This window comes from Pipistrellus kuhlii, unplaced genomic scaffold, assembly GCF_014108245.1.
Source record: "Pipistrellus kuhlii isolate mPipKuh1 unplaced genomic scaffold, mPipKuh1.p scaffold_m20_p_2, whole genome shotgun sequence".
Lineage (NCBI taxonomy): Eukaryota > Metazoa > Chordata > Mammalia > Chiroptera > Vespertilionidae > Pipistrellus > Pipistrellus kuhlii.
The window spans coordinates 104086382-104230560 of NW_023425515.1; the positions used below are offsets into that span (position 1 = coordinate 104086382).

Consider the following 144179-nt stretch of genomic DNA (forward strand, 5'->3'; position numbering starts at 1 on the left):
ACAAAAGACTGAAGGACAGTCTGACTTGGATCTACTAGGAAGGAGCCTGAAAGAATGGCTACAGATGGTGACAACATTGCTGTCTAAGACCCTCATATCCTTGGAAACAAACTAATCACTAAGTGGGGATTGTAATCTCTGCTTTGTTTGACAATCTATGTAGGTAAACTATGAAGAGGGGAAAAGGAGACTAGACTTCGGGTGGTGAACACATGATACAATGTACAGAAGATATAGAATTATGCACTTGAAACCTATATAATTTTATTAACCAATGAAACCCCAATAAAATCAATAAAAACTACAATTCCATAAACTGGAAGCACAATCTGAATGTAGGTATTATTACAAACAGCAGGTGTTACAGAACTTCAGTACAGCCAATCATCTTGTCAACATGAGATGCTCAGCAGGCCACCCCACTGTTTTACACATTTTCATGACTTTTCACTGATCTTAGGTTAAAACTAGCAACCCCAGCATGACTCACAGGCCAATATCTTCAAATAGTTAGCTCTGTGATTTACAGAAAATGCTCTGGATTTTTGAGGAGGTTGATTCCAGAAACTTATTTGAAAGTTTCCTAAATGACATACACAGCTAAGATCAAGTCACCTAAAGACTCTTGAAAGTTTTTTCTCTACAGAGTATTTACCTGGTCAACCAAAGATAATCAAGAGAACAAATTCTCCTACCAGAGTATTAAACTTCAGCTCCTGTGGAGCAAGGTGAACAGTGACAACAAAATAACCCAGTGCATCCCCATTAAAATACCAATAGAATATTTCCCAGACCTAGAAAGAACTCTCCAAAAATCCATCTGGAACAAAAAAAAGACCTCAAATAGCCACAGCAAACCTGAGCAAGAAGAATAAAGTAGGTGGGATCTCAATAGCAGATTTCAAGCTGTATTACAAAGCCACTGTTCTCAAAACAGCTTGGTACTGGCACAAGAATGGACATATAGATCAATGGAATAGAATAGAGAATTTAGATATCAACCCAAACCACTATGCTCAATTAATATTTGACAAAGGAGTCATGAACATACAATGGAGTCAAGACAGTCTCTTTAATAAATGGTGTTGGGAAAATTGGACAGATATATGCAAAGAAATGAAACTAGATCACCAATTTACACCATAATAAAAAAACTCAAAATGGATACAGGACTTAAACATAAGACGGGAAACCATAAAAATACTAGAGGCATCCACAGGCAGCAAAATCTCAGACATATGCTGAAAGAACTTCTTCACTGATACTGCCCCTAGGGCAATGGAAGCTAAAGAGAAAATAAACAAATGGGACTACATCAAAATTAAAAGCTTTTTTACAGCAAAAGAAACCATCAACAAAACAACAAGAAAGCCAACTGTATGGGAGAACATATTTGCAAAAGTTATCACTGATAAAGGTTTAATCTCCAACATCTACAAACAGCTTAGTCAACTTAATAAAAGGAAGATAAATGACCCAATTAAAAAATGGGCAATGGACCTAAATAGAATCTTTTCAAAAGAAGATAGAAGGAAGGCCAAGAGACATGAAAATACACTCAAAGTCACTAATTATCTGAGAGACGCAAATCAAAACGACAATGTGGTACTATCCCACACCTGTCAGAATGGCTATCATCAACAAATCAACAAATGACAAGTGCTGGCAAGGATGTGGAGAAAAAGGAACACACTGCTGGTGGGGATGCACACTGGTGCAATTACTGTGGAGAACAGTATGGAGTTTTCTAAAAAAAAAAAAAAAAAAAAAAAAAAAAAAAGAAAAAAAAAGAAAAAGAAAAAGGAACTCCCATTTAACCTAGTAATCCCACTTCTAGGAATATATCCTAAGAAACTAGAAACACCAATCAAAAAGGATATATGCACTCCTATGTTCATAGCAGCACAATTTACAATAGCTAGGATTTGGAAAATAGCCTAGGTGCCCATCAGCAGATGATTGGATTAGAAAACTATGGTACATCTACACAATGGAATACTATGCTGCCATAAAAAGGCAGGAATTCTTACCATTTGCAGCAACCTGGATGAAATTGGAGAACATTATGCTGAGTGAAAGAAGCCAGTCAATAAAAGAAAAATACCACATGATCTCACTCATTTATGGATAATGAACATTATAAACTGATGAACAAAAAGATAGTTGCAGAGACAGTAAAGCATTAAACAGACTGTCAAATTACAGTGGGAAAGTTAGGGAGAGGTGGGGGAGATAAGAGATCAACTGAAGGACTTGTATGTATGCATATAAGCATAACCAATGGAAGCAAAACATTGGTGGGTAAGGGCATGTATGGAAGTGGAGTGGAGGGGGCAGGCAATGGTAAGATATGTACACATATAATACCTTAATAAAAATATGAAAAAATTAAAAAAAAATAATCCAGTGCAGGTATGTGAGAGAAAAGAGGTGCAGAAGAATCCAGACTGAGATTCTCTGACAAGTCTTCCTCATTTGAGAAACACCTGGTAGGCTGCCTGGCTCTGGGAAGCACTCCTGCCTGCTAGCAGCTGTGATATTAGCTGTGACACTAATTCTTTAGGCAGATGTTGCTACTTGCCCTCAGGCATGAATGGTGATGTTTCTGAAAAGAGGAGCGTGAGGAAGGTGGATCCTGTGTGTGCAGAGTAGGCTGACACGGGATTAACTGAATAGATGAGGCCTTGCTGCATGCTTGCACAGTTCAGCTGTGGATATAAATCATACACACACGAAAATACAGCCACATAAGAAGATAAATAGGTTCCAGGAAGACCCCCTGAGAGGATGATGAAATGAAGAAAAGGGTCATAAAGGGGGAGAGGAGTAAGTGAGATCTGGGATTGGTTTGATTGTTGACCTGGACCTGGTTTTGGATAAACATAAATCCATTTATTTAATTGGAGATGGGTTCTGGGAAAAGCCTCATGTGAGATAGTGGGAAAGTAGCCAAAGGCTTCCTTCTCCCAGCATTATGCTGTCCTCCTTGAGGAAATATGATTTTCCTTGTCTCTGCCTATTAAGTCTTCTCGGAGATGACGCCAGCTTTTCTGATGATTTGTCCAAAGCTGGTAAAAGATGTGCATCATTCTGATTCTCAAGGTATGACTCTGAATGTAGCGAGCTGTCAGATGTTCTGTTAGGGCATAGAAAGAAGGTGATGGAGCATTTATTCCATGCATACAGAAGGATGTGGTAAAATATCTCTTGAAAGTTATAATATCACTTTCTTGGTGAGAGAGTAAAAACAATAAAACTAAAGACAGACTATGCAGGTGTGTCTTAGCAGAAAGGGCAGGCCTATGAATGCCCAGTTTTCCATGGAGAGGCCCCCACCTCGTCTACCCCACAGGACACTGTGACACTGATGACAGTAGTCTTTGATTTCACCTGACCTAGGTGCTTCTCCTTCCCACTGCCTGAGAGTTTCTATGGAGCTAATTGTACACTATATTAAAGAAGCATAATTTGTTTGTGTACCTGAACACATGCATACTTGTCACCTGACCCGAATAGCACTGGTCTGAACTTCAGCCTCTCCTATAGCTGGAGGGATGTGTCACCTTTCTACGCCTTCCTAGTTCTACTTCTTCTTCCCCTCTCCCTTCTTTTCTTTTCCCTTCCCCCTCTGCCTCCTCTTCCTCTTCTTCCCATGTTTTTCTTTCTTCTTTCATTCTTCTTTCTTTCTTCTTTCTTTCTTCTTTCTTTCTTTCTTTCTTTCTCTCAATATATTTTTATTGATTTCAGAGAGGAAGGGAGAGATAAATAGAAACATCAATGATGAGAGAAAATCATTGATTAGCTGCCTCTTGCACACCCCACAATGGGAACTGAGCTTGCAACCCTGGCATGTGCCCTTGACTGGAATTGAACCCGGGACCCTTTAGACCTCAGACCAATGCTCTATCCAACAACTAGGGCCCATTCTTTTCTTTTCCCTTGATTTTTCAGGTGGAATTAAAATCTCCCACAGAGGAATTACTTCATAATTGGACAACTGAACCACAGGCTGTGTGAGGCTATGAGGCTGGCAGGGGGGTTAGTGAGGAACAACCAAATGACTGAACAAGCAGGTGTGTGGGGCAACCAGGCTGGTGGGAGGGCCATGAAGGGAAGTTGGGAGTTACCAGACTGGCAGACATGGGGCAGTGAGGAGGTGATTAGGCTGGCAGAGGGGGGAAGTTGGGGGCAACCTGGTTGGCATGGGGGTAGTTAGGGGCAACCAGGCTGGCAGGGGTGCAGTTAGGGATGATCAGGCCAATGGGCAGAGGCGGTTGGGGCAATCAGGCAGGCAGGCAGGCAAGAAGTAGGAGCCAGTAGCCCCAGATTGTGAGAGGGATGTCCGACTGCTGGTTTAGGCCTGATCCTAGGGCCTAAACCAGCAGTTGGACATCCCCTGAGGGGTCCTGGATTGGAGAGGGTGAAGGTTGGGCTGAGGGGACACCCCACCCCCATGCATGAATTTTGTGCACTGGGCCTCTAGTTTTTATAATAATACAATGGAACAGTTATAACAATATTTACACCTATAAAAGAGAAAGATGCAAATTGACTGTACATTTGTGATGTCCACCAACCAATCAGGAGTGAGTATGCAAATCAACCCAACAAAGATGGTGAGTTAATTTGCATATGCAGGCGCTGAGTGGCCAGGGGCAGGGCAGGACACTTGCACTGTGCCATGGCAACGATGTAGGCATTCCTCACCGCCCCAGGTGTTTTGGGCCTCTGGGCAGCGTGGGAAGGGGGAAAGGCAGCTCCTTGAGCAACTACCTCTAGTACAAGGGTGGCTATTAGGACAATAACCTCAGGACTGTGGGTCACCCCAGGATTATAGTTTTAATATTGGAGCATTTGTTTTAGCTTGAACTAATACTCAGAACCATACTATCTATCCAGAAGTGTTTCAAAGGAAATGAAAATACAATGGCAAATGCTTTAGGTAGGATATGCCAGTAAATGTAGTCCCCACCACTCCCTATGGCATTGTACCTATGGCTCCTATCATTTGGGTTCTGCAGTATCTTGACTTTGTGAGCACTGATGTGAAGGGTGAGAATGTGTGCATGGTAAGCCAGGTGAGGGAATTTAGACTTGACTCAATAATTGACATTGGAAGCCGTGATAAAAGTGGAACATAGTGGGAGCACATGGAAGTTCATCAGCTGCTCATTCCGGAGAGACAATTCATGTCTGAATTCCACTTTTACTTGGATGTGTGGATCTGCTTGCCATTTCATTTGGGGCTACAGGGTCCTCATCTATAAAAAGCATAGGCTTGTTGAGATGTTTTGAAGGACTCTTCTAACTAAAAACATTACTAGTTATAGTCTGTGGACATAAACAGCATAGGGAATAGGCAAGAATTCTAGTTGGGAAACAGTAAGTACATTTAAAAGTTTTCAAATATATGTGCAATAATGCCACTTATGACAATTTCAAATATATGTGCAAAAATGCCATTTATGGAATGACTTATTGGTTTATTAAATCCTGCCCACAACTTTATGCTATAAGAGACATTGATATGTGGTAAATTTCCTCCCATTTATTTATTCACACACATTTTTTTTTTTTTTTTTTACTTTGTCCAGCTAAGATAGGATTTAAGGTGACATTTCTTCCACTCTCCCTATTTATAACTATTTTTAAATTTATATGGAGAGCACTAGGTGGCAGTGTTGTATTTTTAGAAGATACCAATGATGGCTGAGATACTTTAAAATAATAATGTTTTCAATTTTAACTCATTTTTGAGTCTCATTTCTTCAGTGCTCAAAATGTGACAAGAGGCATTGGGATTTTGTTGTTGCTGTGGTTCAAGACAATAATTTCAGTAGCTTAGTAAAATAAAATGAAATAAAATAAAATAAATGTATCTTAGGGTATAAAAGAAATTTGAATTTTCCTTAAAAGGGAGTTTAGAATTCACCCTCAAAGTATTTAGAGAATTGACAGATTTTTTATTCTTTACAGAGGAGAGTGCCAAACCCATTATTAATCAGCCCTCTTTTTTCATTATATCTGTTTTTAGAGAAAAAAAATGAAAAGATTATACTAAACAGCAAAAACCAGTTTTACTCTTTACAACCATATAATTTGGGGAGAATAGAGAAGCTAATGTATTTGAGAGATAACTCTTTACAATAAGGAAAACCATCCAGGACATTGCTTTCTAGAGTGAGAGCAACTGTCAGAAAGAAAGAGAAGTACATTAGACAAGAATTTTATCTGGATGACAGTGAGAAGTGCAGACTCAGCTCTTCCACAGACACTGGTTCTAGAAATTGTCAATTTAGTGGAAAGTTGTTTGCTCATTGATCTAGGTTGTTTTTTGTCACTACATACTGTTCTATTGACATCAGGCAAATGGAGGCAGAAAAGGGGATGGATGATATGGTGCTAGTCTTATTTGTTCAGTAATTTATGTCACAAGTCATCACCTGCTGAGAAATTCACACCCTGCCAAAGCTGCAGACTGCCTGGGAGGTAGTTCAATGTCTCTGTTGGGTCCCAGGCTCTGCGAGGGCACCCGATTTCCAGGGCTTTGACTTGTGCATCTGTTAAATGGCGTCTCCAGTATTTCAAGATTGTTTTGAGGACCCAGTTAGTAAAGATTAAAACAAGTAAAGTACAGTGATTGGAACAGTAACTATTATCATGGTTCTCCCTCGTTTCTTTTTTTCCTTGTTTAAAGTATTACATATAGTAATACATGTATCTCTTTTTTTTACTTGAAACAACCCTGTCACCCCACCTGAATGACTAACCAGTTAGTAGTTTAGATGCAAAAGTCAACTCAGACCTCTAAAATACTCATAATTATATTTTAATTAATGAACACATATATCTTTTTCTGTTTATAATTATTTTAATAGCAAATTCACAACTTTTTCTCACTCAGAATAAGTCACCATCCTTTTATAAAGCCATGTGAGCCTCTTCTTCACAAATGAAAAAAGCAGAACAAATAAATTAAAACCCCAACATGTGAAGCAACAGATTCCACAAATGACTTAATTTTGTAATAAATGCTCTTAAATGCTCAGGCTTAGATGTTCAAATATTCTTATAAGATAAGAATATAAATATAGAAATTTAGTTTTGATTTGACTTCCCAGATATTAAATTTTTAGATGTAAATCCTAGGTAAGCATAAATAACTTTCATTTACTTTGTCTAATTGAACAGGTAAAGTTTGAAGTGACACCATAGAGTCTACTGTGCTAGAAACTATTTACGAAATATGTTTTGTAAATAGTGTCTATTGTATTTACAACTTTATTGTTTCATATATACAAATTTGTATTTTTGCTAGATTTGTTAGCTTTTGTTTAGATATCATATTAAATTGTGACAAGAATCCTTAATTCTTAATGTCAGAAGCATTGGGTTTTGTTGTTGTTCAAGATAATAATTCCAATAGATTTCATATATACTTTCCTCTAAATGGATAGCTCCTTGTTCCTAGCACCAGTTTCTGTGAAAGGGGTAAGGCCCTTCACCGTCACACAAGAGAACACACACTCTTAAGTTTTTGGTCTCATCTACTTCTCCTCCTTTCAATTTAGTGGAAAGTTGTTTGTTCATTGATCAAGGTACTCACGTTTACTCTAGAAAGCAATGCCTTGGGTGTTTTCCCCTTGAGTTCAGAAGGTGTTTGCTTGTAAGTGTCACAAAAATGCTGGGAAGATACTCAGCTCAAGCAGCTGGGATGGGAAGACAGGACCCTTTGTTACGGAAGAGACTGGGAGCAATGCTACTGTGGTGAGGAGAAATGACGATGATGATGAATGCCAACTACTCTCCTGAAAGCCCTTCTAAATCAAAGGCTTACCGAGTACCTAGCGTGTGCTGGACATCAGGTCTACATCAATGTTCCTGGGTCAGAGCAGTGGTTCTCTACAGGGAATAGTTTTTTGATGTTTTTATTTTTAAATTTTATTTTTTTTTTAAATTTACCTTTATTGTTGAAAGTAATACAGATGTACACTCCCCCCCCACCTGCCCCCCATTAATTCTTCTTGCCTACCCTTCTTCCCTGGGCCCTTCATCACACTATTATCTGTGTCCATGGGTTTGCATCTATGCATATAAATTCTTTGGTAAATCTCTTCCCACCCACCCATCCCCACCTTACCTCTGAGATTCATCAGTCGTTCCATGCTTCTATGTCTCTGGATATATTTTGTTCACTAGTTTATCTTGTTCTTTAGATTTCACATATGAGTGAGATCATGTGATACTTGTCTTTCAGACTAGCTTATTTCACTTAGCATGATACTCTCCATGTCCCTCCATGCTATCTCAAAGGGTAAAAGATCCTTCTTTTATATTGCTGCATAGCTTTTTATGGCATAAATGTACCAGAGCTTTTTTTTAATCCACTCATCTTTCTAATGGGCCCTTTGGGTATTTCCAGATCTCAGCTATTGTAATTTGTGCTACCATGAACATAGAGAGTGCATATATTCTTTCTGATTGGTATTTTGGGTTTCTTAGGATATATTCCTAAAAGTGGGATCACTGGGTCAAATGTATAATAAGTTCCATTGTTAATTTTTTGAGGAGTGACTGCACCAGTCTGCATTCCCACCAGCAGTGTATTAGTGTTTCCTTTTCTCCACATCCTTGCCAGCACTTGTCATCTGTTGATTTGTTGATATTCATTCTAACAGGTGTGAGGTAAAACCTCATTATTTTAATTTGCATTTCTCTGATGATTAGTGACTTTGAGCATCTTTTCATATGTCAATTAGCCACCTGCATGTCTACTTTGGAGAAGTGTCTATTTAGGTCCTTTGCCCATTTTTAAGAGGATTATTTGTCTTCCTTTTGTTAAATTGTATGGATATTATCCTTATATATTTTGGATATCTTTTATATGTCATAAGTTGATGGTCTAGTTTCATTTTTTTTTTGCATGTACTTGTCCAATTTTCTCAACACTATTTATTGAAGGACTATCTTGACTCTCCATTGTATGCTCTTGCCTCCTTTGTCAAATATTAATTGAGTGTAATGGTTTGGATCAATTTCTGGTGCCTCTGTTCCATTGCTGGATATTCCCATTTTTGTGCCAGTATCGGGCTGTTTTGATTACAGTGACTTTGTAATATAATTTGGCAATTATATTACAGTGACTTTATAATATAATTTGACTTATGTTATTGTGATCCCTCCAATTTTGTTCTTATTGCTCAAGATTGCCTAGGCTATTCAGGGACTTTTTGGTTTAATATACATTTTTGGAGTATTTATTCTAATCTGTACAGTATGCTATTGATATTTTAATAGGGGTTGCATTAAATCTATAGATCGTTTTGGGTAGTATGAACATTTTAATTCTACCAATTTATGAACATGGTATATTCTTCCACTTATATCTTCTATCTCTTTTTCCCTGTAGTTTTCTGAGTACAGGTCTTTTACCTCCTTTGTTAAGTTTATTATTATTTATCTTGACTTTTTGTTGCAATGGTAAATTATATTGCTTTTTAAGTTTCTCTTTCTGAGAGTTTATTATTGGTGGATAAAATGCCATGAATATATGAATGTTAATTTTATATTCTGCTACATTGTTGATTTTATTTATTAAGTACAGTAGTTTTTTGTTAAAGTCTTTAGGATTTTCTATGTAGAATATTGTGTCATCTACTAATAATGGCAGTTTTACTTTCTTCTTTCAAATTTGGATGCCTTTTATATTTTTTTCTTATCTGATTGCTGTGGCCAAGACTTAAAGTGCTATCTACGTATATAAAAGCCCAATATGCAAAGTGTCCCCTCGGGAGTTTGATTACTTGCTATGATATGTGCTGACCACCAGGAGTGGTGCAGAATAAAGGGAGGCTCCAGCTGGCAGCCAGCAGCTGCTAGGGACCCTACCTGTGCATGAATTTCATGCACTGGGCCTCTATTGTTGAATAAGAGTGGTGAAAGTGCATATTCCTTTCTTGTTCCTATTCTTAGAAGAAATGGTTTTAGCCTTTTCTCATTGAGTATGTTGTTGGCTATAGGTTTTAAACTGGAGCAATTTTGTCTTTCCTCTCCTCGACCTTGTGGGACATTTGACAATGTCTGGAACCTTTTCAGTTGAGTTATTCTGTGGGAAGAGGAACTATTGACATCTAATACATACAGGTTAGGAATGATGCTAAACACCCTACAATGCACAGAGCAGTTTCCACAACAAAGAATTATATAGCCTCAAATGTCAATAATGTTGTGGTAGAAAAACACTGGCTTAGAATGAGCAACACCACTGTGGATTCCAGACCCTGTTGTATGGGTTAAGACTGTGAAATGATAATAATATACCTGGGCCTCAGGTAAGCACTTAAGAATGCTTATCTAAAAAATACACTTTTTTTTTTTTTACTTTTTTGCTCTTTTTATCATTGTATGTATAAAAAAAATGAAAGCTCAGAACTTTTTAAGGCTTTTTAAAGGGCTATTTTGGAAGACTTCAATTATCTTCTAAAGAAAATTATACAGATGAAATGTTGTGTACTATTACCATTACATAATTACTCTAACATGGTCTGAGCTGTCATTCTGAATGAGCCTGTGAGAAATAATTGTGTTTTGTTAACATATAAAAAAAGAGAGAATGGTTTTCTAAAACCATTGTTCAGCTCTAGTTGGTTTGGGTCAGTAGATAGAGCATCGACCTGCAGACTGAAGGGTCCTGGGTTTGAATCCAGTCAAGAGCACATGTCCAGATTGTAGGCTTGATCCCTAGTAGGGGGCATGCAGGAGGCAGCCCACTAATGATTCTGTCTCATCATTGATGAATTTATTTATCTTTCCCTCTCCCTTCCTGTATATGAAATCAATACAAATATATTAAAAATATTTTAAAACCAGCGTGCAATTGTGGATGTACTGCTAGGAATGCACTGCGGATATGCTGGTGAGGACAAAGCTAGAAGCAGTTGAATCAAATCATAATTTGAATCCGTGAAAAACTTGAGTGGGCTAAGCTCTGTGAGGAGTGCAGCCTGGTTTCTAGGAGCAGAAGGTAGAGAGGTAGAGATGGGCATGAGTCAGGTCAAGGAGGTCAAGAAGGCCCCTGTGGCTGGGGGGCCCATAGGAGGAGATACTGAAAGGTACAGATGGGGAGGCAGGTGGGACCAGCCATGTTATAAATTTAGATCTTTATCATAAGGGCACTAAGAATCATTAAATTAATCAGAAGCATAAGGTACAGTTTTTCTGTTTTTTACATAATCACTCTGGTTGCAGAATGGAAAGTAGATTGGGGGAGGGGAGTAATTTTGTTGTTCTTATTCCCATTATATAAATGATAGCCCATGACTCCACAAACAGGTTTTTAAGATGAAGGAGAGGCCTGTCTATAGCATCCTGGGGTGTGAGGCAGGCTTCTTAATCAGATTGATGAAACCAATGTGAAAATTCTAATAGTGGTGTCCTGAGGATACAGTGAAGTCTGAATTGGGAAAAGTAGGCCAAACTCCCAAATCCATGGAATTAGATAAAAAGCATAAAAAGCACTAAAGCAGGGAATTCAGTGATGGAGAAATACGCACAGGGCAGGAAGAAGGGCCTGGCACACTTTCTGGGACTCTCCATGGACACCCTTCTTGCAGTGCAAGCACCCTTCCCGCAGATGCCTTCTCTCTAAGGCATCAGAGTCTTCTTGGGTTTGATCAACAAATTCTCTTAACTAGTTCTTGCAGATTTCCAGTGTGGGATGTGAATTTCCCAAATACCATTCTAGTTGGCATCATCCCCAATGTACCATTGCAGTTTCTGGCCATGGTGTCACCAGGATCCCAGTATTTATTGTTTAAGATTCTCTAGATTTCCTGCTAAGGTAGGTTGCTGGGATACCTGCTGGAATATGGGGTATCAGTGTTGGGAGAAGTAGGCAGTTGGAAAGACAAGCTGAGTACCTATGGAAGGGACAGCGGAATAGAAATGCCAGAGGGCTGACGATCTCATTACCCCAGAGGTATTTACTGAAACAAGAATGAATTTTCCCACAACTGTGATTCAGCTTCACCCATGTTCCTCTGTTTCAGGGTTTCTTCTTCTATGCCATTCTGTCTGTCCAATAATCCTGGCCTCACACTCTGGTTTTGTTTGTTTTGAAGGAGGGCATTTAGAGTCCTCGGATATCAGTATGGGTGTCCTCACAAGCAGGGGCAGCATGCAAGATGCACAGGAAGCATCATGCCCCCATGACGTCTACATGAATGATGCTCCTGGGTGGTTCAGGCACAATCTACACAGCCACACACAGCAGCTCAATCCTGAGGCCTTCTGAGGGCTCTCAGTTCAACCGGAAGCACATCCAGGATCCTGCTGAATGGCCCACAGGGGTGTGCAGGCATATGTTGCTAGCAGGCATCCCTCCTGCAGTGATAGGAAGAGTAGGGTCTGCATTTGAGTGATAACCTCAATGTAGGTGGAGAGCTGACTGGCTTGCCTGGGCGTGGTTTACTTCTGCCTCCTGGCGAGTGAGGTCAGGTAGCCTATCAGTGCTGGCTCCCATCTCTATCTGCTCCCCTAAGAGCTGTGTGCTTATTCCAGGCCCTAACATCTGCCCACGTGGTGCCCTCTCACCTGCTCCCTTACACAGCCTCATCTCTTCTTCCTGGGAGGGGAGCTCCTGCTTCACCCTCTACCCATTGACTGATTTTGTGCACCTAGACTCTATTCCTCCTCTTTACCCTTTAATCATTTTTTATTATCACACCCTATGTCCCTTGATCAAGATTCATATTTGGAAATTTAAAAGCAGAACAATAACTGAATCTCACTCTCTGCATTCCTCCTGTAATGCAGTGGTCTAGCTGATGAAGCAAATAGTCAGGAACAGGAAAGAACCAAAAGTAAAAAAATGAATGTGCCAGGAGGTTATCTGTCATCTAAATGTGTTCTTTGGCTCTCCTCCCCCCACCGTGAGCTCCTGAGGGTGGCAGCTGATCTACCTGTTCTCTGCAGTGTATATGGCTCCTGGCACAGTTTCCAACACAAATAGATACAGAGTAAATCTTTGTGGGATGAATGAAGACTTTTCATTTTTGTGGACATTGCTTATATCACTTAGGATTACTCTCAGCTGCTTGTAACAGAACAGTTCCTCAGAGGCTTAGTTATCCTCTGACTCTGAACAGTCCCTAGGCACCAGCCAAGTCCCAGGTGGCCAGGTCCCAGGTGCTTCACACCTGCACAGCTGCATTTGTGCAATGACCTTGTTGAAGTGCAACAGGCGCTGGAGCACAGCAGTGCTCCAATCAGGTCTGAGCTCTCATGGAGCTGGCATTCTGGTGGCAGGTGGCAGAAAATAAACAAACACACAGTAGGAAAATAACACATTTTAAAGAGGAAAAGGTGCCTGAAAGAAAGAAAACAAGGCAATGGGTTAGCATACAGGGAGCCCTTTAGAATCGGTGTTCAGGGAAGCCTTCCTGAGCTCAAGGGAGAAGAAGGAGCTGGCAGTGGGGAGAGGAGTGGGGAGGGCCTGAGGCAGAGAGGACAGCCAAGAGAAAACACTGACGTACAACACAGTAACTTAGTGGTCTGAGGAGAGGACACAGCCAGTGTGCTGAGACAGGAAGGGACTGTGGTACAAGATCACGAGGGATCAGACCATGTGGGGCCTGCAGGCCAGTAGAGTTTAGACTTCATCCTAAGTAAAAGGAGAGGTCACTGGAGTTTGATTGATGATATACAACCTCTCATGATTGCTGTACATATACCCTTAAGGCAGGAGCGGTGGTGTAGGTGAGGGCCTTGGTGTGCAGGTACAGTGACAGTGGTGGGATTGGTTTGGAAGGCAGAGCCATGGGATTTGCTATAATGCTACCTGGGATGGAACAGGGAAAAAGAATTAAGGGTCACTCCTATGTGGGGGGAATGAGAAATAGGCACCACATTGTACCTGTAGTAGGCAGCCAGGCTGCCCTAGCCAAGGGCCACGAACTGGCAGGCTTGAACACCAGAGATTTATTTCTCTGAAGGCTGGAAGTCCAAGGTCAAGGTGTCAGCAGGTTTGGTGTCTCCTGGGGCCTCTCTCTCTCCTGGGTTTGAAGATGGCCACCTTCTTGCTGTGTCCTCTTTGGTCTTCCCTCTGTGCATAGGCATACTTTATGTCTCTCTCTGTGTGTTTAAATTCCCTCTTCTTATAAGCACAGGAGTCAGATTGGATTAGGACACAAGGGCCCCTACCACCTCCATTTAACTTAATCACCTCTGTGACAATCTTGTTTCCAGATGCAGTCACATTCTGAGGTACAGGGGTTAGGACTACAACATGAATTCTGAGGGGGCATGACTTAGCTGGTAACATTGCCTGAGGAGCAGATCCCCAGGTAACCCAGCAAAAGAGCTGATTGTAGAACATTGAGGTGTGCCAGAAAAGTTCAAGATGCCATCAAAGTAAAGACTGCATCCTCTCTAATAAAAGAGAAACATGCAAATTACCGCACCTTCGCTACACCCGCAAACCACGCCACCAGCCAATCAGGGCTAGTATGCAAATTAAGCCAACCAAGATGGTGGTTAATTTGCATATCCAGGCCAGAGAGAAGACTGAAGACAGTAGAAAGGAGCCAAGCACTGCAGAAGGGAGTGAAGCTGCAGAGAAGCAAGCAAGTGGGGTGGCGGAGAAGGGAAGCAGGCAGGGCAGCAGAGACGGCTGCAGGAAGCCCTATTGCAGGAATCTTCCTGCAAGGGGCATATAGTTACAAATAAAACCAGAGTCTGAGATACTCTGTTGGTCAGAACAGTGTCACCAGGGTTAACAATACCAGCAAAAATATTAAAAGGAGAAGGGTGAAGGGTGGGGAGAGGAGGAAGGAAGAGAATAGAAACGTTTTGAAATGACTCTGATTCTTTTGCTGAGTGAGAAACATTATCATGAGCAATTATATTTACTCAGACATGAACTTTTGCTCCAGAATATAAGAAGTTTTATGATTACAGATGAGCTTTGATGATTATAATTGCTCACTGTCTAGAGAGGGAGTTGGAAAGAGATGACTTGTGATCTGAGACTGTGCGGGGAGCTGGTGAAGAAGAAAGACCCGGCTCAATGTCACAACTGGCAGCTACTTCCTTAGCACTTCAAAATAATGGCAATTCCAGTACAAGACCTCTCACAACGAAAAGACTCCATTGTTTCACCTGATAACATAAATGCTGTGTGATTATTCAGATATCATTTGTTTAGGATTAAATGTCCAAACAATGCAGGGGATATAAAAGAAAGTGAAATAATCTGAAATCTGGAGAGGCCCTGGCCTGTGGCAGAGCCCGCAGAAGTCTTGTGCTGGAGTTCACCCTTATAATATCTTACCCCAGGTGCCCAACCCTCATGGGCCCTTGCTTTGGGAGCTCACCTTGAGGGACAGTGACCTGGGTGTCCGACACATGCTGAGAGCTGGTCTCCTGCAGAGTTCCACACCTCCTTGCTCCCAGTGAGCCACAGGCAGGTGGACATGCAGCACTTCGTGCGCTTGCTCTTTGCTAAGTCTCATCTGGAAAAAGGGGGCTGAGGCCACAAGACTGTCTCTGGCAGTGCACCCTTTCCCAGGGCCATAATTATTGCAGAAGTTGCCACTTTATTTGGGGCCTAATTGCCTGTTATGGACCTTTGGTGTTCTCTGCCTTCTTGTTTGGATTGGTGTCTAAATATTGCCTACTGCAGATTATAAAACTGAGCTAATGCTTAAAAGTAATAAAATAAAACCAAAATTGGAATATATTCCCTTCATAACAGAAATGTTATAAAAGCTTGTTGGGTTCCAGAGAAGCTAATTAAGCTGTCATGTTTTGGGGACTAAAGACTCATTAAACCACGGGCCAGAATTAAGAGTTTTAACAAATCAAATTGCCCAGAAGTTGATCTCTGTTGACACAGTTTCTCTCTTCTCCTGGAAATCCTTGTGGGGTGGATTATTTGCTTTGGAAGAATGTAATAGGATGTTTTCAACACTGAAGCTCTGGCAGCGGGACTAAGAAGGAAGTCCATCTCTGGGTACATGTGGTAATTTCTCACTAGATGAGTGACCAAGTGCAAAAAAAGCCGTTATGAGAATAAGGAACAGTGGAGGAATTGAAATGCAGGAAAATGATCTAAAACATGAAGAATAAAGAGTAAGACATTGAGGGGATTTCAGAAGCACCTATTTGTTTAGCCAGGAGGTGAAAAGATGCAGTTACTGAGGAAATAAGGTGTTTGGTCTCAGTCAGAAGTCTTTCCAACAGAACATGGGAGCCACATGACTGTTTATATATTTTTTTGTTTTGTTTTGTTAATTCTCACCCAGGAATATTTTATCCTTTGTTTTTCAGAGAAAGTGGAAGGAAGGGAGGGAATGAAGAAAAAGAGAGAGAGAGAGAGAGAGAGAGAGAGAGAGAGAGAGAGAGAGAGAGAGAGACATCAATATGAGAGACACATACATTGGTTGTCTCCTGCAAGCACCCCGACTGACAGGGTGGGGTGTGATCCGGCAACCCAGGTACATGCCCTTGATGGGAAAATAACCCAGACCCTCTGTGTGTGGACCGAGGCTCTAACCACTGGGAACACCAGCCAGGGCTCATTTCTATGTTTGAATCCATGACTGGTAGAGTCATCAAATCTTATTAGATCAGTCTAAGACTATTGGGAGAAACAATTGTCAGTTTTTATGTACTGTGAAGTTTTTTAAAAAAATATATATATTTTATTGATTTTTTTTTACAGAGAGGAAGAGAGAGGGACAGAGAGTTAGAAACTTCGATGAGAGAGAATCATCGATCAGCTGCCTCTCACACAGCCCCCACTGAAGATTTGCCCGCAGCCAAGGGACTCGAACCCGGGACCTTTCAGTCTGCAGGCCGATGCTCTATCCACTGAGCCAAACTGGTTTCAGTGTGTGTGAAGTCTTAACAAACCATAGTGTTTTTTGTCTCTAAATGCATTTGAGACACTTTCTTCCAGAGCCTACAATTACCAACACCAAGGTGCTTGGAGACTCCACTTCTTTTATCTTTGGTTGTAGAGGACCTACTATATGATTGATTTGACCCTCCAACAAAGTAATGAAATGAGTTGATTTTTGGATGGTTCAAACCTTTTAAGCCGAAATCAGTTTGGCTCAGTGGATAGAATGTCGGCCTGCAGACTGAAAGATCCCGGGTTCGATTCTGTGCAAGGGCATGTACCTTAGTTGCGGGCATATCCCCAGTAGGTGTTGTGCAAGAGGCAGCTGATTGATGATTCTCTCTCATCGATGTTTCTAACTCTCTATCCCTCTCTCTTCCTCTCTGTAAAAAATCAATAAAATATATATTAAAAAAACACACAAAAACCTTGTAAGAAGCCATCTACACTAATAAAAGAGAAACATGCAAATTGACTGTACCTCCGCTATGCCCACAAGCCACACCCACCCATCAATCAGGAATGAGTATGAAATTAACCTAACCAAGATGGCGGCAGCTATGGAGGTGGAGAGAGCAGGAGGCTTGGATTTCCCCAGTGATGGAGGAAGACAAGCTTCTGGCCCACCCTCGCTGGCCCTGGCCTCTGTTCAAGGCTATAAAATTTCAATTATAAAAGATAAATAAATCCCAGATACGTGCTTCCAGCTGGCCCTGGCTTCTGCTCAAGGAGGCACTGAAAAAAAAAAAAAAGGAAAAAAAAAAGGAGGGGCTGGGAGCTTGGGTCACTGTGGGATGATCAGGCCAGGATGTTACAGCAGTTGTAGGTGATCAGGCTGTGTGACCAGGTGGGGCTGTTAAGGGTAAGCAGACCAGCAGGGGCACCAGTTGGGGGTAAGCAGGCCATCAGTGGGGGTCAGTTGGAGGTGATCAGGACACGGGGGGAGGGGAGTTTGGGGTGAGCAGGCCAGCAGGGAAACAGTTCAGGGTGAGCAGGCCTGTGGGGAGGAAGGGTGGGGTAAGCAGGCCAGCAGGAGGTCAGTTGGGGGTTATCAGGCTGGCGGGGGGACATTTGGAGGCAAGCAGGCTGGCACCAGGGGGCAGTTGGGAGCTGAGCAGGCTGACAGGAAGAGTGGTTAGGGGGAATCAGATAGTCAGGCAGGCAGGTGAGCGGCTGGAGCCAGCTGTCCCGGATTGTGAGAATGATGTCTGACTGCAGGTTTAGGCCCGATCCCTGTAAACCAGCAGTACGACATCCTTTGAGGGGTCCTAGATTGGAGAGGGTGCAGGCCAGGGTGCAGGACACCCCCATGTATGAATTTTGTGCACCAGGCCACTAGTATGTATATGTGCTTCTGTATGGATACAGATGAACAAAATGGGGAAAATCAAATGCTTTGTTATGAGATTGGAATGTTGGGTTTATGTTATCCTGATTCTTCAGCAAGCAAGAGACTGTGGATTGAACAGCTGCTGATCAGCTTAGGTAATAAGCATTGTAACTACTTATCTTACATCTCATGCTTCCAAAACAGAAGTAAACAGCAGTGCTGCACAGGATTGTAATCAAGAGCCCAAGACTCTGGTAAAAAAGAAAATAAATGACTAAATCTAACAACAACATAATTTTATATCCTCAGCTGATATTTGGAGAAGGCTGTGAAGCAAATTTCTTCACACTCTTCTAGAATTGTAGAAATGTTATTGACACTTGGCCAATCATGTTTTTATAAACATTGGCTATTTGATGACATAAACACAGGTTTTGCTGTATGATTTTTGGGAGTTGGATGGGGAATTGGTTAAAACTTAGTGGTCTTTAAGATATTGAAACAAAATGGAATCCCTGTTATATTTTGTGCTCTTTTTTTTCTTGAGACATAGTTGACATATATAGTTGACATTGTATAGGTTTAAGATGTATAGTGTGTTAATTTGATATACTTATCCAATATATAAAGAGGTAATATGCAAATTGACTATCATGCCCTCACAAGATGGCTGCCTATGACTAGGCCAGCAGGAGGCTTAGTGAGGGATGACCAATGCTGACATGCTGCTTGGGGCAACCAGGCCAGTGGGGGGCGGCGGGGGGGTGGAGGACAATACACGCACTAGAGGCCTGAAGCTGCCCAGATCCACAAACCCCTGTGGCACGGGCAGGAGGACATCAATCTGGCCTCCACGATGGCACCTTCTGGGCCAAGAGGAGGGACTTGGGCTGCCAGTCCTTGGCACTGATGACCTGCAGGCGCTACTTGGGCTCTGCCGGCAGGCTCCACTTGGCGCGCTCATTGCTGCTTGCCACTGCCACTATGCAGGGAGTACAGGTCGCCCTCTGCCAGCCCGCCTCTCCAGCCCCGAGGCTCTCCCCGAGCGCTGCCCACAGGCCCAAAGGGTGCTGCCCAAGCCTGGAGCGCACTGCCCGAAGCCACAAAAGCTGGCCTCTCGCCCCTTCCCACCCACCGGCCTCTCTGTGCCTCTGCACGCTGCCCACCCGCCTGGAGCCTGCTGCCTGACTTCTTTGCCTGGGGCAGTGTGCTCCAGCAGGTGGACAGACGTCCTGATCCGCGGAGGCAGCCCAGCTGCCCACTGGCCCAGAGCAGTTGGGGCGGGGCGAATGCCTGCCTTCGTTGCCTTGGTGACGAACCCAGATGTCCCCCCCACCCCACCCCAGCTGCTTGTGCCCTGTGCCTATAAGCCTGGGGGCATTCTGGGACCCCTGCTGCTCAGGGCCTATGCGGCCATGCTTACCTCCAGAGTCCCCCAGTCCCCTCAGGCCCCCAGCTGCCTTGATTCTTGCATTCTTTTAGTCTGCTGTTGGTTCTCTGTATAATATTTTTTTTTTATTTCAGTCAGTGTATGTTTAATTTCTAGTTGGTTTAATTTCTTTTTCGTATCCTCGAGGGTCTCGTTAAATTTATTGGCCTTTTCTAGGAAATTCTTGAAAAACCTTTTAACCGTGGTTTTGGACTCTATATCCAGTCTTTTGTTCTCCTCTATTTCTTTTGTTTGAGATCTCCTTCCTTTTCTTGGCATTTTCACTGCTTATGCAAAAGCAGCTGTGTGGAGCCTGGGTGGGTTTGTAGAATGTGTGGGTCAGGGCCTCAGGGCAGGGCGAGGTCTCAGGACATCACTAGACTGGGGCATGGCAAACAGTGATGGCTGCCATCAGCCGTCTCTGCCTTTCAGTGTTTCCAAGTTCCCGCGCCCCAGTGCAGTCAGTAAACAATGATTGCTGCTCACACCTTTGCAAAAAAGTCACCTTCACTTTCGGACCCAATGACCAACAGATGAGCTTCTCCCTGTAGGCATCTGGGTCCCCCACAGGACCCCAGAAACTGGATTTCAAAGTGATCAGAAGCTTGTTTCCCTTCAGGTTGAAAAAAAGCCCTGTGCCCAGTCCCCCTCCACCAGCCTGATTCGCGTGCCTCCGTACCTAGGCTTTTCAGCTTTCCAGCACTTGTGCTCCTTTCTCTTTCAGCCAGCTTTCCCGTGGTTTTGGGTGATACATGTTTTGTCTTTTAGTTGTAGTTTTGAAATTGTTGTGCGAGGTGGCAGATAAGTTGCTCACCTATGCTATCTTGGTTTTCCATAGAATATATGTACATTATTTTTGTGCACATTAAATATTTCCCAGAATAGACCACATATCAATATATATAAAAAGCCAGCGACCAGAATGCCATGACACCCACTATAGCCAGCGAACCAGCCTGATCAGGGGGTGGGGCTGGCTGGCCAATCTCCCATGGCCCCTTCCCCTGGCTGACCGCACCCCCATTGGCCATACCACCCCAAACGGCCCATAGCCCCTCCTGCTGGCTGGCCTCACCTCTGATCGCCCCCACTACCTCAAAAGAGGACAGGGCTGGCTCACCAACCTCCTGAAGCTCCCCCCACAGCCTGCCCCACCCCAGATGGGCCCCTACCACCTTTATCAGGGGCAGGGCCAACCAGTCAACCACGTGCTCCACTCCTAATGAACCCCAACACCTTAATTGGCCCTTGGACCCTCCCCCCAGCCAGCTCCACCTCTGATCATCCCCCTACTTCTATCAGGGGAAGGGTTAACCGTCCAACCACCCATGGCCCCTCCCCCAGGCTGCTGGCCCCTGATGACCTCCCCTACCTCATTTAGGGGTAGGGCCAGCTTGCTCACCACCCACAGCCCCTCCTGATGGCTAGCCCCACCCACAATCTGCCACCCCACCCCACCCCAATCAGGGGCGATGCCTGCAGGCCACAAATTCATGCACTGAGCCTCTAGTTAGGTCATAAAACAATACTCAATAAATTTAAGAAAGTTGAAATCATATCAAGCATGTTCTCCAACCATAATGATATGAAACTAAAAATCAATTATGAGAAAAAGTAACCACAGACAATAGAAGCTAAATAATGTAGTACTAAACTATAAATTAGTTAACAATGAGATCAAAGAAATGAAAATATACCTTGAGACAAATGAAAGTGAAAACAGAACAACCAAAAATTTATGGGACACAGCAAAAACAGTCCTAAGAGGGAAATTCATAGCCTAACTCAAGAAACAAGAAAAATCTCAAATAAAAAATCAAATCTTACACATAAAAGAACTAGAAAAATAACAACAAACAAAGCCCAAAGGAGTATAAGAAAGGAAATAATAATTATCAGAGTGAAAAGAAAAAAAGTGTGGTTTTAAGAGCTCTCCAAGAAGCCACTTCATTCTCAGGCACTTCTGGGAAGCTCCTGACACCTATCTCCACTGATAGGACAAACAAACAGAAACAGACTTATAGATGCAGAGAACAAACTGATGGTTGCCAGATGGGAGGGCAATTGGGGACTGGGTAAAAATGACCCATTGAAGCAGGTAGATCTCAAGAGCTTACTGAGAAGCTGTGATGAATCACAGATATGTTCCAATTGCCTCCAATTGCCTTCAGAAACCAATGCCCCTGCATTCTCTTTCACCTTTGCTATCACTCCTTATGCTCTCTGATTGACACAGTCTATTCAGAAACACATGGGGAAAGAATTTAGGGAAATGGAATGCACGGCTTCTCTTATTATTGTAGTTTGTGATAGCCCATGTAGACACTCTTGTGCAAGAATACCTCCTAGTTTTTCTCATAGAGGATAACCTTGGATTCAAATTTGGACAAATTTATGGGACAATAAAAACAGTGATTTGGACAAGGAGTTGTAGAATAATAGAGGGCTTATAATCAAGTCTAGTAAGTTTTTAATAGCCACAAGTTTTTCCCATTCCAAAAGCATATCTTTTTGCAAGTGGCACATTTCCATTCATCCAATCAAGAGTTGTAGCCCATTTACCACCCTCTTGTTTATTTATTTTTAGTCTGAATGCACCTTTATTTATTTATTTATTTGCAGTTGACATTTTATATTATTTTATATTAGTTTCAGGTAATTATCATAGTGGTTAGACATTTAGATAATTTATGAAGTGATTCTCACTCAGCACCATATGTAGTTATTACAACACTAAAGGTCCAGTGCATAAAATTCATGCACTTGGTGGGAGGGATGGGGGTCCCTCAGCCTGGCCTGTGCCTTCTTGCAGTCCAGAAGTCCTTAGGAGATGTCGACTTAGGCCTATGCTGTCAATTGGACATCCTCAGTGCTGCTGCAGCAGTGGCTCCCAGCATGAGCCCAGCTTCTGGCTGAGTGGTGCTCCCCCTGTGGGAGTGCACTGACCACCAGGGGGAAGCTTTTGCATCTGAGTATCTGCCCCCTGGTGGTCAGTTCACATCATAGCGACCAGTTGTTCTGCTGTTTGGTTGATTTGCATATTAGCCTTTTATTATATAGGATTGTTGACTACAATTTCTATGTTGGACTTAACATTCCCCATACTATCTTGTAACTATAAATTTGTATTTAATCCCTTCACCATTTTTACTCAGTCCTCAGCTGCCCTCCCATCTGGCAACCATCAGTTTGTACTCTGCATCTATAAGTCTGTTTCTGTTTGTTTGTTTACATATTTATTAGATTCTATGTATAAGTTAAATGGTATAGTAATAGTCTTTATTTTACAGACTTCTTTCACTTAGCATAACACTGTATAAGTCAATCCATGTTATCCCAAGTAGTAAGTTTTCAGTATTTTTTTTTTATGGCTGAGTAATAATTCATTGTATAAATCTTCTTTATCCAGATATCTATTGATAGACATTTAGGTTGCTTCCATGACTTGGCTATCCTATATAATAAAAGGCTAATATGCAAATAGACCAAACGGTGGAACAACTGAACAACCAGTCACTATGATGAGCACTGACCACCAGGGGGCACATGTGGAACACGGTGGTTGTTGGCTGTGGAGGATAGTGGGGCAGGTGAGTGGGGATGCCAGACCAAGGTGGGGCACCAGTTTCTGTCATTGGGACAACCCTCTGGTGGTTACCAAAAATTCTTTGCTTCTGCATGCTGATTCAACCTGGTGCTTGCACCTGCTGCTGGTCCTGGCCCTGCTCACACCTGCTGCCAGTGTTGGAGCTGCTCCTTGCACCCACTGCCAGCAGCTGGCACAGGTTTTGACCACTTGGCACTGTCAGTGGGTATGAGAAGCAGCTGCCAGCCCTGATCACTCCTGAGGGCTTCTCCACCTCCCCCTGCTCCTGAGGGGCAATCAGAGCAGCAGCAGCTGCTTGCACCCACTGATGGTGGTGCAATTGCTCCAAACTTTCAGCAGGTGCAGTGGCAGTGGGAGCAGGGCTGCCAGCAGAAAGGAGACTGGGGGCTGTGGTGGGAAGGGCCAGGCGAGAGTGAGGAGGATGGGCTGAGATCTGCCCTTGTGCCCACTGCAGCCTTGCAGCCCTCAGTTCCTTTCAAGGTGCATGAATTTGTGCACTAGGCCTCTAGTTGTAAATAATGCTGTCCTAAATATATGGATACACATTGTTCCAAATTAGTATTTCAGGTTTCTTTGGATATATACCCAGGTGTGGAATTGCTGGGTCATAAAGCAGTTTTATTTTTTGAGGAACCTCCATACTGTTTTCCATAGTGATTCACCAATTTACATTCCCATCAACAGTGCATGAGGGTTCCCTTTTCTCCACATCCTTTCTCCAATACTTGTTGTTCATTGATTTATTGATGATAGCCATTTTGATAGATGAATGGATAAAGACAATATTTATATATATACAATGGAACAGTACTCATTCATAAAAAGAATAAAATCTTGCCATTTGCAACAACATGAAGGACCTAGAAGGTAGTATTTTGATATGTAAGATAAGCCAGACAAGAAAGACAAATACTTTCATGTGGAATCCAAAAAGCAAAATGAATGAACATACAAAACAGAAACAGGCTCATAGATATAGAGAACAAAGTGATGATTTTCAGATGGGAGGGAGTTGAGGAAATGGGTGAAAAGGTGAAGGTTTAAAAAGTACAAATTGGGCCCCAGCTGTTTGGCTCAGTGGATAGAGTATCAGACCACGGGCTGAACAGTCCTGGTTTGGATTCTGGTCAAGGGCACGTACCTCGACTACAGGCTTAATCCTGGCTCTGGTTGGGGAGTGCGTGCAGAGGCTAACAATCGATTGTCTCTCTCACTTCGATGTTTATCTCTCTTTGTATCTCCCTCTCTCTTCCACTCTCTCTAAAATAATCAATGATTGAAAATATGCTCAGGTGAAGAATAACCAACCAACCAAACAAACAAACAAACAAATAAAAAACTACAAATTTGCAGTTACAAAAATAGTCATGGGGACAACATAGGAAGTATAGTCAATAATATTGCATTTACTATGTAAGGTGGCAGGTGGATATTAGATCTATTGAGTTGATCACTTTGTAAGTTAAATAAATGTCCAATCATATACCTGAAACTAATATTGTATGTGAACTTTAATTGGAAAATTTAAAAGTTATTTAAAAAAATAAAAATCAATAATAGAATTTTAAGGGAATATGCTCCATGGTAGTCTGTGCCCTTTCATGTGATTCAGCTTAAAAAAGAACACTAATAATGGAAATTTAATTCAAGTGTTACTTATTTGTATTGAATTAAAAAAAACGGTTTTGTTGAATAGTTGTATGAAAGCTGTAACCATGCAGAGCTTTTAGCTGGTAGTATATTGGAGCACATCACAGTGGAACATGGTGGTTGTTGGTTGTGGCGGGATATAAATCTCCTTATATTATTAAGGAGATTTTGAGTTAGCAGTGGGGTCCAGAACATTTTTCTTTGAAAGTGCTCTGTACCTTTCTCCATATGGAAGATTCCAGGCATATTGCCCATAGGACCTCATGCCTCTGGTGCTGCTCAGTTTGGCAGTCACTCATTGACCTCCATGTGGTTAGTGCATGCTAGCTGAGCCCCCAATGTCAGGGCACAGGATCTCTTCCTCGCGTATTTCCCTGAGCTCTCCATTTGACCCAGAACTTCTTCATTGCTGGTTATTTCACTTGGCTCCTTAAGCCCATTGCATCTTCATAGTTTCTTTTCTGTCTGCTCTGCTTGGTCCTTTGGGTATAGTAAACTAAAATTATGATCCTCAAAAAACTGGTTGCCCAATTTAAATGAATTGCTGTGGAGGAAGAGAGATTATGATGCCTCTCTTCTCCGGCTGGCACACAGTGAGGCCACGTTTCCAGGCCCCTGTGATTTGGCAAGGACACATGATGGCTTCAGATGCTGGGGCTGTGGGCAGAAGTAACAGACAACATCTTGAAAAATGGCCCCTAAAATGCCCCATGTAATCCTGCAAGCCCTGTCCTCTCTCCCTGTGGGCACCAGAAAGTTGGTGGGAGGTTCTGAAACCCACAGAGAGCAGAAGGACCTCAAGTCGGCAGAGCCCTGACTATTTTTACAATGTGGAAGGCCATCAGCTAAACCTTGCGGAGTTAATCTGATATTTGTGAGTGGTTTCAGCAACAACCTGTTTTACTAATATCACAATCATTCCCTAATTTGCAAGGGAAACTGTGTTTATTGATAGACTTCTCTAAATGTAAAATGTGTCATCTCCATTTTTCTTTTAAACCTTTAGCACTGCGTATTGCTTGTCTGCTAATGATACAGCAAATGACAAAAGTAGCATAGGAAGGTAAATTGCAAACCTAAAAGGAATAAATTCTTGTTCTTAGCCCAGCAATTTGTTTTACTGTTCTTGAAGTATGCATACAGTTATAATTTTACATTGAATGCATATGAAAGGCAGAAAGAAAAAAAATTTTAAGAATATGAGATGATATTACCATATCATTATTTTAAAGTTTCACAAAAACCTTCAGATATGGAAGAACCATTAAATTAAAGCACAATGTAGATAAAGAGCAAGTGCCTAAACCATGAGTTTCTGATTTGCTTCTTGCTCACAACTTGGCCAATTTGGTATGTGGTACGGATGCGAAGAAATTGTAATTTAAGGTTCTCCTCCCCATAATCCCTAATGCTCTTGGCTCTTTCCTCAGTTTAGGGAATTCAGACAAATTACCAACACTCCTTAGAGAAAGAATCCTATATAATAAAAGGCTAATATGCAAATTGATTGAACAGCAGAATGACTGGTCGCTATGATGCACACTGACCACCATGGGGCAGATGCTCAATACAGGAGACATCCCCGGTGGTCAGCGTGCTCCCACAGGGGGAGCGCTGCTCTGCCAGAAGCTGGGCTCATGGCTGGCAAGTGCAGCAGCAATGGTGGGAGCCTCTCCTGCCTCTACAGCAGCACTAAGGATATCTAACTGGTGGCTTAGGTCCACTCTCCAGGGCCTCAGTCGTCAGTCAGACATCCTCTGAGGGCTCTGGACTGTGAGAGGGGGCAGGTTGGGCTGAGGGACCCCTGAAGTTCACAAATTTTGTGCACTGGACCTCTAGTATAACTACAAAACACAAAGGTGGGCTTTCATTGCCCACAGTTCAGTTTTAAGACAAATATTTGGAAGACTATGTGACTATGTTATCTCCAAGATGGGGGTGAGAGAAAGCTGGAGAGGAATCAAGAGTTAGATGCTGGTGGACCCAGAACCACAAGCTCAGAACCACTTTGGGCTAAGTCCAAGGTCAGGGCAGTGAGAGAACTCCCAGGTGGGTTTGAAGACCTTCAGAGAGAATGCACAACTTGCTTGTCCTGGGGAGCTGCAGGGGGCAGTGGGTGTCATCAGTGCCCACCACCAGGGGCACAGGCAGCAACCATGACTCCAAGCACCCAGCCAGGAGCCTGGGTCCCAGTGCCCCAGCAACACAGCCAGGGATGAGGAAGCAGTTTGTGGGAGAACCGCACCCAAAGCCTCAAGACTGCAGGAAGCAAGGAAGCAGTGGATCTTCTGGATTGGCCTTAAGTTGGATCCTAATTGGCAACGAGGACATTTCAACCTGAATGGGCGATGGCTGAGGACCAGAGACCTCATCCTGGGGCCTCATACACCATAATCAGCCGTTCCTCTCATAGCCAAAGATTTTAATAACACTTTGGTTGCATTTGTTAGTATCAATACATTTGAGTATAATTTTTAGAAATAAAATTGAGTATGTTTATTTATACTTTGTTGAGCTGTGATTCACATACCACACAATTCATCCTTTAAGTGTACAATTCATTGGTTTTGAATATTCACAGGCAAATTCACTGTGCAACCGTTGCCACTATCTAATTCCAGAACATCTCCATCATCCAAGAAGGAATCCCATACCTATGTGGCTAGTCCCTATTTCTTCTCACCCCAGCCTCTAGGACCATTAATCTTCTTTCTGTCTATGGATTTGCCTAATTCTGGATATTTCATATACATGAAAAAATACAATATTTACTATTCTGTGACTGATTTCTTTTACTTAACACATTGTTTTTAAGGTTCATCCATGTTGTAACATATATTATTTCATTCTTTTTTTGTGGCAAAAAATTTCCATTGTGTGAATCTACAACATTTTCTTCATTAATTTATCAGTATGAGTATTTGAATTATTTCTACTCTTTGGATGTTGTGAATAAGGTTGCTATGGTCATTCATGTACAAATTTTTGTGTAGATATATGTTTATAGTTATTTGGGGTGTTGCATTAGTTTTCTATGGCTGCTACAACAAATTACCATAACTAGTGACTTAAAGATGTATTGCCTTACAGTTCTGTAGTTTAGAAGTCTGAAATGGATCTCACTGGACCAAAATCAAGGTGTTTAGAGCTTTATTCCTCACTGGACACCCCACACCTGGGCCTGTCTAGCTTTAGAGGCTTCCCAGGCTCTCTGGCTCTTGGCTCTCTTCTTTCACCATCAAAGACAGAAACTTTGGACAGAGCTTTGCACATGGCCTCTCTCTGGTTCCCCTTGTTCATACCTTCCTCTAAGTTACACATGTCAAACACAAGGCCCGCGGGCCAAATCCGGCCCGCCAGGCCTTGCAATGTGGCCCGCACTGCGCTGTCATCACTGCACTCTGCTGCGTTCCATCACAATGACACGCAGTGACATAGGAGGCTTGTGATCTCGCTGGCTGCCTTGCTGGCCGCCGTACTTGCTATCTATTACGCATGCGCATAGATAACAAGTCACGCGAGATTCAAGAGGCGTGACCTATAGTCCGGCATCCGATGTGGTTGTGCAGGTGGCAGAGCAGAGGAGAGAGTGAGTGTGCGGGCATAAAAATTACACAGCAGAAGCTGCCAGTTCCTGGCATAAAGTGCAGGCATAAAAATCGCAACAGAATCTGCTATCTGTACCCAGCCAGGCATTTATTGACTGACTTTTTTTTTCCTCCACTCCATCTGCCAAATCAAGCTATCCCTGTGCAGTTTTCAACTTTTTCCTTCTAACGCAGATTTCCAATAAACTACATCTTTTACTGCCAATATTGATCCCAAAATGTCCAGGAAAAGAGAAGTTGACAGTGAAGGCAGACAATTTAATGACAAATGGGAAAATGAATACATGTTTGTGCTTAGAGAGGGCAAACCAGTGTGTATATTGTGTTATGAGACAGTGTCGGTGATGAAAGAGTACAATATACGTCGTCATTTTGACACCAAACATAATGTTAAGTATGGCAAATATATTGTACTTTGGAAGAAAAGCATAAAATTGTTAAAGAACTAAAAGGCAAACTACAATCACAGCAGCAAATGTTTACAAAGGCTACAGCGAAAAATGATGCTGCAGTGAAAGCAAGCTTTATAGTGGCTGAAGAAATTGCCCGTACTTCAGGGTGTTTTTCAGAGGGTGCCTTTTTGAAGCAATGCATGCTAAAAGTGTGTGAGCAAGTATGCCCAGACCAGATACAGAGTTTTCAAAATGTCAGTTTGTCAAGAAACACCATTGCATATAGAGTTCAAGAACTCTCAGGAAATCTATCATCACAGCTGGCTGAACAGGCATGCAGTTATCTCGCTTTTTCACTTGCTATCGATGAAAGCACAGACAACACTGATACAGCGCAACTGTCCATCTTTATACGTGCTACGAAGACCGACCTCTCTGTCACTGAGGAACTTTTGGATGTAGCTGCCATGCATGGGACGACGACTGGTAGAGATATATTTGAGGCTGTGGGGAAATCTATAAATAATTTTAAATTACCCTGGGAAAAGTTGGTGGGGCTAACTACCGATGGCGCACCTTCAATGTGCGGAGAAAAGAAAGGCTTGGTTGGACTAATGAAGGAAAGAATGCAAAAAAGTCACTGCCACACACCCTTGATTACTTATCATTGCATTATCCACCAAGAGGCTATGTGTGGAAAAGTTCTGGACATGAATGACATAATGACTACAGTCATTAAAACTATTAACTTTATACGGGCACGTGGCCTGAATCATCGCCAGTTCCAGCAGTTTTTACAGGAGATGGGTGCAGAGCATGGAGACGTGCCATACCACACAGAAGTAAGATGGCTGAGCAAGAGCGCAGTCCTCAAAAGATTTTTTGAGCTCAGAGAACAAATTGCTCTTTTCATGGAAAGTAAAGGAAAGCCCTTGCCTGAACTGTCGGATCCCGCCTGGCTATGTGATTTTGCTATGATGTGTGACATATGCGAGCATCTCGCCCAACTGAATCTGAAGCTGAAGGGACGCAAACAAGTCATCACGAAGATGTCTGATATGATCACAGCATTCCAGCGTAAACTTCAACTATGGAAGTCCCAACTGGAACAGGACAATCTTGCCCACTTTCCCGTTTGTTTGAGTATCTCAACCACTATTTCTGGTACTTTTCCTTGCAGTCGGCTGGCTACCAAAGTTAGCTGTTTACTAAGTGAATTTGAGCGGTGCTTCTCTGACTTTAGAACACAGCACTCAGGCTTTGACATCTTTGCCAATCCTTTTACAGTTGATGTCAACAATGTGCCCCATCACCTTCAGATGGAGATAATCGAGCTTCAGTCTGACAGTGGCCTGAAATCAAGGTTTCAGGATGTTGAAATTGAGGACTTCTACCCTCTACTGCCCCTGACTCAATGCCAGAGCTCCGAGTTCATGCTGCCCGTATTCTCTCCATGTTCGGGAGCACCTATCTTTGTGAACAGATGTTTTCAATAATGAATCTGAACAAAAACAAGCACAGATCACGCATTACCCATGACAACCTCCATGCTGTTTTGCGGGTTGCTACAGCCCAAGAAATAAAACCGAACATTGACTCATTGATCCGGGGAAAACGGTGTCAGACATCTAGCCAGAAAACAAAACAATGAGCATTTTAGGTACATTCCAATATTACTGTTTTGCTTGATACCAATATTACTGTGTTGCTTGATAGCATGTGAGTTGGTTAACAGCACTGTTAAGGAAAAGATTGTTCCACTCATTTTAAATTCACATTTCTGGTTAACATTGTCAGTTTATGACTGTTCAGTAAACCATTCGGCCCGCAATTTAGGCTGGATTTTAGATTTTGGCCCCTTCTCTGATTGAGTTCGACACCCCTACTCTAGTGTGTCCAGGGCCCCCTGCGCTCTCTCAAACAGCTCTTCTAAATGAGAATAAGAGCAGTTGGGAGAAAGCTTCACAACCTTGTGTCAGCATTGTTTTCAAAATAGCCCTGGGGCAAGCTGCTGTTCTAATTCAATCTTGTGAATATTGGAAGTAAGCAATGACAAGGAGAAGATACATTTTCGAAAGGTACTGATTTTTCTCTTACCTTAACTTTTGAGATCAGTTTCTCAGCTTGTGCTGCATTTTTCAACTTCAGCACTGTATTTTTCCTCCAGCATAATACCTTAGTGAGGACAGCAGCTGGGAGAGAGCTGATCAATATCCAAGGAGCCATGCCTGCTTTCTCTAAGCCATCTCAGCAGTACTGTACATCGGGCTGTGGCAAACAGTGACTGGCTTCCAGTAACAAAATAAAAATTGTACTTACCTGACACATGTAGTTCAGATACATTTTATGTTCTTGGAATGTAGAAAACTTGAAAATCCCTAGTCCTCTTTTAATTTCCATAAACTTCAGAACTTAAAAATATAAACGTATGATTATCCTCCAAAACTGAGCTGGAGTATGGGATTTTTGAATATTGGAGTACCTCAGGGAGGGGCTGTTTTTCAAAAGCCTAGTTTACTGGTTTCAAGAGTGAGTGCTGAAGGCAGTCGAGAACTGCAAGGTTGGCCCTGTCATTTCCCAGATGTGTGACCAACTGCAGGCTGATGATTAACTAACTTCTCTGAACCAACTTCCCTGGAGCTAAGATAGTTATTCACCAGGACAGAGGTTTGTGAGGTCTACATGCACTACCTTAAAGCTTGCCTAAGTGGCACTCAGCATTGGCACACCTTTTCTGTGAAGGGCCAGATAAATAAATATTTTAAGCTTGGCGGGCTCTAAGGTCTATGTCACCACAGCTGGACCATGCCTTTTATGTGGTAGTCATAGACAACATGGAAACAAATGAGTATGTACCAAAACAGGCTATGGGCTCTGATTTGCTGCCCCTGCAACAGGCAAAGAGGAGCCAGCAAAGGGTTAGTGCAATGTAAGACTCACATTACAGTTCATTTAGAGCAGTTTTCTCGGTAATGACATAAAAAGAAGGGTGCATCTTATACCCGCCAGGTCTGCGTACCAGGGTTTATTGAACACATACTTCAGTGTATAGAGCTGGGTAACAGATGAGACTTTAGTATGAGGCAATTTGGTTTCTGAATTAATGAATTTGACATGTAAATGGCACTCATTTCTTACTTTTTCTCACTGCAGCCTTCCTTTTCTGTATCCCTTTTGAGAGGGCAGGGCGGGGTGAGAACAAACTCCTTATCCACTGTGGGGCAGGGCGGAGTTATCTTCCATTTTATAACTGAACCCTAGCCTTCACCCAACCAATCAGGGTTAGCCAAGGCAGTGACATCACCACCGACCACAGTAAAACCCCTGGGCTGGGCGAAATTCGCTCTCTCTTCCGCCATGCTGCCGGCGTGAGTTGGACAGAGCCCATGCTAGCATGGAAGAGGCTCTTTTGTTTATTGCATCGGACTCGGCTCCCTGGTGGTCCTTGAGGATCACGAAGTCTGGGCGTAATAGATGGGGGCTCGTCCGGGATCCCAGGACCATGAGGGAAGCCGATCCGAAGAGCCTGACTGGCCACGGTAGGTGTGTGTTTGTCTGTGTCCTTGTGTGAGCATTCTGGAGGGAACCTCCAGTAAAACCCCTCATGGAGTTGGTGCCTGAATATGTCTGGCAGATGTGCCATTAAGGCCACAGGCAGGAGGATTCAGAAGATGTTCTGACCTCCCAGGAGGGCCCCTAAGTCAGGAGAGATGTGGAACCCTCTCCTAGAGGGATCCTCATATGGGGAGAGGGATGGAAGCCTCTCCCAGGACGAGGTGAGCTGCGTGAGCCATTGCCTCACCTGCGAAAAGTGACAGGAACCTTTCCCAAGTCTGAGTTTGGTATCTGCGGGCGACATGGCACCCCAGGATGGAGCCAGCGAAGTGTGGCCGGCGTGGCAGTGCAGGGCCCCCTGGCAGTGTTGGGTCAGAGGGGGACTCCCGCAGGGCTCAGTCTGCGCGTTGGAGCGCGGCTGGGCAGTGGCAGCCTCGCTCGGGGAGCACGCACCTGGGTTAATTTGCTGGCTGCCTGGAGAAGGGGAGGCGGAGCTGGGAAGCCGCTGGTGCAACCCGCGCTTCCTCCTCGGGGGCCGCCCGAGCAGCACGGCTGGGGTAGCGGCAGCAGCAGCTTTGCTCTGGGGCCTGGGCCTGCCTGGCGGCATCAGGTCTGGGAGAAGTGGCCTCGTGGGTGAATTTCTGTGCTCTTGTAAGGGCGAGAGAGAAGTGGACCTCTCTCAAGTCCTGTTTTAAGTTGAAATGTTGATGTTGGGCGCCCTCTTGTTGGTTGTTCTGATTTTCTAGGTTGTGGAGGTCCGGAATGGCCAATGGCAGACTCCTTCTAGTGGGTGGCCAGCTTTCAATGTTGGAGGGCCACCGGTTGGCATGAGGCCGTTTAGTTTGGCTTCCACAGAGTTGGAAGACTGTTCTCAGGAGCCCTCTGTTTCTGTGTTCTTTGTAAATTTGCTACTCTCTACCCTCAAAGCAGGCAGGAGGTGGGGGAGGGGAGACACTTGGCCAAGCCACTCCTCAAGAAAGTTTTTATGCATCTCGAATTTCTGTGCTCATGTAAAGGGAAAAGGCCAGTTCAAAATGAGTGCTCATAGTTTTGGGCTGTGCTTAAACTCTTTTCTGTGTACAGAATGAGTTTTAAAAATGGTGGAGATTTACAGGAAGATAAATTAAAACTGGTTTCCCTAGGCATTGTAAGCAGCTTTTGAAATTTCCCGTCCTGAGGCAGGAACTAGATGGTAATGCTGGGAGTCTTCAGCTAAAGAATGTGTTCATTTGCATTTGAATGGCTCCCTTTGTCCAATCCCTCCCCCAGTGATCTACAGGGAATGACCAGATCTGTTGCTGAAACTCCTCCCTAAAAAGCAGGATGTAAAAGAAAAAAAAAAAAAAAAAGACATAGGAAAGTAAAGTTTAGATTTGCCTCATCAAAAATCTAGAGAACAGAATTGAGGCTCTTAATTATTATGTCTTGTATTTTTCTTAGAAATGTAATGTTATTAATCTAAAAAATGCCTAGAATATGGCAGGCTGAACTGTATTACATGTGTTAAAAATATTCTCATTTGTCAGATGAGAAAGTATGTGATGCTTACACTTAAAAAAGTTATTTTAAGTCAGTGATGCAGTATTTTTTTGAAGTCAGTTTTTCTGAAGTAATGTTTTAATGTAACATATGAAACTTTTATATTTGATCTGTTTTGTTTTGTTTTGTTTTATATGCCATTGTTGTCTTTTGTAATCACATTGTAAGCTTGAATTTGGGATTGTACCTGCATCTTATATTTTGTAAACTTTGGGAGTCATTTTTGGTTTCAGTCATGTGTGTCTACTTTATAGATTTAAGTAGACTTCATCACAAAGGTTTATAATTTATTTAGAATTGTGTTAAAACAATGTGAAAACAATTATTTGTATGATTTAACCCCCTGAGACTGCTTGGACAATTTTCATCGATGTTCTTCCGGAGGTGAGTAGAGGGGGGCTTAGAAATGCAGCCTCCTTGGACATTGAAAAAGGACTGTGGACCTCAGAAGGAACATGTACTGAAGCCTCTGGGACCATGTACTGAAGGAATTCAGCTGCTGAACTGGACAATGGGTCTTTGAGGAGCTAAAGAAGGCTCTCGTCTCAGCACCTGCCCTAGCCTTGCCAGATGTCATGAAGCCCAGCTTCCCCCTCTACATGAGTGGGGTAAGAGGCATTGCCAAAGGGGTTCTCACTCAGACTCTAGGTCCCTGGAAGAGACCTGTTGCCTATCTGTCTAAGAGACTGGACTCTGTGGCAGCAGGGTGGCCAGCATGCCCCTGGGCAGTGGCCACCACAGCATTGCTGGTGAAGAAGGCAGATAAGCAGACTCTGGGACAGGAGCTAAGCTTTTCTCCTGGACCAGCCCTGTGTCTGGATTCATAAGACTCTGGCAATCAACCCTGCCAGCCTGCTTCCAGATGATGATGGAGGAACCCATTCATGACTGCACAGAGGTAACAGACGATGAGGTACAGTTCACGGATGGGAGCAGTTACATTCAGGATGGGACCTGATATGCAGAGGCAGTGGTAGTCACCCTGGACCACACCATTTGGGCACAGTTCCAGAACTTTTGGCCTTAATCCAGGCCCTTTGATGGAGACACTGTGCCATCCACAGAGAAAAGAGGGTTACCAACTGCAACCAGAAGGAATTGGCTGAACAGAAGCAAGCCACCAAAGGACCAGATAATTGGTGAACCCTCCATATGCAAGACTGTTGATCCCAGAGGCTCTAGGTCAGAGTTGCCCAGTGACACCAGGTTACCCACTTAAGTGTCACCAAGACTTCTGAACTTCTGTGAGGCAGAGTTGCTAGAAGTACTGTCTGTGCACAGTAAATGCTAAGCAAGGTAAGGGGGTCCCCCTGGGAATTTGGGTCCCAGGGAACTTCCCCAGGAGAGCATTGGTAGGTGGATTTCAGAGATTAAGCCACCAGCAATAAGGTCTAGTTTTTGTAGACACTTCAGATTAGGTTGAAGTATACCCCACTAGGATGGAAACTGCCTCTATAATGGTCAAGAGATTACTCCAGGAGATTATACCTAGATTCGGGTTGCCAGTATCAGATAACAGCCCCACCTTTGTAGCTAAGGTATCTCAAAGTATAGCTCTAGCCTTAGGACAGGTAAAATGAAACTCTGGTAAAGGGATTTAACTAAATATGTCCTAGAATCAGTGAAAATTGGACCAACCCCCGTCCTTTGCCCTCTTAAGGGCCAGGTGTACCCCTTACTGGGACAAGTTTCTCCTTTTTGGGGGGGGGGGATCATGTATGGTAACCATTCCCTTGCTCAAGTCCTTACAGGCTCTGCAGTTTGCTTGTTCCAGATGCACTGCCAGTGCCCACCGCAGACCCTGTAGCCCAGGAACTCAATGTGGGTAAAGAAATTCACTGCCCAAGGACTCAAAGGGACGCTACACTGTTATCCTGAGCACGCCCACTGCTGTTGAAGGAGACGGCACCCAGACCTGACTACATGACTCCCAACTCCTGCATGGCCTGGATCCTGGCAACTAGCGGCCTCACCTGTGAGATCCCCAGCCTGGGATCCACACAGGCCAGGAGGAGAACTGATGCCTGCAGGAGGGGAACTGGACTTCAGTGAGGACAATACTGATGGGAACTGTGGTACTAAGGGTCTTGGTAACTGTATTTGTTGTTTATGCTGAAAGGAAGTAAGCTGAGTCAATGACTTGACTCATGCACATAAGACAAGGGGGGGATGAGAGGGCAGGGCGGGGCGAGGATGGGCTCCTGACTCCACTGTGGGGCAGGGAGGAGTTATCCTTCATTTTGTAACTGAACCCTAACCCTCACCCAACCAATCAGGGTTAGCCAAGGCAGTGACATCACCACCGACCACAGTAAAACCCCTGGGCTGGGCGAAATTCGCTCTCTCTTCTGCCATGCTGCCGGCGTGAGTGGGACAGAGCCCATGCTAGCATGGAAGAGGCTCTTTTGTTTATTGCATCGGACTTGGCTCCCTGGTGGCCCTTGGGGATCACAAAGTCTGGGCGTAACACCTTTCCCCTCCATCTCCTTCCCCTTGCTCCTCCTTCATGTCTTTGAGTGCTGCCTCAGGTACATATTTTGAATGCAGAGTTCTCCCAGTAACTGGCTGGTCTCCGAGTGAGGAGCAGCTTCCTTTGAGAGTTCCACCTTAGGTCCTTCCCTTACCAGCCCAAGGAAGCCTGGGTTTTAATTATGTAAATGCAAGCAGTCATCTTCCAGGAAAAGAAAGATGGCGATAATGAGAAGGTGGGGCAGTCCTCTGTGATTCTCTGAATTGCCAGCTGCTCACATCAGTCTTCACATCAAACATCCACGCTCCCCTTCAAGGATTCCTTCATATTTTAACCAAAAAAGCACAAATGCCAGGAATTTCTTTTTAGGAGCCTAATTAACTGATTTTCCACTCACATGGCAAGTATGAAAATAGCAACGCTATTTTGCAGTGGATGGAGGTGAATTTGCTGCCCCGGGGCTCCCCTTTAATAACTTATTTGAATTTTGATGTAAAGCCCTGTGGAATTGGGAAAGTCCTCCAAGGCAACAAATTAATCACAATGCTGGGCGAAGTCTACATCAGGCTATGATAGTCTGTCCCTGTCTTTTCCGCTTGTGGCTTTTCTGCAACTGCTCCCTGTGCTATGGGGTTAGGCCCAGGATGAAGCCCAGTGTGATTCTCGTGGTTGGAGGCAAGATGTTGTTGGTTCTTCCACAACTTCTAACCGGATTTCGGTTTCCTGCCTTTTGTTTAGGATGACTCATATTTGCCACTCACTCATCTGCATGTGCAACTTCTACAAATGAAAACAGAAATTCCTAGACAATTGAAAAAAATGTTTTATTTACAAGAAAAAGTCTGTACACTGTGTATACATAAAAATATACAAAACCAAAATAGAAAATATCAAAACCTTAAAATGTGTACAAACACCTTTAAAATGCAACCCCTGGAAACCTCAAGCCATAGTTTGAAGAGCACACATTTCATTTAAAAATTGTCATACAAAAGAAAGTCCCAATGCTGTTAAAAAAGTTCACTGGTTTCTACCAGAAAAGTTTTCTAAGTATTTTTTTTTAATCTAGGATAAACAGAATGTGTGATATTATATTATGTCTTAATGCTACCAGTACAGTTAATTTGCTTGAAACGTACCTAATGAGAAGATGCTTTTCTGTAGAACCAATCAATGTTTCTTCCCTGAATCTTGTGAAAGTCATGAGTTGTCAACTTCTCATCAAACTTCAGAGTGACATTAAGCTGTCTTCATGTCATGGGTTCACCTTCACAGTGATGTTTAAATATGTTCACTATACTGAGTGTATGGAAGACTAATTTTTTTAAACAGAAGGACAAATAACATTTGTTTCCTTCTCTTAAAAACTGGTGTTTGTGCTCTAGCCAGTTGCTAAGTGGTAAGAGCATTGGCCCACGAACTGAAGGGTCAAGGGTTTGATTCCAGTCAAGGGCAAATACATTGGTTTCAGGTTCAATCCCAGGCCTCAGTCAGGGCATGTGTGGGAGGCAACCAATTGATGTGTCTCTCTCACATAGATGTTTCTCTCTCTGTCTTTCCCCATCCCTTCCACTCTCTTAAAAAAAAATTAAAAAAAAAAATCAATGGCAAAATATCCTAGGGTGAGGATTAGCAAAAAAACAAAAACCCAACAACAAAAAACCTCCTAGTGTTTGCATAATTAAAATAGGATTATTACAAAGATTTAAGAAATAAAGTTTGATGAAAAAAGACAATTTAAATCCAACCATGTGTGTAGATATGTATATATACAATTATATAACTATATCCATATGCACACTTTTATAACAAGAATGAGAACTAATTCTTTAAATTCCACCGGCCCAAACTTGTAGAGGAATATGCTGTATTATATTTTCTTACTAAAAAGCTTCACCCGTTCAATAAAACAAGAACCAGCACTTACATTTTATCCTTGAATTGACAGAAATACCTTTCATTTCCCAATTTTGTAAAGTCCTAGTGACAGAAAATATGCAGAATATTTTTCACAATGGAAATATCCAGAGTACAAAAAAATTTTAAACTCAGGCACATTTTATGCAAGCAATTCATTTCTAAATGTATCTGCCTTTACAAGCTGTGCAACCACTGGATAGAGTTCTAGACTATCAGAATGTGAGAAGTCACATAGATAGTGTTGTAGAGTATATGCAGAGGCTATTGGCCTATATATTCAGTCATGTATTTCTCCATAATCCTCCCACCTCCTTCTCCCATTTCTTTTCATAGCTAAGCAGAAGTGAGCCAGGTGACTTTGGCCATCAGTCCAAACATGCTCTGTGCCATGTGTTTCCGGAGACCTGAATCTAGTTATCTGTGCAGACATCACATACCATGACGCATGTGAAGCTGACCCCACCTACATCAAAATTCTCCCATCACATACCATGGCACATGTGAGATTGACCCCACCTAAGGTGCCCAATGGGACCTGGTTAATTCAGTGACGGAAGTGCTGCCACCAAAAAGGGTTATTTCTTGAGAAAAGCAGCCCCGTACTGACTGAGGGGAGGGTCACGCTCACAGGGCCAGCACTGCCTTCCATGGGGACAGTGAGAACACTCCACCTGGTACACCTTACCCTCACACCTGGACGGACTGGTGAAAGGAGTTAGGGAGAATCTAGATGAACGTAAGCTGTCATCCTTTGCCAACAGTTATTTCTTTGTGATTACAACAAAACCAAAAAGAAAAAAGAAAAAAGATCAGGAAATATATAGCAGTGTGACCTTGCTCATCCTGAGAGTGAAGCAAGGGGCCAGTGGCCTCAGGCTGCACTATGAGGTCTTGATCAGTGTCCCTTCACAGAGGATGGAGGGTTTAGAAGGGGCAGGGCCTGGAAAAAACACAGTGGGGCTATTCATTATCAACTATGTCATAGAAGGCCTGTGTGTTTTACTGCAGTTCATATGGAGCCTATAAGGACTTAATCAACGTCTGGCCAAATATTGCACTTAAGACCCATTTGGTTAATACTCAAAGCAGTCATCATGCTAACTCTAACTGCCTAATATTTTGAGAGGCAAAACAATTTAAACTTCTAAATTGGAGAACGCCCAGCCCATGCTATATTAGTATGTGTACCACATTTTTTGAATTTTAACAAATCCTGAGTCCCAAGAGTCAAGACCATAATAAATTCAAAGATTTTAATTAAACTCCTATATCCTCCAGTCTTTCTTATCATTTCAGTGACATAGAAAGCACTTTAAAAAAGTATATGAGTTACAACATAATGCAATTTAAAAATCTTTGAAGTGTTTTCTGGGGCTTTGGACCTTGAGTATTTACACTGACCCAATACATTTTCCTCTAACCAATCTTTCCAGTCATCCAGTGGTTGACCTGGTGACGGGATGTGGTAAGGGCTCACGAGGACCACTGGGGAACCTCCATTCCCTGCATTTGAGGGCAGAGCCAGGGCTGGGGCCAGGACTGCAAGAGGACTACTCACTGCACCAGCGCTTTCTCACCCGCATCCAGCATCACTAGACATGGGATGAGACTGAGCTCTTTAGGGAAATAAGGGAGTAAAGCGCTTAACATAAGCTAATGTGCAGGAAAAAATTACCCATCCCTTCTCATACACACAGAAACGAAGCTCTCACAGGGACTTTCATGGACACTGCCATATTAAAATTTCAGTTACTTCACTATTACAGTAAAGATGTCTATAGGATTCTGCTATCCATTTGGATTTCTGCTGAGATGAGCCAAATAGTCGTCAGTTTCTGTAAATCACTTTGCTCAAGAAAGCAATCCTGAGAGGGCTCAGCAAAAAGCAATCTTGAACAAAAAAACTTTCCATAAGCCTTCCTGCCATTCACACACTCTCTAGGGGAAAGGTACTTAACTAAGCTATTGTAGTCATTGCAAAGAAGTGTCAAACAGATCAGTGAAACATGTTTTGGTTGCATATTGAAATAATGCAATGTTTAAGTATTTCAAATGTTTCTGTTTCACTCTGTTCATCTCAAAATCTTTTTTTCCCAATATATGAGTGACCAAAGTTTAGATTAAGTAAAATAAAACTGAATATAGCTATTGCCTTAGGTGACCATTTCCCCTCCAGTTGTCTTTCCCCTGAAGCAGATACATGTTTTCCTTGTTGCTAAAGAACCACACTTTCACACCATCTTATTTAACTATATGGCTTTGTTATGTTGCTGACATAAAACACATCTGTAGAAATGAGGACAGGATTCTTAAACATTCATCTCTCCATTTGTGGGAAGAATTAGTACCAGGTTTCCAACAGCTGATACTAACCTGCAAGAAATCCTCATAAAAGACAAAGATGTGCATCCCGGAAGGAGTTACTGCTCCCAAACCCTTTCTTCTGGGTTGGAAGGAGCCCTTCCCATTAGGGGTGTCCTCATTGTCCTGTGTATGACTAGGAAGGCCATGGGGAGGACTGGCTGGTGAGAAGGTCCAAGACGGAGTGCTGGGGCGGGGAAATGTCCCAGGCAGGGCTACCCTGCAGCCTTGTTACTCTGTGCTACTCACCAGTGCTGCTCCTTCCTTCTGGGGGATGCTCCCCGTTGATAAGAAAATCGTGCAGGAAAACCATGTCTTCTCTGTGTGCAATTATAGGCTGGACTGTTCTTGGCCTGCTTGACTTGATGCTCTATGGTTTCAGAAATGTGTCTTGACATCGAGCAAATCACTTGTGGCCACGGGAAGCACAGATGGCGAATGCAACGGTTTGGAAACACAGGCACCTCACAGGAATCCTAGATTCCTGGTGTTAAAATAAACACAGCCGAGTGGCAAGTCAGATATTTGTCATAAACTCCAGAATCTTTTTGATGAATGCCTGCACAAGTGACGTTCGATGCTCTAAACACTGTACCTCAATGTCCCTGCAGCCTTGTAGACAAAGTCAGATATTTGTCATAAACTCCAGAATCTTTTTGATGAATGCCTGCACAAGTGACGTTCGATGCTGTAAACACTGTACCTCAATGTCCCTGCAGCCTTGAAATGTCTAAACCTTTCTTTAGTGTTTAGTGTGTTGCAGGCATCAGCTCTGTCACTAACACCAGCCCTGATAAGCTGTGCCCACAGCGTGGAAAAAACTTAGCAGTGTTGTTGTACATTTCATTTTCTTCCAGGTATTCTGTTTTGTGCATCTTTCTTGATCTTTTTCCCCTTTGAATTCCATTATAGATTCAAAGCAGCAATAAATACTCAAGGGCTTAGAAAGAGAAGAATTCTCAAGGCCATCACTAAATTGCAGTTTAAAGACTCAAGACCACACCTAAAATACAAGTTCAAGTATTCTTTTGTGACTTAGCGCACAACCGTAGTACTTATTGCACATTGGTTCTCCAGAGACCCTTTTCAAGAGTTAGGGGCGGGGCAGTGCACGGCCCGCAGCCCTGGCAGAACCACTTTGCCCTTGCGGTGCAGGTCCCCTTGGGCACCAGTGTTCAGGCGCTGCACCAGCAGCTTCTCGTAGAGCAGGGGGTGGTAGGCCCCGAGGGTGCAGGCCGCGTCGTAGTACAGCTCGTGGTAGTGGCACAGCTCTGTCTGCCTGACGGATGGGAGGTATTCGTACACGTGCACCTCACTGCACAGGGACATCATGAGGAGGATTCCTGAGGCAGAAAGAAAATGGAACCCGATGACCTCCACGGGGGAAGTTCCTACTGGCAGGGTGGTGGGGAATGAGGGTGAGCAGGAAACCTTGCTCTCCAGGCTTTCCACTTCCAGTGAGTGCGTATACTGGTTCATGGGTATGGGGCATATGAAGATATAATACTAGTCTGGCTTGTGTGGCTCAGTGGTTGAACATCAACCAATGAACCCGGAGATCACACTTTGATTCCTGGTCAGGGCATATGCCCGGGTTGTGGACTCTATTCTCAGTGTGGGGCATGCTGGAGGCAACCGATCAATGATTCTCTCTTATCATTGGTGTTTTTATTTTTCTCTCCCTCTCCCTTCCTCTCTGAAATCATTAATATATATATAATCCCTTATATATAAAGATGTTATACTAGCAGCCCTGGCTGGAGACTCAAGTGGTTGGAGAGTTATTCTCTACATCAAAAAGTTGTGGGTTCAGCCGAAACTGGTTTGGCTCAGTGGTAGAGCGTCAGCCTGCAATATGAAAGGTCCCAGGTTCAATTCTGGTCAAGGGCATGTACCTTGGTTGCGGGCACATCCCCATTGGGGGGCGTGCAAGAGACAGCTGATCGATGATTCTCTCTAATCCATGTTTCTAACTCTCTCTCTTCTCTCTGTAAAAAGTCAATAAAGTAAAATAAAAGTTGTGGGTTCAATTCTCAGTCAGGGCACGTATGGAGGCAATTGATTGATGCTTGTCTCTCACATCAATGATTTCCTCTCTCTAAAATTAAAAAAATACATATCCTTGGGTGAGGATTAAAAAAAAAGATGTATATATATTTATATATATAAATTTGTTCAATTGAGTACTGTGGATTGAAAATAAAACACAAAGTTACTAAATTTAGAGACCGCGATCTAGTGAGTGACAGATCTATATCCCCAAGTTAGACTATCAGGTATCAGATTCTACCCTCAGGTCCCACATGATTTGCAATAGAACTGCTATGTTCCAAAGAAACATGTTATATAAAACTGATTATAAAATAACTGCTTGATTAGAAATTAATATAAAATAGCTGTTTGAATGAGAAGAAATGGAATTTTAAACAGAGTTTCATACTAAAAATTATTTTTTCACTGAAACTGTCAGTATTGGAGTTGCTTTAATTTCTTTGTTTTACTGTTCAAATAGAGAGCTGTAACCCAAAACATCACAGCAAACGGAGTTTGTGGTCTAGGCCAACAGGCTTTCTTTTCCTAGAGCCACCTCGTTAACACCCTTTAAACATTAAAAAAATGTGCACACTCCTTTCATTACAAAGATATGCATTCCCTACCATGGAAAAAGCAAAGTCACAAAGTAAGAGGCCATATTTGTTTGTAGAGGATAACCATACTTCTAATTAATCAGCCCTAATTTGCACCACGAAAATCCCCACAACCAGAGAAAGTCCTGCCTAGGAGGCACCAGGAGAGAAGAGAGGAGGGGCCGGGTTTGCCCAGGAGTTGCAGAAAGCTTGCCCAGGGAGGGGAGGCCCAAACCTAAAAGGGTGGCCTGCAGACAGAGGGCAGGAAGGAAACAGAAGAAGGGGTGCTGCTGCCGGAAGGCCAAAGGTACCTGCTTGGAAGTCTCTGAAGATGTGAGCCGAGAGCCACATCTGAGAGTAAAGCACATTCCTAATGAAGAGAAGGTGAGGCCCTTCAAATTTGATGAAGTAAGTAGTTGTTCCCAAGGGCAAGGTTAAAACCCCCAGTTCCTCTCAGTTCTGGTGGTTTCCTCCTCCTCTTCCTGCTGCCCCTCTGTGGCCCCTTCCCAGGGTTAGCAGGAAGTGACAGGCACTCAGGTAGGGCCCAGAGGGACCCACCAAGGCAAGGACAGCCTCTTCTTCCTGAAGTCTCAGAGGGGAGTGGGCACTATTCTGAGCTTGGGCCACGCAGGCGATGAAGTCCCGCCTCTGAGAAGCAGCTACTGCTCTATGAACATTTTCTATTCCTCACAAAATCATCTATTAAGAACTGACATGGTAAATGAGAATGCCATGTGCCCAGGGAGAATTAAATTCTCCTTTATTCACAGTTATTTTCAACCTGCAACCAACAAGAACCTGTGTGATGTGTATGCTTTCTCTCGATGAGGGAAAGGGCCTGTGTCTGTGGAGAGAGAAGAGCTTTGGCATTTCCTAATCAGAGCTAGGGAACTAATTCTTGGACATGGCCTCTTGGCACTGGCTGACCTCCCTGCCCTGGCTCTGGCCTGTGGTCAGTCCTACACATTATCCATGAGTGCAATATTACAACTTGCCTGCAGGTGGCAATGAAGGGGCTTGGAGGGAGTCTTCTCCAGGCGGTTCTGAGAGGCAATAGCAATGGCACTCATCCATGGGGACTGCAAGCAACTATATCCTAGCTGCTCTTTGCAATTCTGGTTCTATAGTGTCAGTCAGTATGTTGTTCCTCTTCCTAAAGCAGTTCTCACACTTCAGACTGAAGTGAATGGCCTGAACAGCTTGTTAAAATGCAGACTCCTGGACTTGCCCCCATTCTCAGAGATTTGGGTTCCAGAGGCTTATGTTGAAGCTCAGGAAACTGAATTCTTAACAAGCACTCTTAAACTATCTGTGGTGAAAGCCCATTTAGAAAGTCCCAGTAGATGACAGAGCAATACTTTTGAAAACACAGTAACAATGAGTTATTAGACACAAGTATTTGGATGACATTTGGTGTCAAATTTCTATAAAAATATTTAAATACTCTCCATTTCCACAGTAATCTGGTTGTAGACCAATCACAAGCATTCCTGATCCAGTGCTGGCCCACCACCCATGCTGGTCTAAGACATACATTCTCTGAAAAACTCTGCTGTCAGGGAGTCCCCAAGCTATCCAAGCTATCTCACAGTAGCCAGACATTCTACCTGCTGGGCAGCAGACACACCAGGAGATCTTGGGGTAGGTTCCCTAAACATCTTTACTGCTATTGTCTTGGTTTCAAAGAGCTATTAGGTGCTTGAATCTGATGTTTTAAAAAGAAGTTTTTCAGAAAAGATTTTTAATCTTGTTGTGAGTTAACTACATTTTAAATCACATATTTGCTACATATACAATACTAGAGGCCCAGTGCACAAAATTCATGTATTGGTAAGGTCCCTATCGGCTGTTGGCTGCCAGCAGGGGCCTACCTCCCTTTCACCGGCCAGCTCCACCCCCTGGTTGAACTCTGGGACAACTCCCAGTGGAGAGGATAATTTTCATAATACACTTTTAAAAAATATATATTTTATTTTATTGATCTTTTACAGAGAGTTAGAAATAGCGATGAGAGAGAAACATCGATTAGCTGTCTCTTGCACATCCTCTACTGGGGATGTGCCCAAAATCTAGGTACATGCCCTTGACCAGAATTGAACCGGGGATCTTTCAGTCCGCAGGCCGACACTATCCACTGACCAAACGGGTTAAGGCCATACTATACTTTTATTATATAGGATAGACTTGTCATAAAACTAGACAAAATGTTATGGTTTCACTATAAGTAAATAGGTACATTTTAGCATTTTCATAAATATTTTTTATTTTATTTATTTTATTCATCTCAGAGAGGAAGGGAGAGGGAGAGAGAAATAGAAACATCAGTAATGAGAGAGAATCATTGATCAGCTGCCTCCTGCACACCCTATACTGGGGATCGAGCTCACAACCTGGGCATGTAAAGATTTATTTATTTATTTATTTATTTATTTTTAAATAAATCTTTATTGTTCATATTATTATATTACAAAAGTTCCTTCAAAACCCCCCCCACCAGGTTCCCACCCCACCTTCTGCCCTTTCCCCACCCCCCATTGTCCTCATCCATAGGTGCACAATTTATGTTCAGTCTCTTCCTGCACCCCCCACTCCTTTTTTCCCCAAGAATCATCAGTCCACTCCTCTGCCATACCTCTGATTCTATTATATTCAACAGTTAATATTGTTCATCAGGTTTTTTAATTCTCTTGGTTTTTAGATTCACTTGTTGATAGTTATGTATTTGTTGTTCATAATTTTTATCTTTATCTTCTTCCTCTTCCTAAATAACCCCCTTCAGCAATTCATATAATTCTGGTTTGGCAGTGATGAACTCCATTAGCTTTTTTTTTTATTTGTGAAGCTCTTTATCTGGCCTTTGATTCTGAGTGATAGCTTTGCTGGGTAGAGTATTTTTGGCTGTAGGTTCTTGCTATTCATCACCTTGAATATTTCTTGCCATTCCCGTCTGGCCTGCATGGTTTCTGTTGAGAAATCAGCTGACAATTGTACAGGTGATCCTTTATAGGTAACTACCTGCTTTGCTCTTGCTGCTTTTAATATTCTCTCTTTGTCTTTTGCTCTGGGAATTTTAATTATGATGTGTCTTGGTGTGGTCCTCTTTGGATTCCTTTTGTTTGGGGTTCTGTGTGCTTCCTGAACTTGTAAGTCTAATTCTTTCCCCAGGTGGGGGAAGTTTTCTGTCACCATTTCTTTAAATATGTTTTTGGTATCTTGCTCTCTCTCATCTTCTGGGACCCCTATAATTCTGATGTTCGTTCACTTGAAGTTGTCCCAGAGGTTTCTTACATTATATTCAACTTTCTGGATTCTCTTGTCTTCTTGCTTCTGTGAAGGAGTGTCCTCTGGCTCTTTGTGTTCCAAATCTTTGACTTGATTCTTGCAATCTTCCATTCTGTTTTTAGGACTCTGTATAATATTTTTTATTTCAGAGAATGTATTCTTTATTTCTAGTTGATCCTTTATTATTTCTAGTTGACCCCTTTTCATATCTTCATAAGTATCATTTATTTTATCGGCCTTTTCTAGGAAATTCTTGAAAAACCTTATAAGCATGGTTTTAAACTTTATATCCAGTCACTTTCTTCCCTTCATTTCTTTCGTTTGTGATCTGTTTCCTTGGCTCGGCATTTTTGCTGCTTTCCTGAGTTGGTAGGGTGGCTTTGTGTATTAAGGTGTATATGGTTCAGTAGGTCAGCCTCCCATTTATCTTGGTGCACCCCTTTGTAGACTGTGTATACAGCCTTTTGTAGTTAAGTCTTAATTATTGTTGGTATCACTGGGAGGAATTGACTTCCAGGCCAATTGGCTGTGAGGATCAGCTGTGTCTATGCCGGGAGACAGTCTTATTCAAGAGCCTCTGTGCTCAGCTTGGATGGGGCGGAGTTTCAGGGTGGAGCCTACAGCCTTGGCTTTCTGTCAGCCCTGCCCTATGAGGTTCCTGAGTCTTAGTGTTCCTCAGTGTCTTTTAGTACTTGCTGCTTTGGTACTCGCTGCAAGCACCTCTGAGAGAAAGGTGCTCTCAAGTTTCACAGACTACCAGACAGTCTATTTTCACCCCCAATGAGCCTGGAATTGGGGTTCAGTGCAGTTGGAAGTGGGGTTCAGTGCAGTCACAGCTTTTGTCTACTTCCTGCTAGGGCAATCCAGTGGCACAGTCAACAGTCAGTCCTCTGAGCTCAATGTGCGCTCCTCTGGGACTTCCTTTCACCACTCCCCTGAGTTTCTGCTTTACAGCCCAGGCTCCCTCCGTATGAGCTTGGGTCCCCAGGGTTTGGTCTAGAACTGGGATTCAGTGCAGTTGGAACTGGGGCTCTGCAGTTTGGAGCTTTTGTCTCCTTCCCACTAGGGCAATCCAGCAGCACAGTCTAATAGTCCATCCTCTGCGCGCAATGTGTGTGACTACGGGGCTCTGCTTTTTTTCTTTTTTTTTTTTCTTTTCTTTTCTTTTTTTTTTTTTCCTTAAATATATTTTATTGATTTTTTACAGAGAGGAAGGGAGAGAGATAGAGAGCTAGAAACATCGATGAGAGAGAAACATCGACCAGCTGCCTCTTGCACACCCCCTACCGGGGATGTGCCTGCAACCAATGTACATGCCCTTGACTGAAATTGAACCTTGGACCTTTCAGCCCGCAGACCGACGCTCTATCCACTGAGCCAAACCGGTTTCGGCCGGGGCTCTGCTTTTCACTGCTCCCCTGAGTTTCCACCTTACAGCTTAGAATCCCTCTATATGAGCATGGGTCCACAGGGTCTCACCCAGAACTGGGGTTCAGCTCAGTCCGAAGCTTTTATCTCCTTCCTGCTAGGGAACGCCAACCAGGCACTCGGCCGCCCCTCCTTTCCAGCTCTGTCCTCTCCCCACGTGTGTACCGTGTCTCCGCACCTTAGGCTTTTACAGCTCCTCTGATTTTTCTTCTAGTTTTCTCTTTCCTTCTAGTTGTAGAAGTTCCAGTCATTCAACTTTCCTGTAGTTCTGGATGATATCCACTTTATATTTTAGTTGTATATTTTGAAATTGTTGTGTGAGGCTGCAGTTAGGTGTTTACCTATGCCGCCATCTTGGTTTCTCCAGTAAAGAATTTTTTAAAATAATTGCTTAAGGGACCTTTTATGTTAAATAATTTTATTTATAGATTACAAAATAGAAGCTGTTTCATCACTAATAAAATTTTACTGCTTTTGATATGGAACTATAGTTTTTGATAAGTAGATCAATATTTAAAACTCTTTTTCATGTGTTTTAACAAGCCAATCAAATGGGCACATGGTCAGCTTTTTAAAATAATTAACCATGATTAAATTAATGTTAAGTTTCTTTGGCCAGATTTTACAAATAAGTCCATACTAGGGATTCGTTTAAAGAAAAAAAAAAAAAAAAAAAAGCGTAATTTTTCCAGGCAATTATGACTCAAGAGGCATTCATGTGCCAAACTGAATTTTTAAAATACTGTATAATGCAACATAATTATCAAGCCAATTAAAAAGCATTTATACTGGTCTTAATAAAATGTCACATTACATAACTCAGCATAACAAGCAATGTGTATTCATTTGCTTAGTGTGTGGGTAAAAAGCAAACTTCAACTCATGCTCTGATTATCACAAATTCAGAATGAATGAGGCTCCTTCTCTAAAGCTCTACTATGCAGATATCGAAGTATTTGATGTGCTTTCAGAATCTATTTTTATTTGAAATTATTTTTAATTGTTTAGCCATTAGTTGTACTGTAATTACACTAAAATGTTCTTGCTTTTCAACCAGCAATATTTAAAATAACATCCAATATCATTAAAAATAATATACTTTTCTCCTTAATGAACATATTCTTTCAACATGTGGCAAAATAAGCTATGTATAAACAGAACATATTGGTAGTGACAAGAAAAATACTGGTTTATATCACTTTCACTAACTACTGAATGCAATTTTTATGTTAGGTAAATTAGGATTTCTGAGACTGACCAACAGAACACATATTTTTCAATGAGTGATGAGGGTGAAAGGCTGAGTGTATTAAATATGCAGTCTAATGGAAATCTAACAGCTGTTTTGTAGTTTCTCCATAAATCCTATATAATAAAATCCTAATATGCAAATTGTCCTCTTGGGTGGTCATTTAACTGGGAGTTTGACCACTTGCTATGATGTGTGCTGACCACCAGGGGGCGGTGCAGAATCTGGCGGATGTTGGTGATTCAGTGCTGCAGCGGGTAGCAGTGGAGGTGCTACTGGCCCTAATGGACCCCGATGAAAGTGCCACCCACCATGGCACGATGGTGGAGCATGTGATCTGGTGGTACTAGGCCAAGAGGAGTGCGAGCAGGGGCCCTATTTCTCCATAGACAGAGACCAGCGGAGGTGGTGGGGGGCAGGGCTGCAGCTTGGCTCTCAGGCGCTGAGAGAACTGGGCAGGGGCCCAGCCCCTATTGATTGCCCTGAAGGCAGCATGATGGAGCAGGTGAGTGGGCGGCACCAGGCTAACGAGGGGTGCCAGATGGGGCTGTAGGGCTGCAAGGCTGGGGGTGCAAGCTGGGGCCCAATCCCTGCAGGCCATACCTAGGGACCCCACCCATGCATGATATCATGCACCGGGCCTCTAGTTCATTATAAAATAGAAAAGTGTGAGAAGTATACTTAAGATTATTTATGGAACAAAAGTGTTTTTTATTTTAATTTTATTTAAGTTAGATTTCCTGAAAATATTTGTAATTAAAAGATGGTTTGGAAATTTAAACATCTTATAATAATAAAAAAAAAAAATTGAAGAAGCATCTACTATCTTATCTAATAAAAGAATAATATACAAATTGACTGTCACTCCAAGACACAAGATGGCCGCCACAAGATGGCCTGCAGGGGAGGGCAGTTGTGGGCAGTTAGGGGTGACCAGGCCAGCAGAGGAGGGCAGTTGGGGGTGACCAGGCCTGCAGAGGAGGGCAGTTGGGGGTGACTATGCTGGCAGAGGAGGGCAGTTAGGGGTAACCAGGCCTGTAGAGAAGGGCAGTTGAGGGAGACCAGGGTAGTTGGGGGGGACCAGGTAAGCAGGGAGCACAGTTAGGGGTGACTGGGCCGACAGAGGAGGGCAGTTGGGGTGACCAGGACTGAAGGGGAGGGCAGACCTGCAGAGAAGAGCAGTTGGGGGAAGGGGAAGGGCAGCAGAGGAGGGCAGTTAGGGGTGACCAGGCCTGTGGGGGAGGACAGTTAGGGGTGACCAGACTGGAAGGGGAGGGCAGTCAGAGGTGATCAGGACTGACTGGGAGTGAGTAGCAGGGCCAGTATGAGCAGGAATGGCAGGCAGGAGTTGCCAGTTTCTGCCTGATCATTGCAGGCTTCCCTAAGGGATCCCACCCATGCACAAATTCATGTACCAGGCCTCTAGTAGTAAATAAAATCACATAATGTAAAAATAATACTTGAAGGCCACTACTTAGCTCATTTATTTGGTGGTAACTAACACACATTCAGGATTCATTATTTACAGGGAAATGCAAAATTTTCTAATCAACATAATTGCAATGCATTTTTACATAATCATAAATATGGGTATTCTGTGGCTTATGATTTTGTGTTAATATGTCATTATTTTGTGTTAATCATGAGTATGGATGCTATATTGGAAAATCAAAACCCAAATAACAGTATAAACAGAAAAAAGGAAGTTATGAACTGTTAAGCATATTATGCTTGTGTGTATATTAAATAGCCTGAAATGATAGTGTTTGCATTGAAGAATTGCAGAAATATTACTTATAATCAGTAGTGCCTGCCTTTTAAAAGGGTAAGGGGGTGTTGGTGGTTTCTACAATAAAAACGTTGTCAGTTGTGGATTTATGTGAACTCACCTCTGTGCTGCTGGTGCACCCTGTGCTACCAGCCTGTCTGCCGGTGGTGCTCAGCCTCTGAGCCAGGTTGGGTGGACACCAACTTCATATAGGTGGCAAACCAATCCAGCCATGTTTTGTGACCCCAGGTGAGTTCACCAGCCTTCTATAAAAATACGTCTTTATGAGAGCAAAATGGAAGCTGTGAGATTCCAAGTAAATTGCTATTTACCCTCAGTGAGGCTATAAGTATAAAGGGACTTCACAGTGCCAAGTTACAAGGTCAATCTCTAAAACCCAACTAGGGATTAGAGAGAGAACTGCTACTCATATGCGAACAACCAGCTGTTCCAAAGAAACAAGTCTTTATGGACCATCTAAATGAATGTGAGCCATGTTACTTCCTTTTCATTTAGTAAATACATGTGCAGTCCAAGAGGTGCAAGGCCCCCTTCATTGCTTCTCTAGAGAAAAGGATCATACAAGTAATATATTTCCAATGTATCTACTGGGTGCCTTTTTCTCTGAACTGTAAGACAAATATGGGCTCTGATCAGAAATTCAATGAAAAAAGCAGTATATTAGCACTTTCCAATGAGTATCAAAATGTCATACCCTTTGCTCAGCACTAATACTCCTGAAAATATATCTTAAGGGAATGGTTTAAATGAGAAAAATCTATATATTCACATATAGAATAGATTATAGCATATATTAGTATATAGATATAATAATGGTTCATCAATCTGATTGATACTATCAAATAATTTGAAAAGTATTTAAAATTATTCAACTACTAAAGGCAGGCATAAATTATGATACACCTATTTTGATGTAATGATATGGCCTCTACAATATTAAAGAAAGCAAAAGTTTATTTTTACATCTATTTATCTTAATGAAAGAAAGATCTTTATACATTTGGGAATATAGTTTTATTTGACCAGCATAAAGTTTGAGGTGAGGCACATCACAATAATAGTAAACAGAAAATATTAGCTATTGTGCTAGAACATGATACTTCAAAGATAAACGTGCTATTAGTATCTTTATTTTCTAGTTGAAAAAGTCTGAGATTTAGATAAATCCAGTAACTTGCGCATGATCATATATTTAATTGGCTGTTGGAGCCAAGATTTGATTCTGGTCTTTGTAGAATCTAAGATATCAACCATACAGAAGGAGGTGGATATCCTTCTACATGTGAGACTAGTTGAATCATAGGTGAGAGTCTATAAGGTGATATAAGGTACAACTTCCCATTCTTTTGTTCCTTTCTGCATTCATTAAGCTAACATTCATTGTGTCTATTGTGTGGTGCCATGAATCAAAGAACCCCTTTTATTACAACAACATTTAGAATAAGTAAAATCTAGATAAGGTCAAGATTTGGAAGAGTATAGAATAAAATCAAATCAGGATGGCATACTAAAAGTGAGGGGTTATTTGGCATTCTAAAGAATATTTAAATATTTGATTATAATGTATACCTCCCCTTTTTATAAGACCTGTAAAGGAGAATCCTATCTAATAAAAGAGTAATATGCAAATTGACCATACCTCTCCTACACCCACAAGCCATGCCCACCAACCAATCAGGAGTGAATAGGAAATAAACCTAACCAAGACGGCTGCGGCCACAGACAGCAGGAGGGAGGCGTGGGTTTCCCTGCCCTTGCTGGTCCAGGCCTCCACTCCAGGCTACAAAGTTTCAATTATAGAAGATAAATAAATCCCAGATACCAGGGCCTCCGCTTGGGTCACCAGGGGGTGTGGCCGGCCTGCAAACCACCACTGGCTCCTTGCCCAGGCCACCTATGCCCTAAGGGAACCCCCACTCTGATCCAGGACACCCTTCAGGGCAAACCAACTGGTCTCCACCCATGCACCAGGCCTCTATCCTATCTAATAAAATAATGATACGCAAACACACAAGATGGCTGCCCCCATGTGGTCAAAGATGGCTGCCCCAATGTGGACACAGATGGCTACTACAAGATAGCCAGCAGGGGAGGGCAGTTGGGAAAAGCCAGGCCTGCAAGGGAGGGCAGTTGGGGTGATCAAGCTTGCAGGGGAGGGCAGTTAGAGGTGGCCAGGCTGGCAAAGGAGGGAAGCTGGGGATGACCAAACTTGGATGGGAAGGCAATTAGGGGCAATCAGGCTGGCAGGGGAGCAGTTAGGCATCAATAAAGCTGACAGGGGAGTAGTTAGGGGGTTATTAGGCTGGCAGGCAGAAGCAGTTAGGGGCAATCAGGAAGGCAGGCAGGCGAGCAGTTGGGAGTCAGTAGTCCTGGATTGTGAGAGGAAAGCCAGATTGGAGAGGGTGTATGTACCTTGGTTATGAGCACATCCCCATTATGTTCAGGAGGCAGCTGATCGATGTTTCTCTCTCATTGATGTTTCTAACTCTCTATCTCTTTCCCTTCCTCTCTGTAAAAAAAAAAATCAATAAAATATATTAAAAAAACCCATAATAAGTTATTAGCTTTGGTAAGTTCTCTGAGTAAGTGAATTGCACACTTCTGAAGTGTTTTTCAACAATACTAGTAAAATGGTTTCAGTGAAGAGGTCGGAGTGTTCCTCAGACCTACACGAGCTCCTCTTCCTCTGTGAGTAGTTTTTGATTTATAAAAATAAATATTAAACAAGAAGATAAAACAAAAAGAATTTATGTAGTTGAAAAGTATTTGTGCCTAAATTTGATTTAACTGGACATCTTGCCCAAAGAAAACTTCTCCATAAGAACCGCTAATGGGTAAGTTGCACAGAATCCAGGAAAAATACAGCCCTGCGACTGCATTGAGATTCTTGGATACTGCTGATGCAGAAGTATCCCAGTCCACTCTCACTAGGAAACACTCAGAATGGTGCACTGAACAGAAATTTCTTCCAGACTCATCTTCCCTTCAATAGTAATTGAAGGTCTGGAAAAAATGGTGGCCGAATAGGCAGACCTTTCTTGCACCTCCTCCCAGGCCAGACTTATAAAATTAAAGTGGGGAACATACCTGGAATTACCAACTGAGGTCAGGCTGAGGAGGAATATATCAAGGAAGGACAAAATACCTGGAGACTGGTAAGAAGATTGAGGTGATGAGAGGAGCTGGCCCAGCTTCCAGAAGTGGCAGGTAGGGAAGCCAAGAGTGAGGAGTGAGCTGCCAGCTACAGAGGGTCTGTTCTCTCAGAAGATAGAGGCCTGGAACCAAGGCGGGGCTTCACAAACCAGAGCACCAGAGCTGAGAACAGCAATCAACATAACATCCAGCTGGCAGGGCTGTGTGTCGCTATGGAGCCGGTAGATCAGAGCCGGTGGGAGACAAAGCTGCAAATTTTTGTTTGTTTGTTTTTGTTTTTGTTTTTAAACCCAGAGCAGTTTTTATTTGTAGCTACTCACCCTAAGCTTCCATGCAGGCAGGGAGGTGAGTACTTGAGGTGCCTAGGAAAAGCTGGGGTGGGAAGCATTGTGGGGAGATGTGGAAAAGCAGCAGGCAGGAGCCAGCCTTTGGTTGTACACCCCCAAACTGAAACAAACACGTTTCCTGAGAGGAGCTAGCCACTCCCAGTAGCCACAGGGCAGGAAAAGGAAAACCCCCCACACTGGGTAATACAACCTGTCCCAGCCTCAGGAGCCTTGCCTCCCACACCTTGCATTTTGACATTTTCAGAAAAAACGAAAGCAGAGGCCAAGCCTACAGGTTTGAAAAGTTTTGGGGAGCTTCAGTGACTGGACTGGAAGAGGGGCCATCAGCACCACTATCCCAGAAACGTGAATGGTGCTGACCCACATGGGAGTGCTGGTAACTCTTTCCGGCTGATCCCACTGGACCGAGTACAAGGATCACTGCCCAGCCAAGGGCAAAACAGTATTTTGAGCCACAGTATTTGCAGAGTATATCTGGGGCAGGGAAACACACCCACAAACATTCCCTGAAAACTGAATAGTAGTTGCCCCATCTAACGTCCTTTCAGAAACAGACTTTTGAGATTAAGATTGACAGCTGGCTAGCAGGCAAAGGTGGACAGAGATGGAGCCCGGGGAAATAGAAGTTTGCTGACCCATCCCTGAGCCCCATGCTGCTAACAAACCTATTTTAGAGGGCAGATTGGCCCCGCCTGCTTGCAGCCAAGTTCTATGGAGACAGACGCAAACTGTGGAGCTTCAAGCAATTTGATGAAAGCCAAAGGAAGACAGTTAATGACAGTGGTAAGCATCTAAGTACCTCACAAGAAGCTCAGAATTGGCAGACAGAACAGTCAGCCACAGCCATCAGAAGAGAAGGTTCCAAAGGGAGCTCCCATGGGGCACTAAACTCTGATGAAACAAATGCCACTTCACTTCATTCCCTGCCCCCTTTTCTTCTTCTCTTTTCCTTTTTATTATTCTCTTTCCTTTTTAAACTTATCTTCTTCACCTATCTGCTTTATTGATTTGTTATTATTCTAGTCTCTTTTGTTTTGTTCATATATTTCCCTCTTCCCTTTTCCTACTCAACTTTTTTTTCCCACTAATTTTTTTTCCTTTTCTTTCTCTCTTTTCTTTTTCTCCTGCTCTCTCATCTTTTTTTTTTTCTTTCTTTCTTTTCTTATTTTAGGTCTATCTGCTTTTTCCTATATTTTCCTTTTCAAACTTTTTCCCTTTCCTTTCTTTTCTTCCTCCTTTATTTTAAACCATCTTCCTTCCCATATTCCCCTAATTTTTTAATTTCCTTTATTTCATCTCTGCAACTACATATTTCTTCCCCTGCTTTTTGTTTGTTTGTTTGTGCTATTTTTTTTTTGGTTTGTTTTCTTTTCTCCTCATATTTTTCATTCCTTCTTTTCTATCATTCTTGCTCTCATATCTCTTTCCTAATTCTCTCTTTGCTTGTTGCTTTTATTGGTTCTATAGGGGTCTTGTGTATGTTTTTATTTTATTTTGTTTCATGTTTGTTGTGTTGTATTTTGTTCTTCTCAGTTAGCACTTCCACAACAGCAAGTACAATGTGGTCAGAGATGAATCACATACTCAGTGAGCCTGAGAGGAAACTCCATCCACCAACAGGGCAATAATATTCAAAACCCAAGTACAACAGGAGAACCTACATAACTCAAGCAAAGGGCCATTCTAAAGCACCCAGCTCAGGAGATACAAGAGACTGTACAACTGGGTCCCACAGAACACCTACTACATAAAACCACTCCACAAAGTCTGGTAGGCATAGCAGTTTTATCTTAATACAAAGAAATTAAAACAAAAGGAACAGCAAAAATGTGGCAACAAAGAACCCCAAAATGAAAGAAAAGGAGGAAATGCCTTTGCCAAATAAAAAATTCACAGTAATGGTAATAAGGGTGCTCAAAGAACTCAAAGAAAGTACAAGCAACTTAATGAGATTTATAAAGGACTTAATGAGAGCTACACCAACATGAAAAGAGAGGTGGAAACAATAAATAAGAAATAGGTAAGAACAAGGAGTTACACAGTGGAAATAAAGAATACCCTGGAAGTTTCAACAGTAAACCAAAAGAAGGTGATGAGCATTGCAGCAAATTAGAAGACAAGGCAGAAAAAACACTTAATCAGAGCAGCAAATGGAAAAAAAAAATTAAAAAGCAGGAGAGTCTAAGGGATGTTTAGGAAAACATGAAACATAAAATTTGCATCATAGGAGTGCCAGAAGAAAAGAATCTGAAAAAGGAATAAAGAACCTGTTTGAAGAAATAATGGCACAAAAATTCCCTAACTTAGTGAAGGAAAAAGTCATTCAAGTTCAGGAAAAACAGAGATTTCCAATCACTATAAATCCAAAAATATCCACATGTAGGCACATAATAAATAAGATGGAAAACATTAAAGACAAAGGAAGGATCTTAAAGGCTGTAAGAGAAGAATAGAAAGTTACCTACAAGAATGCTCCTATTAGACTGTCAGCTGATTTATCAATAGAAACACTTCAGGCCAAGGGACCGAACCCAAGACTACTCTATCCAGTAAGGCTATCATTCAAAATCAAAGGTGAAATAAAGAGCTTTGAGAGAATTGATAAAAGAAGGCTAAGAGAATTTATTATTACCAAACCAGCACTGCAGAAATGCTGAACTGAGTGTTGTAAGAAGAAGTAGTGAGAAAGAGGAGAACACAGGCATAAAGAATAGAATGGCAATAGATAAGTATCTATTAATGATGATCTTAAATGCTGCAATCAACAGACATAGGATAGTTGAATGGATAAGAAAACATTATATATACATGCTATCTATAAGGGACCCACCTCAGAACAAAAGATTCACACAGGAAAGTGAAGAGAGGAAAATAAAATTCCCATGCAAATGGAAATGAAAAAAATAGCTGGGGTGGTAATACTCAGATATAACAATACAGACTTCAAAGTGAAGTCCATTACAAGAGATAATGAAAGCCACTTCATAATACTAAATAAATCAATACAACAAGAGGATACATCTCTGATAAACATATATGAACCTAATATAGGAGCATCTAAATATATAAAACAGCTTCTGAAGAATTATAAGGAAAAGATGGACAGCAATACAATCATAGCAGAGGACTTTAACACCCTACTAACATAACTGGATAGATCTTATAGAAAAATAAATCAATAGAGAAACAGCTATTCTAAATGACACAGTAGATTAAATGGAATTAAATGACATTTTTTTAAAAGAACATTTCACCCCAAAGCTACAGAATATCCATTCTTCTCAACTGCACATAGGACATTTTCAAAGAGAGATTACATGTTAGAACACAGACTAAGTCTCTATTAGTTCAAGAAGATTGAAATCTTATCAAGCATCTTCTTGGGTCACAATGGTATGAAATTCATAATCAACTACAATAAACATACTCAACAACATTCAAACACATGGAGGTCCAATATCATGTTATTAAACAAACAATGATTTTATCACCAAAGAGATCAAGAAGAAATTAAAAACTTCCTGGGAACAAATGAAAATGAACATACAATAACCTAATATCTGTGGGACACAGTGAAAGCAGTCCTGAAAGGGAAGTTCATAGCATTACAGGCCTACCTCAAAAAACAAGAAAAACTCTTAATAAACCATCTAACCCTACAACTAAAAGAATTACAAAGCGAACAGCAATAAAAGCCAAGAATAAGTAGAAGGAAGGAAATAATGAAGATCAGAGTGGAAATAAATAACATTAAGACTAAAAAAACATACAAAAGATCAATAAAACCAAGAGCTGGTTCTTTTGAAAAGATAAACAAGATTAACCTTTAGACAGACTCTTCAAGAAACAAAGAGAAATACATCACAAACGAGAGTACCGATTAGAGGAGAAACCAAGATGGTGGCATGAGTTGGTTTGCCACTCCCACAACAATTTGAGGATTGAAACTAATATGAAGGACATCTGTCATCCAGGACTGCAGGAAGGAGGTACTGGGTAGTTAGTGGTCAATGGTTAACATGAATGTGGAAGCGATGGGGCTTTTAGAATGTGACCAGCTGGAGAAATGGAAGAATGGCAGGCCTGGAGCATCCAGGCCTGGAGCAGCAGCAGCCAAGCCCGAAGCAGCCAGGCCCGGAGCAGCCAGGCCTGGAGCAGCAGCAGCGAGGCCCAGAGCAGCCAGGCCCGCAGCAGCCAAGCCTCGAGCATCCAGGCCCGAAGTGTTGAGGGGGTCAAACTCTGGGTTAAAAATGAAAGGAAAGAAGGAGCAATGCAGCCAATTCGGGTTCCAGAGTGTTATGTCCGTCATCACAATGGACTCAGAGAAGCTCCTGTGTCCCTTCACCCAAAAGGACTGAGAGTTGCCCAGACAACAGCAAAGTGGGAGAAGAAAACTGAAGGCTACGCAAGGGACTGAGGTGCCAACATGGAGTTATCTGAAGAAATTAAAGACTGAAATGGAAGCTACTTCTTTAATCATGTTCCTGCTCTGTTAGCTTCCAGCCTTCTGCAAAGTCTTGTGCAGCAAGGCCAAGGACTCTGAGTAAATGTACACCAGCAACAAAAGAGACTCATTTAGTAGCTAAAAATATTAATATGTCCATAATTCTGATTTCTCATTTTGTTGTTTTGCATTGGCATTATTGTTATTATTTAATAGCCAGAGTTTTGCTCTTGACATTCAAGTTTTGAAAATAACATGTATGTGGTTTAGTTTTTGCATTGGCATTGTTTGCAATTGTTTTTAATTTTAGAGCCCTATTATTGATATTTAAATTTTATTTTAATTAGTAAGAAAGAGTGAGATGTAGAGAGCTGCCCTAGAAGGCACATGGACATTCTTTTAATTCTTATCAGCTGAGCCCGAGGGCACTGGCAAATCCTCTTAACAGTACCGATTTCTTAATCCATGTGCTTGGAATGAGGAACAAATAGGACCTTGACTCACCTAGGTCTCGATATGCTAAATCTTGTACCAAAAAATAAGGAGCTTACCCAGATTCTGATGAATAGGATCTGGGCACACCCGAAACTCCTTTTGACCTTAAACTCCTCTTTGGAAGCCAATTAAAAAAAACAAAACAAAAACAAAAAAACACCAAGGGAATTAAAAAACCTGATGAACAATATTAACTGTTGAATATAATAGAATCAGAGGTATGGAAGGGGAGTGGACTGATGATTCTGAGAGAAAAGAGAAGTAGGGGGTGTGGGAAGAGACTGAACATAAACTGTGTACCTATGGATGAGGACAATGGTGGATGGGGAAAGGGCAGAGGGTGGGGTAGGAACCTGGTGGAGGGGATAAAAAATGAGGAACTTTTGTAATAATATGAACAATAAAGGTTTATTAAAAAAAAAAAGAAACAAAGAGAGAGGACCCAAATAAAGAAAATCAGAAATGAAAGAAGTGAAGTAAGAATCACAAAAACAAAAAACAAAAAACAAAAACAAAAAAATCAAACTATGAAAAAGTATAGTCCAACAAGTTTGACAAACTGGATGAAATGGATATATTTCTAGAAAAATACAATCTTCCAAAACTCAATCATGAATTATCATAAAACCTCCATAAGCCAATAACTACTGATTAATTGCAACAGAACTACTACTAAGAAAAAAACCCTCCCATATTCCCTTATAAGGACCGAAACTGAGACAAGCCATAATGGTTATGCTGAGAGGCGAATGAATCAGTCTGTAGTCACTACAGTTCCTTTCTGGGCCAACAGTTCTTTTGAGTCCCTATTTCAATGTCAAACAGTTCCTTATGTGTACATATCAGCCATAGTATTTCAGATCTGGTTGGTGTATACTTAGGGAAGAGTTTAGGATGGAAATGGGAGGATGAGGACAATTATGTGACACCATAATCAATAAAGAAATTAAAAAAACAAAAGAAAATACAAACAAACAAGAAAAAACTCCCAGTAAACAAAAGCCCTGGTCTGGATGGCTTCACAGGGAGTTTTACCAAATATTCAAAGAACTAACACCTATCCTCCTCAAACTATTCCAAAAAAATCAAAAAGGAAGGAACACTTACAAGATCTTTCCACGAGGCCAGCATTATCCTAATTCCAAAACATGATAAAGATACTACAAAGAAAGAGAATTATAGGCCAATATCCCCGATGAACATAGATGCTAAAATCCTCAACAAAATATTAACAAATTGGATCCAGTAACATATTAAAAAGATAATATACCATAACCAAGTGAGATTTATTCCAGAAATGCAAGGCTGCTAATATTTGCAAATCAATAAATGTGATAAATCACATAAACAAACTGAAAGATGAAAATCACTTGATCATATTAACTTATGCAGAACAAGCATACAATAAAATCCAACACTCTATTAGATAAAAACTCTCAGCAATGTGGGAATAGAGGAATCATACCTCAACATAACAAAGGCCATATATTACAAACATACAGCCAGCATCATATTCAATGGGCAAAACCTAAAACCATTTTCCCTAATAGGAACAAGACAGGATGTCCGCTTTCACCACTCTTACTCAAATCCTAGAATACTGGAAATCCTAGCCATAGTGATCAGACAAGAAGAAAAAAAATAAAAGGTATCTACATTGTTGAGGAAGTGAAACTGTCATTATTCACAGATGACCTGATATTGTAGATAGAAAATCTTTAAAACTCTACCAAAACACTGTTAGACTTAATAAATGAATTGGGCAAAGCACCAGAATACAAAATTAACACCCAGAAACTGATGGCATTTTTATATACCAGTAATGAACTCTCAGAGAGAGAAAAACTTAAACAAAAAATAATCCCATGTACCACTGCAACAAAAAATTAATATATTTAGGAATAAACTTATCCAAGGAGGTAAAAAACCTGTACTGAAAAACTACAGGATATTGAAAAAATTATAGAGGAAGTATAAACAAATGGAAGAATATACTGTGATCGTGGGTAGATAGAATCAACATCATTTAAATGTTCATACTGTCCAAAGCAATCAATAGATTCAATGCAATCCCTATTAAAATACCAACAGCATATTTCACAGACCTAGAACAAATACAATAAAAATTTATATGGAACCAAAAAAGACCTCAAATAGCAGAAACAATCTTGAGAAAGAAGAAGCAAGTTAGAGGAATCACAATACCAGATATCAAGTTATACTACCAAGCCACTGTACTCAAAACAACCTGGTTCTGACACAAGAAGAGGCATATAGATCAATGGAACAGAACAGAGAACCCAGAAATCGACCTAAGTCATTATGCTCAATTAATATTTGACTAAGGAGGCAAGATCATACAATGGAGTCAAGACAATTTCTTACATAAATGGTTTTGGGAAAATTGGACAGGTACATGCAAAAAAATGAAACCAGTCTACAATGTACACCATACAAAAGAATAAACTCACAATAGATACAAGATTTAAGTGTAACCATAAAAATCCTAAAAGAAAACATAGGCAGCAAAATTTCAGACATTTCTCATAAAGGCAGTATAATTACTGATACATCTCTTAGGGCAAAAAAATTAAGGAGAAAGTAAATAAATGGGATTACTAAAATAAAAATCTGCTCAGCAAATGAAATAATCAACAAATGAAAAGAGAGCCCAATGCATGAGAGAACATATTTGCCAATCATACATCCAATAAGGGATTACTTTTCAAAATATATAAGGAATTGATCCAACTTAACAAAAGGAAGACAAACAATCCAACTAAAAAATGGGCAGAGGACCTAAATAGACACTTCTCCAAAGTGGACATACAGAAGGCCAAGAAACATGAAAAAATTCCCAGTCATAATCATCTGAGAGATGCATGTTAAAATGACAATTGAAGTATCACCTCATCCTATCAAAATGGCTTTCATCAACAGATCAACAAACAAGTGTTAGTGATGATTGTGGAGAAAAGGGAACCCTGGTACACTGTTGGTATGAATGCAGACTGTGGAAAATAGTATGGATTTTCCTAAAAAAATAAAAAATGGAACTGCCATTTGAAACCAGTGGTCCCACTTTAGGAATATATCCTAAAAACTCGAAAACATCAATCAGAAAGAATGTATGCACCCTTATGTTCAAAGCAGAATTATTTACAACTAGGTGCCCAGGGCACAAATTCGTGCATCTTGAAAGGAACTGTGGGCTGCAAGGCTATGGTGGGCACAGGGGCGGACCTCAGCCAATCCTCCACACCCCTACTGCAGCCCCTCATCAGGGCTCGTGGTTCCTTGTCTGCTGGCAGCACCTCCCTCTCCCGCCACTACCATGCACTGATGGTGTGGAGCAATTGGCGCCATCAGTGGATGCGAGTGGTGGCTGCTGCCCTGATTGCCCCTAAGGAGCAGGGAGATGTGGAGAAGCCCTGAGGGGCAATCGGGGCCAGCAGCTGCCACTCACACCCATTGACAGTGCCAAGCAATTGGGGCCGGCGCTGGGCACCGGCAGTGGGTATGAGCAGTGGCTCCAGAGCTGACAGTGGGTGCAAGTGGGGCTGGTGCCAGTAGCAGGTTCAAGCACCCAGTGGGACTGCGGCACATGGAAGCAAAAATTTTTCAGTAACCACCAGAGGCTCGCCCCAATGACAGTGACCAGTGTCTTGCCTTGGTCTGGCATCTCTGCTCAGTTGCTCCACCATCCTGTCATGGCTGTTGCCCACCATGTTCTGTGCTCTGCCGCCTGCTGCTGATGCCAACCATGTTCCAGCGCAGGAACCAAAAGATGGGCAAATTTCCCAGACCCCCATACCTCCTGCTCTTTTCCTTCACTGCATTTATAAGTTTGTACATTTATCTGTGTGCACGCTGTACCAGTAAGTTCCAGGGGTAGGACCTCTGTGTGGCTTCCTTGATCACACAGCCTTGTGGTCTGCCTGCAGTTGGGCACACAGGAGGTGCTCAACTAATACCACTTGTGGATGACTTTTCCCTTCCACCTGCACTGCCTTCCTCCTACACCAGGTGTAGGGAAGATCCAGCCTGTACAAGGAATCATTTGGTCTGGCCCTGCCAAGGCAGTAGGGGTGAGTTAATTAAATGTTTGACCAAATGTAGCACGCTAGTTAAGTTGATAATTCTGTATGGCCCATGAATGTTGTTATAAATATCCAAATGGCCCTCAGCAAAGAAAAGGTTCCTCACCTGATGTACAAATGAGAGAGAGAGAGAGAGAGAGAGAGAGAGAGAGAGAGAGAGAGAGAGAGAGAGAGAGAGAGAGAAACATTGATCAGCTGCCTACTGATGCTCCCTACTGGGGGTCTTGCCCACAACATGGGCATGTGCCCTGACTGGGAATCAAACAAGTGATCCTTTGATGCACAGTATGATGCTCAACCAACTGAGCCATACCAGTCAGGGCAAAACAGTCAACTTTTAGAGTCCCTCTATTTCACACATGCTGATTCATTGGATGCGAATGAATTTAGGGAAAATGTGTGCAGTGGATTTAGAGACAGAAGACATTAAATGTGAGACAGTTTTTTCCCAGCTGGATGAGCAGCTCATCAATAAAGAAAATGATTCATCCTGCTTCACTTGCAGGTGGAACCCTATGCTCATCAGCAAAACAGCCAGTCCAGGGGCTGTGTGCTGCTCTTCTCTGAAGGAGCATGTCCTGCTGACTGTGCACCTGGGCAGAACCTGGAAATGCAGCACATGGAGACATTCTCACCTCGTGGATGGGCTCCACCATGGGTTCTTTTGTTCAGTAACTGACATTACAGGTTGGGATGTTTGGAAATGATGAGGTGATGAGACAATAAGTCAATAGCTTTTCAACATGACCTTAGAACATGAAGGCACGTTCGAAGAACACTTTTTGATAAGTGAAGAAAACACTCATTGACCTTTAAAAATTCTTCTGGCAGATAGATTCCGATGTGGGTGACATTGTCTTACTGGTATATTAAAAAGTCAGATCAATTATAGAACAGTCTCTGCTCTGAGCGTATTTCTAGCAAGATCCAAAAAGAGTACAAAGATTGTAACATCAGTGGGAGATGCAGAGGGTGACAGCTCTGCTGGGCATGGCTTGCCCAGGTGGTATCTCCTGCTACCTTTAGCGAGGTGCTTGCACTTAGCTATGGCAAGGGACAAAAGTTGCAGAGTCAATGATGTCAAGCCACACCTTCTACTAGTACACACTTACGTCCCCACAGATCCAGCCTGCCCAGTGGGAACAATGGTGCTTTAGTGACTTGCTCTTTTTCATTCTGGTCAAATTTAATAGTGTGCTCTGCAGAACTGCCTGTGACCATGGAGAGTTCTCTGTCTGAACTGCCCAAGCCAGTGGCCACCAGGAGCACGTGGCTACAAAAACCTGAAATGGGGCTGGTAACACAGAGGAAGTGAAGTTTTCCTCTTATCACTCCCAATTGATTTAAATGTATATAGCCATTTGTGGCTAACAGCTGCAATACAGGACAGAGCACAACTAGAAAATAACATCTGCAAATGGCCCACTAACTCATCTTTTCAAAGGTTTTATTATTATTATTTGCATTTCTCACATATGCATATGGAGAGGCACTGGATTAAGCAACTTGCCCATAATTAGAAAGTTAGTAAATGTCAGAGAAGAAGTCAGAGTCTGTAGGACCCAATGACACTCTCTCTTCAAACTGCAATCCCTTTTTTCATGTAAAAGAGCCCGAAAGGCAATTATCAGCCTGGGAAACTCCAAATTCTCAGTCAACAGCTATGACAGGAGGCTGGCCATATATACGAGGTATGATTTCTTTCAACAAAACACCTGAGAAAAATGTCCTCTCCAGCTGTGACTGGCTAACTTGAAAATCTCAAACTATATCACAATAAGCATATCTGACAGCCCACCAATGTGCACTAAAACTTTTACTCTAATCAAATATTAGCCAAATGTATTCATGAGAAAGCAACAGAAAGAAAAAGATATTAAACTCCTGTCACACACTATTATGCTGTCTTGCATTATTCCATCATTCTTTGCAGAGAAATTAATTATACCCTTTTCCCCTAAATCAACAGATCTAATGGAATTGCACAAAAGATAAAGAGATTAGGATTTCAAGACTGATTTGGAAATAAGGATTGTCAAAGGCTTGGCTTTAAAAATTTAAGAGTAATATGCGGTCACAGTGTAAATTTTGTCTTTAATTCTGCATAAAATATTCACATTATCACAAAACTAAAAACCCACTCCAACACCTGTAAGTTTCAGTTCAGATATTGTGCATGTCCCCCATATCTACGAGGAAGCCAGTGTAGCTCCTTCAGCCCTCCTTTATCACACAGGGACGCACTGCACAGCACACACCAAAGTGCAGTTTTAAAGACACTGAAATCAGGGAAAAAGGTTACAGGTCCCTATGCATGAAATTAATAGCTTTGGTTCTATTACTGCCTTCATATTGCCAAGGAGATCTAAGGAATTCTTTAATGTTACTCAACACAGTGAAATCAAAGAAATAATGGAGCAATATACTGAAACGTAGGTTAAAAAAAAATGGGGTAAGACCACAACTTTGAGGATCAAAGCCTGGCTAAAAATATGTGATAATCTTGTTATATCAAATCTAGTTTTGGGTTAGAGCTAGTGGACTCTTGTGGTAAGAGCTGCCTAAAGTCCTAAAATTAGTCTCACCAGAGCCTGGGCCACCTGGCACTGTCCTGTGGTCACACATTCATCCCTAACCAGTCCTCCTGCCAGCACTGTGTGTGGCAGTGGGTGGTGGATCAGAGATGGCCAAGGTGGGCTCTGTGTGTCCTTCCTTGAATATGACAGGACCTCAACTGCTCTAACCCCCAGAACATAGCACGGTGATTCTGTGCACATCTCCAGGCCTCTGCTGTAACACACTGATAGTTCTATTGCCTATGTTTTGGACCACTTGCCTGGAGCCATTTTAGGAAGTGCAACTACTCTGAGACTGCCAGGTAAGAGACCATGTATGGCCTCAGGCCAACAGTCCCAGCTGAGGCTGAACTCCTTCCATGGGGTGAGACATGGAGCAAAGCCATCCCATGAAGCAACTGAACACAACCCAGCAGCCCCAGACAAGCCCATACTGACCCATAAAACTGCAAGAAAATAAAGTAGTTCTTAGAATTTTGGGTAGTGGGATACAATGCAATAAAAACTGCAGAGGAATATTTCTCTTTTCTTCAGCTGGTCTATTTTCCCTCTAAAGCCACATTTACATGCTCTTATTGTATAACATGAGTGTGTATTTATTGCTAACCTGCCTGCACACCACTCTTTCCAGTTTTACCAATGCACCTACCAATGAAGCCAGAAGATGGTGGATTGGGCTGAATCTTCTCCTTGGTGTTCTCCTGGATTATGTCCCAAAGCTGCCATATAAATTTAGGGTGAAGAATGTAGAAGGGCTGATCTGGGTTCCTCTGACGATGCTGGACATATGGTGTGAACAGGTTGTAATCTGGCTTCTGGTACCACTAAGAGGAAAAATCAACACAATCCAGTCTTGAGAGCCACACTGTGCAAAGGACACAGCACAGCCCTGGAGGGACTCAGTGGGGAGGAGGGAATGTGGACAGATATCAGGGGTCCCGCTAGACAGATGCTGCATGCAGCACTCAGCAGACTTCTGCAAAGGGCTTGTGGGTTTAAGGTCTCTGTGGCAATCACTCAGCTCTGCCTCTGTGCTGGGAAAGCAACCACACAAGATGTCAAATGAATGTCTTGGCTTTGTTCCAACAAAACTTTATTTAAAACCAGGGCCATATTTGTCCTGTGGCTGTGGTTTGCTGACCTCTGGACTAAAAACTAATGTTTTCTGAATAGAAGCTAAAGCAACAGAAAGCAAATCAGTTAAGTCTAGGGCTAGAGCTAGGATGACCCATGCGCGTGGCACATGGGACTCTGGAGTGATGAAAATATCCGATTTCTTAATTGTGGTATAGATACATGACTATAGATATTTGTTAATACTCAACAAAATTATGCTTACATTGATTGTATATAAAATATTTTATGAAAAAAATAAACTATAGGTTGATTTAAAAAATGTTTTCAGAAGCGTGTCAGTTGTCACCATGAAATAGAATTTGGAGAAGGTGTGTGAGGGAGAGGCTGGGCTCAGGCTCCAAGCTCCCTCAGAGAGACACCTGGTCTAGAGTAAGATCCCGGGGAACAGCCATGGCTGAATGTGTTCTGTTGCTTTGAAGATGTTGAGGATGGCTGGGCCAGATCATCTTAAGTGAGGCATTGGGAAGGAAGCAGAGAAATGTGGGACTTGCTTCTTCCCCTCCTTCGATCCTGACACAGCGAATGGGACAGGCCCTTGGACAGCAGCCTGTCACTCAGACTTCAGCATTATGACGCTCACATGCATGGGGCTGCATAGCCCTGTGCCTTGCACTTGGATGCTTCCAACAGAGAAATAAGCAAGGTTCAACAACTAGAAGCTCTTGGTCTTTCCTCAAACAGCAGGAGAGCTATCTGAACTCCAAGCCAGAGAACCTCAGGTTAGGAAGGAAGATGAAAAGTTCGAACACTCACGTGATGGTTGATTCTCAATGGAGGGCACAAATGAGAGCCCAAAAGGCTTTCTCAGAAAACACTCAATGATGTGCATTACATTTCTGGAAATGGGCTCTGACAGATATAGCTGAAAAATCCTCTCCAGGTGGTTCTAATTGCAATCCTGGTTAAAGTGGTTAGTAATCACGCTAGGTAAAGGTCCAGCTTCATGAGGAACAGTGACAGAAACACTCCTTTCAGAGGGACCCGTCAACCCTGGGGAGCTCTCTTAGAAAGATACCTCAGGGTGGGGATGGGGATGGAAGAGCCAAGATCAGTCTCCTCACAAGACTGCATTCTCGAGTCACAGCAAAACAAATAGAAAGACACCCATTGGCACAGCGGATAGCATCTGTCATAGTGAAATTATCATCCATCTTCCAGCGACACTGGCTCTTCATCCCAGGCTTTACCAGGAGTAACTGGCAGCTTGCTTAGATAGCCATCGACTTGCCAGAAAGTTGTGCATATAACTTCCTACATTTTGATGCTAGCAATGGTTTTGTTTATGCATCACAAGATTAAAAAGGTTGAGAAGCTGAAGCCAGAGTGACCCACTCAAGGAAAGCCATAACAGGTTAATTTAAATAACAAACTGGTGATACACAAGTTTAGATTTTTCTTGACAAGCACTTCAAATTTATTTCAAAACGTCTGTAACTGTTTGGAAGGTAATGTAACCCTATCATAATGGGAACATATTGAGTTTAATCAGCCCAACCTCCAGTGTAAGTAGGAATTTCTGAACATTTGGACATTGGATATTGAAAAAAAAATCCTCCAGAGCAAAAGCCCTTTTTAGATGGACAATGCTCACCAAGCACATTACGGAAAGTGGGTAACAGGATGGCATGGGCACATGTATTTAAACAGCACTCATGATCAGTTTCATTATGTCTATCAAGGCTCAATCCTTGACTTACTCCCATGAGTAATCAAAGGCACCTTCTGATCACTAGATTCATTGTAGGGGTGACAAATGAAGACTTACCAGGTCAAGATTTGCTGAATAAGGAGCAGGGTCCCAGGCCACCAAAATGACATCTTTATATAATGAACTGTCAATGAAGTGATGGTTGGGGTTGGTCAGAATCTGCAAATACATAGAAAAATAATTTCAAAGCAAATGTTTGGTTCTTCAAAATCATAGTTTTAAAAGAGATGGAAAAAAGTGTTTCCTTGCTCTGATCCATTTTTCAAAAGTCCCTCAGGCTTTGTTTTCCTTTGGGGGAGGGAGAGAGGCTGGCATTGCATGCTAAAGTACCTAAAAAATGTTTGGGGAAATTAGGTTTTGTTTTTTTGTTTGTTTGTTTTTAAATCCCCCAGATCTTACATTTTCACCCAGCACTGTACTCATATCTAGTGGAATCAAATCGGCTCCTGAAAGTGGTAACCTAGGCCCCACAACTTTCTTCAATTGTCTTCACAGGTAACTTGGGAGAGAGTTGCAGATGTTGATGAATTGAATTCTGCAGGTGCCTCAGTGTGCTAGCCTAGGACAAGGGGGACACAGCGAGCCAGTCATCCTGAGTCAGCCTGCGTGACCCTCTGGGGCCCTGTCTATTCTGGATGAGTTCTTTAATCTCACTTGTCAATCATTTTTTTTTAATTACAGTTTTGAGAAAAAATGTGCTGATTTCATTTTTAAGGTGCAATTTTTCAGTTTCTAAGATATACTTTTTTTTCCTTCACATTTTAATGTTTCTGTAGTTAAAAGGTATCCTACAGTGACATGTATTTTAATTTAGTGAGGGTTAGCTCCTCCACTCTGAAAGGCTGTTATTAAATGAATGGTGAATCTACCAGTGTTTCCCCAAAAATAAGACATTCTCCGAAAATAAGACCTAGCGCATGGAAAGATAAGACATCCCCTGGAAATAAGACATAGTGCAACTTTGGGAGAAAAAATTAATATAAGATACTGTCTTATTTTCGGGGAAACAGGGTATAAATGAAAGAAATGTGGTAATTGTTTCTTACCTTGCTGTGTGCTGCCTGGCTCAGAGTACTAGGCAGAAATCTAATCTTTTGTTTTGCAAGCAACTCATCAGAAATCATTCACCATCTCATATTTTTCTATATAGTTTGAAACTCTAGAAATTGTTGTAGTTTGTTCTAAGAATAATTTTGCTATAAATTTGGAAGATATTCTTATTAAAATACAAAGAAAAGAGATATTTTTATTTCAACAATCCATTTTCATTTTTAAAAAATTCAAATAAGTAAGTTTCAAACTATGCTACTAACCTTGAATTTTGTACCTTTGCTTTTCTCTCTTCCATCCCCTGCCTTCTCTTGGCCAATACTTCTTGTAAGTTTAACATCCTTTGAAATCCACAAGATGCAACATGATAAGTCTATGGGTGTGTGTGTGTGTGTGTGTGTGTGTACTTTTTTTGAGCTTATTTACTCATTTTCCCCCCTATTCATGTTACACACAAATTCCCATTTCTCTACATTTTTTCCTCATTACTTCTTTATAATCATAAGACCCATAGAAATAAGGAAAATCATTATCATGATTTTTCTGGATAACTTCACTCATCCAGTTAAACTATATACCTATAGAGCACACATCCATGCAAGCATTCCATCCATCTTACCTGGGAATTAATGATGCGCACAGTGGTTTTATTCCCAACATCTCTCTCATAGCCACGGGTGGGAGCAGCATTAAATCTCAAGACTGCATCATGAGAATCTAGGGGCACATAAATGACACTCACTTTTTTTTCTATCTGTAGAATAAACATAATCTAGTATAATATCTTAAAAGTGAATCTTTAAAACTGGAAGCTAAACAGACACCAAAAATGAAGAGACCCATGGGCACATTTTCAGCATACTGTTTCTTTGAGATACTGCCCAGGGGCAGATCAGCATGGAGGCACAATCCATGCAATTACAGCAGGTCCTGTGTCATCTTATTCAGAGATGCTTACATGTCCACATCTTTATAAGGGGACATGCTTTTTGCAGCCATTCTTCTAAAGACTCCAAAACTTTTTGAAGATGGAATCTACTGGAACAGGATGCTACAAACAGGCTGCTCACCGTGTCTTCTCACTGATGCGGAGTGGAGGCTGCTCCTGGTGCCTCCAATGCCACTGCCTGCACCAAGATCAAGTGTGTCTCTCACAGTCAGAGCCACAGCCTTCACAGTAGCGTGACCACTTTTGGGTGCTGGTTTGTGCTTAAAAAAGAAAACCAGCTATAGTTTCTGTGCATCATTACCTACTGCTAACAATGCCAAGAAAAGCCATATGAGAGCAATCTTAGTACATTCTCCCTTTTCCAGCAATGGCCTCACCAAAGAGGAAGGGAGGCACCAGCTACCAATGCTACTTATAGTCCATCGGGCACACTGTGGTCCATGGAGCTTCATTCACAACAGAGCCATGTCTCCCTTCATTTGACTCAAAAGTCAGACTTCCCCAAGTTCTCTGAGGTCCCAAAAGACAGCTCCCATATCACAGTGTCTGACAAGGGAGACAAGAGCTAGAGGAAAAGTGGGCTCACCTGACTAAGGGGTGGAAATGGGAAATATGTTTGTTCCCTTTCCATGGAGCAGTCTATATACACATCTTGAAAGTTCCTGTGCCAAGTTATTAACTTTTCAGAAACCAGCTTAAATCAGACTTAGTCAGCAGCAATAAGGGAATCTCCACAGGCTGTCTTTAGCTTCAAAATTCCTATGCGTGTTTCAGGTTCAAGTTGGAGCAATAACACTGCCTATTTGTGAGGGAGTCAGGTGAAATTATGCCTGTCTGATCTGCCAAAGAGTCTTGTGGATACATGCCACCTTTACAGTGACCATACTCCTCTCAGGTCCCTAAAGCACCTCCCATTCTCCACTTCCCTGCGGAGTCTCCTTGGGATAGATTCTCCTACCCCCTAAGTAGCACAAACTTGGCATGTGTGCCACCATTAAAACCATGTTACAAAAGGTGCCTCTCTTGACAAGCATTGGATTCAGAAGATTTCTGATTCTAGTTGTGAGCACCAAATCAACACTCTTTTGGAATACAAACAATGCATAACGGATACCTAGCTAAGTCATAAAAAAGTCCTGCAATGTTCTTTTAGGGAAAATTTTTCAATAGTCAGCAAACTATGACCTGCCACCAGTTTTAATAAACAAAGCTGTGCTATGACACATACTCACGTGTGTATCTATTGTCAGTAACAGCAGAGCAGAGCTGGGAGACCCTGTGGCTCACCAAGACCGAACACTTGCTACCTGGCTCCTAATAATAAGAAGTTTGCCAATCTCTGGAGCAGTGGTTCTTAACCTTGCTAATGGTCACAACTCACAGGTTGAGAACCACTGCTGTAGAGCCTAAGACCATTGGAGAACACAGATATTTACATTACGACTCATAACAGTAGCAAAATTAGAGTTATGAAGTAGCAATGAAAATAATTTTATTAAAAAAAAGAAAGCCCAAACCGGTCTGGCTCAGTGGATAAAGCGTCAGTCTGCGGACTGAAGGGTCCCAGGTTTTATTCTGGTCAAGGGCATGTACATTAGTTGCGGGCACATCCCTAGTGGGGGGTGTGCAGGAGGCAGTTGGTTGATGTTTTTCTCTCATCAATGTTTCTAGCTTTCTATCCCTCTCCTTTCTTCTCTGTAAAAAATAAATAAAATATATTTAAAAAAAGAAAAAGAAAAGAAAAAAAATTAAGAAAATAATTTTATCGTTGGGGGTCACCACACCATGAGGGTCGTGGCATTAGAAAGGTTGAGAATCACTGCTCTACAGGCTTATTTTTTGGTCTCAGGACACCTTTACATTCTTGAAAATCTATGACAACCCAAAGGTTTGAACTACATCAATATTAGAAAGTAAAAAAGAAAAACTTTAAATGTTTATTAATTTAATTTAAAATACATTTTTATGAAAAATACATTTTCAAAATAAAAAAAAAAGTGAGAAGACTGGCACTGTTTTAAATGTTTGCAAATCTCATTAATGAGTGACTTTTCAGAAGACAGCTGGCTTCTCCTCGCTGCTGGTGCACACAGTCTGCTGCAATGTATTGCTTTAGTTGAAGTTTATAAGGACTCAGATGTATCACTAGAAATGGACGAAACATCTGAAGTCTTTGCAGGTTACTGGGAATAGTCTTCTCTGATATTTCATCAAAACTTGATAAGTGCTAGTTTATAAAAGGTGGCCACAATGAGGACTGTGACACAGTATCAATGAGCTTTTCACGCTGTTACATTAAAACCCATCAGTTTATCTTGCTCTTAAAATGGATGATTCACCTGTGCATAATTCTGTAACTGTGCAATGATCACCTGGGACTATCAGTTCAGTGCTTTTCACGTTATTTCCCCCTGGGCCCCAAATTCACAGGTACTCAGAGACTGAGATTTAATAAAGTCAACCATTTTTACTGTTTCATCAAGGACATCTGTAAGTGAAGCTGGCCCTTTTCGCTTTTACTGCTGAGCTTGGCAGCGAAAATGCCATGCCCAGCAGAGTTGGGTCTGATGCCTTGATTCATATTAAGAAGCATTTTATTCACCAATGCTTTTGCAACATCAATGCCAATGTCAACATTATTATGAGTATTATTATAAAAATAGTTCTCACTTCATGGATCCCTGAGAGAGTCTCCCCAAGTGTAAACAGACCTCCACTGTGAAAACTTGGACCGAAGGCAACCTGCCTGGCAGGGGGGAGCAGGAGTGCAGGCTGCAAGCAGGGAGGCAGGCTCTGGGCACTGAGAGGTGATCAGGACCCCAGGGCGAGGCAGCGCCAGCCCTCCTACTGCGCAGGTCTCACACTGGACCACACTGCCCCCAGGCAGCTCTGGCTGAGACTGAGGTCAGTCAGCCAAGGCACCTAAGCAGTGGCTGCATTTCAAATTAATCAGGCAATTCCAAATTCATTGCACCACTCTTGAAAACATCACAGCTTTTAAATGCCAGAGTTCCACTGAGGTGAGTTTTAAGATTTCAAATGACTTCATAGTCAGCAATGCAATGTAGTTGACCTCCTTTAGCAGTGGTGTGAGCCAAGAGCTAAAAGGCCCGTTTTGTGGAGGACTGGAGGGAGAGCTGCTGCTGCCGGGATGACCCTCCTTAAAGCTGTCAGTGACCAGAATGGGGAGGATGAGCTGAGAGTACGCCCATCAGGCAGCCGTGTTTTGTAAACCTCTGCTTGGCTGTGTGTGCATCACCTTGATAAATGTGCTTTAAAAACTACACTGTCTGTTCACATTTAGAAGAGAAGAACGAAATCACACAGCAAGCACAAGGGGAGTAAAGCATCATTCTGGAGAAGGCTTTTCTGGGGTAGAGCCATTTCACGTTGACCTTGAGAAAAGGCTAAGTGCACTCACTGAAGGAACATTAAAGCCTTTTGAGGAACAGCCAGCCAGGAGGTGCAGGAGCACTCCGTTATTGTCCTGCCCTGGGCACTAGGTCCTCGTTCTCCTCCTCCTTCCCCCGACACACCCAGTACTCGAAATCTGCATCATTAAGCAAGCAAAAGCCTGCAGTCCTTAGGGACTTCATTTCTCTCTGATTCTACCTCACCTCTCCCCAGACTCCTGTAATGGCACTTATATCTTCATGCCTTCAAATTTAGGCTCTGGAGCAATCTCTCTAAAATAAAAAGTCAACCCATCAATCCTCTGCTTCAAACACTGCAGTGCCTCTGACCAAGGGCCCAGGGTCAGAGCTGGAGTTCCTGGAGACTCAGACTGAAGTCTGATGGAACTCAGGCTCCGCCCACTGGGCTTTCCAGGTGTCTACATTGCCTCATCCATAAAATAGGAATAACTATCTATTCGAGCTGTAAGGCTTCCAGCAGTTAACACATAAAAGCATTTGGTACTGAACCTGCCGTAAACACCGCACTGAGTGATACCTATGATAACAATTACTTAGTGGAGTCTAATTTCTGGGACTGATGCTCAAAAACATCTGGGAGCTGACCTCCTGCCACCTGTCCAGCCTTCTCTCCTCTCCCCTCCCACTGGTGGTGCCCTGCAGCTCGCTGCACCTCTGGCCTGGATTCCCCTCTCTGGGCAGTCTTTGCTGAACTCCTCTCTGTCCAGGCACCAGCCCTCACCGTGGGATTCTGTTGTCTTCCCTGTCAGTCTACACCTCTCTCAGTTCTTCTCCTAACCACTGCCTGTTCATAGTCTGTCTTCCCCACCGGACTGCAGAGGGTTTGAAGTTTAGGTCTGTTCCCTATTCATCTTTGTGTCACTAGTAGCTAGCATAGTTATCAGGCCTCAGAGAGATGGAGATCAATAAATACTCAATGCTTGCTAAGTAACTCTATTATCTTTTTCGCTTTTTTAAGGTAACAAAACAGGGGCTCCACTCCCTATACAGGCCCTCCCCCATTTCCCACAGGCTTCCCAGAATTTTTATTTAAGTACACAGATCCTGATTGCCCAGATCGAGGCCACCAATGTTAGTTCAGAGCAGACATTTCTCCTCTGTAGTGAGTTTCCACAGGACTGCTGGCAGATGATCTCACTACCAAATTATTATTCATATTGATATGTATGGGTGAAAAAAGATCTCAGTGAGTCTCTAGAAAAGAATGTTCCACATTTCCAAAGCAGTTCAGTTTTCTTTTCAATGACATATTCAACAAGAAGGTTTTGACAACTGCTATAATGTCCTTAAAAACAATTACAGGGCATGACTCAGGCTAACAGAACTTGGAAAAAGGGCTGCACTGTCAATAGGACCAGCAGAGGGAGCTAGAGGAAGCCAGCAGGCTCGGAAACCCAGGCTCACTGAGTCTCCCTCTGGGCCTGGGGGTGTGACTGCTAAGCCTTCAGGCACAGTTCTGCCTGAAGGGGCCTCCTGGCAGTGCTGACATGGAGCTAGCCCCAGGTACTTTTATAGCTCTGCTCTCAGTTTTTCATAAAATTATGTTGGTAAGTCTTTTGATCTTCACTTAGCCAATTCTCGAGGGATTTTTAGAGCTCAAGATGAATTTAGCTAAATAGTACAGCATGCCCCAATATTCCAAGTTGCATGGAGGGGTCTGCTAGTGACTTTATTTTTATTAAGAGAGCCATTAACAATTCTATGTTGATGAGCACATGCACATTCCCACATTCCTGGTGAGCAGAAAGGAGAAGGCACCACCTCACACTGTGCCAATGCTGATGGTAAGTGATACCAGCTTGTAAAAATGAAGAACATTTTGTTTTTATAACTTGTATTATGCTATGATAACATATTCTTAAGATGGTAGGTACAAAACTGGATTCTAAAGAACCTAGACAAAACAATAAAGAATTTAAAAACTTGTGTTTTTCAGTTAAGATACTGAGTCAGACAATTCTAATCATGAAGTTTCATATTAATGCAGACAATATAAATTACATTTGGATACTAGAAATGAACCAAAATATAACATTTCACGTTCCCCCAAAACATGTAATGCCCAGTGTTTTTCACACTCTATTCCAAATTCTGCATAGAGTTTATGAGGCCCTGGTTAGAGGCATTTATGCCACAGTAAGGGGCAAGGGAATTCTCCCTGACATGCAAGAACATTCCAAATATGCAGCAGCAGTGCAGAGGTGTTTAGAACACAGCAAAACCAAACCAGAAGCTAGTTACGGCCTGCTTTACAGCATAAGACTTAAATTCCTTCATACATTATTAATAATGGCCCTGGAAATGAGAAGGAACTGTGGTGTTACTGCACTCCAGGGACATCTAACCACTGCTTTTCTTAATCAATTGCAGGCTGCACATTTATTTGACACATGGACAGTGTTATTATGGGCCTGCAGTAATGTCAACACAGGGACTCTGGGACCCCAGACCTCAAGTGTAGACTTGTGTCTTGCTTATTTTAACTTTAAAAAAATTTCACATTCAGATGAGGTCTGGCTTGTGGAGCTTGATTACGATGGCACCACGCCATTTTAAGATGGTCAGAACATCAAGCACTCCTAAAGGACAGAACAGCGAATGGGTCCCAAACAACAGCTGCCCCTGAATGTCACGTCCAGGTTAGTGAATTGTGAGCATGTATTAAGCTTGGTTGCTTCATATTCACATCTCAGGCGGAGGCTGTGTGATTCACATTTGTTCTCTGGCACCCAATGCGGAAGCCGGCACACCGTAGGGCTAAGCACACAGGTTGTTAAGTGAGTTAATGGGCCTACAGGGCCAAGCTGCTTGCTCACGGGTGCAGCAATAGAATGGGCCAGGGCAGAGAGGGAAGTCTAAGTCCTTACAGCAAAGACTGACATTCCTGAAGGGGGAATTCTGCATCTGGACTGCATTAGAGAAGCCCAGCCTGAGTTTCCACCTACCAACCTGTCCTCCAGATCTCAGGCTCAATTTCACCTCTTACCTCAATTTCCTACCTGCCTGCCCTTAAAACTTCAGAATTGCCAGTCCCCACAATCATAGGAGCAAGTCCTTAAAAGAAGCCCCTTTCTCTTTACATGTACATCCCATCCCTCACTGGGAACTATGTAGCAGTGTTCCCCGAGGCTTCTGGCATGGATTTAAAGATACCGTATTTTTCGGACCATAAGACGCACTTTTTTTCCCCCAGAAGTGGGGGGAAAAAGTCCCTGCGTCTTATGGTCCAAATATAGCCTACACATATACTTTAAAAAAAAAGTTTTTTACTTGCCCGGCTCTGTGTGGTCTGTGTGTGCTTGCCCGGCTCTAAAATGGTTCTAAATGCTGCTGTTTACTTTACAGGGTTGATTACATGTGTTTATGACTGTGATGTTGGGTTTTAATGCACATAAAATATTTTAGGACACTATTTGTTTCAGAATCTTTTTTTCTTCATTTCCCTTCTCTAAAAACTGGTGCGTCTTATGGTCCGGAGCGTCTTATGGTCCGAAAAATACGGTAGTTCATAAGGGAAGAGAGGAGGTGGGTGTGGACCTATTATTTACCAACTTGGAGAAGCGCCCTGCTTAGGTGAACTGGCTGTGACCTGAAAGGCAGATTTGTGCCGAAGGTTCAGATCTCTTGGGGGGCAGGAATCCCTCCGCAAAGCCCACAACAGCGGTTTGGTCCCAGAGTAACCGTGTTTGTCTTAAAGGACATCTCTGTGGAGCAGACTCACTTAATCCCGCGGGGACTGCTCTTTCTCACCGCTTTGTTGCTCATAGCTCTACTGCACTAGGGGTTCCTCAGCCTCCGTGGGCCAGGCTGGGAGAGTCACAACAGGGAGCATAGTTTCAAAGGAAGCTGGACAAGGCAGGGACACTCCGGCCTTCCACTCCCCCTGGACCCAGCTCTGGGGAGCACAGCTCTGCTCTAAAACGGCCCAAAGGATGCCTCTGCTGGTTCACTCAGTCCCGGCTACAGAAAAGCAGTCTCCAGCTAACCTCCAAACATCCAGTGCTCGGCCCAGGCCGCCCCGCCCGCGGGAACCAGAGGAAAGTGGGGAAAGCGCCAGCTCCTGACCCGCATTGGGCCCAGGTCAGGGACCAGTCCCCCACCTCCCACCCCGCACCCCAGGACACCCACCTATCTCCTCCCCCAAGGAGGAGTTGAGGATGGCGCCCGCGGACATGACCACGGCGCAGGAGCGCAGGCCGCCGGGGTGCAGCTGGCCGAGCGGCACCGCGGGCACCAGCGCGCGCCAGCCCAGCGCCGCGAAGGGCGGCTCCGTGCCGTCCAGCGTGCGCAGGCGCACCCGGCGCCGCAGCGCGCACAGCAGGGCCGCCCGGCTCCGCCCGGCCGCGCGCCGCCCGCGGAAGCGCACGCCGTGCTTGTTGGCCGCCAGGTAGTCCTTCATGGCCCTCTGCAGGCGCGGGGTGAGCATCTTGGAGGAGACGGTGCCCTTCCAGAGCCGGTGCAGGAAGGCCCTGGACATGGAGGAGTACAGCCTGCCTCCTGCCTCGCCCTCCTCCAGCACGGGGCTGCCCCCTCGGGGCCGGTGCCTTTTCCTCTCCGGCAGCCACCCCTTCCACCTGCCGGAGTGCCTGGGGGCGAGGGGCTCCAGTGTCCCCCGAGCGTGGCTGTGAGACCCTGGTTGACCTGCAGCAAAAAAATAGTCGTCGTCTTCTGGGTAGAAGGTATTTGGGGATTTTCTCCCAATCTGAGATAAAAAGAACTCTTCTTCATTTTCAACCCCATCTTGCAGCTTGGCCCATTTCTGCAGGTCGCGAGGCCCTGTGGGGTGTCCGTCCAGCAGCCCCTTGTTTGTGTTCACGCTTTCTGGCCAGGAGGGCTCCTGCATGGCACCCATGATGACCCTCTGCTTCCCCTGCATGGGCAAGAGCCTCCTAGTCTCCAGGAAGGCAAGGGAGCTGGGCGCAGGCTCAGCAGGGCTGCTGTTGGTGAAGTAAATGAAAATCACCAGGAAGAGGAGCCCCCAAGTAAATATCCCACAAAGCATTCGTTGTCTCCATTGCTTCAAGTGTGGTTTCATGGCGGGTCTCTGGGTTCAGCAGCTGGTATCCCAAAGTGGTGGAATGATCCTGAAAAACAGGTCTACAGTTAACTAATGTGGACATCTGCTCAGACATCACTAGGATCATCTATGTTTGCAGTGTTCCTATAGGAGAGGGTTGAGTGGAGAGGGAGAGGGAACCAGAGGAGCTATGGCTAAATTCAGGTGTCACATGTCCCTCAACCCCTGACTTCTGCAAAGGAGTCCCACCATCTCAGTTGGCTCCTGGAAGAAAGGAGGTGGAGTGGAAACCCTTCTCAGGTCACTCAGTCTTCCCACATGACAGCTGCTTAATAGGAGCCATCCCAACAACCTTTCCCTGAAGCTGGATTTATCTATAGTAATAATAAATAGCCTAGGTCAGAGGTCGGCAAACTCAGTCAAGAGAGCCAAATATCAACAGTACAACGATTAAAATTTCTTTTGAGAGCCAGACTTTTTAAACTTAAACTTTTTATAGTGCCACTTCTTCAAAATAGACTGTGGTATTTTGTGGAAGAGTCACACTCAAGGGGCCAAAGAGCCGCAGTTTGCCAACGCCCTCACGCATCACACCCTAATGTTGTCACAAGATGGCTGTCACAAGATAGCTGTGCACACTGGGGAAGTGGGTCCTGGAGGAGGAGGTGGGTCGTGGCAGGGGAGGGCAGTTGTGGGTGATCAGGCAGGCAGGCAGAGGCAGTTAGGGGCTATTAGGGAGGCAGGCATGGAGGTTAGGGGTAATCAGGGAGTCAGGCAGGCAGAATTGGGGGCAATCAGACAGGCAGGCAGGTGAGCAGTTAGGAGCCAGCTGTTCCAGATTGTGGGATTGGGCCTAAACCAGCAGTTGGCCATCCCTCAAGGGGTCCCCTATTGGAGAGGGTCCAATAGAATTATAATTTAGTAAAACAAAGCAGGAGTTGAGCAGAGTTTGCCATCTCTCACCTACTAATCAGCCAAAAGCTCAAACTTCACATATTGTACTACTACAGAATTTACCAGGAGACAGAAAAATACATAGGAGTACTTGGAGGTTCAAGATAAACCCATTTATTTTCAGATGTTTCACAAGTACTAGTACAGTGACTCAGGGGAGCCTGTTCCCTAATCCTGAGCCCCTGAATATGGAAGAAGCTTTCCCTTTATAAACCCTTTAGTTTCTTTGTTCCCCAAATATGGATCAGGCTTCCAGACCTTTCGTGGGCTTTGTGAAAAGCCCCATGTGTCAGGATGGGGGTCGTGAGACCACACCTATGCTGCCAGCACTGATAACCCCTCAGGGGGTTGTGTATTGTTCATGGTTTATGGCCTTTGTAAAATGGGAATATTTAGGTAAATAGGTCTTGTAAGACCAGATAATTAAGGAATGAATAGTGAGTTAATTATTGGCGAGCAAGTATGTGCATTTAAAGATACTGATTAACTAGGTAGAGTCAGATTGCTAGCCCCTCCCAGAAATGTATTTTTATGTTCCCCATCAGTACAGCAGCATTGCTGTGTATTTCTAGGGGGTGGCAACCATATCTGATTCTTCGGTGTCTTTCCCAGGCCTAGGAAGCTGCCTGGAACATACCAGAAATACACCTATGGTCCAGAATAAGCAAGACTGTAGTGTAGTGCAGGGGGATGTTATGCCAAAGTGTCTGTGGATTTCAGAGTGCCCCAAATAATGCCCACCTATTTCACCTCACCATGAGTCTCTGAAGGAATAAGAGGAAAGTGTAAGGACAGAAAAAAAACTTATCTTTGCTGTGACCCTCCACAATTTATGAGAAGCACCTAGTAAGTAAACTCTAAGACCTCTTTTCAAACTGGGGGACAGGATAAGCAACTCTCACACTTTTAACACTAATTTCTGATTCCATCTGATCATACCAACTGAAGCAGTATTTTCTAAATGAGCTTTTGGATCTCTTTTTCACAAATGGTCATAGTCTAATACTTTTATATTTCCACTAGTGGTCCGTTGCACAAAATTTGTGAAGGCATGTGTGTGTGTCCCTCAGCCTGGCTTGCACCCTCTCCAATCTGGGATCCCTTGGGGGATGTACGACTGCTGGTTTAGACCTGATACCTGTGGGATTGGGCCTAAACTGGCAATAGGACATCCCTTTCGCAATCTGGGATTGCTGGCTCCTTACAGATCACCTGCCTACCTGTCTGATTGCTCCTAACTATTCCACCTGCCAGCCTACTCACCCCCAAACCCCCAACCCCGTTGCTGGCCTGCTTGCCCCCAACTGCTTCTCTCTCCCCCTCCCCCCTCTGCCAGCCTGATCACCCTCAACTGCCCTCCCCTCCTGGCCTGATTGCCCCTGACAGCCTCTGCCTTGACCCCACCACCATGGCTTTACCCAGAAGGTCTCCCGGTCTAATTAGCATATTACTCTTTTATTAGTAAAGATTCCTGAATGTCTTGGCAATATCAAAGTGCTGTAAAGGTTTCTAAATGCTTACAATCAGTTCTGTACATATTTCAATCAGGAACTGAGAACAGTTTGTGGATGTGCACAAACTACTCACACTTGTAGTAGAATTTGCAAAATGATCTTTCTAAACCTGACCATTCAGCAGATTATGCTTCAAACTGTAATTCACAACCTGAAGATATAAAACTATTGCCAATATTTCCACAGTTCTATTAGAAACCAGAAAAACATTCTTATAAGAGTTAATCTGCTTCCACCCCAAATGAATACACTGCAACACAAGTTTACACTAACTACTAATGTTAGCACAGTCCCACAAGACTTCAGACATCAGCCTGAATTTATATCCCAAGGCCCCCTGCACTTCTCACCCTGGAGATCCCCATAATACCCCTCAGGTTTAATCATTCATTAGAATGACTAACAGAACTGAAAGTTATACTATACTAATGATTACAGGGTTTTTTTTGGGGTAAGGGATATATGTAGTTCAAGGTGTGCATGTGTTACCAAATGAGAGGGATTCCATATCCATTTCCCATGGTGTCAGGCAACAGTATCTATCCTCTTGGGCCATCTATATGTTCACCAGCCACAGACTTCCACTGAGTCTTGGCATCCAGAGATTTTATTGGGGTTCTATTATGTAGGCATGACTGGTTGAATCACTGACTATGTGACTGAATTAAATTTCCAGTCCCCTCTTCTTCTCAGAGGTCAGGCTGGCCCAAAGTCCCCTGCCTTTTAATCACAGGGTAGATCTTTCTGATGACCAGCTCCCATCCTGAAGCTATCTAGGAGCTCATTAAGTGGCCTTATTAGCATAACAAAGACAACCCTATAGCTGAGGAAAATTCAGTGGTTTTAGAAACTCCATGCCAAGAACCCAGGACAAAGACCAGACAAAAGATTAAAATGCCATAAAGCTCTAGTAGCTGATTTAAAAGGCAGTCTTTCTGCTTCTGGCAGAAATCTTCCTTTCGTGGTTGTCCTACAACAGCTCTGGGGGCTTATTCTAATGGATTACTAAAGGAAGGAAAATGGAGGTTTCTTAAACAACATTTGCTTGAGAGACTTAAAGCACTAAGTCAAAACGGTGAGGTATGTGCACAGAATTCAGTAGATGAAAAAACAAACAGGAAGCCTTGATAGGTTGGAGAGGAACTGGAAACTTAAAGCTTTGGGGATTGGAGTGAGGACATGTGTCTTGCATGCTAGGCAACCCTTAGCTGCCCAGTTCTGCCGAGTTAGGAAGCTATGGAAATGGGCTCAGAAGGTGAACCTGCTAAATTTCATGTCCAGATTCAGAGTATCAGACATATAGACTTGGTTATAGAGAAATGGCCAACTCAAGACAAGTGACGTCTGTTTTTTATGGGGGGATGACAGACATGAAATGAGGGGAAGGGGGTGCAGAGAAAAATGAGAGGAAGTCTGTAGACACAAAGAAAGTAAAAGAAAAGCCCAGATGCATAGTGGGGCCAGGACCCTAGGAAAGATTTTGTCCTCTCCATCTTCCAGGCTGGAAAGTAGGAAGGGTGGGATCTGTGCAGCTCTCTGAGCACCATATAGGAGTAAGTATCACAATAAAAGAATGAGAATTTCCATTAGGTCAGATTTATAGCTTCTCATCCACAGTAGTAATAGAAAGTGGTGGGATCCTGCCTCAACTCATGATTAGGGTTCAACTTTTAATAGATCCAAAAGCTGCCCTGCAATTGCTGTCACTGCAGACCTGCTGCTGCCAGTGAAGGGGACATTCTCCAAAATGATAAATTCCCATGGCAACAGTAAATCCTCTGCTAGCACAATGCTACAAAAATCATTGTATGCATTCTGGGTCCTTCATCAACATAGTTGTAAAATCCAGGTTGGAGATGGTTGGAGGACACAATAAATGTCACAGCCTTGATCCCTCTTTCTATAAAGTAACCACAAAACCTAAGAGGAAGAAATGTTTGGTAAGCAGTAGGAAAAAATACACATTTTTCTCTAGTATAGTACATCTGAAATATTATAAGGACATAGCTTAAACAAAGTGATTCTGTAATACTTATTGCTCTGACCCATCATTAGCTGGTGTGATATAAATAGCACCGGGGACATATAAGTGGCACATCAGGGAAATGATCTGTCCCCAGGAGCCAATGAAAAGGTGCCCCCTGATTGTAGGCCCATCTGAGCTTTGTGGGGGAAGATCCCTCCATGACTGGCTGGTGAGTTCCTACCAGATTTCCCTTGGAAGGAATTGGCAAGACTGTATGCATACTTTGTAAGGCACATGTGTCAAACACAAGGCCCGTGGGCCAAATCCGTCCCGCCAGGCCTTGCAAATGTGGCCCGCACCGCACTGTCATCATTGCACTCCGCTGCATTTCCATCACAATGACAGTTTATGACTGTTTAGTAAACCATTCGGCCTGCGATTTAGGCTGGATTTTAGATTTTGACCCCTTCTCTGATTGAGTTCGACACCCCTATTGTAAGGTGTGGCCTTCTCTTCTTTTCCATGGTGTTTCCAACAGTGCTCCCTGGCTGTGCTCTGGTTTAAATTCCAAGTGATGTTCTCTGCTATTTGAACTGCACTTCTCCATCCCCACCCTCCTCACACATTCTGCTGCCTCTGTAGCCAGCCTCTGGGAAACTGTCTGGCAAAACTGAGGCAATGACTATAAGCAAAATAAATAAATAAATAAATAAATAAATAAATAAATAAATAAATATTACCCACTACTAGAAATTATTCTAATTGTTCTACCTGCTCAGGAATTTTAGTGCCCATATCTTAGATACTAATTATCAAACAAGGAAATGAGTCACATTTTCACATGGATATTTGAAACAGGACAAAAGAATGTTTAAATTCTCCTTCAAATAGTTCAGAAAAAAAAATCACATTTTCTAAAAGGCACAATTACAGGTTGTCAGATGAAATTATAAAGTGTAGGAACTGCCTCAGATGAACATTACAATGCAGGTGATGGTGAATACAACTTCCTTCTGATTTTGTTCAGGGTAAAGTGAAGACCACTTGAATGATGCTTTGCCACTTGAATGATGTCCCTCATAACCCCTGAGGGTGACAAGTTTTGATCACCGATTTGTCTGAATGGAGAGTATTTTTCACATTTTTTTATTAACTTGTCTGCTGCAGCCTGATGGCCAGGCTTTCTGTGATGTGACAAATACTTGTGTTCTATTTTGTGTAAAAGTTGTCTCAGCCAGTCTTAAATGTAAGTATTTACTTTAACATCTTACATAATAATAGACAAATATGTAAATTGACCATACCTCCACTATGCCACCAGCCAATGCCACCAGGAATGATATGCAAATTAACCCAACCAAGATGGTGGACAAATTTGCATATTAAGGCGGGGCAGGTAGCACCAGGCCTCAACCATGGGGGTCCAGGTCAATAGGGGAGGGGGGGAGTAGCGGGGGGGGGGGGTGGAGTAGCCCCAGGTCCCGCCCCAAAGTCCCATTCCAAAGGGGGCCTGGGGAGTTGGGATGGACAGCACTAGGCCCCAACTGCAGGGCCCAGGCCCCTCCCACAAAGTCCTATTTCATTAGGGGCCCAGGCAGCACCAGGCCCAAACTGTGGGGGCCCAAGGAGGCAGATACAGGCCCCAATCATGTGGTCCAGATCCATTGGGAGCTGGGATGTGGGGTGGGCAGCGCCAGGCCCAAACTGTGAGGTCCAGGTCCATTGAGGGACAGGGAGGCAAGGCAGGCAGCGCCTGCAAAATCCTGTTTCATTGGGGGCCCAGGGAGTCAGGGCAGGCAGTGCCAGACCCCACCTGTGAAGTCCCATTTCATCAGGGCCCAGGGAGTCAGGGCAGGCAGCACCAGGTCCTGCCTGAAAAGTCCTGTTTCATCATGGGCCCGGGAGCCAGGGCGGGTAGTGCCAGGCCCGAACCCTGGGTCCAGGTCCATTGGGGGCCCAAGTCCAGGGTAGGCAGCATGAGGCTTTTTAGGCTGCTGTAGGGCATGAGGGAAAGCCCACATGTCCTGCTGTTTCTATCAACACAGTTGTCTATTTATTGTGCCTGAATTTTTCTGCCCACTTACAAGGACTCTAAATTCCCTCAGGGGTTGATTTTCAATGATAGCTGTTCAAGGGACTTTTACTTGAGGAGTGTGTGTGTGTGTGTGTGTGTAAAATATATCAAACAACAAGTCTACCCCTTCAGATATTAGTGTTGCAATTTTGTTCAATTTTCATATATTCTGATTTTGCTGATTTGGAGAGTATCTAGCCAACAGTAAATTTTAAGACCCTGAATGATTCTAACCTGTGGTTTAGAAGCCACTGCTTAATTTTATGCAAACACAAGAGCCAAATGTCCAGGTAAAATACAGAAATCTCAATTGTACAGCTCAATAAATGTTTACCTATGTCTACACCCAAGTAGCCACCATCCAGAATGTTCTCTTGAATCTTTCTCCATTAGTAACAAAGGCAGAACCAATTACTTATCTTGGAGAGAGAGAAAAAAGAGAAAAAAAGGAGAATGTGTGGGAATATGTAATAATACCTCAAAATAGTACCTCCCAATAATTTTATTTATCAGATTATAGGCTTTTTCTCATCTGTGTTGTACTTACTGGCAGTTAGACATCCCCAAGGGGTCCCTGATTGAAAAGGGTGCAGGCTGGGCTGAGCTCCTCCCCACCCCTCCCCACCCCGCTGTGCACAAATTTTGTGCACTGGCCTACTAGTCCTATATAATAAAGATGTAATATGCAAATTGACCATCACTCCAACACACAAGATGGCCTCCCTTATGTGGTCAAAGTTGCCTGCCACATGTGGACACAAGATGGCCACCACAAGATGGCCAGCAGGGGAGGGCAGTTGGGGGGACCAGGCCAGCAAGGAAGGGCAGTTGGGGGCAACCAGGCAGGCACGGGAGGGCAGTTAGGGGTGATCAGTTTGGCAAGGGAGGGCAGTTAGGGGTGACCACCAGGCTGGCAAGGGAGTGGTTAGGGGAGATCAGGCTGGCAGGAAGAAGCAGTTAGGGGCAATCAGGCAGGCAGGCCAGTGGTTGGGAGCCAGCAGTCCTGGATTGTAAGAGGGATGTCTGACTTCCCATTTAAATGGGCAGTCAGAAATCCCTTGAGGGGTCCCAAATTGGAGACGGTGCAGGCTGGGCTGAGGGACACCCCTCCCCCCATGCACAGATTTTGTGCACCAGGCCTCTAGTTGAAATAAAAAAGATTTAGTATGACAGTGAGGCACTCATGTATCATAACAGCCTCAGGAATCATTTTCTTTCAAAAATCATTTTCTAAAATTAGCTATTGTCACATATCCAAGAAAATTTTGCCCAGTCTGCATGAGATACAGCTCCCACTGAATTTCTCTCTTCACAGCTTATGGGCTCCTTTAGCAAATGACCCCCTTTCTTTTTTTTCTTTGGAAAAAAAAAAAAAAATATATATATATATATATATATATATATATATATATATACCTCCAGTCTGCCAAATGCATGCCACTTAAGGTCCACTCCCTAATTCAGTCCCTCTCTGATCCTAGCCCATGCTCAAGTTTCAAGTTAATGTCCAGAAGCCATAAAGTAAAAGGTCAGCCTAGGTCCCGTAGAGCTTGAAGAGAGGGCTACCCCATTCTCCTACAGAGCTGGGGAGGAGTCAGAATGGCCAGTTCATTGTTGGAAGTGCAGTGGCATGGCCATTGCTATGGGCCTGAAGGCCAGCAGCTCCTCCAGGCTCCAGCCAACTCTCCCTGTGACTGGGAGCCTTGGACTCCAGAATGGGTTTAGCAATCTCATGAGCTTACTTGGCTAAGGCAGAGTTTAAAAAATGTGTGCCAGCACTTATGGTTAGTTTAAAATTTGGATGTTTGAGTCATCTCAGTGGGGAAGAGTATGAGCCACTCAAAGGCTGGATTACATATAATCAATTTTGTATTCCTAAAAAGCAAAGGTAGACTGTTTCATGTAAGATTACTAATTAATATTTCTGAAGTAAATGAAATGAATGACCGAAATTATAGTAAAGCAATTGGAATTGTCTGGATGGGCTCTTGGCTGGATCAGGAGGAAGGGGTGCAACGCTTGCCGTGCTGCTCAAGCCATGAGTGTCTGGGTGGCTTCAAGCACATGGAGCCAGCAGTTGCATGGTTAGGTCAGCATCCATTGTGGTGAAGGCAGTCCTGTCAGACCCTGCTGTGTACCAGATACCTACTATGTAACAGGCCCTTACTTTGCACCTCATATTTACTCTCATTTTAATTATTCATAATCAGTTTAATCTTTAAAACAAACCCCTTCATAAAGAAACTGAAGCTCTACATGGTCTCCTTCTTGTTGTTACAATATCCCCATCTTTCCTACTATATCACAAAGCTACGAGGGTTGTACCATGCCTAAAAATTTTATGAGATTTTCTTTTTCTCTGCCACGAAGTTACGATGCCAAATTTCAGGCCAGCTTTTTAAATTGATTAGACCAAGTGATTCCCTAACATCCCATTTTCCCTAATATCCATATTTTTGATTGCTGGAGAAGATAATCTTCCCAATTACACCTCAGACTCCAGAATCCACACCTGCCATGCTCAGCAGTGCCCAAGGGAGCTTAGCCTTGGCACAACAACCAAGGGGATTTTGCCAGGCAGAAGGAGCTGCCAACTTGCTGACCTTTCCAGAAAGGCTACAGGTGTGAAGGCTCATGACCGCAAGGAGTTTGTTATGTAGGCAGGAAGACTGCTTTGTTGCCCTGTTTTAGGATAGGTGAATGTACAGAGCAGTGAAGTGGATTTAAGTAATCCTGAGTGCTTCAAAGAGAATGGAAGCAGAGCTGAACATTGAAAGACACAAGAGTATGAAGGGAGACTGTCACAGACTGGTGACTGGGAGTGAATGGTCTCAACCTGAATAAGGGTGAGATACTTTTATGAAGATTAATTTCTGGGCAAATAATTTCAGCTGTACAGGATTTCTCCTCAGTGGCAGGGCAGATGGAAAATAATTTAAAAGTCAGACTCACATATGTGAGCCCCTCTGTGTGGCTTTTGGCTTTCAGAACTTTCTGCAATGAGATGGCAGGTGCTGTTAGGGCAGGGGGAGGCAGGAATGATTCCAGACGCCTATTATTGGCTCTACAGAGACAACACAGCTGCCTTCTAGCTAGGGTCTGCTGGCTTCCAGAAACAGTATCTGTCTGCTTGGGACACAGTGGCCTGTTTGTTTTATGATAATTAGCATTCAAATATTTACACTTTATACCAATAGTGTGCCCAGGCTCATGATTAAAGCTGTGAATTAGTCTTGATACTGATGCTTAATAATAAACAGATGGAAGCTTGTATATCTGCCATTGAGATTTGAAAGTTTTACTCTGAGTCTTCAAACATAAGTGGGCTTTTGGTCAAAGTGTAGGTGGCTCTAACAGGGAGAACTCGATATCAGGAGAAGCCACCCTTTCTTAGGAAAAGCACATCCTTTGTCACAGCCCAAGGGGGCACCGGCATCAGTGTGGGCCCACATGGTGGGCATATGATGGTGAGGATAGACAGGCACCAGTCAGGTGGCAAGTCTGAGTCACCATTCCTGGCCTACACTTGGGGGTATGGACTGAGACAGATGGCTACTCATTAAGAGGAGTAGAGGCAATGGATGGTTGACCAGGAAGCCCTGGGAGCAGACAGCCTGTTCAGATCCTTGTCAGCTGTGATTTGGATAAATCATTTAAGCCCCAGTTTCTTCATCCAGTGTGAGTCATAACCCTGCCTAGATCATTGCTGCTTTATAGAGCAATGAATCAGGCATTGTGTGATTTGACCAGCATGGAGACTGGCCCAAAACGAGAGCTCAATCGATGTGACTTCTCAGTCCAGCCTTTGAAATTCTGTGAAAGTTAAGAAGTGGTATAACAAGCATGGATTTCACTGCATGTGTTTACAGTGGACAGTTTCCCAGTAGGCACCCCTCTCTTTAAGTGAGCCCTGGTGTAGATGAGAACTAACCCTTACTCAAGCTAGTGAGACTAAATGTCCCTGGAAACCCTGCCTGAGTGAAGAAAGACCTCTCTCTGGTGTCTCCATCATGGATTCAGTGCCTGACAAGTATCTTCTAATGGCTTCATTGTGTTAGTCAGCTTATTATAATCATGCTACTATAATTTAACAAATATTAGTAAGCCTAATGTAAAGCTGAATATATATATATTATATGACGCTTAGCCATTAAGGCAGTGGTCGGCAAACTCATTAGTCAAAAGAGCCAAATATCAACAGTACAACGATTGAAATTTCTTTTGAGAGCCAAATTTTTTAAACTTAAACTTCTTCTCACACCACTTCTTCAAAATAGACTCATCCAGGCCATGGTATTTTTGTGGAAGAGCCACACTCAAAGGGCCAAAGAGCTGCATGTGGCTCCCGAGCCGCAGTTTGCAGATCATGGTCTTCAGGAACTGAATTAAGTTCTTGTGGAAATTTAAATTTAAATTTTGAGTAACAAAAGAATGGATAAGAAGTACAGTACAGATAAAAATTCCAAAACCTTTCTTTTCTTTCTTTTAAAAAAAAAAATATATATTTTATTGATTTTGTACAGAGAGGAAGGGAGAGAGATAGAGAGTTAGAAACATCGATGAGAGAGAGTCATCGATCAGCTGCCTCTTGCACACTCACTACTGGGGATATTCCCGCAACCAAGGTACATGCCCTTGACGGGAATCGAACCGGGGACCCTTCAGTCCCCAAGCCGATGCTCAATCCATTGAGCCAAACCGGCTTTGGCCCAACATCTTTCTTTAGTCCTGACAATAGGCTTCTGATGAGAGCACAGAGCAGAGAGGATACAGAGAGACTCACTTTCCTGTTCCGGAGACAGTCTGGTGGGGCGCTGGTTTCTCTGTCAGAAAGAAAGTATTTTGGCAACTGTAATTGCAAAATTAAAAAAAAAAAAGTATATACAAAAAAAAAAAAAAAAAAAAAAAAAAAAAAAAAAAGAAGAAAAAAAGAAAAGAAAGTGTTTTAGGTGTCAAGAGGAGCATCTTAAAAAAAATAAAAAGAGTCCTGGCTGGTTTGTCTCAGTGGATAAAGCCTCGGCCTATGGACTAACGGGTCCTGGGTTCGTTTCCAGTCAAGGGCACATGCCCAGGTTGTGGGCTCGATCCCCAGTAGTGGGTGTGCAAGAGGAAGCCAGTCAATGATTACCTCTCAACATTGATGATCTAGTTTGTTCTCACAACCAGGCTGCACATAACTTTATCAGTAATACACATATTATGTCAGCCTCCATCTGTCTGATGTTATCGTGCTAACCAAAGTGCTGGGCAATGCACTCCAGATCCTATGGTCTGGGAACTATTTGGAAGCCCCTTTCATGTGAGAAACATGAGTCACAGTGAGGTTATGTAAAAGTCCCACTATTTTATTATGCGTTGGAGCCAGGATAGTACCTGGCACATTTGTAGACAGTCAAAATGAGGACAATGAGAATGTATGCTCTCCTTATCTCCCAGATTGTTGTAAAGAGACAAGGAAAAATGTGTTAGTGAGAACATTTTAAATTTAGATTGTTTAAAATTCATTCAGTTTTCATGATATGAGGGATTAACATTAATTAGATTGAATTATGTCAAATTAATCTTAGCTGATTGTTTCATGAAATATCAAGTCTATGTGAAAAGATGATTCCAGTATACTAAAACATCACCTTGCCAAATGGAGAGTGCCAGGGAAAGTCATGCCCAGGTCAACATGTTTCTGGGAAAGTGAAGATGGTAGCAGTTTGCTTTGCAAGGCTGTTTCGCAGGATTAGTAATGTGGCCTTAACACTCCCAAGGTTTGTTTTTGGAGAAATATTAAAATCTTACTAAGAGAAAATGCAAATTTGTTAAATGACCCAACGATATGCTGTTTACATTTGCCATAGATGAGGGTAAGCCAGTCATGTCTTCTTGGGGTAGTTTTGCAACAGAAGGCTTGGGATAGGAGAAATACATTAATTTTTACATTAAAACACATGTAAACACATATTATGAAGTCAAATATAAAATAAACTCCAAGATTTAATATGAAACATGAAACTTCAAATACATTTCTCACTGTGGAGCTTTCAATTTGCCCTTTATCAATATAAGAAATTTCTAAATCTGTAGAGAATTTTTATGAGTTTACTTGGGCCAAACTGATGATAATTGCCAGTAAGCAAAATCTCAACAAATTGAGAAAATGCTCTGGAGAATGGCAGTTTGTGGTTTATTTTATACATTACAATCAAAGGAGGAGGCATAAAGAGGGTTACATGAAACCTATTGCTTATAGATTAGGGAGGTGGAAGAAAGCAAAACGGAAAATCTAGGGTTGGATAAAAAAGTAAGTTAATAGACACATGCTTCTTTTACATTTGAGGGGAAATGATAGCTAACAGTCAACAACAAACATGATAATACTAACAATGAGGGGATTTGTGGTCTCTGCTCTGAGGTTGTGCTTTAAGGGTTTTTTGGGGTGGAGTGTGGGGGAGGGAATTACTTTGATATTCCAAAGGTATGTTATCTCGTATGTTATCTTAGATGCAAAAAGACAACAGACAAGTGAAGACTGAACTATGTTAGGGAAAAACTGCCCTAAGTCATAACTACCTGCCACAAACTACTTTTAGTAAGGGAGTTTTATTTGAGATCATCCTATTTGGTTACCTTCCTGTCTGAGTTTGTAAGGACATCACATAGACCTGTCCCCAGCTTGTCAGGTTAGTGAGTGGCCCCCATTTTCGTCCTTACCTCCCCTTTGAGCTTTCAAAACTGAATGTTCTCACCGAAACTGGTTTGGCTCTGTGGACTGAGGGGTCCTGGGTTCGATTCCAGTCATGGGTTTGTACATTGGTTGCAGGCACATCCCCAGTGGTGGATGTGCAGGAGGCAGCTGGTCAATGTTTCTCTCTCATCCATGTTTCTAGCTTTCTATCTCTCTCCCTTCCTCTCTAAAGGAAAAAAAATCAATAAAATATAAAAACAAAACAAAACAAAGCAAAAACTGAATGTTCTCCATCCTCAGAACTTCCCTTATAGAAAAGTGTGAGCAACTGGGGTGAGATTCAAGAAAAAGGCCTACTGTGGATATTATAATAAAATAGACATAGTTCAGAGGTTTCCTCTCAAATATGCTTCTCTAGTGTTCGTTTCTCAAAGCCTGTAAAAATTTGCCATATTATGAAACAATTTCTAGTTTCTAACTCTGAGAATTAGCTCATCCTTATAATAATGCCTAATTGCCAACACACCCTAGTTAGGGTCACACCCAGTCACAATGCCCATATGAACAACAGAGCATAATATGTTTTGTATATGTGTGCATTTTTACATGTGACACAGTAGTGATCTTGCATTACACACTTACCCATTACTTTATTTTGTCATCAATTCTATAGGTAGCTAGATATTAATAAAAGAAGGGAACAAAGGATATCAGACATTATCCAGGGAGCAGAAGCTTGCTTAGCCTGGAGAAAAAATGGAATGGAGCATTGTGCAAACAGGTCAGAGTGAGGGTGAGGGTGTGTGAGTACTGTGTGTGAGGGAGAGTGTGCATTGGTGTGAGTGCGGGAAGGCATCTGTTTGTGGGAGCAGGGGCTCAAAGAAGGCAGTTGGATGCTCCTGGTAAAAAAGCAGCAGGTCACAGTGTGTTGCTGGGCCATGCCTTCTCTCTACTTGAGAGTAGAGAGCTAGCCATTCTGATGAGCCACAGGGTCCTCCTTGGTAGGAGGCTATGTGGAGCAGCCCTGCTCCAATGCCCTAAGCTTCAGACAGACAGACCATGGGCAGGTGAACACTCATGGCCCCACTATTGGGACCAGAAGCTTCTGGACACACAGACCAGACATAGCAGCTTGGTGCGCCTGAACTGTGGGCATCAGACAAGCAGTATGTGGGGCCTGCCCCGCCATATTGGCAAGCAGGGTACCTGACGCACCCCACTGTGTGCCATAGCAGAGCAGCACCCAGCTCAGCATGTCCCCTGCATCAGCTGAGCAGTGCTTGGCTTGTCTTAGCCTCTCTACTTGTGGAGTTCCTGGCCTGCCCTGCCATCTTGACACATGGCCCACCTTGACATAGCAGGCTGACCCAGCATGCCTGATCTATTGTCCCTGGATGACCAGTTCAAACACATTGACATGGTGCACCTGATCCTACCATGCACCCAGATGCATGACCTGTTACCTTGATCCATTGTGCCTGACTCACTGCCCCTGGACAAATACCTGGGAAATGAGCGAGGCTGTGGCAAAGACCTAGATAAAGAGTCACTGCTATTTGTTTCTTATACCTCACTCTCTTCTCAGCTTTTCCTTCCCTCTGCCATTCATTTCTGTGTTTGCCAAAGAAAAGAATAGAGTGGAAGTTTTAGATCTGAGGCTGGTGTCATTGGCATTGATGCTTTTTCCCAACCTATTCTCAACTAAGTGGCAGCAGATGTGAGCTAATGCTCCCAACACACCCACCTGCCACAGAGACCAGGAATGCCAAACCTAATTTCAACAGAAGATTGGACTCACCACTTAGACCCAATGTGATCAGTCACCTCTGGAAAACACACCTGACCTGCAACTACACCTGCCTTACCCAGCACTCTGGACTACTGGAGTGCTAAAACGGGGAGACAAAGAAACAACCCCCAAATGAAAGGAAAAGCAGTATGTGGGGCCTGCCTAAATAACCAAAAAAGGAACTAAATGAAATGAAGGCAAGCAGTTTGTCAGATAAAGAACTCAAAGTAATGGTTATAAGGTGCTCAAACAACTTAGTAAGAACTTTAAACAACTTAATAAGAATTATAATGAACACTAGGGGCCCAGTGCACAAAATTTATGCACTGGGGAGGGATCCCTCAGCACAGCCTGCCCCTTCTCACATACTGGGAGCTGCCAGGGCATGTCCTACTGATGGCTTAGGCCTGCTCCCCATTGGGAGAAGACTTAAGCTGCAGTCTGGTCTCCCTTTGTGGGAGGCAATCAGGCTGGTCAGGGGAAGGCACCAGCCCCATCACCCCACTGTTGTAGCCACTGCCAATCACCACAGCCACCAAGTATTTTCATCAACATGAACTCCAATCCTTTCACCATGAAAAAATAACAACTTCCTTTAGGCAATTTCAAGATGTGTCTTTCATAGGATATGACATTTATTTCTTTATTTTTCTTTTTATCCTCACCTGAGGATATTTTTCCATTGAATTTTCCCCCTTCCCTCTGATCCCAGGCTCGGCCCCTGCCCAAGCCTAAAGCCTCCCCCCCCCCCCCCAAACCCTCCTATGGCAAGCTCAGCCCCTTCCTATTTTTGTTGGGTTAATTTGCATACTCTGATTGGCTGTGGGTGTAGCAGAGGTATAGTCAATTTACATGTTTCTCTATTATTAGGTAAGATAATGAGAATCACCCCAACATTAAAAACGATGCTGAAACAACCAATAAGAATCAAGTGGAAATGAAGAATGATATAGCTGAAATAAAGGAGCCAGTGTTTCAGTGGTTGAGTGCCTGAGTTACTGGCTTGATCCTATTGATACTGCTATCGCTCTCTCTCCATCTCTGTTCTTCATTGAAATCAATAAAAATATTTTAAAAAATACCCTGGAAGGATTCAATAGTAGACTAGAAGCTGAGGACGGAATCAGCAAATTAGAAGACTCTAGAAAGAAAATACCCATTCGGCGTAGGATTTGGAAAAAAATTAAAAAGCAGAAAGAGAGTTTAAGGGAGTTTGGAGACAACATGAAATGTAACAACATCTGCATAATAAGGGTTCTAGAAGTAGAAGATATGGAGCAAGGAATAGAGAACCTGTTTGAAGAAATGACAGCAATGTTCTCAGACCTGGTGAATAAAAAAGACACACAAGTCCAGGAAACACAGAGTCCCAATCAAGATGAACACAAAAACACCTTCATCAAGGCAATCATAATTAAAATAGCACACATTAAAGAAAAAGAAAGAATCTTAAAGGCTGCAAAAGAGAGACAGGTACCAACAAGGGAGCTCCCATTAGACTGTCAGCTGATTTCTTAATAACACGTTAGGCCAGAGGGAGTGGCATGAAGTATACAAAGTAATGAAAATCAAGGGGCTAAATCCAAAAATACTTTATTGAGAAAGGCTATCATTCAAAATTGAAGGTGAAATTAGGAGTGTCACAGACAAAAAAAAGGCAAAAGGCATTTATTAACACCCAAGCAGCACTGAAAAAAATGCTGAAGTGACTTTGTAAGAAGAAGAAAGAGAGTGAGGAGCACAGGGATAAAGAATAAAAATGGCAAAAAATAAGTACCTATCAATAATAACCCAAAATATAAAAGACTTAAATGCTCCAATCAAAAGACATAGGGTAGTGGAATGGATAAGAAAACTTGATCCATATATATGTTGTCTACAAGAAGCCACATCAGAACGAAATATTGACACAAACTGAAAATGAAGGGATGAAAAACATTTTCCATGCAAATGGAAATGAAAAAAAAATGCAGGGGTAGCAATACTTATATCTGACAAAATAGACTTCAAAGCAAAGGCCATACAAGAGACAAAGATGGTTACTACATATATTAAAAGGATCAATACAAGAGGATATATATGCACCCAATATAAGAGCAACTAAATATATAAAGAAGCTCTTGGAGAACTATCAATATAAAAGAGAGATTAATAGCAATACAGTCTTAGTAGAGGACTTTAACACTTCACTGACATTACTGATAGTTCTTCCAAACCAAAAATAAGTAAAGAAATTGAGAACTTAAATAAAACCAATGTATTTAACTGACACAGAACATTCCATACCAAAGCTGTAGGATATACATACTTCTCAAGTGCACATGAGACATTCTCAAAGAGAGACCACACATTAGGACACAAACTAAGTCTCTACAAATTCAAGAAAATTGAAATCATATCAGTGTCTTTTCGGATCACAATGGTATTAAACTAGAAATCAACTACAATAAAAATACCCCAAAACATTCAAACATATGAGGTTAAATAGCATGTTATTAAAAAAAAATGAATATGTTACTCTGAGATCAAAATGAGAGATCAAAAACTTCCTTGGAACAAATGGAAATGAACACACAATAGTCCAAAATCTTCTCAAGTGCACATGGGACATTCTCAAAGAGAGACATTAGGACACAAACTAAGTCTCTACAAATTCATTCTCAAAGAGAGACATTAGGACACAAACTAAGTCTCTACAAATTCAAGAAAATTGAAATCATATCAGTGTCTTCTCGGATCACAATGGTATTAAACTAGAAATCAACTACAATAAAAATACCCCCAAATATTCAAACATATGAGGTTAGATAGCATGTTATTAAAAAAAATGAATAGGTTACTCTGGGATCAAAATGAGAAATCAAAAACTTCCTTGGAACAAATGGAAATGAACACACAATAGTCCAAAATCTATGGGACACAATAAAAGCAGTCCTGAGAGGAAAGTGCATTGCTCTACAGGCCCAAATTAAGAAACAAGAAAAATTGTTAATACATTATGTAACCTTACAACTTAAAGAATTAGAAACAAAAGGAAATCCAAGAATAACTAGAAGGAAGGAAAAAATAAAAGTCAGAGTAGATATAAGTGACACAGAGACTCAAAAACAATACCAAAAAAAAAAAAAAAAAAAAATCAATGAAACCAAGAGCTAGTTCTTTGAAGAGATAAACATGGAATGTCCATTTTCACACTCTTATTCAGACTCATCAAAAAACAGAGAGAACCCCCAATAAATAAAATCAGAAATAAAAGAGCTAAAATAACAACAGACATCACAGAAATACAAAGGATTGTAAACAAATACAAGATACCCAGCTTGTTGACATATAGTTGGAATGAGATGGAAAATTCCTAGAAAAATACATATAGTTGGAATGAGACGGAAAATTCCTAGAAAAATACAACCTTCCAAAACCAAACCAGGAAGAATCAGAAAACCTGAATAGGCCAATAATAACTGATGAAATTGAAGTAGTAATTAAACACACACACACACACACACACACACACACACAAAACAACACTCCCACTCCCAGCAAATAAAAGCCCTGGCCTGGATGGTTTCACAGGGGAATTTTACCAAATATTTAGAGAACTAACATCTATCCTCCTCAAACTATTCCAAACAATTCAAGAGGAATACTTTCAAGATATTTCCACAAGTCCAGCATTATTGAAATTCCAAAACAAGATAAAAACACTACAAAGAGAATTACAAGCCAATATCCTGGATGAATATTGATGTTAAATTCCTCAATAAAATATTAGCAAATTTGACCCAGCAACATATTAAAAAGATCATATACCATGACTAAGTGAGATTTATTCCAGGAATGCAATGCTAGTACAATATTTACTAATCAATAAATGTGATACATCACATAAACACACTGGAAGGCAAAAATCACATGATCATACCAATTGATGCAGAAAAACCATTTGACAAACTCCAACACCCATTTTTGATAAAAACTCTAGCAAAGTGGGAGTAGAGGGATCATACCTCAAAATAATAAAGGCCATATATGACAAAATACAGCCAACATCATACTCAATGGGCAAAAACTAAAAGCATTCCTTCTAAGAACAGTAATACTAGAGGCCTGGCTCCTTTATTTCAGCTATGTCATTCTACATTTCCACTTGATTCTTATTCATTGTTTCAACATCTTTTTTCATGTTGGAATGATTCTCATTATCTTACCTAACAATAGAGAAACATGTAAATTGACCATACCTCCCCTACACCAACAGCCAATTAGACAGTGAGTATGCAAATTAACCCAATAAAAATGGGAGGGGGCTGAGCCTGCAATAGGAGGAGGGGGGTCCCTTCCCCAGCCTAAAGCCTGGGGCAGAGGCTTTAGGCTTGGGAAGGGGCTGAGCCTACGATCAGAGGGGCAGGAGGGGCCCCTGCTGAAGGGGTTGAACCTGCAGTCGGAGGGGTGGGGGTGTGTGTGTGGGGCCTGCCCAAGCCACTTTCACATTCTTATTAAACACTAGGAGCCTGGTGCACAAATTCATGCATCAGTGGGGTCCCTTGGCCTGGCCTGTGGGATCAGGCAGAAACTGGCTCTCTGACATCCCCCCAAGGTGTTCTGGATTTCAAGAGAGTGTAGGCCAGGCCAAGGGACCCCACTTGTGCACAATAGGGGCTGGAGAGAGATGAGGGATGTTGGCAGCCAGGGAGAGCTCTCATGAGGGTTTCAGGCCATCTCACTCAGTCTTAATTGGCTGGACCCCAGCAGCAAGCTAACCTACCTGTCAGAACATCATAGCTAGCGATAGAGTGGCTTTAGCATATCATTAGCATATTATACTTTGATTGGTTGAATGGACGACCAGACAGCCAGACACTTAGCATATTAGGCTTTTATTATATAGGATAGTATTGGAAGTCCTAGCCACAGAGATCAGACAAGAAGAAAAAAAATAAAAACTTCCAAATTGGAAAGGAGGAAGTAAAACTGACATTATTTGCAGATGACATGATAGAAAACCCTAAAGACTCCACTAAAACACTACTAGATTTAATAAATGAATTTGGCAATGAACAGGATACAAAATTAACACCCAGAAATCAATTGCATTTTTATACACCAATAATAAACTCTCAGAAAAAAAATAAAAATAAAAAACAACCCTATTTATCATTGCAACATTGGAATAAATTTAACTAATAAAAGACCTGTACTCAGAAAACTATAGAAAGTTGAAAAGAAGACAGAGGATGATATAAACAAGTATAGAAATATACTGTGTTGATAGATTGGTAGAATTATCATCATTAAAATGCATATACACCCAAAGCAACCTAGAGATGCAATGCAATCCCTATTAAAATATCAATAGCATATTTCACAGATCTAGAACAAAGACTCCAAAAATTTATATAAAACCAAAAAAGACCCCACGTAGCTGTAGCGATCTTGAGAAAGAAGAACAAAGTTGGAAGAATCACAATACCAGATATCAAGTTATACTACCAAGTCACTGGTACTGGCACAAGAACAGGTATATAGATCTATGGAACAGAACAGAGAACCCAGAAATCGATCCAAGCCATTATGCTCAATTAATATTTGATAAAGGAGGCAAGAGCATACAATGGAGGCAGGGCCTGTATCATTAGAAGAAAACAGGCCATAAACTAAGTTTATTAAATGAAAAATTGTATACGCCTTAGAAAAGATGGCACCTCTCACCTAGAGTGGTTTGTGCTATTTGAAAGTACAAACCCTTAAGGTTCTCACTCAGTTGTAATTATGCTAAGAAATTCTGACTTCATCTGCATTCATTTTGTTTAAATGTACAGGCCCACCGCCTTTATTCTGGTTTGGGAACTGTATACTTGAAATGATGACTGCACCTCACACAAAGACTTTGGGGAAAAGAAACATTTCTTGACATCGTCACTTCCTTCTCAGTGGGAAGGAAGATACTACTACATGGCTGGCAGCAGCTTTTGGAAGGATTAATGCGTGTTTGTAGAGCACTCCCAGGTCTAAAGATAAAAGACATCTTATGAGCACAGCTTCTAATTGTTTTGTTATTTTGAAATGAACACATCCAAAAGCTTTGAGAAGGATATAGAATTAAAGAGTCTCAAGTGTGGTCTTCTACCAACCAACCTTTTTTCTTCATCAGTAATTTCAAACATGACAATTTCCCATTCAGTAGTGATAATCCTGTGAAGGTAGAATGTTGACAGTAGGTGCTGTCATCCTTAGACTGAGTCTTTTTCTATTTAATACCATTTCTTGGGAACTAAATTAAATCCATTAAAAAAAGAAGAATGGAATGGACTGGTTAGAAGGTGGACCCAGTGCAAGCCCGAAAAGCTTGGGAAGTTAATTGGTTATTTTTTTTTTTAAAAAGCCCTCAGTTCTGAGCAGCTCAAAGTGCTGAGCAAATCCAATATAATTTCTCCCCACACTGAGCTTTCAGTAATGTGAGAAAGATAGAAGAAATTAGTACTCAAATCTTGCAGCATATTGTGCTGTCTTAGATGATTTTTTATTTTTTACCACATTCCTTTACTCCATGTCATCCTGCCACTCACAGGGATAAACATAAGACCTATCATGCCTTAAGAATAATTGTCACAAGGAACCGGAAGACAGGATGTCAATTCTTGGCTATATTCAAGGAGTGGTGAAGGAGAGGACACAAATTGGGAATAATACTTGCCAAACCAGTCTTATCTTGCCTAAGGGGAGATAAACACTAACTTTTGGCTCTTGAAAAGGAGAGTGGAAACTAAAACAGAAGAATTAGGTAGTGGAAAGGGCCTTTGACTGTAGCATCCTGCCAACCCCACACCCACTGGGTAACACCGGGAGAAAGAGGACAATACAATCCTAAGTAAGTCAAGGGACTACATTTAGAAGGGATCTTGCCCTACTGTACTTCAAAGCCTGGGACCTGAAAGTGCTGCAAGAATTCTTCACCTAGCTGGAAATGGTAGCACAGCTATGACCATAAAATAGTTTTTTGTGCCCAGAATAGCATGAGAGAAAAAACCCCAATGTGGCCTCCAAAACAGTGAGAATCCTCAGCCCCAAAATAAAATTTGCAGGCATGGGCATTGGGGGCAGCACATATGTAATGTACTACAAGGGAAGAGACCAGCTAGGTAATCAAACACTCAGACAGCAGCAGTATAATACATGTATAAGTGGGTGCTGACAATTCCCTGATGCAAAGATATTTAAGCCCCAGGAGATAAAGGGGAAAAAAAGAACCCAAAAGTTTGTCAACTCATTTAATTTAATCAACTTATAAATGTTGGCTGATTTGGCAGTTACATTTTCCCTTAGTGGAACTGATACCATTGTAATTAACTGAGTTATTACCGGTAATTAACAAAAAAGGAGCAAAGTGACAGACAAATAATATAGGCATGCCATTTGTTCCAGAAAGCTGCAGTTTAACACTCTTCAGGTCTGATCTCTGCAGATCCTGGGGGAAGGGATTGGACAAAGAAAGAAAAGATACATACCCAGTAAGCTGAATGACAAAGGAAAGGTGATTACTTGTCAGTCACACCTGGGAGCAGGTCATTGGCCAGAATAGGCATGGCCACTGCAAGAGCATGAATCTGAGATTTATAAGCTCCTAAACAAAGGGAGTTCCATCTCTTCTCTCTTGTTGCTACACACAACGAACTAATGGGCTGTTATTATCCTGATACTGTGCTGGACTCAACTGCACCATAGACAGAAACTCTGGTTACTGGCTTTGCTTTTAGCTCTGCTGAATCTCCAGCTACACCTTTTCCAGAACTGATTTAAGGGAAATGGAGCTTTTGAAACTCATGGTTGCAATTTCATGTAAATAAAGCTTTCTTATCACCAGTGGGTACTCCCAGAAATCCTTATTCCAGTGGTGCCCCAAGAACCCCACTCTAATTAGCAACAGAGAAAGCCCATCCATACAATTCTCTGGTAACAGAATGGGGTCTCAAAATATAGTTGAAGTTGTTTTAGATAAAGTGTCATTTCTTGAACATAAACGTCTACATAAACGTCTGGCTGTAACTGTGCTGTTTCCATCCTTTGATGCCTCCCACGTTTACTGTATATCCACCGCCTTGGCTGCTGCCCTGAATTGCAGATCCATATATCTCCTGTCTGTGAGATGTCTCCACTTCCAAGTTTTCTAGGAATCTTAAACTTCACATATCCACATAAAACACTTATTATTCTTTCTTCCTCTTTAGTCTTCCCTATCGAGTAAATATCATGGCCATTCAGTAAATATCATGCTCAGCTCAGAAACTGTGTTGTGGTTCTTAATTCTTCTTTACACTTAAACTCATATCCAATCCCAACTACCAGCCTGACCTTGACTTTGACAGTTCCTGACACTAAAATATATCTAAATTTGGACAGCTGGTTGCCTTATCCACTGCCCCGTAGTAGTGGAGTAGTCCTCAGCAGGGCTTCCCCCTACTTCCTCCCTGCCTGGAATGCTCCAGAAAACAGTGGGTAACTTTAACAGGGATTTAATGTGGCTGGTTCCCTCATATAAGCATTTGGTCTTCCTCTCCCCAAAGCAGTACATGAAGTGTCTCTGGCCTCATTTCCCACCATGCTCCTCCCTCTCCCCCCTCCTTCCAGCCCCCACTGCTTCTGGAACACACTCAGCTCCCACCCCAGCGAGGCAGGCTGTTTGCCTAAGCAGCCTGGGTTTGGAGCAACCCTCTTCTAGAAACTGGCCTGGCTTCTTCATGCTTTGTTGAAGTCTCCACTCTATTCAGAAAGGCTTTCACTCTCTCCTCTACCCCTCTCTGTTCTCACTCGGATACTGATCACCACCAGTTAAGTTCATTTGTTACTGCCTTTCTTCTCCAAAGGGCGGAACTCAGGAGGGAGACCTGTCTTCCCTCAGTGCTGGTGCAGGACCTGTAAGTGCTCAGCCTCTCACAGGAGGTCGGAAGGAAAGAAATGAGGGCTGTAAGCAAAATACTTCAGGGCATAATTTAGATTGGGGACCCTGGGAAGGTTGAGTGCAGGCAGTAAAAGTGAAACTGAGATCAAGTGGATGGTGAGGAGTTAGGCACATGGGGGCTGGAGCTTTTCAAGGGAGGAACAAGAGATATCAGGTCAGGCAGAGAGGAAGCTGAAGTGGCCTGAACTCCATAAGTGAATGGGTGCATAACAGATGTTCTTTATAAAGAATTGAACCTCTTGCTGCTGACTCTCCAAACACACAGTGGTAGGAAACGATGGTCTCTATGAAATACACCCAGGAGAACTTGTGAGAAGCACCATAATAACTTGGATGTGCTCACCTCATTTAGTGACATAAATAGCATATCAAGGTTTTAATCTCTCCATCAGGGTCAGTGACCCGTCCTCCCACCCCCACCAAATTGTTTCAACTAAAACGCAACCATATGATATATGGGAACTTAGAACTAAGGCAGGACAGGAAGAAGTTAAGGAAAATCCCAACAACGGAACAAGGAAGCAGGAGCTGCCATCCTCAAACCACAGTCCCCAGAGCCTCCACCTCAGGACAGGATCAAAGAGAAAACAGTTTAGGGCAGTGATCTCGGAAGTCAACAACAACAAGGACGGGCCAGAACCAGATCATTCCAAGATGTGGAAAAACTGACTGAGACTGACCCCAAACTCATTCTTCCATCATCACAGTGAAAACTGACACCGCAGTGGAAGGGGAGTTGAGGGGACAAACACCATGACACTTCCAGACAGACTGTCAGGAATAAAGCTTCTCCCAACCAGAAGGTGGAGTCAGAATTGACTCCCTAAAGCTTGGAGACAACACCCCTCTTCTCCTTGGAAACACATCAAATCCCAAGGACTAACTGACCTCTGATGCAGACTTACTCTGTAGTCTGCTCAGGCACACTTTTGGCTTCTTTTACAGTGGTGCCTGCACCCTAGTCTCTTTCCTTTTCTCCACCTGAATAAGACTTGCTTTATTCTCATCCTGACTGGCCCTTGACATCTTTCTTGAGCAAGTCAAGGATCTGAAGGTTGCCCAGTGTGACATGTGAAACATGTTGGATTGTCGTGGGCAGGGCCAGCCCCTGGCACAGAAGTGTCCAGTAACAGTATGACTTTCAGACACTTAGTTTTAGAACTAGAAAGAAGAGAGGAAAGTAAAAATAATATAATATATACTAGAGGCCCGGTGCACGAAATTCATGCACGGGTGGGGCAGGGAGAGTTGGGGTGTCCCTCAGCCCAGCCTGCACCCTCTCCAATCTGGAACCCCTCAAGGGACATCCCTCACACAATCCAGGACTGCTGGCTCCCAACTCCTCACTTGCCTGCTTTCCTAATTGCTCCTAACCACTTCTGCCTGCCAGCCTCATCACCCCCTAACCATTCCCCTGCCAGTCTGATTGATGCCTAACTGCTCCCTTGCCAGCCTGATTGCCCCCAACTGCCCTCCCCTGCTGGCTTGGTCCCTCCCAACTGTCCTCCCCTGCTGGTCATCTTATGGTAGCCATCTTGTGTCCACAGGGGGGCAGCCATCTTGTATGTTGGAATGATGGTCAATTTGCATATTACTCTTTTATTAGATAGGAGGATACATTCACTCAACTGTAGGTATATGATTGCACATACTTTTTCAGGGCTTCTGCAGAACCGAACATTTCTAGCTAACACACTGAGGATGCCGATGCTGGAGACCAGGTCTGGCTCTTCAGTGGGCCAGCCCAACTTTTGAAGAGTAAAGAACAGAAATTAAAGGTGAGACCATAGTCATGTGTAAATCCTCAGAAGCTGAGCTTGAAACTAACCAGGATGACATAGGAAAATGGAACATCCTAAGAAATGGAAGAGCAGTCTGAAAATTGTGTTCCTGAGATGATGCCATGAATCATAAAATCATTCTGATGAGTTCTGATTCAAATCTGCCAAAAAGCTACTCTGGTTACCTCCCTAGTGCAACTAACCCAGCCCTTTTCCTTATGCTCTCATTTCTGTCTGGCCTGCAAAAGCTCTTCTGTATAATTTGTAAACAAGTCATGACATATAAGATGCTCACCCAAGCCCAGCTGACATGACTCATGGCTGGGCATCAACCTATGAACCAGGAGGTTCCAGTTTGATTTTGGGTCGGGGCACATGCCTGGGTTGCCTGCTCTATCCCAGTGTGGGGTGTGCAGGAGGCAGCTTATCAATGATTCTCTCTCATCATTGATGTCCTGTTCTCTCTCTCTCTCTCTCTCTCTCTCTCTCTCTCTCTCTCTCTCCTACCCCCTCCTCTCTGAAATCAATAAAAAAATAGAAAAATAAAAAAGATGTATGGAAATACACACATACACCCACGCGTGCGCGCGTTATCACTTACACACACACACACACACACACACACACACACACACACGCGTGCATGCAAATAAAATAGAGTACTGTGATAGATGGTTGGAATTGAAGGGACAATAAAACAGTCTTCTTCCATGATTCTAAAATTTAGTGGAGATACCTGCTAAAGTTGTCTTTATGGTACCTCTGTCAGCCAATAATACTTGATTATTCAATGAAATTGATATTCATTTATCTGTATTTCTTACTCATGTAAACAGTATTACAATTAGAGTATCTGTATCTAATTTCCCTGCTGAGTAAACAAAAGTTCTGTAGCAGAAAAAAAAAAATCACTGATCCAACATTTATTCACTCAACAAACATCTCTTATAAGGTACATACTCTGACATGAAATTATTAGTGATTACACTATGTATTACATGCAGTTTAAACGAGACTAGAAGCCCAGTGCACGAAATTCATACATGGGTAGGCTCTTTAACAGCTGCTGGCTGCTGGCCTGGGACTCCCTTCTTCTGGCTGCCTGCCAAAGCCACAGGCCAGGGACTCCCTTTCCAGCCACCTTGGCCTGGTGCTGCCAGCTCACCTGCTCCACCATCTCACCGCAGTCCGCTCTCATTGGGCCCATCAGGGCCAGCAGCGCCTCCACTGCCACCTACTGCCAGCACTGCATTGCTGATGCCTGCCATGGCCCGTGCTGCCCCCCTGGTGGTCAGTGCATGTTTAACCCCTGGGCGGTTGAACTCCCCATTCCCCACCCCGTAGGGACAATTTGCATATTAGCCTTTTATTATATAGGATGCTGATAGCACTGCACCACAGTAATAAAACAGCACTCATCTTTATTTTTATTTTGCCTTTCAATCCAGTATACATTTGCTCATTTTATTTTTGCTCCTGGAAAATTCAAATTAAGACTTTCTTTCCTTTGTTCCATAAATGTTTGCAGCAGCTATACTACACTGACTGAGCACAACATTAACTCCAGTGCAGACACACGCTCTCCAGACTGCACTTTGGAAAAAGTAAAGTATTTATGATCTTTATCTTAGAAACACTAAATTCATCAGTTTAAAATTATTTAAAATATCAGAGGAGTTTGATTAAAAAAAATCCATATCTGGAATTCATTTCTGAGCAGCGTAGAGTTATCACTTTGAAGTCAACAGAAAAGAATGCATTCTGAAAGATGTCCTGCTCTCTTTCCAAGTTGAGTCCAAATTGAGCCATGAGTGGCTGCTGTGTGTTTACACTGCATTGTGGGCTAAAGAGCATTCTGATACCAGTTGCCCTTCTTGTTTTAGTAAAACTTTTAGTCCCAATTCTACAATGAAGTAAGATATCAGTTCTAAAAGAAACAACTGAGAAGCATGTGACGAGACAAATGTAATTTTATTATGTGTTACTTTTTGACCCAGAGGCAGGTTATATAAGAAAAACACATTTCTAGATGCTTGGCAGTTGGGAAAAAGTTATCAACTCTAGAGAAAACAAAACAAAACAAAACAAAAGAAACTATTTTATCTAACTAACTTGATGGGTAAAATACATTTCTCTGTTCCCAACCCCAAATAAATGAATACAGTGCTAGAACCATGCCTTCAATGCTCACAATGGAATTGTACTATTCTATTAGTCTCAGAAAAGCCAAAAAACATGAAATCAGTGGTGATATTTCCTCCCTCCATCCTGGAGACTCAGGAACCCTAACAAAAGCTGGAATAGACTAATGAGGAGCCCACAGTCTGGGGGAAAGAACATGTGTTGCCTGTGGTTATGAAATAGTCAGAGACAGACACAGAAGGAGAAGACAGGTTTCCTGGCTGGACCCCCTTTCTCATTCTGTCTTGTTCTCTTCATTAAGTGACAGAAAGAGGCTGAATACTGAAAGCCTATAGAAATCCAGTCCCCTGGCAATGCCTTCCTTGTAAGCTAATGATACTAAATAGATCAGATCGTGGGTTTTACTTCTAAAGTATTTTAAAGTTCTGTAGCTGAACAGAACTCTGCAGAAATTGAGAGTGGGAAGCCTTAAAAGTAAATTACTATATTATAAAGTGTGTAGTCATTCCAAAAAAGTTGAAAATAATTTTGGGGGCATTGATGGTCCTCTTTTTAAGGCACAATGTTTCTGAGTTGGTCCCAGAACAGATCACCATGAGGTGGCATCCCGGACATGGGGGCAGTTCTCCCTATGGGCACCATGCACCCACAGAAAATACACAGGCAAATGCTAAAAGTTTGGGTCCATCATGTACTAGTGCTGGGTCCTAGTAATTAACACCTCAATCTTCAGTTCTCTCAAGTGTAAAATATATAAAGTAATCAACTGCTCTGAACATCTCACAGGGTGATGGAGGGGATGGATAGAGACTGGGTATAAAATGGAATAAAGCTAGGAATAACTACCATTATTATACAGTGTCCTTTCTTTTCATTGGTGAAGACAGCACAGAAACTACAGAACAAGGACATTTCCAGTGTGGCCCCAGTGCTGAGTCTTTGGAGATGTCATAACGAAATGAAAATTCCCAGGTCTATCCTAGGCTTACTGAGCAGAACCGGAGGGTAGGCCCAGGAGCCTGATGGCAGAAGCTTCCCTGTGACTGCGTGGCTTGGGAGGCTGCTGCTGAGCCAGGGAAGCCAGAGAGACCATGTGTGTCAGGTGGGAGTGTGGCGGGAATTCCTAGACTGTGGGGAAGCACGGGACTTGATTGGAAGGTCTGAATTCTCTGAAAGGTCTGGGACTTCTTAGGGGGACCTTGCTGAAGGCGGCAGCCCCTGCCTTGACTTTTCCAAACAAGTTCGATCCCCCAGATGTTTTACTGGAATCTCTATGTTTAGTCTTCAAAGCCGACCTTGTAGAAGAATGTGCTTTCTCAAGGATACTTACCCTGCTGATTGTATCTAAATAAAAGCCTAACGAGGCAGGCAATCAAGGCTGCTTTGGTTTCTAAAGCCAAACAGTTCCCTAGCCTTCATAGAAACATGTGTCAGAGTGATATATTCATCTGCAGCTCAGGCTTTGCTGGTCAGCCCAGCACCAGACCACCCACAGACACCCTTGACCATAATCTCCGAAGTCTTGTCACCTCCACCACAGCAAAGCTCTGAGACTGCACACAGCACCAGGCACACACCAATGAGCCTCTGCCAGGCTGCTTTCTCAGCACTGAAAGGAGCTGTTCCTTTTTAAAAGCCCGCTTCCACCTCCTTCTCTGACATTCCTCATCATCTCCCAGGCTGCCCCAGCACTGCATTCAAACCTACTTCTTCCTCAGGTAGAAACTTTGAGTGACCAGTGTTGGCATGTATTTGACTTTAAGTGCTTGATGTACAAAAAAAATGAATGAAAAAAAGTATAGAATTATTTATACCTAAAAAAATATTACCATATCATTTAACACTATTTCCTTTGCAAAATTTATTCACAGGGAAAACAATAATAAGGAATCAAGTCACAAACAATTATCTTCAAATACTTAAGAAACATAAATTTCTTCATTGATTAGCTGTGGCAAAGTGGGCAAGTTATTAAACCATAGATCCGTTTCAAATGCAAGATGGAGGTACTATCACATAGCTCTTCCAGCCTTTAAGAAGGTTTGAATTGACTACTATATGAAAGTCAATTAATGTATTGCCAGCCACAGATGTTAAGAAATGTTCATTCCCTTCATCTTGTTTTCCTTTTTTATACATTCTAATGGGTTCTCTAATGGTCTACAATAGCCACACCTTGTAACAAATCTTCCAAAAGGATCTTCTGCATGAAATTTCATTCCTGCTCAGTCCTGTGCTGATAAATGTTTTACAGTTGGCTTCCAGGAAAGACGTGTGGGAAAGGAGTCCTGGTTTTTGGCCTCTGCCCATTTCCACAGTGTAAAGAGTTCCACCCTGGCCCATTCTAACTACGACAGAACACAGGTGGAAAGAGATGCACAGAAGCCCACCACCACATAGGCAGTATGTAGAGGCAACCTGAGGCAGCAGGCACAGGAAAGTGTGATGAACTAATTACAAAGTGTTGGGTCTTGAGAATTTACTACCTTTATTTTTAATATAATTTAATAATTGTCTCATAAAAGTGCTGGAAACTTACAAGCCAGGTCCAGCACACACTGTACTTTACCCCACAGCAAAAATGTTGCCTACAAGAGGGAATACTCCCAGGGCCTGAGGTTTCTCAGCCTGGGCAGGGGTTTACTTCCAGGACCCTTGGGACAGATGAGAAAATAGATGCTGAGACTTTCTACAAGGTAAAATATGAAAACAAAACAGCACATGTCTGTATAGTGCACGTGTGCATTGGCCTGCTGGATAGCAGCCTTGGCCTTGAAGATGGTGGCATCAGTGGGGTACTAAAGGTGAGACCGGACCTGGGTTCAGCAACCTTGGTACTTGACTTCTGGCTAAGAACCAATTCAGAGCCAAGACCCAAAATCACAGAGGTAAAAGAAATAATTTATAGAAGAAATGGGCTCAGGAAATAGGTTATAGAGGCAAAAGGAGGGCCCTTGGATTTTAGAAGTGAGGAAGGTAAAGGTGATGTGCCTGAAGGGAGGGAGAGGGGCAGGAGAAAGGTATGCGAGTGCTCCTGGGAGGGAAATCATGCTATCCTAAAAGTTTTAAGGGTGGAGATTTTAGGTAAAGTCCCAGAGGAAGATCTCAATAGAATATTCAGCAACTTTCCAGGTGTGTTCTCTCAGTCAGGGTCTCCACTGATTGATTGGCCGGTGCCAGGGCAGGGGTCATTATTTAATGCAGCTAATTGTGAGGTCAGCTGTGGGGTCACCTGTCCAGTTTTGCTGCTTTTCGGGGCCTGGAGTGAAACGCATCTGAGACCTAGAGGTTATCTCTAGGGAGGAAAGATCAGGGGGTCTAAACTGCATGACCAGTGATATGCTAGGGAATGTCCCATACTACAAGTGACTGTCCTTTGCTGAGCAGCCAGGGCTGTTCACCCTGGTGACCTTCTATTCCTGGCCCATCGTCATTGCTCTGCTCATGTCTGTCTAAATGCTTACCCCGGAGAGAAAGAACTGTAGAGCTTAGTACACTGCCAACTCCTAGCCAACATGAATGGCAATGATGAAATTGATTATTGTAGCTCTTCTCTCCATCCTGACCTTATTACATATATTTTTATGTCTTTGTTTTTAACTTAGGCACATTCTAGCTACAAGACACTGTACTATGATGTGACAATTTCTAGTACCCTTATCTGACATCTGACACTTCTGCTTTCATAGGAGGAAACTGAAGCCAGAGGACAGTAAGCTGGCCATAAGGAGAGAGCTGTGAAAGTGAATGGATGTCTTACATCTTTATGAAATCACTTTGCTCTTCAAAGCCCTTAAGGAATTCTATTTTATCTGCTTACTCATTTGTTCAGGCACAGAATCATTTCAAAGAGATAATAAGATATATTGTGACACAACTTGTTTTTCACCCCACTCAATTCTAGCATTGATATCTAATGGCTCTGGCTTGCACCTGCATTAGGCTGTCTTTGAGACAATGGAGGCATCCTGTCTGAGGACTTGCTCAATAGTAGAAGTATAGGAATGGTGTTTAGCAAGGACTGTGTGGTGCTATGTGGACTATAAACAGGGATTCATTTAAACACAAGAACAACCTGTGAGTCTGGTGACAGTGTTGCCTCAATGTAGTGATGAGGAAGCAGAGGCTTCTCGGGGTAAGCACCCATTAAACATCATTAGGGCCAGCTTCATGGGCATGTGACTTACGTGGTCCACAGGGCCCAAATCAGAAGGGCAATGGTTTGATGTTCTCTTGTCACTTGACTTTGTGCTGTAAGTGAAGTCCTATGGGAAGATGGAACAATGAAGCATGTGGGTGAACAGAGCAGATGTGTGTAACATGTGCAGTAAGATGTCCACCATTCCTTGATGCACCATCTGCACTGAGCTGCAGATTGGTGACATTCTGTGAGCAGAGTCCCAGCAAGCTCACAGGCCTCGGGGTCAGCAGGTGTCCAAGTGAGAACTGTAGAAACAGGTTCCTCTGCAGCTCAGGGGGAGATCTGACAGCCCCCATGGGCCGTGCTTTATGTTAGAACCAAAGTTACTTCTGAAGAAGAAAAAAAAAAAGGCAATAGTGTTCTCAGAAACACACTTAACCAAGGATTCTTAAGGTATCCTTTTTTATTTCCCTGTTTAGCCATCCAAAGATGCTGAACTGATGACACTGAAGAAGAGTGCCTCCTTCCTTAGAAGATGAAGACTGAGTGCTTGTGGAATGCGCAGGTGCATGGAGTGAGGTTGCCTCAGAGGGGTTAGCTCGAGGCCTAGCTCCACAGTTCTGGAGAAACAGAACACACAGGTGTGGCCAGTTACAAAGTCCATATCCTGTGATTTCAGGGTCCTCACAAGAGTTTAATGCTCTTAATTCTGCACTTAAACCAGCATTGCACAATATATAAAGATGAAGGGTGAAATGTATTTTTAGAGACAACCATGGCTATGATTATTCAAATCTTATATTTTCTTTTCATTGAAAACATCATCACAAGTCAAGAGAGGAAAGAAAGGGAAGGAAATGTATTTTGTTTAGTGCCACTAAGGGTATTTTTATTCTTGCTTTTAGAACAAGGGGCCGGTACTGTAACTCTGCCTGGGGGCTCCCCAGCTTGTTATGGCAGTCAGCCTGGAGCCCAGAGCCATTGCTGCCATGTGGTCTGACTCAGCTCCCGTTAAATGCAGTGGGGTTCATGCAGTTTCAGAACAACCTTGTCATTATTCTGTTGTTATCAATCTGTGCCTGACGATTGTTTATTCCCTTTGGCATTTTGTTTTGTTTTGTTTTCTCTTAATCATTTAAGCTGTATGTTCTCCAATTTCTGGGCACGTAGTCACTGTGTCAGGAACATATAACTCGGTTACCCTACAGTATCTCAGCAAAGCCTACAATTATAGAGACAACCATAGCTTAGTCATTTCCAAGATCCTTAATAAAAATAAACCAGTGACAAGTTTTAAATGAATTGAAAGTTTTTCGGCTTCTTTCTATACCCAGAGGCAGGTGTGACTTGTGAAAGGAAGAGCTGGCAGGAAGGAGGAGAGATAGATAATATGGGGCCTGGAAGATAAGCAGGCATTCCTTTTCAAAGAGGGCTTGTTCTGTTGGCCACAAGACGTGGGCTAGAAGCAGCAGAACAAAATTGTGTGTACTTGAGTCTGAAAGAGAACTCAAAGTCAGGGCATTTTATCCCATAACCCATCTGCATCTTCAGGACCCCCGAACCACTGTCTGGGTAAGTTATATCAACCATCAGTCACTTCAAATAATAAGATATTACAAAAGAATATTGATGGTAGCAAACAAACATTACGAGGACTGCTCCAAGAAAGGGCAAAAATAAAAAAAATAAAAAAATAAAAGATAAAAAAAATTGCTAGGCATGCATCAACTCCATTTCCTGTTGTATTGTGTTCTAACAATAACAGCAACAAAGGCCACCCTCAAGCCCAGTGCAGATGTGCTGGTTAGCATGTAAAATATTGTTTGTCAGAAAACAACCAAATCACTCACTCTCATTTTATAGAGGAGGAAACTGAAACCTTAGAATAGGGTTAACTTTTTCCTATTTTGTTAGAACAAAAAGTAGAAAAGAATCACAGTCCTAAATGTAAAATGCAATAGTATAAAACTCCTAAAAGATGATGAGAAAAACCTTTGAAATGTTCTAAATTAAATGGTACCTGCTGGAGAGTGAGAGGAAGAGACGGAGCAGCTAGCCTGCTAATAGCTATGGGCCAACTGACCAGAGACCTCACATTCCTGTGCTCTGTTGGAACTTTGTATTGACTTCCAGGTGCTATTTCCATAATTATCTAGAGTATGACCAGGCAGCACTGCAGGAGCCTTGGTTTCTTGCTTGCACAAGGAATGTCCAGACTGTTGCCCACCTCCAATACACAGGAGCACACACTCTTCCTTGCAGACTGCACCCATTCCAGACTAGCCCCGCCTCCCTTTCTCCTACTCCTTCACCTATAGAAAATATAACTTCTTACTAAACAACTTACAGCTGTTTCTCCCCTACTTGATGTATCAGCATCTTTGCACTCCTGGATAGAAACACATTCAACTTTCCATCTAAAATGCTGCCGGAGGATGGCAGCATGTTCTTACTAGCAATGTCCTAATAAACCCTTTCTTTTAAAAACCACTCTCAGCCCTGGAAGTTAAAATTCATGTTTCACAAAGATAACATAGGAGAAAACCTGGATTTGGGTATGTGGAACACTGAAGGAATGAACCACGAAAGAAATAACTGATGAGCTGGACTTCATTAAAACAAAACTTCTGCTTTCTGAAAGACACTGTCAGGAGAATGAGAAGACAAGCCACAGAGTGGAAGAAAATATCTACAAAAGAAACATCTGGTAAAGGACTGTTAGAAAAAAATGTACAAAAAACTCTTCAAACTCAACAAGAACAAAACAACCTTATTGAAAAATGGCCAAAGACTTTTTTAAAAATATATATATTTTATTGATTTTACACAGAGAGGAATTGAGAGGGACAGAGAGTTAGAAATGACGATGAGAGAGAAACATTGACCAGCTGCCTCTTGCACACCCCCCACTGGGGATGTGCCTGCAACCAAGGTACCTGCCCTTGACTGGAATCTAACCCGGGACCTTTCACTCCGCAGGCCAACGCTCCATCCACTGAGCCAAACCGGTCCCGGCAATGGCCAAAGACTTTAACAGACACCTGATCAAAGGTGACATATAGGTGGCAAATGAGCACATAGTAGGGAGCTCCACATCAGGAAACTGCAAATGAAAACAACCAATGAGGCATCACCACACACCTATTAGAATGGCTGGAAATTCAGAACAGGGACAGCACTAAAGGTGGCCACTGCTGGTGGGAATGCAATCCTGCAGCCACTTCGGAAAAACAGTCAGTTTCTTACAAAACTAAGCATATTATAATCCAGCAGTTATACTCCTTAATATTCATCCAAAGGAGACAACAACTCATGTCCACATAAAAGCCTGTACACAGATATTTATAGCAGCTTTATTCATTACTGTCAAAACGTCCTTCAGTAAATGGGTGCAGAAATAACTGGGTACATCAAGAGATTAAATCAAGATAATGGAATATTACTCAGTGCTGAACAGAAATGAAAAGACATGGAGGAACCTTAAATGCATATCACTCAGTAAAAGAAGCCAATCCAAAAACGTTAGATACTGACTGACTCCAACTCTATGACATTCTGAAAAGGCAAAACTGTGAAGACAGTGAAAGATCAGTGGCTGTGGGACGTTTGGAGGGAGGATGAATAGGTGAGCACAGATGAAAATACTCTGACATTACAATGGTGGATACAGTCATTATACATTTGTCTACACCCAGAGACTACATAAAACCATGTGAACTTTAAGGTAAACAGGTAAGGATGTTGTTAGTGGGGGAGGCTGTGCATGTGTGGGGGCAGAGGGTATATGGGAAACCTCTGCACATTTTGCTCAATTTTGCTGTGAACCTAACACTGCTTTAAAAGTCTTAATTACAAAAAAAGTAGGTGTGTGTGTTGGGGGATAATAATTCCCACAAATTCCCACAGTGGAGGGTGTGGAATCCAAGACTTGTCCGCAAGCTCCAAGCCCATGTCTCTTCTGGGGCTGTCTCTACAGTGAACAGAGTGCTCATCTACTGTGCAACTCCACGCCACATGGATTTCAGATTAAATGCCCAATTCCGACCTCAGTTACACTGAGAACAAACTTTTCATAGGCCATAACTTTTTAGAATCTGCCATAGTAAACTATCTGTGTACAGTCCCACAGCAGAGATAACTGCCGAAAGCCTCGAGCAGTGCTTCAACAACGCTTGCTGTTAACGGTAACACACCCACCTGTGTCACAGGAAGAGATGGGAGAGTGGAAGCTGAAGCAAAGCGAGGAGAGAATCCAATATTAGAAAAAAAAATGCCATCAGTTTAGCATCAATGTAGAGTTTGGGAGCTTAAGTAACAATTATAATAAGCCAACTTCCTTCCATTTTTAAGAAGAAAATTTCTCATATCACAATGTTCCTTTCTTCTATAAATTTCTGCTTCCATGTTAATTATGGCTGAAAATTTGGGAAGAGAAATTGGAGAGGACTTAGTGATGGTAACCAGAATATTCACAGTATAAGACAAACCCAGGAGGTATGCGCAGCACTGAGGAGGTCCTAGTTTAAGCCACCTGGGAGGGCACCTTTCCCCGGGTGCAGCCAGTGAGCAGGGGCACTGGCATCTGAGCCTTGGCAGCTTCCCTCTGGACAGAGCTTTACTCCTGCACTCCCGATAGTCTGGGAAAATCCAAACTTGGATTCCGCTATTAATTTCCTCCAGCAAACAGAAAACTTCATTTTATCTTCTCCCCCCCCCCCCCCCCGAAACCTCCAAACAACAATTGCCCTTTGAACTCAGGGGAACTGTTCTTGTCCTGGAAAGCCTGCAGAGATTAGGGGAAGAGGCCCCTATCCTCTTTCCTAGGTCAGGGAGAGAGCATCATGCCAGGGCTCTGTATCATGCCTTCAACTCTCTCTCCAAACGAAGATGGGAAGATCTCACCCCTGGTCCTTGGCTCTCTGGGCAAAAGTGGGTCCTCTACGTTGTGCATCAGGCCCTTCCAGAACCCAGGGTGGTGGTGTAAAAGTGACTTTGCTTGGTTTTATGCTCTTCTCATTAAAACTTGACTGACACTAAGGGGCACACCACACTCAGCAATGCGGGGATCCGAGTGGCACAGCCGAAAGGCACCTGAGCTTGGAGCCTGGGAGACAGATTTTCCTTTATCTATTAATTTGTGAAGATTTTACTCAGGCAGGTCTCTGTGTTGAGCCATGTCCCATTGTTACCTGGCCAACCAATACAGGGACCTGGGGTGACAAAATAGCCAGTGAGAGGATGGTGGTGTAAAAATGAGTTCCCTCGGAGTTCAAAGGGAGAGCCAGCTCTGTACAGGTTGTCACCCGGGGCCTCTGTAGTCGGCCACTCTTAGGATGAGGAACTCTTCTGATCACCACATAGTGGACCCTCCCCACCTGCTTTTGGAGGGGAGAGTTGGAGGCATTATGCATACACCCTGTGGGCTGCTAGTCTTCCCTTCCCAGCACATCCAGAACAGGCTTTTCTCTACAAAAGAAGAATAAAGACAATTGTTTGGGTGTGTAAACTGAATGTTTAATAGTAATTCACCAAACATGTCCAATTATTTCAGAATTCATGATATGCAAACAAGGTAACACAAGATTTCTTGTTAGATCCTAGTAAGTCACTGAATTGTTTACTTAGAGGCTCACTGCCTGAGAATAAACCTGCAGTCAAAGAAAATAAGAGCAAACAAGCAAGCACAACACCAACCCCATTCCTGCAGGTCCAGGCCAAGTTTGCCCCCTCCCAAAAGCTTGGCATCCATTTGAAACCAGTTCCAATATCTGATAATTATGAGTTTTCCTGAAAAGCACAGCATAAGTTGGTGGGTTGGTTTTATTGCAGGTCATGCCTCCCTGGCTGGCACCAGAATTCCAAAGCACAGTAAATGAATTTTCTAACCACATCCAGTTATCAAAAACCCTATCCAGGACAACAACATAATTAAAAAGTACAGAGAAACCCACTGGCAATGCACTCCTGATTAAGCTGGCATAGCTGGACTCATAAGGACATTTGAAGGGCTTGAGGCATGCAGAGATCTTAAGTCATTAAGAAAAAGGAAATCATTTTCAAAATGCAATATATTACCTTAAGTACCATCAATCCCAATGCCCTGGGATCCTACTTGGCATGGCAGACGGAGTTTTCTGACTTAGAGAGCTTGCTCTGCCTGGTGTGTGAACCCAGGAACGGATGAGAGTCGATGCTGATGTAGATTACCCACAGACAGGAGAGCTGCTGGAGTGCCACTGTTGGCAGCACAACTGGGAACAGCCAGCACACACTAAGTCATTAAAATCCACTCAACCTGAATATGAAAGTGACTTAAAATTATTTCCATGGGGGAGGAGAAATCTACACTTAGGATGTCTCTTTACTACCAGGCTGTCCCTGGGATCTTATGTTTATGGAAACAGCAATAAAATTGTTTCTTCAAATGCTCTATATATTTGACCTCTGTGCGCTTTCGTTCAATTCCTGCAATGTTCTATTTACCACTGAGCATCACTAAAGGTCCATAACTTCAACCACTGGTAACATTTTAAAAATTTTATTCTACTATTGGTTCAGAGCAATGAAAACAGACCCTTTAATTAACAGACTCATTTCAGGCATGCCCCCATCTCTAACTCGAACTTTAATTGAGTCCACAAAATTTAAAAGCAAACTCTGTTATCACAGTGAGGGAAGTACAGCACTTAGCCCTCAAGAAGATGTAAATCCGGAAAGATACTTTGAAAATACTCAAGTTCCACTTAACTCTGATGATCCCAAATACAAGCTGACCATTTGTCCTTGGGAGGTGCATCTCAGCCCTGGCAGCTGTCTCCTGCTGGGGATACTGGAGGAAGTCATGGCCACATAGCAGACACCACGCTGAAGACATGACACAGTGCCTCTCCTAGGCTTTCAACTAAGGTGCGTGTGAGCTGCCCCACCTGCACCTGCTGGACTGAACTCAGGATGGAGGCACTGCACTTACCATTCTTCAAGGAGAGCTGATATTTCATACTCTCCCAGGTCTAGAAGCACCTTTCCAAATTTTAATATCTACTTATAGATGATTCGTGGGCAAGCAGAAAGCAGTGGAACACAGCAAAGCACTACTAAGCCATCCCCAGCAGAGAGTCCTTATTATCATACCAAGTGTGGATCATGGATACAGCTCCAATTGTTGGAATTTGATTCATTTATGAATCCCAAAGTGCTTTTATAAACTCTCCCTGGTCTGCACTTACTAACTCATTTACTAATTACGTATCAATTACACATGTCCCTCAGTTATGAATGTTTTCAGACATAAACAAAGATGCCCAACCACATTTGTAATAATTATGACAATAAATGTGAATTTCAGGTTTTTCCTGTGAGATTCACAAATGGCCTAAGAATTATAAGGCTGAATCATTTAATTTGACTTGATTGGCTCTATGACTTTAAGCACTTAAAGTCACCTAAAGTTTGGACAACATAAAGTGAGGTATCACTGTCCTGGCCGTTAGGGAGTCAGAGTTAAACTGTGCAACCTATTTTATCACAGGTGAATTGATATAGAGAAGAGCTAAGTTCCTACAGAATCCCATCAACCTTATAAAAACCCATGAGGACCTCCAAAGTGATTCACTACAATTCTAAAGATGATGTAGGTACAGAATGATTCACCTGGTCTTTAGAATGCCCTGTTTACAAATGATCGCTAGAACTGAGGAGTATGTACATGGAGACTCACCTTGACAAAAAAGACAGAAAAAACCTGTTCTCTTTATTTGTAGAAAGAGTGTTGGGAGTGGAGTAGCCGTTTGGTCTCATAGTACTCTTGGCTTCATTAATTCAACTCTCATCAAGCGTCTAGGGGGCACAGGACCTGGAGGTGTGCTAGGCACTAAAGCTCAGCGTCTCAGGAACCTTAGAGTGAAGCAGGGGTAAGAAAGATGCAAACAGTCCAACAATGGAGGGGACGCTTTAGCACAGACGTGTGTGTATGTGTGTATGTGTGTACTTGAGGGGGAAGGGAGCTTACTGACAGAGGGGAAAAGAACCAAGTTCTTCCTTAGATTCAGCCTAATATGGTAGAAAAGAGAAGGGAAAGTGGAGACAATAAGCTGGTGTCCAGTGAAGAGGCCCACGTTTCTCTATGACTTCCAGACGTGTCCCATGTGTGCTGGAGGGAGACTGGAGCATCCAAGGACATGAAATGCCAGATGACCAAGCTTAGGGCTTGGGGAGATGACTATCTGCCAATATGGAGGATGGGTAGAGGTACAGGAGACAGATAAGAGTAGGTGGAGAGATCTATAAAATGAATTTTTAGTGTAAAATGTCCCTCCAGTTTCTAACAATGCAGGGCTTCCCTCCATCTTTTCTGCAAAGAATATGATCAACACTAGCAGCTGAAGCCCAGGAAACTCACTGTCCTGCAGGAACTGTGAATCTCATCATTTTCATCTGGGAAGAGACGCTGGATGGGCACAGGAAGCATACAAGTATTTCCAAGCCATTTACACAGCACCTGGCAAGGGCATGTGCGAACAGCCATGTCTCAGGAGCAGGTAAGACACAGCTTCCTTGTCAGGACACAGAAACTGAATAACAAAACTCCCAATGCTGTGAGTGAACTTGAACTGTGGCTGCAAGCATGCAGATCCACACAACCAGTTCCACCACCATCTGGCTTTGTTTTTCAGCCAATTTCTTTGATTTTAGGAAAATCCTGAATTTATACAAATAATTTGAGTACATCAGATTTTTTTTTTAAGCCTCACCTGAGGATATGTTTTTAATTGATTCAAGTGAGAAAGGGAGAGGCAGAGGGAGAGGGAGAGGGAGACATTGATGTGACAGAGAAACATCAATCAGTTGTCTTTTGTAAATGTCCTGACTGGGCATCAAACCCAGTATGTGCCTTGACCAGGAATAGAAACCGAGACCCTTCAGTGAGTGCATTGGCTGATGCTCTAACTTACTGAGCCACCCAGTTAGGGCAGTACATTGCATCTTTATAAAGCAATCTATCTTGTTATCCTTTTTACTTTTTAAATCACATTTTCATTTAGTATTCTCTTCCTTTCTAGTAAATTTTAAGTATCATCCTAACTTTTCTTTATATATCTTTGAACTTTAGTTTCTGGTATAATGAAAATCTCACTCAAAGTTGGTCAGTGCACTCCAAGTACCAGGATACTATCAACCGAGACTGAGTTTTCAGATTTTTATTTATTCACTAGAGGTCCAGTGAATGTATTTCATGCGTGGGGATGGCCTGAATCAGGGCCATCCTCCATGGCTGCCCACAGCCGCCACCCACTCCTGGTGTCCCCACTCCTGGTTCCCCTTTAGCCATAGGGTGATCAGTGCCTGATGGCTGGGGGAAGGGACTGAGGTTGGCTGTTACTGCCCACTCACCAGCCTCGCCCCTGCTGTTGGTTGCCCTCCGTGTGTGGGGCTACCAGCGGGGCGGGGGCTTCGGCTTGGCACTGCTCCCCCCTCCCCCCCCACTCATCATCAGGTGATCGGTGCCTGCCAGGGAAAGGAACAAAGAGGTGGTCAGTGCGCCTCATAGTGACTGGTCCAGAGGTCGTTCTGATCATTCTGCTTTAGGGTCAATTTGCATATTACCCTTTTACTATATAGGATTATTGCCAAATTGCAATGTAGGATTTCTCTATGAGGACACAAACTCTAAAGAATATACATGATCTTAATCTTCCATGTACTGCTGAATTTTTCTCCCAGCTAATGCATTAAAAACATCTCTAAGAGAGTCCAACTATGTTATGCAAAATATCTCATAGAACTATTATCCACTATCCACCTGCAATATAAAGTATTCTTAGTACACAGTGCAGAGACTAGCAGTTGCCAATGAAAATATATTCTATTAGTAAGGAAAATTGCATTTTAAAGTGTATTTTTTTCATATAAATGCTGTAAAGAGAGAGAGAGAGAGAGAAAACAAAACAAAAATAGGCTCCAGACATGTTCAGTTCAATGATGTCCCTCATCCAAGCACTTGAAGTTCAACAAAGGCTAAGGCAGGAGTTCCTTTCATAAACTTGAACATCTATCTCCTAACATCCTTCCAAGATAAGCAATGGAGCCCAGGACTCAGTTGCTGCTTTTCTCCACCCTACAAACTATTGGCACTCAGTGAAGAAAAAGCCATCTTGATATACATAAGTGAATCAACTTCCAAGGGACTTTTTATGTCATCTCTGAAAAAAGATGATCTTACAAACTACACAGGATAAACCAGGGGAATGTTTAAATACAAAATTGCATCATCAGTCCTTGTTTTTAATTCACAATATAAAGAACAATAATAAAGGGAAAAAAGCACACATGACCTCCCTCCTGTAATCCTGTTTGATGCCCAACTCCTTCCACATACACAACTTGAATTTTTTACTTCCAAGGAAAGAACAGGTAGGCAAATTAATCTAAGTATGCACTGCAGTCCAGCCAGGAATGACTTGTGAAGAATGGCCCTCCTATTTTAAATTGTGTTGCTATGAACATAGGGGTGTTTGATTGGTGTTTCTAGTTTCTTGGGATATACTCAAGTAAGTTGGATCACTGCGTCAAATGGGAGTTCCAATTTTAGTTTTTTGAGGAAACTCCATACTTTTCTCCACAGTGGCTGCACCAGTCTGCATTCCCACCAGCAGTGGATGATGGTTCCTTTTTCTCCACATTCTTGCTAGCACTTGTCCTTTGTTGATGATAGCCATTCTGACAGGTGTGAGATGATACCTCATTGTCATTTTGATTTGCATCTCTCAGATGATTAGTGACTTTGAGCATGTTTTCATATGTCTCTTGCCCTTCTGTATGTCCTCTTTCAAAATGTATTTATTTAGGTCTGTTGCCCCCCCCCCTTTTTTTTTTTATTGTATTGCTTATCTTACTTTTGTTAAGTTGTATGAGTTACCTGTAAATGTTGGAGATTAAATCTTTGTTGGAGATAACATTGGCAAATATGTTCTCCCATGCAGTGGGCTTTCTTATTGTTTTGTTGATGGTTTCTTTTGCTGTGCAGAAGCTTTTTATTTTGATGTAGTCCCATTTGTTTATTTTTTCTTTAGTTTCCATTGCCCTAGAAGCTGTATCGGTGAAAATATTGCTTCAGCGTATGTCTGAGATTTTGCTGCCTTACAATAGCTAAGATTTGGAAACAGATTAAGTGCCCATCAGCGGATGAGTGGATTAGAAAACTGTGATACATCTACACAAAGGAATATTATACTATGCTGCTATAAAAAGAAGGAATTCTTAGCATTTGTAACAGCATGGATGGACGTGGAGAGCGTTATACTAAGCAAAATAAGTCAGTCAGAAAAAGATAAATATCACATGATCTCACTCTTTGTGGAATATAATGAACAACATAAAATGATGAACAAAAAACAGTTCCAGAGACAGAGAAGCATCAATCAGACCATCAAACCTCAGAGGAAAGACAGGGAAGGTGGGGGAAGGGAGAGAGACCAACCAAAGGACTTGTATGCATGTATATAAGTATTACCAATGGATACAGACACTAAGGAAAGTGAGGTCACAAACGGGATGGGGGGTTGAGGGGGGCAATAGAGGGATAAGAACACATATGTAATACCTTAATCAGTTAAAACAAAACAAACAAACAAAAAAAAAACTGGCCCTCCTACCAAGCTGATAGTTCTGGGTAGAGTAGGCACCTGGCAGATAGCACCCTCTGCTGCCTGCTACAAGGACTGCACAGGGCATTTAGGGGGACTGCTGTGCACAGCCAGGACTGGTAATTCCAGAACCAAATTCTCTGGCCACTATGCAGGATCAGTTTATACATTTCTACACTCAAAACTCACCTCTCATCTTCAGTATGGTGTGATAAATTTAAAATAGGTTAAATTTGGGCACCTGGGAAGCAGGGGTCTGCGGGAGGAGATCTAGGGTAAGGTGAGTTTAGTATTGCCAGTAAAACATGCACATTATACTTTGGTCATATGCACAGAATTCCGTTTTATAATTGGGTTATAACAAGGCCACTTAGGAACAGCAAAGGCTCCTGGGTCTAGGATTATTTTGATTACCCCTTATGAGGCACATTATTTAATACAATCTAAAGCTTCTCTTTTGCTCACTTCTGGTTTTACAGCTAATACTGTGCTTATCAGTCATGAAAATATTGACAAAAAAAAAAAAAAAAAAAAAAAAAGAACAACCACCACCACCACCACACAAACCAAAAACATTCATGCTTCTATTTCTGCATATATGTCAAACAGTGATGTGGGGTGTATTATTGGGATAAGACATACAGTATGATATGTTTTAACTAAGTGGTGGAAGGCGTAGAGTGAAGCAAGCAATAACAGAAACAATCACATTATTTTTAAGCTGCACTTTTAGACATTTTTCTACTCCTATCTAGACAATTTCTGAAACTCTCCTACCTCAAGTGATGATATAATCTATTTAATAGCATCTCTGAATAGTATTATAAAGCACCAAGTACTGAGTCAGGCCAATCACTTAACTAGTTCAATTCTTCTGACTACTAATTTTGAACATAGGCCTGAGGAATACAGTTTTTTAACTTTACTGTAACTCAAAGAGGGAAACCACACTTTATAAAATAGAAATTATATACATATGCACACGCTATGTACAAATACACACATAAATAAAGTAAACCATGTTGCATTTGTCAGATTCTCATTTAGTCATAAATTAATAAATTCCTTGGGAATTAAGGGGTATAGTGCTTTTTAAAAATAAAACTCTGGAGCTTATTGTCTTAATTCTTTTATCTAAAGACTGAAGTGATCTGAGGACTATAATTCAGGGAAACTTCAAATAGTAACCCATTTTCCAGCAGAGTTACTGAGTTACCTACACTATTTGGTCAACTTTAGGTTGACCTGAAACACCTAGGAAGTTCTTTCCGTTCCAATAAATATATAGCATTCAGTCATTCTGCAAAGCACCAAAGGTACCCTGAGGATGCTGCTGTTATAAAGAATATTAATAGCCCACCTGATGTGGCTTAGTGTCCACCCATGAACCAGGAGTTCAGGGGTTTGATTACTGTTCTGGGCACATGCCCAGATGGCGGGCTCCATCCCCATTAGGGGTGTGCAAGAGGTAGCCAATCAATATTTCTCTCTCATTGATGTTTCTATCTATCCTTCTCCCCTCCTTCCTCTCTAAAATCAATAAAAACATTTTAAAATAATATTAACAAACACACAAACATACATAAATGTGTTTTCCCATATCTATCCCATTTGTATTAAATTAAGAGTAAAGTGTAAACCTGAAACATCTTTGATATCTTTTCAAAAGCCACCTAGAAAATGGGGCACACAATGATCTCAGAGATGATATAGGAAACACAATCTTCTCTCAGTCAGAGGCCAGAGGTCAGGTCCTGATTTTGTTATAAGGGAATCCCAACAATTAAGTATCCTAATTCAAGTTCTTACTCCTAAGTAAAAACATATTAGTGCATATTCCTCCTGTGTGTGTGTGTGTGTAAAAGAGAGAGGGAGAGAGAAAGAGAATGCACATGCTCTTTTTAAAGACAGCTTTCTTTTTCATATTAGGATTTCTCATGGGATATAGTGTATCTGATTTTAAAATATAACTTACTCAGCAAGATCCCTTGTCTAATCGTAGAACCAAATTAATTCATTTAATCATGCACCTAAAGTTTCATATTGTAATTGTGTTAACTGTATCATTTTAGAAAACAAATACTATTATTAACTGTACTTTTTTCTACCCATTTGTGGTCAGAGTTACAAATATAAGTTTTCAGCATATAATAACAGACTTATGTTTCTGAAAAATCATCACTATATTTTAAAGGAAATTACTTTTCAAATTTATTTATTTATTTATTTTTATTTTTTTTAAAGGTAGAGCTGGAATAACTTGTATTCCCAAGTACATTTTAATATTTTTTATTGATTTTGTACAGAGAGGAAGGGAGAGAGATAGAGAGTTAGAAACATCGATGAGAGAGAGTCATCGATCAGCTGCCTCTTGCACACCCCCTACTGGAGATATGCCCGCAACCAAGGTACATGCCCTTGACCGGAATCGAACCCGGGACCTTTCGGTCCCCAAGCCGATGCTCTATCCATTGAGCCAAACCGGTTTTGGCTCAAATTTATTTCTGAACTAGTAGCCCTGTGCACGAATCTGTGCATCAGTAGCTTGCTGCCACCCTCAAGTAGCTCTCCACCTGCTGCCACATCTTCCTGTAGCTCCCTCTGCTCCCTTTCCCACCCCTTCTCTTCATAGCTTGCTGCCCTGCCTCCTCCTGTAGCTCTTGGCCACCTGCTTGTAACTCACTGCCCCACCCTCCTGCTGATCTGTGATCCAGTCCTTGCATGGTCAGTCCTTAAGCTTCAAGGCGTAATGATCATTTGCATATTACATCTTTATTATATAGGATACTGAAAGCTACTGGATATCTAACACATTTAATCTTTCCCAAATTTAATTTGAAGCTAAATAATTTTGAAAACCACAACAATCACCAACATGGAATCATTTTTACTTGAAAAATCTGTATAATTTGAGCATGGAAACCAATTGTTTTAAATTTAATAAAGCATTTCTTCTCAGGCTCAAACACTAGAAGCAGCCTAGAGTAGAATGTAACATGTGAATTACAAACTTGTGAAAACAGAGACTCATAATCAAGATATTCAGAGTTTTTCTTCATAGCATAGTCCCTTATGATTTAGCCATTGTATTTCTAAATGTCCCAAGAGACTACTTTATGAACTTGCTTTCTTCATCAACCCAGTACCTCAAACACGAGGATAATTTTCTTGAGTCTTAGCTTAAATTTTTCCTTGGAAATTTTACTTGCTCTGACAACCCTTCCTATGAGCTTGAATTTTATCTAATACTGAATGCCTGGATAGTGCAAACTTCAGGAGCCATTTGTAAGCTGCTGCTCAAGCCTCTTTCAGCTTCCAGCTTCTGGTAGATACATGGGCTTTCTGTCTGCCTGGCCCCATGCTAGCCCCTTCCATCCTATGCAATCTTCAAAATCCAACCACTGTTTGGACAAGTGAAAGCTCACAGTCCCAACTATTCTCTGGCCCTGACAAAAGGATAGGAGGAGTCATTCCCCTTCCCTGTAGAGTCAATCTCAGTCTAACAGCATGGACTTTGGAGACACAAGTGGCTCTGCCACTTTCTCACCAGGAGCCTTTGGAGGAAGGTGCTTCACCTTACTGCGGCTGTCTCCTCACCTGTCTAATGGGGATGATAATATGTCCCAGGGCTGTGGCTAAGGTGTGCTTTGATAAGTATGCCGAGGAAAGGGTAGGGTGTGGCATATAAGAAGTTCCAATCAGTGGCTGTGTCGTTCTTTGAATTACTATTCTCCCATGTACTACACGGTGTTTGAAGGGCTGTCCAACATGCTTAATAAATGTTCTCTTTTGAGCATAAGAATTAGCTTTGCATATGCCAGAATGTATAATTATCAATTTCGTGGAATCTCAGCAACTGAAGACACCTTGGAGTGGATTTAATCTGAATCTTCATCTTACAGCCCTAAAGCTGAGCTCGGGTGAGGACCAGACTTCCGAGTGGTTCCCTGCAGGGCCACAATCCCTGGGACTCAGTTCGGAAGGCCCCACGAGCTTTTCTGGATGCTTTGCTCTGAGAATGTTCAGTGCAAAACTGCAAACCCAACCTTCACACCCTCCTAGTTTGTTAGAGCCCATGTCTACCTTGAATTCCAAATTCTCCTTTAGAGCAGACCATAGAGGGCAGCAGAAACCAGGGGGAGGGGGACACAGAGAAAAGTTCCATGCAAACAAAACTTCCCAAGAATGAGCAGCATTTCTCTGATTCATTCCCACCCACACAACACTTCCTTCCCCATAATAGGTGCACTTGGTGTAGTGCAACAACCCAGAACCTGCAGGTGGCAACTGCTGGGAACCAGCTTTTACCAAGAGCCAAAGCCTTCAGACTGCCCAGTTCCCACCTCACACCTTTTAAAGGTATGGCTGCCATTTACGCAAGTCTAGGTGGGTTCCAAGCATTTCTGAATTTCAGCTACTCCCCACCAATGTCTTTTTGGGGGAGAATTTGGAATTTCAGATTAGGATGGGATTTAGTAAGAGGTATACTTAATAATGTTTACAAACAAATCTGTAAAAAATAGGAAGGGGGGCTTTCAGAAAATGGCAGGTATATTAAATGGAAAGTCTGATGTTTACTTGCTAACAGGAGCTGGTCATCTATACCACAAACTGTCTTTGGTCTTAGCATCAGCTGAATAACATTAAAAATTTCTGTGTGAATGTGCCGCTGCACTTTCTGGGTTCCAAAATTAGTACCTGAGTCTGTGTAATTATTTCCCTTACAGTCAGTTGTGAATTTCATCCCACAGTTCTTTTTTAAGGAGCAGCTTTCAGGGCTTAACCACTCAAAACTTAACATACATCGACCATGAGGACATTAGCTTTTGCTTAGATGTTAAGCAAATCAAATAAAGTACAATTAAAATTAAGATCATATAACAGAAGATCCAGGAGGGGGAAAAAAGCATATTTAAAGAGAAGATGCATATTAGTACTCTAAACAAAAGAGACTATCATCATGTGTAAGATATTTTTATTGAAAAATATCAAGAATGAGACATCAAATCTGCAAATTAATTGAAAACATCTCAAAGGACACATGTCTGCAAGTTTTGGAAAGAAAACCACCAGTTGTTTACCTAAGCAGAAGATGTAGAAACCTAGGAATGAGTTTGTTGTTTTAGAGAAGACTTAGCACTTGAGAAATGCTTAGATAAATTCTAGACCAAGAGTATAAAATTTCAGTTACTATATACAGTTGATCAGAGACACACACACTTAAATCATCTTATAAAGAGGAGAAACTGGGGGGTGGGGGGGGGGAGGGGTTTGGAGAACAAAACACAAAAACTCCAGAAGCAAGTATCTACAGGAATTTCTCAGCAACCACTTCCTGACTTAACTAATCTCTCTGGCTGGCCACAAATCCTTCCCTAGACCCAGTTTAAGTCTTCACCTCAGAGGAATCCCTTTCACTCTTAATTATCCTCATCAGAAACCAAGCAGAGTTGATTGCTCTTCTCTGCATAATAAGTCTATTCACATATTTTCAAATATTAAATTATGTTGGCCTAGAATCCTCCAGTCTAAATATATTCACTTCTGTATCATGTCTCCCAGAACAATAAACTCACCAATGCTGGTCTGACTCTGAACTGTCTCCACCTCCTCCTTGGGAGCAGAGCTCCACTAGGAGTGGACGCTTCTCCTGCACCAAGCAAAGGTAAAATGCTACACTCTTACCAATCACAATAAAAGCTGAATCAAGAACTCAACATGTTTAAGTGCCTTTTTTTCCTTTTACTTAACTGTAAATTTAAGGCACCTATTATTTTAGGCTTTCCTCCATTTTGATCACAAAATCCATATGCTATAGTCAACAGTTTTCTAATGCATTAGTAGGAAATGCAAACCTTCAAGTGTAAATATTTTTGTTGTGGGTTGTAGAAAATCGGTAAAGAGAAAGGAGAATGGGTAAAAAGAGATTCCAGGATACACATTCTTTTTCCTTTAAAAGATACATTAACCCTAACTAAGTTCACAACAGGATGAAACATCGCATATTAATTTATTGAAATTCTTCATTCATCAAATTTTATTTCAAAACGGCAAAATAAGTTGGCCAAATTAAAAAAAAAAAGTATCAAGTTACTCGCACCAGGCTTTTTAAACCTGCAAATAATACTTAAATAGCAAACATGTGAGTCCAGCAACGCTGCCCTGGCCAGCAGAGTCCAGGAGCTGAGGCCCCGCGTGCTCCTTTCCAGATTAGAACATCAATGGCACAGAAAACAAAGAGTTCGACCAAACATAGTTTGCACTCGCCCAATTTTCAGCATGACCAGGAAAATAAACTCACAAAAATCCAGCCAGGCACGGACTTTTCTCCCACAGTGCTTCTCGGATTTCAAAACAGCCTTGGAACTTCAGTTGACCAAACACACAGGGTTCGTGGAGACACCTGGGAGGCGACCACAAGTGTCCCCGGATTCCTGGAAAGCACGCTTCTCCCTGCAGAGCTGCTGGCTGTGGGAGGCAGCGCTTGCTGGAGTCTCGGTTCCCAGCACTGTCAAATCGGAACGTGGTGGAGGTCCATTTGGTACCGAAAGAAAGCATCAACCACCCTCTCTCTACACGGAGCAAAAGTAAGACAACCCAATAGCAGGAGTTCTCCTGTATACAAAAAATAAGCACCCGGTATTTAGTATTTAGGATCTGCAAGGTCCCTTCTGTCCCTAATCACTTACAGCTAACACAAAACTAGAATCAGTAGAATGAGCTTTAAGCTTTAAGAAGTGCAGTTTCTCAAGGGGGAAGGGTCTAGTAAGATAATTAAAAACCTAGATTCCTTTCCAGAACCGAAATAAAATAAAAGGTCACCATGACTGAGCCACAGGGGCACAACTGCCCCTTCCCAAAGCGCAAGCCCTCCATTTCGCTCACCCTTTCAAGAATTCCCTGTTTCTCCCCCCAAAGTACCCTCAACGCCCCCACCCTTCCCCCCAAACACAGGTCGGGCTCCTTGTCGCCCAGACTAGCTCTGCACTGAGCTGCGCACCGGCGGTGGTGACACGGAGGAGGACGCAGGCCCCTATTGCGACCCTAGCTCTCCTCACCCGCCTGCTCCGGCTCCGCGGGGCTCCGCTCCCCGGCTCTGGGCGCTGCGTCCGGGGACGTGCGTGCCACACTCTGTCCTCCCGCAGCGGCTCGGGCTGCGCGCGCCACGCGCTCCCACACTCACCCGCCGCCCCTGGAGCGGCCCCGCCCGGAGCCCCCGCCACGCGCCGCGGAACTTGGGGCTGCAGACCCCAAACGCGCAGCTCAGGTCCTCCCGCGGGCGGCCTCCCATCCGCCGGGCAGCCTCCGGGCGCCGCCTCCGGAGCCCAGGGCGACCCGCGCTCGTGTCTCGGGAGCCTGCAGGGTCGCCTCCCCGAGGCCGGAGCGGCTCCGCGCCGGGCGACAGCTGCAGCGCGGCGGGTGGCACGGCCTTGGGCCCGCGCGAGGCGGCGGGAGGCTCCGCGCCCGTCGCCTCATTGTTCCAGCTGCGGGCAGCGCGGGCGGGGGAAGGATGGCGGCCCCAGCGGCGGATCGGGCACAGGCTCCGGAACCCCGCGCACAGGCAGTGCCGCGCTCGCCCCGAGGTCAGAGCCGCCTCTGCCTCCGCGGCCCCTCCGCTCCCCACGGGCCTGGGCTCACCGAGCGGGGGGCGCCACACCGCGAAGTTGCACTCTCCCCGCTACCCGCGCCCCCCCCAGGCCGGCCTGCGGCTGGCTGGAGCTGGCGGAGTGCTCGGCGGGCACTCCCGGGCGGCTCGCCGAGCCCTCCCCCGGCAGAGAGCGATGGCAGCCTGGCTGCGGGGAGCTGCGCGGGCTGCGCGGCTGCCTAAAATGGCATGCCTCTCCCCAGCCAGCCACTGCCTCCGGCAGCCTAGGTTTCCCCAAGGGTTACCTGTACGGGCTCCGCCTGGCACGGCGCCTGGCATCCAACGTGCCCTCAGGTCCCAGAAGGCGCAGGGATGCAGGAATGTGATGGACCATGGGTGGCGTGGAGGCGAGTCCGGGCGCCTGGCCCCGCGGAAGGGAGGCTTTGTGTACCTTCTCAACACACACCCGCAGCGCCCAAAGCCGGGTACCTGCGCACAGACAGCGCCCGCGAGCCGGCCAGAGTGGGGCACCGCGGAGCACAGCATCCTCCAGGGCCGCTGCTTCCCTTTGTTCTTGCTACGCAGGCTTTGCACTGCCCGCTGGCCCTCTGTCTTGTGAGTGTCTTCTAAGAATTTACGAGCTTCACCTTCCACTTGGAAAGGGCCTCCGGCTGAGTTCAGTGTGTGTGTGTGTGTGTGTGTGTGTGTGTGTGTGTGGTGGTGGTGGGGGTGATTCTTAGAGACTCCACCTGCCCACCTCTGGCTCCAGAGGGGCAGAAAAGTTCTCGGGTGGTGGAGAACCAGCTGTGGGCCAGGTAGCTGGATCTGGAGGATGCAGCCCCAGTAGCCGCAGCAGGGTGTGTGTCTGCTGGAGTGTGGAATGTCCATTTGTTACGGTGGCTCTCAGCTCTTGCTCTTCCCAGGCGGCCCAGCTGGTCCTGGGACCAGAGACCTGCCGCCCTTTGTTTGCTGGTAAACACGCTCCTTTAAAGTTTAATGCGATTCCCCGCTTGTGCTAAGGTGGCCGTGGGACCTTGTTTCTTACCCAGTAGTCCTCTAGGGACACAAAGAGCTGTTCAGGTATGGGGGGGCGCCCAGGTGGAACAAGGTTGAATTAAGTAGTGCCCATCTCAGAGGAACAAGAAGTTACCCTCATTCTGACTCTTCCTCCCCCTCCCTCCCTGGCTAATTTTTTGGAGAAAAAAAAAATTCGTATTTAAGTTTATTTAACTAATCAAGGCTTTTTAGAAGAAAACAATTAACTGGGCACCAAATTCATTAGGTATTTGAGTGCCTAGTAAAATACCTAATGAATTTGGTGCCCTGTTAATTGTTTTTAGTAAGTGCTGGGAAAGCTGGGTTCATGTGAAAGGACTCAGAACAGACTTCTCCAAGATGTCTCACTTTGGGATGTGACCTACGTTGAGCAGAAGGCTAACCCTTTGGGATCATGAGAAAAAAATTTCCTCTCCCTTGAAGAATTGAAATTAGGGGCCTTGCCCATAATAAGAGTTATCACCAGAAAACCTTTTTTATGGTCTATCCTCAGGGAAGGGCAAACTTCTGATTTCTGAGCATCTGCTCTTATCACCCTGCAAACAACCTTCCTCCTCTCTGAAGCCCCAAAGTGCTTTACTGCATCTTTGGCTCAGAATGTTGCTGTATATACCTCATTTTCCCTTTGTCCGGGGTCTCTGACTCATGTATGTGAGGTTCCCATATTATGCATGTAATTAAATGGATTCCTTCCCTTGTTAATCTGTCTCATGTATATTTAATTGCTAGACCAACATCAGAAGGGTTCAACTAAATCTGACCCAGTAAAATTCACTACACAAATTCACTGTGGACCAGAAACACTTCCTCAATGTTTCCCCAATTCTGTTAACCACTTCTGACACCTAGAATTCTGCAGAACTGCAGGAAGGGACAATGTGTCATATGGATTAAAAAAAAAAAATAACCGATGGATTCCAGAAATGTAAAATATGTTCAGTAGCTGAAAGTGAGTTTTTAACAAAGTGACATGATAAGAGTCCTAGTGGGGGGTGGGAGAATGAAGTTGTACAGGAAGAAAGAAATGTCAAAACCTGGAGATATTTTTTTATGAGTTTATTTGAGCCAAACTGACAATTGCCTGAAAGCAAAATCTCAAGGGATTGAGAAAATACTCCAGAGAATGGCAATTGGGCACCTTATTCTATACATTAGAATCAAAGGAGATGTAAGGGGTTACAAGAAATCCATTGGTTGTAGATTAGGGAGGCAGGAGAAAGAAAAGAAGGAAATCTCTGAGATTGGGTAAAATGTAAAATGATAGACACATACTTTTACATTAGTGAGTACATATAGTTAACTTTTATAGCACATGGAGATGGTATGCGGGGAACAAGATAGCAGTGAGGGGTTCTGTGGTCTGCTCTGGAGGGAGATGGCGACCTGAGGGGTCTGGAATAAGGGGAGTTCTTTGACATTCCAAAGGTATGTTATCATAAATGTAAAAAGACAATAGATAGGTTCAGTCTACTGGCAAAGATTGACCTGTGTCAAAGTAGGTATGGTCTAGGACACATGTGTCAAACACAAGGCCCGCGGGCCAAATCCGTCCCGCCAGGCCTTGCAATGTGGCCCGCACCGCACTGTCATCACTGCACTCCGCTGCGTTTCCATCACAATGACAGTTTATGACTGTTCAGTAAACCATTCGGCCCGCGATTTAGGCTGGATTTTAGATTTTGGCCCCTTCTCTGATTGAGTTCGACACCCCTAGTCTAGGACATGACTACCCACTATGACTGGCTTTTAGATAGGAAGTTTTCATTTCATATCATCCTCTGGTTACTTTAGACTCTGAATTTGTAAGGCTTGCCATGCAGGCCTCCCCTGAGCTTGTCAGGATTATGAGGCCCTCTTTTCATCCACAAAGTCAAGCAGAAAAATTCATCCCCTCATTAGCTGAGGGGCTCTAGGAGCATATAATAGTACCTACAGCTATGGTTTGTCTTAAGAAGTAGAGGACACCTGTTAAAAGCCTCTCCCCTAGTGCCTGGAATGTGATACTTAATACATTGTAGTAATTAATAAATAACAGTAGCTATTATTAAAACATTTTAATTGTGAAACAGAAAAATAATTTTTACATATTTCTTATAGTACATTTGTATTTTATACACTTTCTGTTCCTTTTGCATAGATGTTGCAAAAGTTAATGTCTTGACAACCTTAAAGAAATTTTAATGAGAAATTAAATGAGTGGCAAAATAACAATTAACTTTATGCTTGTAAAGAAATTACCACCTGAAGGCAAGTATGCAAATCATTGCTGAAAAATTTTTAAGTGGATTTAGTTTATTATTTATGATTGGGGTAGCAAATAAAGTGGGGTTTAATTAACTTAGTCTCTTGCTTCCTAAAGAAATCAGAGAACTGGTTGATATGAATAAAGCTATCACCTGATGATTGTTTCTGGCAAAGTTCAATGCTAAATAAAATATCTTTAGTTTAACTGCTTGAGGCACTCCAAATAGCAGCATGTTATTATTTTTTTTTTATTAGTCTATGGATTTGTGAAAACCTCACAACACTTTCCTTAAACAAAACAAGCAGGATAAATGCATTCCCACTAATAGAAAGCATCAAAATGTGCTTGCAGTCATCCATTTGTTCATACTAACCTGAATTTCCTTTTCTGTTTTTAAAGCTGGGTTCCTCCCCTGTCCTTTCTTGTGTCTACCACTGAACAATAGGCTGTATCACAGGGAACATTCTTTCCAATTTCAGGAATTTATCGTTGGTATGCAGTCAATTTGAGAAGCTCAGTGAGTCTTCTAGCTGAGAAGTATAGGGGTAGGGAGGGAATGAGGAGAATCATTTTCTAACTGCACCACGTTGAGCCTGGGGTATTTGTTTTCACTTAACTACTGTTCATAGAAAATATTTATTTCCTCTTTATTATACCTTTAACTCTCGCAATAAATCCATAATTTATTTTACAGGTGGGAAAACCGAGGCCAACAGGTATACTTAGTACCATTTTATCTACGCATAATATTTTCTGGTTCTGTTTACCTGAACCAGAAGACATTGTCATTTTGTAAATGAAATTATCACCTCATGGAGGAAAATCACTTATAGATGTGTTCTTCCTAATTAACCAGTAAAACACGGTTGTTTGAAGTCAGTGTAAAAAGTAAATTTTGATGCACCCTTATTTGGAACCCATTATTCAATGCTAAGAGCAGGAAAAATGTGTGTTTCCTAGTCAGCCCATATATTTTGTTTTTAGAAATGTTAATAAGGAAATAAAAGCAACAACCTTAGATATTTGGATGTGTGTAGAGGCCAGAATCCTAATTGAGACCTCCCAACCTCCCCTTTTTTTCTTCAATATTTTCAGATGGAGAGAAAAAAGTTTGCTTAGCATGAGATTTAAGAAAGATGCCATTTCAGCATCAGATATGGAAGAGAGAATACTAATAGGCAATCAGCCTCTGTCTGTTATGTATGTAACCAGACAACCCAGGGGTCCAGGCTGCTTGTCATTGCTTGAGTCAATTAAGCAGAGGTGAGGTTGAGTTATATATGAGTGTTTATTCCAATAATGCCAGCAGTATGGGAGAGCAGCTGTCACCACTAAAATATGCTCTGCCTCTCACCATAAGCCAGCTGCTTATATTGGGTAGAAGGACAAAGATTACCTGGGAAAGAAGGAATTGCAGGTATGGGAAAGTAGGCATGGGATAATGATTGCAAGTTGTAGGTCTCACACTGGAGGGGAATCTCGGAGGGCTGGCACCCCAGGACCAGATTACTGGTAATAGGGATTGGGGGGTTGTAAAAAGCAGGTGCCTCTGGGACGAGATTGCTTCAGCCACGAGGTTATAAATCTTTCCATAATGATAGGCAGTTCTCAGGACAGGAGGATGGACTGCAGTCTGATGTTAGCTCCCATGCCCCATGGCGTACAACTTTCAGTGAGGTTACAATGTGCTTTCTTTAATGAGAACAGAACGATCATGGTTAACAGAGCATGATTAATATTTCTTATAATTGTGGCTGGTCCCCAATATTCTATTCCTTCTCCTAATATTTAGATTTACCGAGATCCACTCTTGCCCCTGGTCCCAGGGCCCATTCAGGAGACAGGAGACAGAACTGCCTCGGGACAGGGGCAGGGATCCAGCCTGGCCTCTGGATTGGCGGCCAGCACCTTTCAGACCTCACAGGATAAAAACAAGTCAAGGTGTGAGAGAAAATTTCCTCTCCTTAACTCTTCCTTGTAGTCCATAATCTAATGTTAAGGATAGGATTGAAGTGATAGAGACCTGGGATTAGTTCTGACCTTGTTAATTAGTGAATTTACATACCAAGTAAGTTCATTTTATAGTTGCTTCCAAAACTCACATCACAAGCTTACACAAGCAAACAACCACAAGGGCACAGCACTTCAAGGTTTATATAAAGACTTTCCTGTCATTATCTCATTGGATTTTCCTCAACTCTGAACCATCAACTGAAGGTTTGAGGGGATTAATGCCATAGACAGGTCACTTTTTAATTGTGCAGTATCTTATATAATAAAAGAGTGATATGCAAATTAACCATTACTCCACTACACCCACAGCCCAGAAGCCACACTCATCAGTCAATCAGGAGTGAATATGCAAATTAACTCAACTAAGATGGCTGCAGCCATAAAGAAAGCTGGAGGGAGGCTTGGGTTTCCCAGGTGATGGAGCAAGCCAAGCTTTCCGCACACACTGGCCAGCCCAGGCCTCTGCTGAAGGCTACAAAGTTTCAATTATAGGAGATAAATAAATCCCCTGCCACCAAGGAGTGAGCAGAAGGCTTGGCTCTACTCCAGGCTACAAAATTTCAATTGTAGGACATAAATAAACCCTAGTTACCACAGCCTCTGCTTGGGTCACCAGGGGGCATGGCCAGCCTGCAAACCATTATAGGCCCCTCATCCAGGCCACCCCACACCCCGAGGGAACCCCCAACCTGACTGGGGACACCCTTCAGGGCAAACCAGCTAGCTCTCACCCATGCACCAGGCGTCTATCCTATATAATAAAAGAATAATATGCAGATTGACCATCACTCCAACATACAAGATGGCTGCCCCCATGTGGTCAAAGATCCTGCCCCCATGTGGACACAAGATGGCCCCCACAAGATGGCCAAAAAGGGAGGGCACTTGGGAGGGACCAGGCCTGAAAAGGAGGGTAGTTGTGGGTAATCAGGCCAGCAGAAGCAGGCAGTTAGGGGTGACTAGGCTGGCAGAGGAGGGAAGTTGGGGGCAAACAGGCTGGCAGGGGAGCAGTTAGATATCAATCAGGCTGGCAGGAGAGTGGTTAGGAATTGATCAGGCTGTCAGGCAGAAGCATTTAGGGGCAATCAGGAAGGCACGTAGGTGAGCAGTTGGGAGCCAGCAGTCTGCCTTTTAGGCCCATCCCTAAATGGGCAGTATAACATCCCTTGAGGGGTCCAAGATTGGAGAGGGTGCAGGCTGAGCTGAGAGACACTGCTTCCCTCTCCCCCGCCCCCCTGCACGAATTTTGTGTATCAGGCCTCTAGTTAATAATAATAACTAATGCTAATATTTTAAGGCCTATGTTCTAAATTCTTTATAAGTTTTAACTCAACCCCTATAACAAGAGATTTTTTTTACCCTTTTTTATTTTGAAATAATTTCAGACTTACAGAAAAATTGGATGAATAACACTTTTCCCCTGATTTCCCAAACATTGACCCTTTACTGTGTTTGCTTTACCATTCCTTTATCTTCCATGTAAAAATTTTCCTGAATTGTTGAATAAATTGCATAGTAAAGGCCTGCAAGGGGGGCAGCTGGGGGTGATCAAGCCCTCAGGGGAGGGCAGTTAGGGATGACCAGGCCTGCAGGGAAGGGAAAAATATTTTCTCCCTAAATATTTTATTATATTTTCCTAAGAACAGAGACATCTTCTTAATCAGAATACAATTATCATAATTAAGAAAATAACATTGATTATACACTTACTAGAAGCCTGGTGCATGAAATTTGTGCACAGTGGGAGGTGATTTCAGCCTAACCTGCACCCTCTCCAATCTGGGATTCCTTGAGGGATGCCCGACTGCCTAGGATTGGGCCTAGATGGGCAGTCTGGCATCCCTATCACAATCTAGGACTGTTGGTTCCCAACCGCTCACCTGCCTGCCTACCTGATTGAACCTAACTGCTTCTGTCTGCCAGCCTGATCACTCCCTAAACACTCCCCTGCCAGCCCGATAGATGCCTAAATGCTCTCCTGCTGGCCTGATTGCTCCTAACTGCCCTCCCCTACCAGCCTGGTTACATCCAATGGCCCTCCGCTGCAGGCATGGATGCCCCCAATTGCCCTCCCCTGGAGGCTAGGTCCCCCAACTTACCACCCCCTCAGGCCTGGTCCCTTCCAAATGCCCTCTCCTGAAGGCCTTATTGCCCCCAACTTCCCTCCCTTACAGGCCTGGTCCCCCAAAACTGTCCTCACCTGGAGGCCTGATCACCCCCAACTGCCTTCCCCTACAGGCATGATTGTCCCCAACTGCCTTCCCCTGCAGGTCTGGTCCCTCCCAACTGCCCTCCCCTGAAGACCTGGAACCTCCCAACTGCACTCCTGTGCTGGCCATCTTGTGGCAGCCATCTTGTGTCCACTTGGGGCGGCCATCTTTGACCACATGAGGGTGGCCATCTTGTATATTGGAGTGATGGTCAATTTGCATATTACCCTTTTATTAGATAGGATTTAAAATCTGAGACTTGCCGAAACTGGTTTCGCTCAGTGGTAGAGCATGGGTCTGTGGACTGAAAGGTCCCAGGTTCGATTCCGGTTAAGGGCATGTACCTTGGTTGCAGGCACATCCCTGGTAGGGGGTGTGCAAGAGGCAGCTGGTAGATGTTTCTCTCTCATCTACATTTCTAGCTCTCTATCTCTCTCCCTTCCTCTCTGTAAAAAATCAATAGAATATATTAAAAAAAAATATCTGAGACTTTTTTAAAATGTTGCCAGTTGCCCTTTTACAACAAATAATCTACACTAATAAAATAGAAACATGCAAATTAACAATTAACAATCACTCCACTACACCCACAATCACTCATGCCCAGCAGCCAATCAGGAGCAAGTATGCAAATTAACCCTTCCAAGATGGCTGCGGCCATAGAGCTGCAGCAAGCAGGAGGTTTGGGTTTCTCTGGCAATGGAGAAAGCCAAAGTTCCCTGCTGCCCTGGCAGGCCCTGGCCTATGCTCAAGGCTACAAAGTTTCAATTATAGAAGATAAATAAATCCCAACAAAAATGGCCACAGCTATGGAGCTGGAGCTGAGCAGGAGGCTTGAGCTGCCTTCAGTGATGGAGGAAGCCAAGCTCCCACAGCCCTGGCCTACGCTCAAAGCTACAAAGTTTCAATTAAAGAAGACAAATAGATACCAGGGCCTCTGCTTGGGTCACCAGGGGGTGTGGCCAGCCTGCAAACCACCACAGGCCCCTCACCCAGGCCACCCCACCCTCCAAGGGAACCCCCACCCTGATCTGGGACATCCTTCAGGTCAAACTAGCCAGCCTCCACCCATGCACCAGGTCTCTATCCTATCTAATAAAAAAGTAATATGCAAATTGACCATAACTCCAACATACAAGATGGCTTTCTCCATGTGGTCAAAGATGGCTGCCCTCATGAAAACACAAGATAGCCACCACAAGATGGCCAACAAGGAAGGGCAGTTGGAAGGGACCAGGACTGCAAGGGGGGCAGCTGGGGGTGATCAAGCCTTCAGGGGAGGGCAGTTAGGGATGACCAGGTCTGCAAGGAAGGGCAGTTAGGGACAATTAGGCTGGCAGGGGAGTGGTTAAGGGGTGATCAGGCTGGCAGGCAGAAGCAATTATGGGCAATCAAGAAGGCAGGCAGGTGGGCAATTGGGAGCCAACAGTCCTGGCTTGTGAGAGGGATGTCCAACTGTCCGTTTAGGCCTGGTCCTACTGGAATTGGACCTAAAAGGGCAGTTGGACATCCTTCTAGGGGTCCCAGATTGGAGAGGGTGCAGTCTGGGCTGAGAGACACCCCCCCATGCATGAATTTAGTGCACTGGGCCTCTAGTCTATATATATAGAAGCCAGAGAACTGAACAGCAGAATGACTGGTGGCAGTGATGTGTACTGTGGCAGTCAACTAGGCCCTGATTGCCACCCCTCCTCCCCCAGCAGGCCAGACATCTCAATCAGCTACCAACACCCCAATCAGGGGCAGGGCAAGTTGGCCAACCACCCACAGCCCCTCCTCCCAGCTGGCCTGGCCTGATGGGCCCCTATTGGGGCAGGCCAGCTGTATCCCACCCATGCATGAATTCATGCACTGGGCCTCTAGTAATAAGTAATAAGGCTCAGATGCAATCCTGGGTCATCTGTTGTGTATAGGTGCCATACTTCTTTGGTCTCTAATCTGGATTGACTCCTCAGAGCTTCTTTAACCTTCACATTTATGCTGAGTTCAGACTAATTACTTTGTTAAATGCCCACAATTTGTGCTTGTTTCTCATGATTAAATTCGGATTAGATTCAGGTTATGCTTTTTTTTTTTTTTTTTTTTTTTTTTCTTTTAGCCAGTAATACCACTGCATTATGTCATTTCAAAGGAATGTATTATGCTATTTTTTTTCAATACTGAGGGACTTATTTTTTGTTTCCCGGTTAAGGTGGTATCTGCCAGTTGCTCCATAATGTGGTGAATATTCCTTCCTTTATAATTAAAAAGTAACTGTGTGAAGATACTTTGAAGTCATGTAAATATTCTGCTTCTCCTTAGAATCCTGCTCACTAGATTTAGCCTCTGTGCTTGACCCATCCTGATGACTTTCTAGTTCATTTATTACTTCACACTGTGTGGCTGGCACTGTATCATAAGAAAGAGCCTTTTCTCTCCCCCCACCCTCATTATTGATTTCATAGCAAGATTTTGATGTAAGTGTTTTTGTCACCCACTTTTAAAGAAGAGGAAGTGGCAAGTCCCAGAGAAAGAAAGCAGTTGTGCTGTATCCCAGGACTAGCCTCTGTGAGTAACTAGGGCAAGACAATAACTCAGAATCTTAATCCTCCTCTGTAAAATGAGAGTCATCCATGTCCTTGGGCTGCTGAGAGGATTAAAGGAGAGAGTGAATTCGAGGTGCCTCCAATTGAGCATACAGTCCTGGGCCACATAATGACATTGCAGTCAGTGCAGGCACATGTAGGAAAGTGGCCCCACAGATTATAATGCAGCCGTAGCTTTCTAATGTAGCATAAGGCATTACTTCATGTCCGTGCTGATGCTGGTTAAACAAACACACTGTGCTGCCAGTCATGTGAAAGTGCAGCACATAGCACTTGATAATGATGATAACGACTGTTCCTGGTGTATGCGTTTACTATACTCTACATTTTATCATAATGTAAAGTGACTCTAGTTATAAAAAAACAGTCTGCTTTACAGCAGTATGCTGACAGCAGCCTCATACATCTTTTGTTTACTGCATGACTTGATTGTGTCATTTTTCTCTTGTGCTTGATTTAATCTTGTGATCTATTGTGCAGTAAAGTGCTGTGCCGGCTTGTAGCCCAGGAGTAGTAGGCTGTACCGTGTGGCCTAGGTGTGTGGTAGACTGCTCCATGTAGGTCTGTGATGTTTCCACGACAAGATCACTTAAGGACACATTTCTCAGGTAGTTTTCCATTGTAAAGTGGCGCATGACTACTGTCACTGTTCAAGAAACAATAATCATTATTAAAAGGATGGGAGTTGTCCATTCATAGATAAGAAAGTATAGTTATTGAGGGTAAGAGAGGTCTATAAGACTACTTGCTTCTGAGGAGCCTTCTGACCCTGAATTGATCCTTTCACCAACTATCTATTGAGTGCCAGCTCTCTGTGAGGCTCAGTCTTAGCATCTAAAGGCATAGAAGTTAATAGCAGAACAGGTTCTTGTCTTACCACCTTTTATTTTTTCCAGGTGAGACTGAATAGACAAACGAACAACACAACCAGACAACATGTGACAATAAAACTGACCTTCGATCTACAGCAAACAGACCAGGAAGCCCAGTCTCTGTACTGTGGGCTTCCAACTTAAGACCATGTGTAGAAAGCCAATTCAGTCCCTGGCCAATCACTAACGATGCTCATTTCTAGTTAGCACATGACTATGGACTGAATTCTGTCCCTAAATATTCATATTTTGAAATCCTAACTGTATGTACCTCAGAATATTAGGAGTTAGGGCTTTTCAAGGGGTGGCTCGGTTAAAATGAAGTCATTAGAATGGCCCTAATTCAATCTGACTTTGTCTCTCGTGAAGATGAGATTAGGACCCAGAGAGACAGCAGGAATATTCTCACAAAGAGCATGAAGACACAGCCAGCAGGTGGCCATCGCAAACCAGGGAGTGAGGCCTTAGGAGGCACCTGCCCTGCCAGCACCTTCATCTGACATTTCCAGGATGCAGGGCTGTGAGATAATACAGTTCTACCTCCCAATCTGTGGCAATTTGTTACGGCAGCCCTAGTAAACAAATGCAACCACCAATAGCTTCCCCTGGCCATCAGTCTAATGAGGATGCACCCAAACCTTCCCTTTGTTACACCACAGAACTTTCCCCGTACTCTGCCTGCTTTGGGTCTCTACCACATGCAAGTGATGGTGACTGACTTCCTTGCTTTAGCCAACTCTGAATAAATAGCCTTTTGAGTTCTCCTTTGGATGCCCTGTGTTTATTCCCATGCACAGAGAGGGAAGGCCTATCAGAATGGGACTTGATTGCCCCCAACTGCCCTCTTTTGCAGCTCTGGTCCCAAGCTGCCCAGAGGACACTTGATTCCAGGCCCATCTTGGGAGTACTTGAATAGGCACTGAAGACTAGAGAAGGCATTTCCTCTTAAAAATAGACCTACAAGAACAAACAGATCTTTTGTGATATTTATTTGATTATTGTTTCGAAGACCTGTCTCAAACAAGCTTGCAACATAATTACCTCCAAATGGGCAACCATTTAACACTATCACACTGGGGATTAGAACTTCAACATATGAATTTTGAGGAAACACAAATATTCAGTTCATAATAACCATTAGTCTACTTCTTCCCTAGGAAGCCCCATCTATGTTTTTAATGGGCAGTGATCATGGGTCTGAGAGAAGATGGGTAATAAATGCAACCTTTGTGGCATTTCTTTCTCCTGCTTGAATGCATTTACCAAGCGGCATAGATCTGACTTAGTAAAGCTCAACTTAAAAAGAAAATCTGAAAATAGTCTGGACAAGTATAGGCCTCTCAATCTCTAAAAACAGCAACATTTCAGGCCTTCAGTGCTCAACATGGTTTAGCATTGGCAGAAAAATAAAACAGTGATGTCTTCCTGCAGTAGTGTTACATGCTAACTAGAGCATGGACCAACACTGAGCTTTAATTTATTCTTTTCACCTGACTCTAGAGGGAAGAATTTCAAACTCAAGTCATAATGGGGTTTGGCTAAAAGTATCACCTTCTACCTGGTTATCCAAGCTAGGAAGCTGTAGGTCAAACAAGATATGGTACATACATATCCGATCCCTAACAACTAATTAAATTCCTTAAACTCCTATATTTTCACTATCTCTTAAAAGTATTTTTTTTTCACTCTGGCAGGTGCTCCTCAGTGGTAAGAGCATTGGCCTGTTCCCTGAAGGGTCTCAGATTCCATTCCTAGTCAAGGGCACATAGCTGGATTGCAAGTTCAATCCCCTATCCTGGTCTGGGTGCATGTGGGAGTCAACCAATCCATGTGTCTCTCTCATATAGTTGCTTCTCTCTCTTTTCTATTGTATTTAAAAAAATGAAAAAAATAATATCCTTGGGTGAGGATAAACAAACAAACAAACAAACAAAATATATATATTTCCACTTCTGTCTCTTTGGATCAGATTCTTATCACTCACCAAAACTGTTGTAGTCTTTTTTTTCTACCTCTAATTTCTACACAATTCAAGTTATCCTTCATGGATACCATATTGTGTTTCTAAAATCCATATATGCATACATAAATATAAGGTGGGACAGAAGCAGGTTTACAGTTGTATGAAAAACAGTTTATTCTTTTTTTTTTCAAAATTTAACTTTTTTTTTTAATAAATCTTTATTGTTCAGATTATTACAAATGTGATCCTCTTCCCCCCCTCAATTGCTCCCCTTCACCAGGTTCCCACCCCACCCTCTGTCCTTTCCCCATCCCCCATTGTCCTCATCCATAGGTGAACAGTTTTTGTTCAGTCTCTTCCCGCACCACAACTCCCCTTTTCCCTGAGAATCGTCAGTCCACTCCCCTTTCATACCTCTGATTCTATTATATTCACCAGTTAATATTGTTCATCAGATTTTTTAAATTCC

General features: G+C 42.8%; 1 protein-coding gene and 1 long non-coding RNA gene across 2 annotated transcripts; one reads left to right on the top strand and one right to left on the bottom strand.

Moving 5' to 3' along the window:
- The first annotated feature begins 37288 nt into the window (after nt 1-37288).
- On the top strand, nt 37289-39184 carry LOC118724488. The gene is made up of 2 exons (XR_004989600.2): nt 37289-37852; nt 38151-39184. It is a non-coding gene; the product is annotated as an uncharacterized LOC118724488 (long non-coding RNA).
- A 532-nt stretch (nt 39185-39716) lies between these two features.
- Nucleotides 39717-115909, bottom strand: ST6GAL2 (ST6 beta-galactoside alpha-2,6-sialyltransferase 2). Its single transcript, XM_036447344.2, has 6 exons — nt 115737-115909; nt 78658-79613; nt 70766-70863; nt 69154-69255; nt 66901-67075; nt 39717-42104 (listed from the first exon to the last, which is right to left on the bottom strand). The coding sequence occupies exons 2-6, from the start codon at nt 79562-79564 to the stop codon at nt 41848-41850; spliced, it is 1539 nt and encodes a 512-aa protein (XP_036303237.1). The 5' UTR covers nt 79565-79613; nt 115737-115909; the 3' UTR covers nt 39717-41847.
- Nucleotides 115910-144179: the final 28270 nt, after the last annotated feature.

What these genes read in the sequence shown, in the direction of transcription:
- ST6GAL2 (XM_036447344.2), bottom strand. Translation starts at nt 79,564, where the DNA reads ATGAAACCACACTTGAAGCAATGGAGACAACGAATGCTTTGTGGGATA. An exon ending in ATTCAGCAAATCTTGACCTG is followed by an intron (nt 67,076 to 69,153) that starts GTAAGTCTTCAT and finishes TTTTCCTCTTAG; the next exon opens with TGGTACCAGAAGCCAGATTA. An exon ending in ACCATCTTCTGGCTTCATTG is followed by an intron (nt 42,105 to 66,900) that starts GTAGGTGCATTG and finishes TTTCTGCCTCAG; the next exon opens with GAATCCTCCTCATGATGTCC.